Source organism: Sinohyriopsis cumingii, chromosome 12 (assembly GCF_028554795.1).
Source record: "Sinohyriopsis cumingii isolate HCF-2022 chromosome 12, ASM2855479v2, whole genome shotgun sequence".
In the NCBI taxonomy this organism is placed as follows: Eukaryota; Metazoa; Mollusca; class Bivalvia; order Unionida; family Unionidae; genus Sinohyriopsis; species Sinohyriopsis cumingii.
This window is the reverse complement of record NC_142972.1, coordinates 22,718,613-22,840,508: the sequence shown is the minus strand read 5'-3', so window position 1 is coordinate 22,840,508 and position 121,896 is coordinate 22,718,613. Positions and strand designations below refer to the sequence as shown.

The 121,896-nt window shown below is 36.2% G+C and overlaps 2 protein-coding genes across 5 annotated transcripts; one reads left to right on the top strand and one right to left on the bottom strand.

Annotated features, from left to right (window-relative positions):
* Positions 1-1,291: 1,291 nt before the first annotated feature.
* On the bottom strand, positions 1,292-43,421 carry LOC149786097 (importin subunit alpha-7-like). Of its 3 annotated transcripts, none has more exons than XM_089976405.1 (15): positions 43,322-43,421; positions 38,592-38,723; positions 37,042-37,146; positions 35,492-35,588; positions 33,392-33,483; positions 28,202-28,333; positions 27,259-27,347; positions 26,239-26,338; positions 24,792-24,955; positions 23,749-23,827; positions 19,903-20,028; positions 19,348-19,475; positions 14,053-14,228; positions 11,753-11,975; positions 1,292-6,932 (listed from the first exon to the last, which is right to left on the bottom strand). In XM_089976405.1, exons 1-14 carry the CDS (start codon positions 43,331-43,333, stop codon positions 11,785-11,787), a joined length of 1,623 nt encoding a protein of 540 aa, XP_089832531.1. In that variant the 5' UTR covers positions 43,334-43,421; the 3' UTR covers positions 1,292-6,932; positions 11,753-11,784. The 3 variants fall into 3 exon arrangements, with proteins under 3 accessions (XP_089832531.1, XP_089832532.1, XP_089832530.1); XM_089976406.1 differs by having other exon boundaries at positions 1,292-6,895; XM_089976404.1 differs by having other exon boundaries at positions 1,292-11,975.
* Positions 43,422-43,590: 169 nt separating this feature from the next.
* LOC149786096 (protein MIX23-like) lies at positions 43,591-75,950 on the top strand. Of its 2 annotated transcripts, none has more exons than XM_089976402.1 (5): positions 43,591-43,655; positions 50,499-50,624; positions 52,999-53,145; positions 61,259-61,318; positions 73,350-75,950. In XM_089976402.1, the coding sequence occupies exons 1-5, from the start codon at positions 43,596-43,598 to the stop codon at positions 73,404-73,406; spliced, it is 450 nt and encodes a 149-aa protein (XP_089832528.1). In that variant the 5' UTR covers positions 43,591-43,595; the 3' UTR covers positions 73,407-75,950. The 2 variants fall into 2 exon arrangements, with proteins under 2 accessions (XP_089832528.1, XP_089832529.1); XM_089976403.1 differs by lacking the exon at positions 43,591-43,655 and adding an exon at positions 43,909-43,973.
* Positions 75,951-121,896: the final 45,946 nt, after the last annotated feature.

Below are 121,896 nucleotides of genomic sequence, written 5' to 3'. Positions count from 1 at the left end.
TCACAGGAAGCTTTGAGGGACAGACCAGTTACAGTTTGGTCCCGTAGTCTCAGAGACGGAGGAAAGGAGAAGAATGGAGAGAAGTCAGGAGAAGTTGAAGTCTAGGAGGAAAAGGGGAGAGAAGGGAGGAAGAGGAAATTGGGAGCGAAATTGGAGGAGATAGTTGAGAGGGAAACGGAGTCGAAGGAGGTGTTGGAGGAACGGAAGGAAGGAAGGAATTAGCAGGAAAGAAAGAGATGAGTAGACGCAAGGACGGGGGAAAATCGAACTCACACTGTAAATCACGGGATGAATTAGGCTGTCACTTGGTCGAGGGAAAGACGGGTGATTGAGAGTTTATCGTTTTGAATTATCGAATTTATTAAATTGTTATTAATTGAATTTCATCTTCGTGTTCTCTATAATTTAACCGTCGGCATTGCGGACTGGGGGCTCAGAGCTGTAAAACCACCTCGTCACTAATTTAACTTTCTAACCCCACGAGCCCGGGTGGAACTTTCATTATAATTCAATTAATATACATTGGAAGAACCCCACCCCAATGCGTGCAACCGTCACACAAAGTATACATCAATAGAAATCTTTTGGTGATAACCCCGTGTTATAATGACCATCCATTCAGAGGAAGTAGTGACAAGGTTTTTAATAGCGTTGTCATGGCAGCCATACTGGTTGTCAGAATGGCACCATTTTCATTCATTACCAGCTAGGTATCATAAGAAGTCTGCTGGTCAAAATCCCATGTTAATATAGCTAGCCATTTAGAGAAAAATAGTTATAAAATTTTCAAGATGGCTGCTTTGATAACCATATTTGATGTCAGATTGGAAACATTTTCACTTAAGCCCAACTGGACATCATAAGTTGGTAGTGAAAACCCCATGCTGACATGACAATCCATTCAAAATAGCAATAAAGGGATTTTTTAGAGATGGCGACTATATCGGATGTCAGACTGGCACCAGTTACATCTAGGAAAAACTATACATCATAAGGAATCTTTCAGTAACATTACCTGATGTTGATAAGACCATCCATTCAGGAGGACTATCGATAACAAGATTTTCAAGATGGGGGATGCCTGAGCAGCACCATTATCATTTAAGACCAACTAGACAATGGGATGAATGTGTGTGAAAAGTTTCACAGCAATCCTCCGTGTAGTTTTGGAGTAGTGATAAATCTGTACTAATGGACTGACAACGTACAACAGACTATCCCATTAGCTCATCTTGTCTATGACCAGTAGAGTTAAATGTGAAACAACACTGACAAGGAAAACAAACAGAAATTGATTTATTTTCTTTTATTCACACAAGATAATGACAAATTGGCATGTATCTGTTGTGTGAGATTTTGTATAAAATGTTTAACTGTATCATAATTGCATGTTGGGTTGCACTCAATGCTTGTTTCATAGTATGTGTCCCTCCCTGAGGACCCCCCCAAGGACCCAGATACTAAAATTTATCCCTACCCACCCCCTTTATATTTGCCCACCCAACCAAACCCATACCCAATTTGTTAATCAAATGCAAATTCACTTAACAGTGAACAATTAGAAAATGTTCCTTCGTAGACCAAAGGTATTTGGTTCATAATTGAAAATAAAATAACTATACTTATAATTGTGATCATAATTATCATTTTATGTGCTTCAGCCAAGCTAACACAATTATCATATATCGCAGTACGTAACAACATCTAAAAGAAAGCAGTATTGAACACTCTGTGGTACTTTGATTCAATTAGGCTCCACTTAGTTACCAAGCAGAACCCTTAACAGAGACAAGTTGTCACACTTTTATAAAAATACATGTCTCAAACCTAGATCCTTAAAACTGGATAAGTATTATCTAAACTTACTTGTAAAGTACACATCTTGCAAAATTTAATTTGGCAATGAAAAATATTGACTGGTCACTGTTTATGGCATTACAATGAAAACTGTGGCTTAATTCAATGCAGCCATGCAAACTTGACAGGTTTTAAATTAAATTCAAAATTACATCTATTAATACATATTTTATTGATGTATAACTGCACCCAACTATAAACAGCTAAGATGCATACCAGCAGTTGCACCATATGCTGACTTGCATTGATCCTGATAATTTTGAACATCCCTGCTCTTTATTGTTGCAAACTAGAAATAGACTTTGGACAGTAATTGTGTCACAACTTCACAAACATCATGATGACTTGATGTGTCATCATGAACAACAATGTAAGCAACAGTTTGTTGCAACAGAAACCACAAGATTTCTTAAACTGTTTCCTAAAAAGTTGCACCAATAACATTAAAAATTAAATGTTGAGATTAAAACTGTGTTCTTTTTTAACATCTATGATTTATAGATCAATTCTTTGCTTATCAAGCATGTTCTTCATTCATCAAAACCTAAGCAATCTTGAATTGAATCACTGTGATTAATTCTGAGTCTCTTTCTACAGCTGAAGAGCCAAGGATGCTCTGAATGGACCCTGATGTGATAGCAAAGTGTGTGTCAGCAGCTCTTCATCTATACTGGTTTTAGCTGGGTACAACATAAATGGAAAAATACTGTAGTCATGATATGGCATGCTTTCTATTTATTAGAAAGCGTTTCTTTGAGCAAATAAACCAACAACAGCATAGAATATACCACCAAGACTGAGATTTATGGGGGCCATGTACCAATTGTGTTAGAAAACAAAATCATAAAGGGTCTTGCAATTTTTTCTTAATCTGTGATAAATTAACGTTTTCTCACAGAATGCTAGACACAAAAGTTTTAATGTACTCTGTAATAATGAATGCAGTATCCATCATCAGGAACACAGAGTTAATTGAACTCATCATAACAGCCTTTGTGTCCACAAGATTCAAATAACACACAGGTTCCTTAATATCAGTCTATGAATGCATTTCTTGGTATAACAGATCCTGCTATGCCCTGGAAACTGCATAACTGCACTGAAGTAATGCCGATATTCACAAAAAGATGAAAATCGTCAAATTGCATTTGGTATGTCAATTCATATGAGAGATCTGTCTCACGCCTACATTGCAATTTTAAAGAATGGAGTGATGGATATTAATGTCAATCAGGTATTAGACGCTGGCCTGCCTGAATTAACATCCTTTATAGTTAAAAATCATGACACAACATGGGAATAGTCATTAATAAATAGTTACACATTGGAAATGGGACGGATACCCTTTGGGAATGTGAAGTAATGATCGTGTAAATGTTTGTGTGTGTGATGTTAATGTTGAGAACTGTATGACTGTTTTGTCACCTGTATGTGTCCCCTTGTATGTGTTTGCATATAACTCTATTTACAAACTAACACATAAACTAACTTACATAGACATTAACCTACTAGCCTAACAGAAACAAAACTTTCAGATCAAAAAATCCTGGCTGAGATGAAAATTAAAAGCCATGCTTCAAGTTTCTCAGCAACATGACAATTATATACTGAAAAAACAAAGTTTGGTAAATCATAAAACAAAACCCTGCCACCACCATGAACTCTTTTAACAAAAATCATATTATTGGACTTGGTGTTCTGAAAGTTTGGTGATGTTAAGAACAAGGTCATTTTTGTGATGCCAATTTATCTCAATCATTCTTATGATGCCAATTTATCTAAATCATTTTAAATCTGCATTAAAAGCCCCATATCTAAATATTTAATAGAGCTCAAACAGTTAACTTTTTTAATCTCCTGGCATCGAAACAAATTACCTTCAGTTTTATATTTTTGAACGTCTTGCATACCACGGCTGATAACTGCCTGTATAAGTGGTAAAAAACCCAACCTGTCCACACTGTATGTTAAAGCTAAAGAATTTCTTTTCATGTTCATTTAAAGAAACTTGTAGCAAATTTGTTGGTATAGTTCAATCAAAACATAATGGAATTATGGGCAGACACCCTAGAATTTAGGTTGCCACCCAGATGCATGTTAGGATGGCACTGCTTTTCTCAGGTTTTATGTTATGTGGACAGGCTTTAACAAGATAACTGTATTGTGAAGACAAACAATTGCACACAATTAATATGGACAATTTACAGATGTGAGTTCTTATTTTCTTGGCTTCACTGAAAGTATTCACAAACTAGTCAACAAGAAACCTAATTAATCTAAACCTTTATTCATGAACTAGACAGTTATCTGTATGTTGAATTTTGATATTCTATGTCAAATGTATGCACCTGTGTATGTCCTGCCAAAACATCTACACTCTATATACAACATTTATTGGATATTATTTCTAAAGTGAATATTTGAGGCCAATATTAATCATCTGATGGCATATCCACTTGTTCCTTACTACAGTATAATTGACATGAGGCCAAGTCAAAAGCCCTATGGAACAATTTAGATGCACGTTACAATGAGGTTTTGACACAATTCTGGCTTGCCATAATCATGTGTAGAAATATTTTCAAAAACATTATATATAAATTTACCCTAACAAACATAAAGTATATGGATTCAAAACTTTCAAAATTTCATTCAACAGCTAGATACGTGTATATATCACATGATTGCCCCCACCAATATGTTGCAATTATAAGACAAAGTTTCAAGTAAACAAGGGATCATGCCTTAATGTTGTAAAATGTTTAAAATGAAACTTGACCTTATTCTTAAATATAAAGCCAAATGTTTATTTAAATCTGTTCAGTCCTTGGAACGTTACTATGGGACATTTAAAGAGCATGGTTCTAAGTCAAACAGGGACCACAACTGCATAAAAAGTAGCAGAAAAATGACTAAAATACACTTTTACATCTGGGTCTTCAAAGCCATCTTTCACATTTTTTCTTTCAATCCATTATGGACTTTGAAAGTTAACATGTGGCATTTGAAAGCAGATATAGGGGCCATAATGCTTGGCGAGAAAACAGAAAATCAAGTCTGACTTGGGGTCTTCTTGATATCAAGGCTCATACCAAACTTTGTTTCAATCCATAAAGTCCATCAGAAGTTATTTAGCAGAAACTGAAGGGCAAAGTTCCAAGGCAAATGGGTCATAAAAAAAATTTAATGTAAAACTTTGGATTAAATATGGTTTTAATTAATTAAGTCCATCAGAAGTTATTGTGCAGAAAGTAATCAGTCAAACTGGGGCCATAACTTCATTACAATCATGTTATTTAAAATGTTTACAGAGTGGAAACGAAATTCTTACACTGATGTCAAGAGATGATTAAGATGTGTTACCAAAATTAAAGTCTGAGGACAGCCAACAAGGGGAAGTTACTCAAGTAAATTTTGTTTTGGAATCCTAGAAATCAAACTAATTCATTGTGACATCGGTCTGAATCAACATGGCTAAACTGGAATCCAAATTAAGTAGGAAAAGCATGCCAAGGTGGGTGGTCACAAGTATTTGAAATAAGACCAAATCCATAAACTGAATAGGTTTACAAGACTGTTAGACAATTCACATCTCAAATCAAAATAGGTTGAATGGTTCTTGAACTATGGTGGGCACAAGCAACATCCCAATTAAAGATTTGAAGTTAACTGTAAAGGGCAATAACTCTACAAAATGAAGTTGTGATGACAAAACCATAACGGGCATATCTAGATCTTCTGACAATTTACACATCAAACTGCAACAGACATACTGAATATTTCCTGAACAATCCTGGTTTCAATTAGTTATGTTAGCAGATATTTAACACAAACATAAAAAGGGCAATAACTGTGTCATAATCTGATCTGAAAAATGAAACCTTCAAAAGCACATATGTAAAAAAACAACTCACATAAGCAATGTCATCCAATGATGTTTAAAGATTCTGAGCTATGCTGGTTACACCTAACATCCCATGTGCAGATATTAGGCTGATTGTCAAGGGCCATAAGAATTGAATATAGTATTCAGAATGGAGTTGCTGAAACAAATCCAATAAATAACACCTTCAAGTTTACAAGATAATCTACACACCAAAATGTATCAAACTGTTGAATGATTCCTGAATTATGCTGGTTACAAAAATCTTCTGTAGTGGAGACGCAATTCAGATGGAAGGGCAATAACTCCATCAAAATTAGTCCTGAAAAGACAAAACCTTCAAAAGGCACATCTACATGTAAGAGGCAATCTGTTTAAAAAAAGGCATCCAGTTATGTGTAATGGTTGCATAACTATGCTGGTTACAAGAGGTGTGAACCAATGGATATACAAACTGATGGACAGATGTGGCTCCATAATTAAATGAACCAAATAGTCACCGACATAAAAATTTTGGGAACACGTTTTCTAGATGAACCTTTTTCTTTGATTGCAATAACCAATAACCCAGTTTTATTTAACTCTGAGGCAGCAAATTAAAAAAGACTATTCAACACTTATGCCCTGACAATTATTTTGTTTTACAATTCATATAAGCATGAACATGAATGTACATCTGTTGCTATGAAACAGGAAGGATAATACTAACTCTGTGAATCCATTAACACACTGCAGACAGAAACAAAATAAATTTTTCACATCTCTTGAATAATCTAATTCCATATTTTGAAAGATAATATTTGACATGGTAATAACACAAGTTTCATATGACAGTACACTTTCAAGGTAAGTAAATGGACATCAAAATGTTTACACATGCCAATGCCATTTCTAGTTCTACCATTTGCTATAAGACATGAAAATAATCATAATAAGCCCAAGACAGTCTGACATCACTCAGCTGGCAAACATGTGCCCAAGAGTCAACTTCAAGAGCAGCTGGCCAAGAACTCTGGATCAGAAAGATGTTCTTGCAGAAATTTCTTCTAATACTGTTCACTGCAGATGTCATGAGAACAATTGCTTCAAGGTTGCTCCATATTTTAAAAAACTTTCATCCACATCTGAGGTCACATCAGCATAATTTGTTCAACACTGAAAGGGATTTATGTCTGAATGCTTTCCATCACAGCTGGTAAAAAAATTTATGTTTAGTAAATTATGTTTAGTAAAATTATCTTATATCAAATTGTTAAAGTGTCAATCTACATCTAGTAATGGTGGCTATACTGAATGGCGTATCAGCATCATTTGTATAAATCTGAAAGACCTTCAAGCTAGGATATTGAAAGACCTTCATAATAGGATACTGAAAGACCTTCAAGCTAGGATACTGAAAGACCTTCAAGCTAGGATACTGAAAGACCTTCAAGCTGGGATACTGAAAGACCTTCAAGCTAGGATACTGAAAGACCTTCAAGCTGGGATAATTTCTGTCAACTCTGGTTTAATTTCTGTTCCATGTTTTTCATAAGTTTTTAAAGATCATTAGATTTTTAGCAACCACAATCATATTTAATGCTAGATAGGACTTCTTTGTAAAAATGTAAATGACATTCATGCCAGGATGCCGACAAAACTGGGGAAATTCTTAATAGTTGTATTTCAGCAAAATAAAAAAAACTAAAAAAAAACTGAAGGCCTTTATTTCCTTACTGCTTTATGTCATTTTCTATTGAGAGATTTTTAGCAGTATTTTAAAGGATTGAAGGAATGAATTGTTTTGGAGCTGAAAATAGCAAATGTCCATGTATACATGGTAGATAATGTATGACAGATGTAGGGCCATACTAGAAGCCCACTTGGTCTTATAGCCAACTTAACTAAAATCTATTAATGTTTTAATAAATACTAATGGAAACGCATTTTTTAAGGTCATTTTCAACTCCAATTACAATAACCCATACATGCCAACCCTTGGAGAGCAAAAAGTGTAATCCAAGTGGACAAAAAGATAATCTGAGCAGAAAAAGAGTAATCCACATATAACATGATAAAAATTCAATGAGCATATGTACAAATAGATTTCTTTATCCCTCTAGACTTTTAACATCAATTACAGCTTCAAGTTTTTGTATATAACACTTTGAGCTTTAAAAAGTAGTAGACTCTTGTATTGCATTTCAAAACACTTTGTACCAGCTGAGACTATGATTGCTATGCACAGTAGTAAAGCACTAAGTGCTGGGTTACTGAGCCTGATCTGTATTCAGTTTTATTTTTGTTAACAATACTTAACAATCTCACACAGTTGTGTTTATTCAAAGCATTATCAAGCAAATAAAAAAACTGTTTTCTTCAGTGGAATCTACTGTTAATTCTGGTAATGAAAGAAGAGCACTCTAACTTTGTCCTTTTTGTTGTTAAAGTCTTAAAAAGAGTGTATGGCTTTTACACATGAAGCAAAGTTATCCAGTGCAGTGTGCTATAAATAGAAAACCTGTTACCTATTCGACTCCATACACATAGGCCTGCCTGTTAACTGTTGAGCAGTGAAGTGTATATTACGTTTAACAGCAATTTTAACCATGTTACATTTTTGATACACATTATGTATGGAAAATTTAAGAGTAAAGTTATAGCTGTGTATTTATTTCTCATGGAAGACTTTTTTTATCTGCTTTAAAATCTTGAGAGAATTTGTTCACCATCAAGTCAGTGAAGCCACGTGACTATCCGTAGCTGCCATTTCTCATACTCGAAATTTACAAGTTCTTTGTCTGTGTCTACATCACTAAGTCATCTGAATTTGATAATTTATAAAAACTAATTACTGCCTACATCAATATCAGAGCCTTTATCAAAGTTATTGAAGCTTTCACAGTTGTGATTCTAATCGTGAAAACTCGAGTAAGTACTGAATGAAATCCGCAACCGCCATTTTGGAGAATGGAGAATATGACGCAGTTACTTTAAATAGAAGAATTTGACCAGAGCATAAACAGCGACCACGTGATCTGACGTAATGGTCATTCACAGCAATGAATGTAGTATCTAATAGGGGTTTTTCCCTGAAGGTGGCGCTAAGAAAACTCTCTCAAAATGGCTGATGTTTACAACAGGCGTTGAAAGGTGCTTCCATGAGAATGGTGTAGAGGCATCAAAAAGCACTTGTATGCGAATGGAGTAGAGGCGTCCAAAGGCACTTACATGAAAAAACAAATTAATTTTTTGCATGGGGGATATACCGAAAACGCGTAATCCAAACACAGATACGCGTAAGGCGTAATTTAGTGTAAAAAAGCATAATGATTAAACCAAAAGCGTAATGGTTGGCATGTTTGATAACCTTCTCCCAAAGTCATATTTCTGAACAGAAGATACATTGAAAAGTGTTCTAAAAGCAACAATTAAACGTTTACACTTCACCCAAGAAAGAAACTACTATTTTACATATATGTTATAAAAATAACTTAATGGTAACATTTTTATTCTTTTCTTCTTTATGGTTGAATTGCCAAAGCTATATTTTCTTCAAAGGCATTAATAAAATTCTCTCCGACTGCCACAACATATTCATTCCTTAAGTGATAAAGAAGCTGTATCAAAGAGTCTGATGGAAACAAAAGATCATTAATTTATTCCTTACATATTTAAATTTGAACATGAATCATGCTGAAGCAGATGTTTCAGCCAAAATGACCACACACATTCTTCCATTGTTTTCAAAGGACCTTGAAATTAAATTTCAACTTTGAATCTGATGGATATATAATAGCCTACTTAACTTTATTTGACCTCTGTTTAAGCAAGTAACATGTTTAAATGACTAAATGTCATAAAATCATTCTCTCTGAACTTGAAATTAAACGATTACCTGATCATCTTGTGATCAAACACTGGTGTCATTATTTGGACGCAAAACACATAAAATACATCTTAAACATGACCAAATTGTTGTGCTGCTTTATCAGTTGATACATTATGCTTTGTGATGAGCAAAATATAATGCTGAATGCGTATGCCAGGCAATGGTTACTGCCTTTTCCATCTCTTGCTCCTAGATGGCGCATGCATTGAGTAAGTCATTTAGATGTTAAAATGCTTGGGAGAACTGCCATTTTGTACAGTATTAACAACTGATTTACAGCACCGATTAGATACATAAATCCAAGCCTGTGGCAAACACACCACTGCTCAGAGAAATTTGTTTTGTTTGATCAAATTCTAAATGAGAACAAGTATTTTTGCTGCAAACTTCACAGGGAATGTGAAATAACAGTTCCACTGATAACACTGATATTATGTAATGTCACTAGCATGGGTGTATATATTCAATGGATTGTGAACAAGTGTTATACTAATCATAGAACTACTTCCCTCACACAATTGATCCTTCCTTTCTCTTTCAAATACACTTTCAAAGGTTGTGACAACAATTTACGTTATGATCATGATAGATAAAATTCTTATTAAGCAGTCAAGTTAATCAAGTAATACATTTTACTGCAATGAATTTCACTGGATAAAGATGAGAAGACGGTATTAATGTCTATGTAAATAACATTCCCAAGAATTATAGGGGGATCATATTTACACGTGAACAAATTCATATAAAGGAAAAAGAGGAGGACAGCATAACACATGAAGTTAAACTTACTTGCAACAAAATCAAAGAGAATGCAAAAGTTCAAAACAGTTATGTATTGTTTCTGAAAGAAAAGGACCACCTGATTAAAATAGGCTCTTACGTATGAATTATGTCAGAATTAAAGATTTACATTTTCCTTCATTATTACTTGTATCACCACAGACCATCACAAAAAAGCCAAAAAGAACTTAAGAAAAGGAAAAAATATATGAAATTAGAATAAACAACCTTTCATTGTTATCAGAGATAACTTAGTGATGACTGCCAAAACAATGTGAGCTGCTTTTTCTATTGACAAACGATTTTTTGACCTTCTTTACAGATATGCTGTACAATTTCAACAAAAAGCCAGATTTTATGGACTGTAGCCATCTGTGCTGATTAAAACTGCCACAGATTTGACAGACTGTGGCTGTCTGTACTGACTAGTACTGAGGATAACTGTAAGAATCAAATTTATCCTAATTATCAACCAAGTTTCTGTAAGTTATCTTTATGACACAAATTACTTCCAATGATTGGCAAGGATTCTTTTAAAACCCTATTTATGGCCAGTTAATAAAATTTTTGTCTGATGAAGATTTAATTTCCAGTTCAACAGAGCAACCATGGCAGTTTAAAGCAAAAACAAAAAAGTTTGTTTCATGCTGAGGTGAGATCTATGTAGATATTACTGCAGTAATTAGCATGTAGTTGTCATACTTTGAAAGACTGAGAAAATAAAGGTGATGGGGAAAATCTTGTCAATATCTAGTGCCCTTTGCGGAAAAATATATTTTATCAATGGACTAACATGGTCTATGATTACAACATTGTCAAATTTTATACTGTTCATAGATGAATCACAACATCCATGAATTTCTCGAGCTGCATCAGATTCCTCATGTCTCCATTAGATTCAGGATTCAGGATAACTTTTCATCAGACCAAAGATCTTGATTGTTCCTAATTTTTCCACCATACTTTGAAAAGTGAGAATAGACTGCATAAATAATATAAATCAACAGTCAATAAAGTCTGCTTCTAGTTTTTAATGTTTTTTCTCTGGCAATGATGTCACATGGTTTATTTGTGATCTATCAGTCCCGTTTTTATAGCCTGAATAATAAATCAATAATTCCTGGTGAATGATTTGAGCGCATTTGGGCTTGTATGTGAAATCCATGTGCACATCATACATAGTTTATAAATGTGTTTATGTGATGATTTAGTTTGCCCACCATGCATGAGTAACATGCCAACTGATAAACAAAACAGGTATCTGCGCCTTGTAAATCAATCAGGAGGGTACAAAAAAGTACCTGAATGCACTAGGCATCCTACAAAAGGGCACTAGAGTAGAATTTCCTCTGTATTAATACCTTAAATCAAATTTGTCCACAAGTTATCACACTTAGAACTGGAAGCCGCCCATAGGTGCATTTTGCTGGGCATTAAACTGATACTGCTGTGAGTTTTGGTCAACTTCAGGTGCTACGGCTCTGTCCTCATCTTCTGTACCAAAGTAACGCTCAATCATATCAAATGCTTTCTGGTAGATCTCTCGGTTTTCATGGCTTTGTAGAAATTCAATTTTGTCCAGGCCTGGAAAGGAAATAAGATAAGCAGGTAATACTGTATGAAGCATAACAAGCTAAAACAACCCTAATCAAGTTGGAATTTAGACAACTCTGTTATGGACATCTGTTCATCAAAATGAACTGTGCTCATAACATTTACAGTCTCTATTGACAGACAAGTGCTACATGTAGAGAAACGCCTAATACTTTTCGTTTTCTTCATGGAATTCACTTTAATTCATATGATGTGTGGTTTGTATTTCTGCATGGCATTATGTTAATCTCAAGAAATAAAAGTTTCATCTCTACAATAGACTATACACACTTAGAAAGTGAGATGGGTAAGTACTTATCCATCGCTGCCAACCTTCCAGACTCGCAATTAGTGAAAATAGGGATAAAAAGTAGTGAATTTGGACATGAATTAGTGAAAAATACCATGACAATAACTCCACCCACTCTGACCGTGAATACTACACTATATCAAGATCACAATATAAAACTAAAACACTACATATATGCAGAAATATATCTGCATTTTTATTTATTATGGTATTCATAAACTTTACTTGTTCTTGTGGTTATTTATCAAGACATGATAATGTGGCAGACTTAAATGTACTCAACTGTTTGATCATAAAATTTTTTTATAAACAGTTCAGACTTCTTGCCTGCTGGTTGATTTGGTGACTAAAATTGCTGCCAAATTTTCTGCAGCTAAGGAGGCCCTAAAGTCTGTCTTATTTTTCCTCACTAGAGAAAAGACTTTTTCGCTGTCACTGTTGCTGTGAGGAATGCACAAGAGCTGCAGCACTTTTGGTTCTTCCACAGAAAAATTTTAGAGTCCGGGAACATTTGTAGGAACAAATGTTTAGCATGGTTTCTAGCTGATACAGGTATTGTGTTCAACAAGAAAACTCACAAATATTACTTCAGCACTGATAGCTTGCAGGTCTTCCGCCGAAGGCTTAAAATATTCCAGAACTGAAATCTGTGAATTCTTAATTTTCCCAACTGCTACATGTTTTTGCCACCGATGTGCTTCCTCATATAGTCTCTGCCACCATGCCCAATACTAAAATTTGTGGCACACTATGTGCAAAAGCATGATGTTTATCAATTTGTAATGGCAGAATGCACAGCCAATTTTTTATATATTCCAAATTAAACTTCACTTTTTGAGCAATATATTTCTTATTCCTTGGTGATGAAGACATTTTCAAGATTTTACATGCGATGCTGAATGGTAACTCAAATCAGTGTTGGTGATGCATGTGCAGAGCAAAATTCCGGTTAGGCCCCAGTTTTTCTCAAAAGCATTTGTAAAACTACTCTTATACATATAGATTAAAATAGGCTAAAATGCTTGCTACCGGGCCAACTGTAGTAATCGGCTGTAGTTCTACTAATATCACAACCAGGAGCACCGGACTGTTTCGGCAACTGCCAATATCACGACTAGTGCTTAACGGGAAATTGGTTATTTTATTTAAGTTTTAAAATAATTTTGAATTGGAGAATTCTTGAAATTTTGGCCTGTGACATGAATCACTGAAAAAGTCGTGAAATTCACAGCAAATTCGTGAGGGTTGGCAGCTATGCTTATCCAATGTGGTTTTAAGGAAATCTGTGCTAAGATAAACAACTCTTTTTAGCCATCAGTATTTATTTGCCAATATACAATTTTACATAAGGGGCCCCCGAGTAGCCAAGTGGTCTAAAGCATTCTCCGTTACAGATCACTGCCATCTCACCTCTGTCTGTATGAGTTCGAGTCTCGGATTAGGACAATGTGGGTATGTGAGAAAGCTTGCCAGTAGCTTCTCGAGGGTCGGTGGTTCTTTCCAGGGATTTCCCTGGTTCTTCCTCCACCACTAATACTGGCTGCCATGTATAACCTATCATGTGCTGAAAAATGGCGTTAAACCCTACAACAACAACAACAACAAAAACAATTTTACATACCAAAATTCAGCCTGGAAATTAATTCCAAGAGTATGCAAAAGAATTTAAATGGCCCCAAACATTGTTTACATGTAGCAGGTACACAACAAAGACCGTTATCTTATAATGGTATGATGGCATTACTAATTAACACTCACCGTAGCATTCTTCTATCATAACAGCATAAGGATTTACAGCACTATTTGTTTTGGCATCCTGTTCCCCTAGCCGGAGAATATTTTCCAAACCATTTAGGGCTACCTGAACAATTTTACTGTCCATAACTGTTAGCAAATCACACAAAGGTGGGATACATCCCTGGTCAACCAAAAACCTGTAAAAAAGCAGACATACAATATTAAGCAATGTCATGCCATAAAAGACACAGTTCTCAAGATAGTGTTCACAACACATGTACAAGACAAAGTTCTGAAGACACACAAAAAAAAGAGTTATTAAGATATGTAAAAGACATAATTCTCAAGACATGTACAAGCATTTTCAAGACACATACAAGAGTTTTTATGACATGTTTAAGAATTCTATAAAAAAAACATACAAGATGGTTCTCAGGACACATACAAGACAGTTCTGATGACAGTAATCAATACATGTATAAGTATTTCTGTAAACAATAATAAAACAGTTTTCAAGACATGTTCAAGATATAGTTCTGTAAACATATATAAGATAGTTCTCAAGACATGTACAAAACATTACTCTAGTCAGGTCTTTTCTATTTCTTTTTTCTGGATGAAACTGATTTTTTTTTCAAGGTTCACTTATGGCCTTAAATGAATAAAAATATTTTTAAAATAAAAATCTTCATCTATTAAGACTCTTCTAACATACCTATTCCAAAATAAACTGGACATCTAATCATTCCTGAGCACTAGCCCAATTCTTTTCATGAAACCCTCTCACCAAGATTTATTGGTACTGAATTTCCTTTTCAGAAATTCTTTAGAATAAGTTCCTTAGCAAATGTACAAATTTTCATCTTCACTGACTTGCGAATTTCCATCTTCACTGAATGGAATTTAAGTTTCCACCTTCACTGTCACAATGAGTGAGCACTCACTGAGTTCTCTTGTCATCAGTACTTCTAAATGTCCATTCAAGTTCAGATCTGCTGAGAAGTCAATTTTCATCTATGTATTCAGTATTGATTTAGGAATCTAAAAATTTTCAGATGTAGGTTCAATTCCTGGGAGTTCTGCATGGTTAACAATGTCCTGCTTTCACATTAACATGTAATGTTTAAAGTGACCATGCATGAACCATATGGATAATCAGACTCATCAATAGAATTTTTTGCAGGTTATTCTTTTTGTGCAGCATCCTTAGTCATTATTTTGATGTCGCATCTGCAGGCAGCCTAATGGCCTATTTGAAAATGATTTTAGCATGGAACAGTCCTTCCATGAACTAGGCAATACCTCCTTGGTTGTTGCACAATACCTGATAAACTTACCATCAAAATTATTACTAATATTATTAGGTTTCATGGTTATATATGGTTCCCACACTTTTCTAAATATAAATTTCCAGTCATTTCCAGGGTTTTTCCAGGATGAAATTAATTTTGTAAAGGTTTACATATGACCATTACTGAATGGAATTCAAAAACATTTTGGATTATAAACATGCATTTTTCAAATCTGAAGATGTTTCTCTTTCAAGACTCTCCAAAACATATGCCAGAAAAGATGATCATGTACAAAACCACAAAATGAGTCACACGAAACAAATCTGACTATATTCCTATAAATTGGCATTTAAAGCCATTTCAATGTACAGAATACAAATTCTAGCTTTACTTTGCTGACCTGCATTAAGTTGCTACGTGGAAACAACATAATGAGCTTAAATTATTTTGTTTCCTTTCAAATCTTTAATTCTAAAGAATTCTAGAGCAATATATGTGCATGTTATACAAAGTAAACATTTCCTATCATAGTATGAAAAAAAACCAATAAATGCAAAGTGTTAAAATCTTATCTTGTAATGAAAAAAGTTTAACCTTGAATTTATGTGACAATAACATTTCAAAGAAGATTTTTCAACCAACCTAAACTCTCTAAGATGATCTGGTTAAAAATTCCATCATTTATAGACATTTACAAAAGGGTTGATTTAAATTTTGACAAAAGACCTTCAAAATTGTATATTGCTGTATAAACAAGGACTAAATTTCTTGTAGTTCAATAAGCCAGTCCCCAAACCTGTATTGATATATGGGCTTGTATCGTTTCTTAATACATAACAAAAAGGATGACAATTTCCCATTTCTCCTGTGTTCTATTTAAGGTCTGAAACCAATGCTTCATGCTACACGTCACTGTGTAATAGTTTCGCACCAATGTTCAACTAAGAGATTCGACATTTTTCTAATCTGGGTTTTCTCTAAATATTCCAACCCCATTTTTCACATTTGGACATTTAGGATGGAGTGTGGGTTCAGAGCAATCACATATAAAAAATTTGGAATCTCCTGCCACTGTAAGATAGCTTACCAGTGGGCCTAGCAAATTTAAACTATGTTATATTGATAGGAGAAAAAACATTTCTTCTCAAAAACAGCAAGTATTATAATCACTATGTCTTTAATCTGCTGGCAGACAGGACGAAACTCAGCAAGATGAGACCTGATCCGGTACTCGCCATTTGTGTTAATAGTCACACGACTTAACAAATCTCAAACAACTACAACAAAGTCTAATAGTCATGTAATATGAACAATAAACTCCTTTTTAATGTTGTTGTACAAGATTTCAATTATATTAAATGAAAGTAAGATACTTTTTGTAAAAACCAGAAAGAATTCTCAACATATTTATTTTGAAAGCAACTACAAGAAACTTGGCCAGACTGATTCATCAAGCAGAATGGTCTGGTTCCCTGCTTTGTATGCTCCTTGCATGAGAGAGCACATGTCAATGTGGTAGTCATGTAATACAACATAACTCCGAAGTTGGTCTTGGAATAAATATAGAGAATTTTGTGTTCTTTTGTTTTTGTATTTTTATTACAACCAGTATACGAATTTCATTTCATTTTTTCCCTACAATATTTGAAAATGACAGTTGTGAAATTCTGTGTTCTCGTGCAACAAGCAGTCAAAATCATTAATACCAGCTTTGATTTCATCAACGCATTAGTTTTATCATCTTTCAGCAGATTAAAGTCATAATGATTTTAATACCAGATCTGCCAACCCTAAGGAATTAGTCTCAGTAAGGCAGTTGATTTTTTTCCATAACATTTACCAGTTTTTAGTAAGGTGTAACAAAATATCATAAACTGCTACTGTAAAGCTGGAAAACGTAATTAAAAGTTTGGTATTTGGAAGGTGGAGCAACGATAAACATTATGTTCAACTGAAAAGTTTGTAAAGTAGGCATACACTTTATTTACCGCTAGTACAGTTGCACAAATTTTAGTTCCAAACCCTATGCAGCTTAATAGCTTGTTGCAGTCTCTCAACTTGACGTAATTCTTGGAAATCTTTTTCCATTTCACATGACGATGGCAATCATATTTCCTGTCATGAGTTATACTTAAATTGGCATGTGATGTCCAATAAACATAATTCTGTCCCATCCAGCTTTTATTCACAAGAATCTGAATATTCCTTTTTATTTTTTCTGTGTTGATTATGAACACTTTTCAAGAGGCTTTTTTCTCTCTATTGTCTTAAATATGCATCGCTTTCTGGATGCCATTTTTAAAAACATTCTATGATCAACAGTTTGATCATGCAGATGCTTCGCATTAACAGAGAGGTACAGTTTAAAGATTCTGATGTGCTGCTGTAAAGTTAGTCTGGTTCCCTGACCAATTTCACTACTTCTAAGATGAATCCCGGATCCAAATAAAACACAGATGAACAAATTTTCCAGATTTTTTGGCAATGATCATTTTCCCTTATGACAAAATTGTAAGAGTTGGCATGTCTGTAATACTCGCAATTTCGGAGAAAATAAATAATTTTCGTATCGATTTCATGCAGGTATAACTCAGTTTAACAACATTAAAGTTGCTAGTGGATTTGCTAAGCGGCTATGCTTAAACGCCTACATGTTGGCCTCTTGTGATGCTAGACTGGTTTTCATACCTTCGCTAAAATTAAAAAAATATGGATATCGAGCTGTGAAACAAAAAGTCTACTAGATGAATTTAATATAATGAGCATTTGGATTGTCCCAACAAATATATTTATGGCAAGCACCCAAATGATCCATACTGCAATCTCCTAATGGTTAGAACTCGATAACTTTAACTCACAATCAGTTCAGTTACAACTCAATTACGGATTGTTTTGGGTGTTAAGTTGTGGATGAAAATTCCTGGGGGTTTCCCCGACTTTCGTCAATATTTGCAAAATTCAAGGACTTTTCACGGTTGGGAAAAAAAGTTATCATTTCTCCCGACCTTTTCACGATTTCCTGGTAGCATGAGAACCTTGGTTACAGTTATGAACTATATACACTTTTTACACAACTTTTGATAGTAGTTGGTTTCCTTTTTATACTTTAACTGGTAGTTACTCCACAGGTGATTATCAAAATGTATTCGATGATTATTTATCATCTGCTTATTTTTTAACTAGCTTTTATTCAGTTAACAAAAGTATGATTGGTTGTCAGTAAGACATCATTACACAAGAGTTCATCTCAGGCATTTGTGACAGTCATTGATTTGCATTAATGAAAACATTATTATCCTCTATCTCACTGAACAACACACCAAAGAGTTGGTCAAGATTAGTACACTGAAAGGAATCATGCTTCAAAAAGAAAACAATCTCTGTCTTTGTCTGCAACATCAACACGATTGTCAAGATGGCTCCTGTTGTGGCCATTTTGGACATAAGACTGACACCATTTTCCTTTAAAATCAACTAGTCATTGTAAAAGTGCTTGTAGTGAAACCCATGTTGATATGACCACTCATAGAGGTGGAGTAGCAATAAGATGGCTGCTGTGGTAGCCATATTGGATGTTCAAGCAGAACAATTTTTATTTAGGATCAACCAGATATCAGAAATAATCTGGTGATAATGCCATGTGGATACAACTTTCTATTCAGGAGTAGTGGTAAGACTTTCAAAATGGCTGTTGTGGTGGCAATACTGGATGAATGAGCAGCACCATTTTCATTTTCAACCAACTAGACCTTGGAATGAATGTGTGCATCAAGTTTCAAGGTAATCCTTTAAATGGTTGAGGAGTAGCAATGATAACAAACTTGTGCTAATGGACAATAGGCCATACCATAAGCTCTTCTGGTCTATGAGCAGGAGAGCTAAAGCTGCAATAAATCTATCAATGAGTAACCCATGTGTCTCACTGTAAAGAATGTTTGATGGAGATCTTTAGTTTCATCTACAAAAAAACACCACGATGCATATTACAACTGTGCAGGAGACAACAAGACATTACAATTCTCACCTAATTTGTTCAGCAGATCCTCCAGACGTAGCATTGGTAATTGCCCAGGCAGCCTCTTTCCTCGTTTTAAAGTCGGCTTTTCCAAGAATATCTATCAACACGGGGAAAATATTTGCATCTATCACGGACTGCAATAGCAAATAAATAGAACCTTGTACTAAAATATTACCAAAATTTCACAGGTATCTGCTGACAAGGAATTAAACTTGTAAAATATAATCAAATTATTGAGCATGAATAAAGACTCGGATCAGCTACAATTCATAACTAAAATTAGAAATTTTTGAAAGAAGCTGGATAAGAGATATTTCTGACACAAATAAAACACAGTAGACAGTAGTCATCATGTTTTATTTAATGTTTTTTCTCACCCTGATTTCAAGAACTATCCCACTATAAACTACCCAAAATTGCATCCCATGTATATAATTAATTTTATCTGAAATAATGTTCTGTTACACAACATTTTGCTTGAATCTTTTGGGCTTTTTAATTCATGTCTTTGAAAGACGTGGATTCAACAGGTGGATTCCAATAGCTATGCAGAATATGTACCTGGATTTGCATTCTGTTTCCTGCTGTTATATTGGATATTGTCCAACACGCTTCTTTCCTGATGGATTCTTTGGAGCTACTTAACAAGTGAAGAAGGCAGGGCAAAGCTGAACAGTTCAGTATTACCTACAAAGTGAAATAAACTGTGTCATATATTATCACTTTATATACTGGACTGTATCCATGGGTCTTAAATATTTACCTCCAGATTATTATTTGAACATAGCCTGTATTCATGAAGCAATATAATAGGACAAATAACTTTCAGCATAATATTGCAAATAAAGAAACTTTTATGGCTCTTATGTTTATATGGCTCTTTATAAATTCACCTTCATGTTTCAGTAAAAGACGTCTAAAATTCTAAGCCAGACAGTAATATCAATTCGAGTGTTACATGCCAACTCAAATCCCTTTGCAAACTTTTAGAGAAGCCAACAATATACAGATTGGTACAGAGGAAGCTGAAACTAACTGGAGGTAAGTACATTACCATGAGGTACATCATACTAACCCTGGCATGTCTAAGTTAACAGGAGTTAAGAACATTGGCATGATGGATATTATGCCATCTAACCTAGGTAGTCTAAGCTAATCGGATTTAAACACATTGCCAGAAGGTACATCACGACCCAGGCAGGTCTAAGCTAAGAGTTATACATCTTGCCAAGAGTTCACTATTCTATCTGACTGAAACAAATCTAAGCACCCTGCCATGAGGTACACCATGCTATCTGACAAAGGCAAGTCAAAGCTAAGTGGAGTAAGAACCTTGCCAAGATGTACACCATGCTATATGAACCAGTTAAGTCTAAGCTAACTGGAGTTAACGCACTTTGTCAAGAGGTACATTATGCTGTCAACCCAAGTAAGTCTACGTCACCATGAAAAAGTGAATATTATTGTAATAGTCTCCTCTTAATATGACTGAAACACTTCAGCAGAGCTTGTTGTTGTTGCTGTAGGGTTTAACGCCATTTTTTCAGCACATGATAGGCTATAAATGGCGGCCAGTATTAGTGGTGGAGGAAGAACCCCGGAAAGAACCAACGACCCACGAGAAGCTACTGGCAAGCTTTCTCACATACCCACATTAACCGAATCCGAGACTCGAACCCAGCAGACAGAGGTGAGATGGTAGTGATCCGTAATAGAAAGCGCTTTAGACCACTATGCCTTCTGCAGAGCTGCCAACCCTGATAAGGCCTTCTTCAGTAAGGCAGTCTATATTTTTCTGAAAGTCTGATCAATTTTCATTAATGTGTAATGAAACATCACATACTGCTCTTGTCAACTTGTGTGTGTGTGTGTGTGTGTTTTTAACATAGCTTTCAGTCACATTGCTACGATGTCTGCAGTGTGACAGTTTATAGTGATGTCTAGCACTGGGGCATCATGCCACAGACATGTAGCACGATGTCCCACCCACTCACATTATCCTGACATCAGGCAGACCAGTCCTAACACTAACCTCTTATTGTTGAGCGCCAAGTTAGACTAAGTACCATTTTTGTAAGTCTTTGGTATGACTCGACCAGGGATCAAACCCACAAACTCCCGCATCAGAATCGGACACTCTAACCACTAGGCCACCGGGGTGGTCCTTGTCAACTTGTAAAAGAGGCATTAAAAAAATTTCAGATGTAGTATCTGATGAAGTGACAGTAAACATTATGTACAACTATAAAGTTTGTAAAGTACACTTAGAGCTTAATTCCTTCCAGTACAGTTTAAAAAATTAATGGAACTTAAACACTTCTTGCTCTCAACTTATGTAATCTTATTTTTTTTTAAATTTTAAGAGTGATAGCAATCATATCTCCCACCATGCCTTTTCTTGGCAGGAATCTGAACATTTCACTTTAAACCTATGTGATGATTTTAAAACTTTTTAAGAGGTTTATTGTCCTTTATGTCTTCAATGTTTTTCATTTGTTTGATGGCATTTCTAGAAATGCTGTTGTTGTTGTTGTTGTTGTGGGGTTTAACGCCATTTTTCAGCACGATAGGCTATACATGGCGGCCAGTATTAATGGTGGAGGAAGAACCTGGAAAACCCCGGAAAGAACCACCGACCCACGAGAAGCTACTGGCAAGCTTTCTCACATGCCCACATTGGCTGAATCTTAGACTCGAACCTAGAAATGCTGTAAGCAAGTTTGATCATACAGGCATTTTGCAATGACAAACGGGCAGTTCCATGCAGTTCCAACTTCACTTAATCTAATATGAAACTGGATCAAACTAGTCAGTAGCTAGATTTGACCGCAACAATCATATTTCAATAAATCAGCCAAGTTCATATTTTAAAGGTCATTTCTGGAAAAGTTATAATCAAATCTTAAGAGTTGGCATGTCTTGTAGAACAGTTCTAGTTTCTAAAGATGTAAGAGATGGTTCAAAATACAAATGTCACTCAAGCAAGAAAATGAGGGCATTGTAGCCTGGTTTTAGTATGTCTATTCTGAAGGTGCATCAAACTACCATTTTTTATTGATAGGTTAAACAGAATCAAAGATATTCATGGTGTAATGTATAAATAGCTCTAAAACACAAGCTATCAAACATGCAATTTACAATCATTAAAAACTGCTCCTGGTGCAACTTATGATAATAATATATAACAAAATGTTCATTTTAAAAATAACAAACTTACCAAAAAATTTCAACTTGTATAATTTCACAATATTTATTGTCACATGATTTGTTCTCCAATACTATTGGTGCTTAAGTTATTTCATGTACATGTCAGTGTTCACATCGTAATTAAATCATTTTCTCAATTTTTGCAGCAAATTAAAACTGTACTGATGTCACTTTTTGCCAATTATGCCGAAACCGCATATAGCCTATTATTAAAATTGCCGATACCGATTATATCAAGAAACCGCCTGTTTTACAGTTAGTGAAAGCACTAGCATTTGATTGACAAGTAAACCATGCCCTATTTTTGTTATAACTAACAATGCCTAAAATGGGTGCAGATTTATGTTAACAGTTCAAATGTGGTCTCAAGCTACCATACTTGTGATAAATATTTCCCACAATTTATATCCCACCTTATTTCTTATTGTTATCTCGTATATGCAAATAAAACTCTTTACTAAATATTATAATTATTCCGAAATAGTTTTTTGAGGCACTTATGCTCTGTGATGTGTTTCTTCATTCCTTCTTTTAATTTAATGATGGTAATCAATGCTTATATATACAGTACAGTAATGCCAGGTCAAGTTGACTTGTGTAAGTTTTATTGGCAGGAATGGAGATCATAGTTTGCTTGTGGAGAAAAAATATACAGCATTCAGTGATCATTTCTGGATTCAAGAAGCAGTTCACTAACAAGCAAAGCATGTAAAGCACGGCAAAATAAATTTCTGAACTCCTAGCTGATGGAGGTGTACTTTGTGAAGCTAGCCATAAAAAAAAAGGGGGGGGGGGCGCATTTAATTCCTGAATAGGTGAAATCGATGGTCGCATTATACGTCCTTATCTTACATTGCAAATTATGATCATAGGGTTTTAGTATTAAAATGTCATTATCTAAATAAAGTTCCTTACAAAACTATTATTTGGAAAATAATATACATAATATAGATTTGCTTATTACCTGATGTTTCTATTAAAAAAAGAGAGACTGTAGAAAAGTAGATATTTTACATTTGAGAATGCATTTACTTCAGGTGACAACAGTTAGACTTATGCACTAAAGGTGATCCACAATGCAAAGACCATGGAAGTAGTGCAAAACAGTCACGTAATTTATTTTGTAATATTATGGCTGTAAAAATTTAAAAAATCTCTACCTGCAATACCTATATAAGCATTACTGGATCAAAAGTTTACCTGTGTTTGATAATCATCTCCTGTTACAATATTACCAACAACTCGTAATGCTGCTGAAACCACACTTTGATGGGTGTACCTGAAACAGGTGAACAAGATTAAAATTATAAAATATGGAAAAATTGGCAGCATAATCAAATGTTAAGGAAAGCCATGCACAATTTATAAAAAGCAACAGGAGTTATGAATGACAAAAGGGTCAAAAGACTTTGTAATTATGCTGAAGATAAACATTCATAGGTCTACACAAATCTGATGAAAAATGTAGGTTCAGTCAAAGCAAAAATAAACAACATATGTGTCAACTCCGAGAGATGTATAACCATAATTTTAGCTAATATAAATAACAAAAAGGCCTAATCAGAGCATAAAATGAGTAGCCTATCTACATATTATTACTAAAATCAGTAGCCTTACTTTGATGAGGCTATGGCACCATAGCTAATATATTACATGCCATAATTATAGTACAATGTATAAAAAATAAAATTTATTTTTACTAATAAACTGGATCTCAAGTCAAAATACTTTGCATAAATGGGCAATCTCCATGTGGAAATACAAACACAAAACATACTGAAAACTTATTTATATTCATCACTCACTTTAACTAGTCTACATGTCTATAACTTCTGACAAATAACTGAAGTCCACAGATTCTGTCCAAGTACTGTAATGCATTACTCTCATATTCTTCTTGACAAATTTCTAAAGTGTTGAACTGCCCTTTTCTGATGGGAGATGTTCTGAAGTTTAAAAGGACCCATCTGCTCTAAGAATTTTCTTTCACATGTCAACACATAAAAGGCCAATTTCACTTAATAACTGGTGCCATTTTCTTTAAGAACAGACTGTTCCGCTGCCTCAATTCATTATTAATAATACTGCATCTATGAGGCAAAGTTTCAAATGAAATAAATCTGTTTGTTTTCCCTGGAGGTTTACTCTATACATTTTTCATAGTCATTATTACCGGTCTGTTTAAGTTGACTCAATAATTGTTCTACAGTAATTTAATACTGTATAAAGAGAGCACCACTCACATGAGCAGTTCAACCAGTCTGCGACAAACCCCAGAATCTAACACTGCCTGGATCTTTTCATTGGGACCATCGGATAAATATGACAGGGCCCAGCATGCATCTGCTAAAACATCCTTGTCTGAGTGGAACAACAGTCTTGCTAATACGGGTAATGATGGTGATACCTGCAAATATGAAAACTTCAAATCTGTATAAATATAAAAAAGGTCTGCAAAGCAGTTCAAATCTGTATAAATATAAAAAAGGTCTGCAAAGCGGTCTTGTCCATAGTGAATCTTCTCCATGTAAGTTTGTGGATAGGTCAAAAACAGTTACAATTCAAAGAATATTAACTGCACTGGAGAGTGTGAAGGAAGGACCATGCGTTGTACATGCTGTACCTAACATCTGACATGTGGTGAAATAAACTGAACCCAACCTTATCTATGCAAGTGTGTTGTTGTTGTTGTAGGGTTTAATGCCATTTTTCAGCACACAATAGGCTATACATGGCAGCCAGTATAAATGGTGGAGGAAGAACCCAGGAAAACCCCCGGAAAGAACCCATGACCCAAGAGAAGCTACTGGCAAGCTTTCTCAAATGCCCACATTAGCCGAATCCGAGACTCAAACCCATGCAGACAGAGGTGAAATGGCAGTGATTCGTAACGGAGAGTGCTTTAGACCACTCAGCCACTCGGGGCCCCTATGCAAGTGTGATACAGTGATCCAACCCCAGGTACAATTCAAGACAGAATAGTCAGTGGGTGAAAAAAAAAAGCTAATCTGATGGTACAATCTCACATTCTCTATCACAAGAATGCAGTCTTTTTGACTGATTTTATGCATCATATAATAGCAATATAATAGCTGAAAACTTAAAAAACATATCTGATTTGAACTAAGTTTTTGCATCTAATTTTGCAAAATTTAGGGTAAATGAAGTAATGCACCAAATACATTTAAGAAACAGCTGTTTGTCTAAGCTGGTTTTCTTTTCTGACTCTGATGTTTTCAAATAACATGACAAATTGTTTCAGCCATCCAATATTTAACATTAATACAGAAAAACCTAACTGATTCAAAATACCAGTAATATACGATAGTATAATTCTAGTACTGAAGAAGATGCCAATGCTGACGTGTTAATCCCACATATGGCTTGTTTTGCAGGTAAGTTAAAGCTGACACACTGCAACCTGAATTTCTACCAGTTTTCTGTCTTTACCCCAGCCACCTCACCTATCCACACTTTCACTTATAGTTAAAGATCTAAAGTCTTGAAAAATCAATTTCTTTTATTTATGCAAAACCATGTCAGAAGAATAAACTTGGTCGTAGGATCAATAGATTTACTTCTCACAGACCTTCATCAAATATTATTTTACTTAGGTTGTTCAATTTATGAGAATATTCGGAATAAATGGCAATTAGATGATTAAAATTAGGCCTTATTTATGATTCTTACCTTAGCAAACTCGGGGGGTGGATTCTTTCCTCTACATAAATTAGATAGACACCACACTGCATTTCTTGTCATGGACAGGCTTGTATTTTTACTCAACAACCTGCAATGCCGAGGGTAATTTATTAGGTAACACCTTTATTTAACAAGGATGGTGGTTTAAATTATTGTTTTAATGTATGGATGTCATGTACTGCAATCAAGAGAAGGAGACAGACCTAGCTTTCATGTTGATATGAAAATAAAAATGTTTCACACGCCGTAGCATTTACAGCCTCAACAGATTAGTAATACTGTAAGTTGTCTCCCTTATGTGTTCTTTGAATATACATGACCGATCTAAATCTAACTTTCCTAAATGAACTCCCTCAAGGCAGACTGCATGAACTTAATCCAATTAAGAATCATACAACAAAAGACACTTTTGATATTTCAGAGTGCAGTGCAGATCAAAATCAAAAGGTCATGTCAATATGCATGCAAGTATTGCATTCTAGCATGTCATGTGTCAATGCAAACTCCAATTAAATTTCATGACAACTTTTTCATGAAAACAGGGAGATACAGCCAGATTACATCATTTTAACCACTGACACCCAAACAGTATTTACAGTATTTTCCATGGATATTCCTTGCCTCCTGGTTTACTCTGAAGATGATCCACTCATGCAAACTAGAATTACTGCCAGAATGTTTTTTGCTGGCCAGATGAGCTTTGGAACCATTACGTCTTGCCATTTTGCAGCATTTGCTGCGTATGTGACAAAAAGAACACAAGATATATAACACTGCTTAAGGTTTTGTCTAACCCTCTGCAATGTCCTCCATTGGCCATAATATGTCCTCTATCATTCATGCCATTACAGTACCAAAAACAAGTAATAAGCATGACCTACAAAGCTTAGTCCTTGCTTTCCCTTTTTTTACTGGATACAAATCAGTAAATTTATATTTTAAAATTAAATGTAAAATACCATTTCTTTTAGGATTAATTGGACTTCATTATGGAAGTATCCAACTTACTGTAACAATGGAACCAAAATTCCTTCATTTAGGACATAGTCTCTACATTCAGGGCTGTCTCCTGCAATGTTTCCAAGTGCCCAAACAGCCTAGAAAAGAGTGAACAAATTTCATGTTTAGATCATTAAGTTTAGGTGTTGCACACTGTCTTAGAAAACAGAATACTTTAATGTCTGAGATTACTGTGTCATCAGAAATTCAACAATTTCTCACCTTACTGCTAATATTTCTTGAGAAATCTTTTGACATGAGAAAGCATAAAATGGTGAACATCCAGAATATGGGTAGCCAGCCAGCAGACACAAGGGAGGCAATAGCAAAGGTATCTTGGTCTTCTCAAAGCTACTCTTATTAATGCTCTTATTAATGTCCCATAACATCAAGATGCTAATTATTTCATCTTTCTGTGGGAGGTAGCAAAAGTTAAATTCCTGTTATAAATGTAATGGGGTAATGCAATGGACTGAAAAACCTTGATACTCAACAAGGAAAGCTGATAACCCAATATCAGTGACTTGACATGTTTGACCCAACTTTACCCAGATATGGTCATACAGGACTCAACATTAATTTTTTTAATCATCTTCCCTGGTGTAAACATTTAACAAAGTCTACTTGTCCTCACCAATTACTCATTTATTTTGGGTTCAAATAGAAATACCACTGATATATTAAATTATTAAGTCACATTCATTTTAACATACAGCTAATAAAACTGGAATACAACAAGAACAAAGTTCTATCATTAAAGTTTTTTTCTCCTAAGGAACACAAACTTAAAAAACTGAAATAAAAATGATTAGTAATCATTGTAAAAATAACACAGACAAGTGTATTAAAAATAAACATAAAGATAATGTCACAAAATGTATGTTCAAAGGATTAAATAATAAAATAATTATTATCTTTCAGAATAAATACATGAACAATCATTCTATAATACCTGTTCCTGCACATCCTCAATATCCGAACTAAGGAGTCTTATGAAGATTGGCACAGCTCCAGCCTCTATCACCACCCTTGTTTGGGATGATGTCCCTGAAGCTATGTTTGTCAAAGCCCAGGCTGCTTCAAACTGCAAGAAATGACATGTGTTATTATGTTACATTTTATCTGCAAGTGTTTTAATAGCAGTATTTTCTATTCAGATTTATGGTAACTCTTATTAATCAGTGTTTTAAAGAGAAATTAAGAATGGCTTGGTTTGTTATTTTACATAAGAGTATTTTGAACCTGTATATTTTCTGACTGAGTCTGAGATGAAAGTACAGAGCCATGATGGCTTCTGTGTCTATTTGTTGCCACTTAAGACATGCAAGACGGAGTCAAAACTTGTGCTAAATAACATCAAGGTACATGTCCTTCTCCAAAGTTTAGACTCATAATTGGTGTAGATTGTATATGTCGGGATTGGCATTAATCAACTTGCCGCATACGAAATCATCCCATACAGTATCTCGTCAAAATGTGTGCCTTTACAGCAACCACTCTGGTTCATGAACAGATCTGGATATAAATCTACATAGTTTATTTTATAAATAAAACAGGGAAAACAATCCTCATCATGTAATGACTGCATTTTTGTATGTCATGTAATGTGAGAAACACTGTTCATCATATTTAATAAAAATGTCATCTTTGTTCATATTCAGTCAATCCTGTGAACTTAACATGAATATATAACTAAAAGATGTGGAACCAACAGTAACTGAATGTGTAGATATTTGTGTCTGTGTGAATGTGCTACTTTTATTTGTCACAATATGACAAAGTAATCATAAAATATGGATATTGGGTTGGAAGGTAAAAATTTAAAATTCAAGAAAATTTGTGATTTAATGGAATTTGAATAAAGGAAATAGTCATTCAGCTTGATGAAAATAATACATTTTTCTCAGTTTGAATTTTCAATGTTGTGTTGTACATGCCAACCTCAAAAATAAGCAGATGATCCTAATTGTCCAAGTCTTCTCTTCCAACTTGAATATGAAAAAAATATCTGACAAAAACTTATTTATCTTTATCAGTATTAATCCCATGGATATAAGACTATTTTTGTCTGGACTACAAAAGTATGGGATTTCACTGACTTATTGCATGGTCGAGTGTAAATGTTAGATGGGATTTCATTGACTTATTGCATGGTCGAGTGTAAATGTTAGATGGGATTTCATTGACTTATTGCATGTTCGAGTGTAAATGTTTGATGGGATTTCACTGACATGTTCGAGACTAAATGTTTGATGGGATTTCACTGACATGTTCCAGTGTAAATGTTTGATGGGAATTCACTGACATGTTCGAAGGTAAATGTTTGATGGGATTTCACTGACTTATTGCATGTTTGAGTGTAAATGTTTGATGGGATTCTTATAGATCAAGATATATATTGCATATATTACTTGAACTAAACTGGTTTGCCATCACAAATCTGCATGCATTTTTTGACATATTTCAACACCCATCAATATCTGACCTTTGCCTCACCCAGAAAGCCAAGCTTGCAGTGTGAAAGATGACCCCCCTCCCCCTCTCCAACAAGCAGGTTGTTACAAAAAACGTAACTGCACACTTCAATGAACTGTCATCCTGCAGTTTATGAGGAAAAAAACAGATGGAGAGATGTGGAGTATTACAATATTCCCTGAAAAATACAAAGATAACTAGTCATTAAAAAAGTCAACTGTAAAGCAAGGGACTATTGAAATCTGGCAAAGCATGGGACTATCAAGACCCTGTAAAGCATGGGATTATTGAGTGAAGCATGGGACTTATGAGACTGAGCAGATCCTGTGGGGCTGGGATGTAGAACAGGCCCATTGTAGCCTGCTGCATGTTTTTTTTTTTTTAGGCATTCAACTTTTGTTACTTCTTTGCCTTGGGATATATACCATGATGACGTTCCAAATGAGAAAGTCTCAAACTCTTTCAAAAAGTACAGTTTATGTAGCTTCATTGTATTGTAAGCAATGTTTCCTGTTTGATGCCTGTTTTGGCAACATTGTTGCCTTTAATATTTTGTCACAAGTCGTACATTTACATCGGTCTGGCAAGGTTTGTCTTCCTAGTGAATTTGTCTTGTACAATTTATGCTACCTAGCTTTTGCTTGGCACATTAAAGCCACAACTGTGCCGATATCACACACACACACAAACTCAAATGTTTTTGGTGGACATGACTGATAGATCACAAATTTTGACAGGCACATACTGTTAAGAGTTGGATACAGATAATCTTAAATGTCATTATATCATATTGTCTTTGACTTGTTTATCCATTAAAGGGTCAAAGAAACAGCAAAAGGAGGTAAGAATACCCCCAAATGTAACTGGGTTTAAACATTGTTTCCTGTCTGATAGATAACAGAGGTGTTGCTTACTAAGCCTGCTGGGGCCCCAATTCCCAGAGGGCTATAATAGTTGGTCACCTAATAAAAAGGGTTAAGAGAAGGGCAACTTGATTCTTAGCTGAACAAAGACTGGCATCTCAATAAAGATGTTTGTTTGCTACGCACCCTCAGCACCACAATGAAAACACGGAGTCCCTTGAATGGACTGATGCTTTACTGTCCAAAAGAACTTCTGGCATTTCATGATAAAACCCTTTCTTCTTTTTAACAAATGACCATCTCTGATATTTTTGAGTGACAAGATCTTCAAATTAGCCACCATGGCGACCATACTGGATATAATATAGCGCTATTTTCATTTAGAACAAAATGGACACCATTAGAAGGCTTTTGGTGAAATTCACATGTTGATGTGATCTTCAACTTCGGGGAAAATTTGAAACGACACTTTTCGCATGTTCATTGTGGCAGCCATATCTGATGTCAGATCAGCACCATTCTCCTTCAGGACTAACTAGATATAGTATTCTGGTGAAAATTCAATGTTGATATGATTTTTCATTCAGCAATAACAAGATTTTCAAATTGACTGCCATGGTAACGATACTGGCTGCCATATTGGTACCATACTGAGTGAAAACCCTATGTTGTTATGACTATCCTGTCCATACAGTAGTAACAAAATTATCAAGGTGGACACTTATGCCATGCTCTATGCCTTGCAGCACCAATTTTGTTTAGGACCTACTAGACAGACATCACAAGACATATAAAAGACCATCCCATAAGCTCCTAGGCACCATCACCAGTAGACCTAAAACAGGCATGTCAGTAAGACTACCCATCTGTGAATTTCTGACTCAAGAACACTGAAAAAGATCTCTTTTTTTTGTTGTGCAAATACTTAATGATGCAGTTTATAGTTTTTTGCAAATAGTTCACTGCTCACCCTTAATATTGCTGAAGAAAGATCAAGAGAGAGAATGATGTAAATGAAGTTCCTGTGCAAAGTAATCAAAACTTCAATTTTTTAAAATTATAGCTACACAAAACTCACATGCTGTTCTTTAAAACTCCCCATTAAGTGTATATTTTTTTATACTGACAGCTTCAGATTTGTTTCTCTGATAAAGTGTGTCACGTTTGCCTGCCCGTGATTACGTAAGTCAGGAACAAAGGAATGGGTTAGCAGCCATGTGTATATGTTGACCCTGCGGCTATCATAGTGATTCATGTTTGTACAAGAGCCCCACTTCGTTGGGTGTCAAAACTTCACATGTGGACATTGGAAGCTTTGTTCTAGAACAAAGGACTCTTGTTGCTGTTGTAAATCTCCCCGCGTTGACAGATGGCCTGAGGCTCATCTGTTAAGCTGGACCGACTAGGGTAGAATTTATATCCAACTGCAACTGAGGAAGGGTGGGGCCATAAATTCGAACCAGAATTTAACAGTCATTTGGGCTGGGAACGAATTAGTGATTGTAAGCCATCGTACTGGTCAAGCAGCAATATACTCCGAGGAAGCCACTCGTGACCTGGCGGGAAAACACTTAGTACATTCTACGGACAGAAAGCTTCGTAAAGGTCAGTGGGTTATTTGCTCGATTGTAGCAGAATGTTATGGCATTGTAACTGTAATTATGTGCAGTACATATATTTACTTACTAGAATCATTAGTATGTAGAATTACCTTTGTATTGTTTAATTTACATGCGTACTTGAGAAATGAGCTATGATTATGTAGATTGCTAGCTCATAGTCAGAATTAATATTGTAATTCACTATTTGGTTACTTTATAGTAAACTAGTGTATTTATTCATGTGATTTTGCAACTGTTGAATTGAATTGTAACTTTGGAAATGGTTGCAGTGTGTAAAATTGAATAATACGGATATTTGAATATTTGTGTACACTTGTGGGAGTGTAATGTACAGAAATGCGTCTGATTGTTGTGATATTGTTGAGAATAATGAGATTATGAATATATATATATATATTAATGTGATGCAATTTAGTGATGTCTGTATGATAAGTAGGATACCGCTCTTTATTGCAACGTTGTTTTCTATAAGAATGTGTGGGGTTTTTGATGTGCATGAATGCGTAACCAAAGATGTAGATAGCCTTTATCTGATGAATGATTGTCGATTTAGTGTGAGGCAAGATGGCTAATGAAACACGCTAACGTCCTTGTGTTTTTGCAGGAAGCTTTTGGGGACAGAACTACCGGGTAGTTAAGTCCCGAGTCTCAGAGAGGGGAGATAGGATAGAACAAGGCAGTAGACAGAGAACAAGCCTAGTCGCTAGAGAGAGAGAGAGAGGAGGAGGAGAAAAGGAGACAAGAAGGGGAAGAGTATAGGAAGAATCGTAGCACGGAGAATGCCAGGAGGAGGAAAGGAATTGGCAGAGTAGAACACAGATGAGTAGAAACCAAGTACAGGGGAAAACCATCTTACACTATAATCACGTGATGAAATAGGTTATTACATGGTCGAGAGGAAGAAGATTGATTGAGAAATTAATATCATTTAAATTGTATTAAATTGTTATTCTTTTGAATTTCACCTTTGTGTTCTCAATAATTTAATTGTCGGCATTGCTGACTGGGGGCTCGGAGCTTTACCTCTATCACTAATTTCACTTTCTAAAAAACGAGCCAGGGTGGGAGTTCCATAGTAATTTAAATAAAATATTGGGAGCACTCCACCCCAACTCATAGCAGAACATCATAGAACACCACAATGTGATGCAAAATTTTAAAGAGTCTGTTTACAAGTAATACCTGAAGTGTGCAAGTTCCATCTCGCTGTAAAAACTCCACAAACCGAGGGACTATTCCTGTCTGTATTACTTCATCTATGGGTGGGTTTGGTTCTGAAATTAAAAAAAGGGGCCCATGTGGGCCTGAAATCATTTGCGTGGCTGACATCTGCATAATAGTAAAATACACGAGCAGATGGCTTAGAAATCTGTGTTAATATAAAAGATACACAATTTCTTTCCTCTCATGGCCTCTCAATACCAGCTTTTTAGCAGATGGCCATCTCCGACCAGAATCATATCCTATTTTTAAGTTTATCTGAGTTTACATAATCATAGGTCATGTTATCATTAATGTAATACTTCCAATCCAGAGTCTACATTGTACGTTTCCACATGAAAATTTTGTTTAGCCATTATACCACAAGCCAATATCATATGTAACAACAAAACAATTGTCACTGGTTTAATTATTAAATCTTTCCCTCATTCCTTTAGCTATATTTAGCCAACAGAAGTAACTGTCACGTTATTGACAGACCAATCAGAAAGCGCAATACCAGATCACATGTGTTCAGTTATTCATTTGAGCATGCTTTCAATAAAATTGGGTAAAATTCTGTTAAAACGTTTTTGCGATTTTGTTAAAAGGATGTGCTATTTATATTAATGGTGGCCAACCAACATAACATTGTTCCGTTTGAAAGTCCCATCAAATCTGATCAAATTCTGCTTTACAGTTTTTCAGAAGTTGTCTAAGTTTTAAATTTTAGTAATGGTAGCTATATTTGATGCTGGATCAGTATCAATTGTATTAAACTGCCAGTTTGGCTAAATTCTATTAGTGGTTTGGAAAGTTGTTTAAAATGTTTTGTTGTTGTGATAGCATCCATATTTGATAGCTGATGGGCAACACTTGTATAAAATTTGGTGCAGTGATTTTTCAAAAGTTTAAGAAAGCAATTGTTTATAAAATCATGGTGCATGACAAACAATGGATACAGAACTAAATGAATGTTTATGTTGTGGGTGTTACAACTGGGGTGTCATTAGAAGCCATAAGTTATGGATATTCCCTGCTAGTTTGCTTCTAAAACATGCCAACTTCAGAGCTAGTGTTTCTGATAAAATTCTGATCCCCTAATCCCTAATCAACTTTCAAGTGCCTGCTGCTTCATCAGCCCCTCCCTCACCTACTTTAATTTCAAACACAAAAGAAATAAAGGCTAAATGCAAACAAATTTGACTTTTCCACTTATAAAAAAACAAGAGGCCCAAGTGAATCAGGTCCTCAGCTGGTAAATCACATGTTTGATTGTCAAAGCAATTCCACACACATACTGAGAATATAGTGGGGGGGGGGGGGAGCTTGGAGCACACAGTTGCGGCATTGTCTTGTTGCTGTGGCTTATCTTCTTTGGTAGACCACTTTCACAAAATAAATGAACAGGTCAATGATACAACCAGCACTGAACCCTGGATCTATTCCAGTGTTTGAGTTGCTTTGCATCATTTGAACAAATCCGAAAGCCCGTCACGCCAGAAGACTTCTGATCAAACTTTGTAAAAATATGATTAAGCATGTTTGGAAAATAAGTAATTTAAAGGTTTTTCTTTTTTAATAACAGCTGCTATATTTAATGACAGCAGGGCATCATCTGAATAAATCTGAAAACGCTTTGCAGCTGGTTGCTTTCTTTCTAATTTGTCCAATCATTTCAATCAGGCTTTGAGAACATGTCACTTAAAAGTTTTTAAAAAGCCTTAAAACCAGGTAAGCTAAATAAAACAAGATAGGACAAGTACATAATATTTGCTACTGACCAGGCATCACATAAGATTTTACAAAATAAAACCAAATTTCTAATTTGTCATGAACCATATTTCATTTTCTTTTGCAAACTGACAGTACTTAAATGATACACTGGAGAAATCTTATATGTATGCAATCTGAAATACATATAACATGTGATTACAGAAGAAATACAACCAAAAATACCATTGCGTTTGATATTAGCTGATAAACTCCTGTATAAACATTGTGGGAAATGATGTATGGGAAAGAATATGTATATATGGGCATATCTGTCTGAGCCCATGTTCTACAGTCAAGAATACAAACCTCTAGATAAAAGCTTTCTAAATTTTTGTGTAGCCAATTCTTGTTCCTCAATGATGTCACTGTACAAGGCTTGTACCATCTCTGGACTGATTCCTCCCTGGGACAGAAATACAAATTTGTTTGCAGAGATAATATTTTTATAAATGGTAATCTACAAAACACCAAATGTCCAGTTTCAGAAGAATATGATTTAGGTAAAAGAAATTGATAATAAAACTCATTTTAAAAAATAAAACTCGTTATTAATAAGTATACATTAATACTGTTATAAACAATGTCCAAATCATTATATATACTGTATAATAAATCGGTGTGAAATACAAGCCAAGGGGATTATATTTAGTTTCCACTACTTAATTAGTTAATACATACTTAGAGTACAGGACCAAGTTGTGACTCTTTTTTAACTGTCTAGACAAGACTATGAACCTTTTTCATGTCCAATATAGGAAACATTTTTTTCAGAAAGCAAAAGACAGAAGATCCGAATCCACTTTTAACCAAAAAGTGAAAATAAGAAATCAAAACAAAAAATAAAGTACACAAAATTAATATCTCAGTAATGAAGCAAATATCCCAAATTCTGCCATAACAACAGCAATTACATCACTTGTCAATTAGCGTTAATAGATAATTATTAGTGGTGAAATTGGCTACACCATATCATGTGTAAAACAAGTTTGAACAAGATTGTGCACTAAAATAAACTCATTTACCATGGGATTTATTAATTTTAGAGAATTTACTTCAATGATCTGAACTCCAGATTTTTCATTTGTAGATGTACTGATCAACATAAAGCATCTGAAGGACTAACTAAATGTACTGCTGGTCTAAATGCAAAGGCATGCAATGGATCATTATATGTCACAAAAGAAGCTGCCTTGCTATTTCTTTTCCTGGTACTAGCTGCCAATATTATGGCGACTTACTAACTGGAGGTCTACAATGAAAAACAATATGATCCAAATTTGGTAACTTGGACCAATAAGGAATGGACATCTGAGCAGGATTAGAGAAGGGAAATAGGCAATAATAGAAATATTAGGGAACTAAAACTAGTTCATCCCCAACCTCCATTACATTTTAATTGCAGTAATACATTATCAATTATTGTATTGCTGAATTGATCACACACACACACAGAGTACTGAAACCTATCTGGTCATAAGCTAAATGCACAACTTCTAAGTTAGTAAAATGTTACACGTAGGCTGTGGTGACCCTTTGTGACAAGGGTATGGTACTAACAGAGATGCTTTCAACCATCCAATCTGAACACAGTGGCTAATATTTGTGATAAGGGTATATTACTCATGAAGATGCATCTGCTCCACAATGTAAACCTATCAAGGTATTCCTTGGCTGCCAACACTCTTCAGCTGACTAAAATGGTACACTATAGCCTTACAAAGATGCAATAATCTCAATGTACCTGAATGCTACTATGCATAGGAAAAGGCAGTACATTAAGTATTCATTAAAGAAAGTAATCAGACTTTAATTGGCACAGCGTTAAAATGGGCTGCAAACTTAATTTAACTGCTTACCGCACACGTGGCATTAGATGAAGATACGTAAGCATCCTGAATGTCTGTATCGGCAATATCTGAAAATCCATCGGGTGGAAGGCTAACATTCCGTCTCTTGAAAAGCTTGAAATAAAAATGACATTGAGAAAATTAACGGTATCACATAAAATTTTCTTCTCCCAATCTTCCTTATTATTGTTCTTGCAAAAATAATTTAGGAAACTCATTGTATCCAAAAGAGTAAATATCAGCTTGCTTGACAATTGTAAAGTAATGATAACATTCATTTGTCTTTAAATACTAAGACAGCTCACTAATTAGCTTCCTTTTGCTTCAAATTTAATATTGTACATGGAAGTCAATCCTCTCAATGATAAATTAAAATTAAAGAATCATTACTGTAATTGAATCGGTTCAAAAAGGAATCCAACAATAATGTCAGTAAAGTTCCTTTCTTTACTTTAATTACACTGACTTACTGGATTATAATCAGTGCGAGACATTCAAGAGAATCAGGTTTGAGTAAACACAATAAAACAAAGCTGCTTAAAACACTGCTAATTGAACATGCTGCCTTTGTTTCATTTTGCATGTTGTGATTTGTCGATAATTGATTGCTTAGCCCAAAATGCAGTAATGTGGTAACAGAAAGTGCACACATGGAACAGTTATCAATGACCACCTGTAGGTGTGATACAGGATGCAAATATATACATCAAAGAGGGCAGAATCAAGTGTCTGGCATGTCCTAAGGGTATGACTAATTAGATAAAGGTAGATAAACAGATTCAAGCACAAAAATGTGGACTTGCCCAACTTGTTTATATAGGAAAATCTTATTTGTGCAGACCAGTGACCTGAAAAATTTTACTTGCCCAACTTGAAAATTAACAATTCTGATCAATGGACTCTGGGATTTGCTAAGCCCTGACAATAAATATGTTCTTATACATCAAAATCATTATTAGAAAAGAGAGTTACTTAGAACAAATATCTATAACTCTATGGAGGAAGTGTGATCATTAATTACAACACTGCACATAATTTATGCTAGGGTGCAATGTTAAATCTCTCACATTATTTCTCTTCAATATTGTTAGTTCACTTCATATATTACAAATTATTCATCTGAATCCCTAATGTATATTACACTGCAAAGCTTTATAAATGGTTCCATTTGAAATGCATGCATCTTGTATTCCAAAATCTAATTGTTATGTCTGGTTTTCATAATTTATTTAGCAGGAAAAACTCTGAATCCCCAAGCCTATGATTCTCAGTAATGTATACTGTGAAAAGATGCACGCAGAAATCAAGATTTGGGGGACGCTGGACAAAAAAATTGCAGGATGATCCTGCACTCTAAGTGCAATACTGAAAAATGAAAAGCACAGATAGAAACTAACTACACGTCTGTATCATAATATGCCTCCAGATGTTGAGAATGTCTTAAAATGGAAAAATGCCGTTGCATGTTTAAATAGGGTGATTGGTGGTTTCTTTCCTGCAAAGTGTGAAAACAATCTTGCAAACAGAATGGCATCAATTACCTTCTGTATTTTTCATACCTGTTCATCTCTCTTTTGTTTTCTAAGCTGAATTCCCTCTTCTTCACGCCTGCGCCTAAGTTCTTCAGAGTCCAAGGCCTTGTTCTTGTATGCTCGGAGTCGATGGTTTGCAGGACTTGCATCGGCAGACATCTGACCATCAAAGAAGATAACATGTAAGATCAGTCAAAATAATTTTGTTGCTAAAGTGAAAAGAATTAGCTGAATATGTGGTATAATTTTATGACACAAAATGTCAAATATTTTACAGCTTAGATATCACAGTACCTAGTTTATAAACAGTAACGATATCATTCAGTCAGCTGTCGCAAAGACTATTACCTGCATGGCAGGGTTTTGTGGATGAGTAGGAATGGTGTAAGCCTGGCCTTTAACAACCATGTCTCGATGGCAGAAGGATGGTTGGGGTAAATGGAATGAAAGGGCCTGTTTCTAGTCTATAATACAGGATTAAGGTTAGTTTTTTCTCTCTAAAGATTCATGCAAAGAATTAAGATGAATGTGTGAAAATCACATATCTGCAAACCCAATATTTTCTTACTTTGATAAATTCTCCCATACTGAGAAATTCCCTCACCTTTTTACAACCACTCCCTGGAGTGACCTGTTGCAGCATTTGATACCTGACCAGTCCAGTACGTCTTTTGGAAAGGCACTTAGTTCACATGTTCTCTGCATTACATAGCCAACAACATGGAAAAAGTGCTGCTAAAACCAACAAAACAAAACCAGTCCCCTAGATCTCTTCATATCCTGAGGACTACGTCCTTTTCTTACTATCATTACTACTACAGTGTATTAATTAGTATTATAATTTGTATCAGAGATCTCGATAGGATTTTAAAACTAGGAGTCCAGGACTCCCATTTTGGTAAAAACAGAAGTACCACCATCAAAAGTTGCAGTCCCTTCTTTCCTACAGAATCAACACAGACCTGAGTGCATCAAATTTTAGATGGAGAGGTTTTCATAATGTAATCACTCACTATAATATAGCTTCATTACAACAGTCCATTGACAAGATCGCAAACTTGTGGTTTATTTATTTGTATATGTACTTGTAGTAATTTTAGGCAAATAAATAGTATCTGAATTGTGGTCTTTTCCCGTATTTTCTCAAATACATGTAAAGTCACAAAAAAGCTTAGACTTTAAAACGCATCTCGCGAATTCCACAACATAGCATTGTCCCATACATTTCTGACCTACATAATTTGCATCTGAAAGTCAAATCTTTAATAAAATAATACCTAGGCTTTGGTTTCAATGATTTGTATTTTTTTTCTGAATATATTTGCCCCATGATTTAAGAAAACAGATGATCTAATAAACTGGTACATCCCAGACTTAGTGAAGTCCGCCATTATTCCCCGCTAGGCCTATTGGTTCACTTACAGTTTCTAACTAATTTGATGAAATAGTGTATAAGAGGCAGTTAATATATATCCAGATCACATATACTGATCTTAAAACACAAGTCCGTACGTCTTATCATCAAAGGATAGCATGCAGGAAATTGATAGTTGCTACCTTACTCGGAAAAGGGTTAATGGTCAATCAGCTATCAAAACATCATGCTTGTGAACGGGCAAGAGTTTGTTTGTCAGCATAATTGATATAAAAACTAGGCCTAGCTACTGATGCCTTGATGAATACATTTCGCTACAACACTAGAACTAACCCGGCTAAGGCGAGAAGCATTTAAAAAAAAATGGTTTGGTCAATCAATGTACCGCTTAAATAATCACAGGGCAAAGTCTTTTTTGCTTTCCTAACAGAAGAAGGCGAAGTTTACGTTTTCTGGCGACTTGTCTCCCACTTACGAATAGCATTTTGTCTAAGTCTCAACATGTCTTTATTCTGCTTATTCTGCTACATTCAGAAATGAACACAATAACAAAAGCTAATGTTGTTTACTTGATGTACTTTTATAAATGACCACACGTACATCCCTGGGTCTTTCTGCCTCTGAATTCGATCACTGTAAATATCAGTGCATTTTCCCACCTGGCCGCCAGTCAAAGACTTTGAACTTACCGCCCAGCTATTGCATCATGTTCTTTTTTATGTACTCTTATAAAATGGCAACATAGTATGTATCAAGCATCTTTCAGTCACTGAATTCTGTCATTGTAAATATCAGCACAGCTAACTGATTAACATTTTCCCCACAAAGCAGGTGGCTGAAGCAGGACTGGCAAGTCTTTGAATTTTGCCGCACACCTATTACATGTGTAAGGAGGACTCCCGCCTCAGTGATTTTCTGCACCACAGATCAAAACTTGGCATCCAAATACGTGTAATTAAGCGTTTCCGAGATCTCTGTAGATGTCAATAGTGATCCTAAACCTTGCAATGGAGCAAATAAAACTATTGTCAAACACAAAAAGTTGACTTGAGTAAAAATATATTATGTAAGTACAGTTATATTTTTTCAAAAAGTTTGGCTAATGATTAAGTTATTAGGCCTATATAAGGTACAATATATTGGTATGTTTACACTGACTGTACTTTGACAACCATGACAGAGAACATGATATACTCATGGTAATTTGCTTTCCAAATAGAGCTTGTTGTATATTTCATTATTCTACAACATTTTATTCAATGTACACCACATTTAATACAATCTTTACTTCCAAAGAAGGATGCAATGTCCTAATATGAAACACCTAAAAACTTTGCTGAAAATGTATATAATTAAATGAAATAATCATTGCCATCCAACAGAAAAATATTTATGAAGAATATAAACCCCATTTTAAAATAGATTTCTACAGTGAAATTTGGTCATACTAGTACAGATAAAAAGACCATTTGATTTGTATAAAGATATGTATGCAAGATCTTCAAACACTGACAATATGTTGAAAAAGCGCCAGGTCTGAATCACACCTGGCTGCCCCATTGATACATATATAGTATTCTAACACTTTCCCCATTTGTTTGTATCCACTACAGATTTTAAAAACACAGCATCAAGCATGTAAAAATATACACAAAACTCATTTTATTCATCAATTTATAATTTCTAACTTGACTGCTGCCATGAAATCCCAAACACTGCCAACTTACTGGCGCTTTGAATTAAGTTGGAGTTTCTTTAGTAATATGGTCACCCTATCTGTATGGGCAGGTCTATTTTTCAAGCAACAGATGTGATGAAGTTCACCTCTTGTTAATATCCAAAATTCCATAAATGTTGGAGTTACTTCTCTTCAAAATTTACTCCTTTTTTATTTGTTCAATTTGTTTAATAAATATTACAACTAGACCATGCAATATTGGTTGCAAACAGATTTCACTGAAAATTGGCTGTTCTATATACCAGAAAAGGACAGTGAGCAGTGAGACCTTCCTATTAGTTTGAAATGCCAATGAGATGATGGTGATAAGGGGCCCCCTGGCAATACTCAGGTTAGAAATTATAAATTGAAGAATGAAATGACTCAGTTTTCTGCATGTTTTATCCCCTTGCTGCTTTTATGCTTTAAAATGAGAAGGGGGTACAAAAAAAGGAGAGTGTGAATACTGTATAGGACTGTTTTAATACCTTGTCCACTAAGTAGGGCTATTTCCACTGTCCTATGTAATGACTGACAGTGACCACATAAAGGCCATGTTCAGGTGACTCATGTTATTACCATGATTGCTAACTGAATCAGCCAATCTGATAACGTCTTATATTTTAAAGTTTGGGATACCTGGCAGTATGACTGAAGAGCAACAATGTGTTCCAAATGATTTGATTCACTTTAAGATTTGTAAAGCTGCACAGATGTGATTTTGGTGTTCCACATAAAAAGCTGAAATTTGAAAGGGGGGTTTGGGGGGTCCCCGATCTGGGGGTCAAAAAATGCATTTTACAATCATAAAAAAACTGATCCTAGTGCAACTTATTATCATAATATATGACAAAATATTAATTTTAAAAACTAACAAACTTACCAACAAATTTCAACTTGAATAATTTCACAATATTTATCGTCACATGAATTTGTTCTCAATACTATTGGTGCTTAAGTTATTTCATTTGCATGTCAGTGTTCACACCATAATTAAGTCACAATAATTTCTCAATTTTTGCTGCAACCATATTATACTTCTCTCTTTTCATAACAAATTTAATCTATAAAAATAAACACCCAAGTACTATGAAGTTTGAAAGAAAAGTGTCAACTATAACAATAACTTTCAGTTTTGATGTATACTTCATACACATGTTGAAAATAGTTCAAATGTTAACCGGCCAAATAGAAACAAATCTTCAGAATACCTTCTTTGGAACCCAATTATAGATTATGACAAGGGTGAAAAATACTAATGCAATAAAATATAACCCACGATTAGAAATCCTTGTAGTGATTAGTTATAAATGCGACGCAAAGTGCAAGGCGGCCATGATCAGCTGATTCGAAGTTACTGTTTGTATTTATAATGATACTGATATTCTAAACAAAGAAAATCATTACATATGATACTCATATGATCTACCTTCTTCTCTGGTATTAGTGAAGGGCTGTCTTTGTGCTAACTTTTGAGTGATATGGCAGTTTCTTGATTTCTCGTAATCACGATACAAAACAGCACACCAGAATTGGGTCGATCGCCTGAAACCTATTACTGAACCTGAAAACCACCTGCCACTGTAATTAAATCGCCTATATTATGACCGTGTCATTTGTAAAAGATAGATGTTGTATAAAATATAAATATGTTATGAAGCTTACATCTACAGGCATTAGGCAAGACAATTATCTTTAAATGTTCCTTTCTTTTCAGCGTGGTTTCTATTTCTTTTCTTCTCAATTTCCGTCGTGACCTTGGGCATGCGTGATGGTCATTGATTTTATGAATTAAAACTTGAAATGAAGAATTTATATAACAGATGTAGCTAGTTTTCTTAAGTAAATGCTGGAAAGATTTTAATTGTTTTGTTCTCATATTTTGCATAAAAAGCAACTTTATCCAACATCTCTTGCAAACGAGAATTGGTATTTAGTAATGGCGGCCTCCACGAACAGCGAGATTAACCTCACGTGCGAAGATTTTCTTGAATTTCAGGTATATAAATGTCACAAAATATAAAACGACACGCTGTAACTTTTGTTTGAATGTTTTGCTGTTGCATGTAATGATAATTTGGAAAATACTACAAAGGAGAGGCCTACAGTATAACTGAGAATAAAATGTCCTTGACATGCTTGACGTTTCCGATGCCGGTATAGGACATGACGGTAAATGTTATGTGTTTACGATGTGAAGTTATATATGAAGAAATAATATAATGGGTTTGGTGCATACACACACTGTGATATGTTGTGTTATCAGCAGATCAAAACTTGAATCTCAGAAGAGGACGAATTACAAATTCTCTAACCGGTATGATGATCATTTCGACATAAAGTTAAATGTTACGCTCTACAAGTTTGACGCCCGGTTCCGGTTGGGGAAAACGTGGTTTATAATAATAAACATGTGACGGGGCGCTCACCAGTTATTATGTACTTTTGAAAGGGTGACGTATGTAAGGTGAAGTTGCTTGCATTTAAAACATGCACAGTGGTGAGAATGTTGGCATACCTCTATGCTACATTAATCAAATGTGGATGATATTTCTTTGGATATTGTACTTTTGGAAATTGTACATGATCTAAACACATTGCTAACTAAACTGACTGCTCCCTTGTGCTAACAGAAATCAGCCTGAATTAGTCTAAAGTACACTATCCGTAGCAGCTATTAAAAAAGGGAAAATGAATTTTGCCAGACTAGACAATACCTAGCTACGATGTCGTAGCCTCAACTTGATTTTGTTGTGGTTGAGGCTACGAACTGATTCCATATCATGTAATGGAGCAAAAAATATCATCGCTAAAGTCAGAAAAACAAACAGTGTAGAAATCAACTACATAAGTATAATCATGTTGTGAAAGAAGTTTGGCTTATTTTGAATTTGTTAAGCCCTTATACGATAAAATAAATTGGCATGGTTACTCTAACCTTGTACTGTCCGCCATGACAGATAACGCGAGACTCTCGCCGTGACCCCTTTTCTACGTAAGGCTTGCCAGACCATATTTTGGATATTCTACGCTATATTAGTATCAATCAAGTGCGAATAATCGCTTCTTGGTGAATTTCAAAGTTGCCGATAAACCGTATTTACTTTTAATGCGCAGAATTTCTGACCCAAACGGTGCCAAATTTTTACTACGATTTGTTTACATTTCCAAATAAGGCGTCAGTGTCCTTATATGGCACACAAACAAACTAGGCTGAGAACGAAGTAATCATTATTTGAAATAATATGGCGGATGATCTAAACGAAAATATCGGCTAAAAAAGGTAAACGAGATTTTTCAACTATTTCTACAATGATTTTCGATATTTCCGGTATTAAATAAGAGGACTATTCAATTTATTGGATTATATGCAAGGAATGTGTTTAAAGTGTTATTATTAGGCTAAGAGAGCGCCGGGTGTGATTCACACCCGGCTTGCTCCATTAACACGTATATGCTCATGTTAGTACCCTGTCCACGAGGTACGAGTAAGGGTACTAATATTAGTACTAGACAATACCAGCTTCAGAAAGTGCAATTAATGAATTACCAAATATATAAAATGTAAAAAAAATTAACTGCTCTTTTTAATTACAATTTACCTCTGAAGTGAAAATGACCAAGTGAAGCTAGCACTTTTTTGAAAGGTGCACATCTGGAGTAAGACCAAGCTGTTTACTCTATAACCCATATTACACCCATCAGTCATATACCAAAATAAAGGGAATTAAAGGTTGTTTGAACTGTATCTAAGATATACAAGGTCTATTTTAAATAGCCAGTATAACCAGTGAGGAAGCCGGGGAAATGCTTTTTCTTTAAAATTCTTGCCCTATGCAAAATACGAAACTGTAGAGCGCCACCTTAAGTCTGATCCTTGATCTTGCCTTATAAGTGTCAAATTTCATCATCATTAAATTTCTCAAAATGAATCTTGGAAAATATTTGGAATACATTTCAACATGTTATTGGTTATAAATATTTAGTTTTAACACAAATATAGCAGGCTATAAGGATTTTCTTCACTCTCAGAGACAGAGGTCTAAAAGGATAAAGATGGAATCGATCACCTGTGCAAATGAGTCAGATAGTGATGTTTGATTGGTTGAATGCCAGGGATGATGTCATGACAAAATTATCAATTCTTCGTATATCATTCCACCCCATTTTGACACACCCTACTTTGATGGGGTGTAATAATCTCAGTTTTTGAGAGAAGGCGAATCAGAAATTGATGTCATGATAACATTTGTTTTTCTCTGAACAACACATGGGTTAATTATAAAGAAAATTAGGAGTACCCATCAATGGATGTAGAGCTGTCGGGTCCAACCTGTAACAATATAACTAGCAATAACCAGTAGGGGAGACTACTCATACTAGCAAATATATCCTGGTGTCATTTTTGGGGGTATAATTTATGCTGAAACACTTTGCACTGACATAGGCAGTTGATTGGCCATAATGATGGAGTCTGCTGGTAGTGTGCTTTGTGTGTATATATATATATATATATATATATATATATATATATATATATATATATATATATATATAAAGTTACATATTCTGAGTTAACATATTAACTCCTGTAGGTTTTTGTCATTTTCGCCTGAAATTCAAGTAGGGAACACATTTTGAAAGCTATTTCTGAATACATCCTAACACATTAACTTCCAGGTGATTTTCAAATAAACTAATGCGTAGTTGTGTTAGAAACATCGTTTTTCATTGGCTATTTGGCTCGCACATGAGCAGAAGGGTAAAAGTTGGAGTTATGTTGTTTTTTTAATGGACCCAATATTTTCATATTGAGACCACTCTTTATTCCAAATGCCCATCTTTTCCTACTTTTTGCAAAGGTTCATCTGTCTGTTTGCAGTTCATACCAGTCTGCCTTAGATCTGAGACCAAAAAGTCTAAAATCCAGATACGACCATGGGCCAGTTTTGGGTGGAAAAAAATCGGGTCCAAAAAATGAGGTTTTTCTCACTGTATTTTGCAGTACAACTAGAACTTCTAGATTATTTGGTATCATTGTAAAGCTACATCTGTCAACCTTTCAATAATACCACCCACTTTAGTGTATCGTAAATGACCTTGACGCTGTAGAGCTTGGCAGTAGGCTACTACTTCCTGCCATGTAAACTCATCGGCAGGGATTAATGTGTTAAGCAGATTCTTACAAAAATGGGCCATGTCACCTTCAGAAGTATTTAAAATTACTAGCGCCCAGAGACCTCCATGTTGGTCAGACTACAGAGATCAAAGATTTGTGTCACCATTGATGACTTTGATTCATTTTGCATGTTTAAGGAATTAAGATGTGAAGGATGGATTTCAGCACTGAATGGAAAACTTTATAACTTTTGTTGGAATGTGCTGGATCATGTGGTAAGTTATCTATGGAATTAATGTGTCCATATTTCAGGAAAGTAAATACCTTTTTAATTTTTTTTTTAATCAACGTTTTCTCATAGAAAGCTTATGTAGCCTGGTAGTTCAGTAACTTGAAAGACAAGATGAGTCTATATGACAGTACAGGCATATGTAGCCTGGTAGTTCAGTAACTTGAAAGACAAGATGAGTCTCTATGACAGTACAGGCTTATGTAGCCTGGTAGTTCAGTAACTTGAAAGACAAGATGAGTTTATATGACAGTACAGGTCTGAAGGATCAGTTGTTTACAGATTATGAATTTGTGGCTTTGAATTGAACCAAAGTCTGTGGCAATGAAGGTAAATATTTAATGATGAATATAAGTCAGATATATATTCTGATAGTAAAACCAGGTATTTGTTACCATGCTACTTGATTTTTTAAATTTAAAACTCCGCAGATGGTAGTGTTGTGTAGATCATTAAGGGCGTAACTACAGACATATTGTTTAAAAAAATTCCCACTCTGTGACAAGGAAATGAAAAGTTGTTATGGTGTATTCCTCTCTGTGACACCCGATGAATGTCATATCAGTAGATTTACAAAGCTGGAAATTTAATTTTTATTTTGCATATTTGTGCGGTATATGAGTTATATAAAGTTAATGAGATGCCTATTGGGCTCGTAAAAAAATAATCTAATTTGCTTGAGAAAACTTCATTTGTGCTGATGAAATGTGGAAATTTATTTTCAAGATGTTGTCACATCTGCCATAACACAATGTATCATGCTGAAACAGGTTTTTTTAATTCCTAAATTCCCTGACTTGGTTGTGTTTTGAAAAACACAATTTTCAGTAATCTTTGAAAATAGAAAGAAAAACAATACACCACTTCAGCATATGCCTGTTACATGTAGTATGTATAAAATTGGTAAACAGTCATGGTAACAGTATCCTTTGGGTACTTTAATTAGTGGCAATTAAAAAGCAGAGGTCAGGTATAAACCACCATTTCACATATTACTTAATTGAAAGAATGAAAAATAGCTAGTGAGATGTATTTGAAGACTGTGGTGGGTGAGCCCATTGTATTAATTTGCATAGGTAAAGATCATGAAGTGGAACAACCCATTGTAGGTATAACAAAGAGATACATTTAGCAAAACAAAAGTTATTACATATCATAACCTTGAAAGAGAATATTTAAGCCATCTGTATTAAAAATTATTGACAAGATTGTTAACAGCAGCATTTTGTCTTTGAAGTCGGATTTAGGAAGCAGTTAGCTGCTGTATTACCAAATCAAGCAAAGTCCAGCAAAATAAATTGCATAATTCCTCAGAGGTCTTGGAATCGCTTAATCACATGTATTTGGATGCAGATTTTTTATCAGGGATGCAGAAAATCACTTAGCAGGCATCCTCCATATGCATGCAATAGCTTGGTGGCAAATTCAGTGGCTTGCCAATCCTGCTTCAACCACCTGCTGAGTGAGAAAATGTGTTGATCAATTATCATTTTAGCTTTGCTGATATTTACAAGACAGAATTCATTGTCTGAAAAGCCCCCAGATGGCCTTCATAAGAGTACATCAAAAGAACATTTCCCACAAGTTCAAAGACTGTGACTAGCTTCTGAGTGATGGGAAAATGTCCTGATATTTACAGTGACTGAATTCAGAGGCAAAAAGACCCAGTGATGTACATGTGGTCATTATAAGAGTACAAGAAATGAACAACTTGAACTTTCATTATCTTGTTCATTTTCTAATGTAGCTGAATAAGTAGTGCATATGACCTCAAAATCAAGATATGTGAAGACTTAGACAAAATGCTGTTTGCATATTTGGATAAGTATTTTGGGGTTAAAAGGCAAATTGACTAAGAATATAACGAGATTCAGAAGAGTGCTAAAGTTGCTAGAACTAATAGTTCGGATTGAACAGTAGCCAAGTGTTAAGACTGTATGTGATGTCTGGCTTACTGTTTGGAATGAGGCCTTTCCTTGAATAGACAAAATTCAGTCTCACTTTAATTAATGGACAGACAAGAGGTATATGTCGGTGGTGTAAAGAATTTGGAAAATTAAACTCAGTGACAGCCACTGGTTCATCTCATCTGGATATTTAGCCACTTCAGGTATACCCAATATGTTTATGAGAGAGTACTGCAATTTTGCTGGTGGGACTCTGATTTGTACCAAAATCGGAGTCCTGGACTCTAGTTGAAAAATCCTAGCAAGACCTCTGAATTCTTGTTGACAAAGTTTTACTTTGTGAAGCATGCCAGTAGAAAAAAGAGGGGGATGGGGATTTAGTCTTGCATATATTGCAAACAACATATCGACATACTTCATTCCTGTGTGTATGGTGTCTGTCGAAATAGTAGCACCACTTGCATGTAACATCTACGACATGCTGAACTGAACATTCAGATTAGTTCTCTTTATTACTATATGGTATCTTAATCTTGTCAGAATAACTAACCATTGATTGACCTCTTTTTTCAGGATGATTTTAACCATGAAATAGATTGAATGAAAGATAATAATAAGCACATGCTCCTTTTGTACAGTTGATTTGTGTTGATAAAATGGTACCACCCATACTGGACAGATGCATTTATTACTGCTGTATTACCTGTAAAGCCCACATTCAACTCAAAAATAATATCCCCCATTCTACCAATGAAATGATCAGTTCCAAATGTGATGTATATTCATTTATTTGTAGGGGGCCCCGAGTGGCCGAGTGGTCTAAAGCGCTGTCCATTACGGATCACTGCCATCTCACTTCTGTCTGCGTGGGTGAGAGTCTAGGATTTGGCTAATGTGGGTATGTGAGAAAGCTTGCCAGTAGCTTCTCGTGGGTCGGTGGTTCTTTCCGGGGTTTTCCCGGGTTCTTCCTCCACCATTATTACTGGCTGCCATGCACAGCCTATCATGTGCTGAGAAATGGCATTAAACCCCACAACAACAACAACATTTATTTGTAAAGACAAGCATATCTCATGATCCAACTTCATCAGATAGTTTTGAGAATGCTAATGTTATTGTTGTCCAGAACGACTTGGTTCTGACCAGGATTAGCTCAGAGAATTCAGAAGAGAAGTTTGAACACCACTACCATCCAGTCTCTAGTGAGTATAGTGATGAACACTAATGACACTTGCATTACTTTCAACCCCATTGAACCCTAATGAATTTATATTTGTAGTGTAGCAATTGCAATATTGCATGGCAAATGATATTAAAAATGGGGAATATTTGGACAGATAGAAATTGTAGAGGCATGTGGAATTTGAGTTAGGGCTTATGATTTTTTCTTTAAATCGTCAGCTCTGGGCCTGTTTGTAAAAAAAATTCTTTGAACACTGAACACTTGTCTTTTGTAGCAAGCTTTAAGGAAGATGCAGACCCTTGATATCATCGTCTGTGCTTTAAACATTGCTGTGTATTTTTCAGGAAGCTTTAAAGAAGATGCGGACCCTAGATGACAGCATTGTCTGTGCTTTAAACACTACTATACCTACAAATTCTTTTGCATCCAAAGTTGATGTAAAAGAGCAGTGCAAACACCTGTATGAAAAAGTATGTAGATTTTGATTTATTAGCACACCTTGATTACATTTATATTTCCTCCTAAAATAAACTGTGATAATGGCCATGTGCTGTCTTGTTTCTAATCATCATTCATGATAATCTTGGCTGCTAAATCTACAGAGTCTGGTATAATCACATTTTTGTTGAGATGATCTTAGTGGGAGCTCATAATAGTAATTATTTTGGCAAATGATTACATCTGTATCCACATGTCCATCTGTTTCAACATGTCCATCTATATCCACATCTCCATCTGTATCCACATGTCCATATATATCCACATCTCCATACGTATCCACATGCCCATCTGTCTGCAAACACCTTAGATTAACCTCAGTGTGAAATATTTTGTATTTTTTATTTAAATTTAGTTTTATCAACCCCAAAATATGCTGTTGGATGTGATCACATCTTGGTGAAATTCCTAGTGGGCATCAATATAGAATATTTTATTGTGAGGGAAGGATTGTTTTCTGACATCCATTGCATAGGTTTGCCACATGCTAAGTGAATCTGCTTTGTTTATTTAGCTCAGGTAGCAAGCACTTGCTACCATCAAGGAAAAAGTTAATTTCAAACTCGAGAAATCTGCTAAAAATAAGTTACCAATTAAATAAGTAGTAAAGATGTTTTTTGGTCAGCTGCAGTTTCTGATTTTCTTTTAAGGCAAGGAAGAAAGGGATTTACAGTATGGAGACCATATTAAATATAACATTATATATAATCACAGATATTTCATGGATTAATCACTTTTCCAAAGTTATAAATTGACACGTTAAAAACTGTACTAAAATATTTAGCTCAGCTGGCCATAAGAGCAAATAAGCTTATGCTATGCACTGCATTTGTCCTACATCATGAATAAATGCCCCTTTTTACTTCTCAAAATCACTGCAGTGGTTTCTTTAAATGATGGCAATCCACTATCAAATATGGCTGCTATTGCTAAAACCTAGGAAAATAATTAAATACCTTTTAAGAAACCACACAGTAGAATGAGACCAGATATGACAGTGATAACATCTTCACATGAAGATCTTTCAGATTTTATGACTGCTCAAGTGACCTAGTGGTTAGAGCATCTGCCTCGGATGCAGGAGGTCGTGGGTTCGATCCCCAACCGAGTCATACCAAAGACTTAGAAAAATGGTAATAACATCTACCTCACTTGGTGCTCAGCATTAAGAGGTTAGTGTTAGGACTGGTCGACCTGGTGTCAGGATAATACGACTGGGTGGGACATCATGCTACATGTCTGTGAGATGATGCCCCAGTGCTAGGCATCACTATAAACTGCCACACTGCAGACATCGTAGCGATATGACTGAAAAATTGTTAAAGCAATGTTAAAAATCGAAATCACACACACACACTTTCAGATTTTATAAATGATACTGAGCCAAAACCTATTAAAAGTAGAAAACCCTGTATGTCATCCATCAACAATTGCTTTTTTCAGTTTCTTATAAAACACCAGATAAATTGCAGTCAAACATGTCACAGATTCTGCTATATATACCTGTATTTAACTAGCAGTGCATCATCAAAGGCAACATGTGGGGTGGAAAGCTTATTATTCATGCTGTACATGTGAGTGCTAATTATAGGTAACCAAGGAAATGCAGAGAACAGAAATAATAGTTCCACTTTCATAGTTCATATGCTTCATACACAATGTTTATAGCTTTTGATACAATTAGGCAATGATTTTAGTAATATAGAGGGATTTGCAGATGGGGCCCAGCAGGGAGCTGAGTTTTAATAATTTACAAGTGTCTTTCAAAAATTAAAAAACTAATAAAATGCAGTATTTTGCTTGCAGTCTTGCAGTTTCTTTCATGAAATTAGATAACACTTTTTGGTGGGACATGGATGGGCAATTTACTTGTAGTACAAGAGGGTTGTGATCTAGAGGGACCCAGAGAGTTGGTCTATAGGGATTTCTTTTAGCTCTGTGGAAAGAAACCACTGAATAATATTTCGCAAAACTTGAGAAACTGTGAAACTTTTGTTTTCATATGATTTGAAATCAGAAGCATTAGAAAAATGGAAAGCATCCTTCTGATCCAGATTTATTGGCCATCTGCTCTTGCACTTGGCTGTTAGGCATATTTCACCAGGTAGTTGGTTTTTGTCCCACTTGGATCTCATATTCACCATCTTTGGCAGCACTGTTTAGGGCATTTTCCATTGAGCTCAACATCAGACAAAGTTATTTCCACATGTTTTTGATAGAAATAGTCACCTGCATAGATACATTTTTTTCATGGATGTAAATTGGCATAGGTGCTGATGGCAGAAATTACATATTTTTTGGTTCAGATGATGACATTTTAACTTGAAAATTTGTTTTCTTTTATAGATGATGAATGCTTTCCAACATCGGGAGTCAGAAGTAAAAAGATGTGTAGCTGTAGTGTCGGATAATGTGGCTAGATTAAAGGAAGAGCGATCTAAAGATATTGATGATATAGAAGTATTAAAAAAGCTTAGAAAGGAACAGACTAAGGTTTGTTGCTGTCCTGTGTATTGTATTGGTTAACGTTTAAACTTGGGAACAGACTAAGGTTTGTTGCTGTCTTGTATATTGTATTGGATAACCTTTAAACATAGGAACAGACTATGGTTTGTTGCTGTCTTGTGTATTGTATTGGATAACCTTCAAACTTAGGAACAAACTATGGTTTGTTGCTGTCTTGTGTATTGTATTGGATAACCTTCAAACATAGGAACAGACTGGTTTGTTGCTGTCTTATGTATTGTATTGGTTAATGTTTAAACTTAGGAACAGACTATGGCTTGTTGCTGTCTTGTGTATTGTATTGGATGACCTTTAAACTTAGGAACAGACTATGGTTTGTTGCTGTCTTGTGTATTGTATTGGATAACCTTTAAACTTAGGAACAAACTATGGTTTGTTGCTGTCTTTTTTATTGTATTGGATGACCTTTAAACTTAGGAACAGACTATGGTTTGTTGTTGTCTTGTATATTGTATTGTAATACCTTTAAACATAGGAACAAACTATGGTTTGTTGTTGTCTTGTGTATTGTATTGGATGACCTTTAAACTTAGGAACAGACTATGGTTTGTTGTTGTCTTGTGTATTGTATTGGATGACCTTTAAACTTAGGAACAAACTATGGTTTGTTGTTGTCTTGTGTATTGTATTGGATAACACTTCAGCTTTATATAGTAGTGTTTAAACATTGACCACATCAGGGACTATTACTACAGGAGACTTACTACAGGAGACTATAGTACCTTTTTACTAATTGGGATCATCTATACTTTGTACTTTCCACTGTTGACACAATAACTTTTGACATGGTTATCATCAATGCATGAAGAACCATGCTTGTAAACAAAGGGCTCAAGAGTATGTACACATTTCATTATCAAAGGTGTCTGAAAACCCCTGAAAAAAGATGTTATGTTCATTAAAAGTCTACTGGCTGTAGGATCATCCATTCATCTTGCCTTCCAGCTTGTACACAGTCTTTTAAGCATATCCAGTCATACATTTTTTCAGTAGACAGCCACTTGGTAAATACTATGATCACACGCTGAAGATATACAGGTTGGAAAATCACTTTGCTCATGAAGTTTTTATGAGAGTTATTGCTTTTTTTATTATTTACATTTAAATGTTGTGTATTACACAGTCTTATTTAGGAAACTAGTTTGGCACTTTTAAATGGACAGTCATAAAAAAATTGGTAAATGTTATGGTCACCATTTTGCTCCATCTATTTTTATTATTCTGTGTGGGTGCTTACAGCTTTGGTAAGGATGAATCTTTTGATTTTGGAGTCAAAATGTCGTTAAGGTCATGGTGACTGAAAGAAGACATGTTTTCTGTACTAAACGTTATTCCTACATCACATACTAGGTCCAAACTTTGTGGATTACTTGCACATGGGACACATGTTGATTTTTGGATCAAATGGTCAGAGGTCTAGGTCACTGATTGAAATAAAGACAGTGATTTTTATGTAATATCTTTAATATTTTGACCAAAGATTGTGAATGTACTCAAAGCATGGAAAAGGTCTATTGATGGTGGGTCAAGAGGTCAAATGTTAAGGTCATAGTGGTTCAGAGAAGATTGGGTTTTGCAGAATAGCTTCTGTTTAAGAGTAGGTTAGTTGACCAAACTTGTGGATGACTTGTACTTCTGGGATTTGTAGATCAGAATATATCAGGGATTGAAAATAAGTGTGGTCCAAGGTTCAGGACTTTTTCACAGTCAGACCCAAGAGATAAACTTGTCAGAAGCCATACAGACCTTGTCAGAAGCCATTCAGACCTCCCACGTTTCCCAAAAATGGAAAATGGAAATTAAAAGTACTCCTTTAAAAAATTACGTACAAGCAATGTTACTCCAAGCCTACTAACAGTATTGATGTGTACATGATAGTCACACTATTGAAACGTAAGGCTGTATTATTTTACAACTGGATTTGAATACCCTTCCACATAAGTATCAAAGTCACAAGACCTACAGTCTAATGTCATTCAAAGGTTCTTCACCTAATTACTAGCAAGGAAAAATGTCTAAAGTCATCCAGTTGAAGTCTTGTTCAATGAGGCTTGAGATGTTCTATGTAATGGTTGGATAAACATTGTGTTCATGCATATTGTATGACTGGTCCTAAACAGTGAGGTTGAATTAGCCACTGAGTACAACACTAAGATGATAACTGAAATGTGGCTCCACTCCAATGAGCATAACAGAAGATCCCTATTAGTCATGAGTTTATTTAAGTTTGGTTTTGCATCCATTGGCAAATCTGAAATGCTTCAGGATCCCCAAAAATGAAGAAACTGACCTGCATCAAAAAGAATTAGCCAAAAAAAAGATGCAAACATTTAAAGAACACTTGGGGGCCCCAAGTGGCTGAGTGGTCTAAAGCGCTCTCCGTTACGATCACTGCCATCTCACCTCTGTCTGCGCCGGTTCGAGTCTCGGATTCAGCCAATGTGGGTATGTGAGAAAGCTTGCCAGTAGCTTCTCATGGGTTGGAGTTTTTTCCTGGGGTTTTCTCGGGTTCTTCCTCCACCATTAATACTGGCCGCCATGTATAGCTTATCATGTGCTGAAAAATGGCGTTAAACCCAACAACAACAGCAACAATAACAACAAAGAATACTTGAAAACAAATTGGCATTGAGTGGAATGTGATTGGATACAGGAAACTGTTGTGTTCAACCTGTTTAAAGTCCCCATATTTAGCTGATAAGGCCTTCTACCTAGTACAGTGAACTTAAAGATCAACCCATTTCAGGTGCACACAAACAAAAAGCAAATAAAATTGAGCATGTGCAAGACAGCAACTGGCAAAATCTAGTGATGAAGATCATAATTTTGCTGCAGCAGATGGGCCAAAATTTTTTTAAAGCCATGACTAAACTGAATAAAGAGCAGAGAGATTGTATGTCATATCTATTCAGTACTGCCTATTGTTTTGCAAAAGTAGCAAAACCATTTTCTGATTGGTAGAATCTGGAAAGTGATTCTAAATGGCCAGACTTTGAGATTACATCACACAGTGTGTAATATTTTTATCATGTTAAACATTTTTATTTGGCTTTTTGGTTTGATTTATCTAGTCTTGTGACAGTGACAACAATGTTGATTTAAGAAAGGAAACTGCATTGTTTAAAAACAATTACTTTATTCATTTATTTAAAGCTCAGACATGTTTTTGTATTTAATTTGATGTTCCTCACAACAGCCCAAGCAACTCAGTCCTGTTTCTATGCATGTCAGACCTGGCTCCCACAGAGGGTGACAGAACCTGAACACTATTTTCTATCCTTGATATATGGTCAGAAGATAATAGTTTCTTCACATTAAGTTCAAGGCCACATACCTTGTGCAAAGTTTGAGGTCACTGAGACCTGTTGGTCAGTACACTGTCACAAATTGACCATACTGTACTATTATTTAGATAGAGGCCTGTTAAATAACAAGCATGCATATAAAGTGCCATTCTCTATTATATGATGCTGTTCATGGTATTCCCTATTTATTAGATTAGATATTTGTAAGAATTTATCAAATCAAAATCATAAGATAACAAAAATAAATAACACATATTCTCTATTTCTGCTCATTCTCTTGATATTTATTGTCACTAAACTCTTTCATTTAAAACTAATTATGGACAGTATGCATGTAATAGTATTACAGCACTTTAGCTCAAAGGTGGCCGTGTAGTATCAAAAGGCAAAAGGAGTAAATGGCAGAGAATAGATAAATGAAAAGACAGATGGCTGGAAAAGTCATTATTCATGGGTGATATTATGGTATTCAATGTTTCCCATGGAAGGAAGAGTCAATGGCAAGGGCATAATAGTGGCCACCAAATACATTCTCACATTTACAAGATTTTTATAAAAATATGATATATTCTGCAGATTAGACCTATCAGAACCTAAAAATATGATATATTCTGGCAGATGAAACCGATCTGAACCTAAAAATGGGATATATTCTGGCAGATTAGACCAATCTGAACCTAAAATGTGATATTCTGGCAGATTAGACCTATCTCAACCTAAAAATGGGATATATTCTGGCAGATTAGACCAATCTGGACCTAAAAATGTGATATATTCTGGCAGATTAGACCATTCTGAACCAAAAAGTATCATATATTCTGGCAGATTAGACCAATCTGAACCTAAATTTCCTTGTTGTTAGCCACCTTTTGTAATAATTATTTCCTGGATGCTTCCCACCATTGATTGGCATGATAGCATATTTATGTTGTTCTTTTAAATTATTAGTGTTATGTACAGTGGGAAATAATTGACAGATAGCACGAGATATTTTATATATACAAACAATGTTGGATCTTCATTGTGAGAAAATTGTTTTGCACTGTAAGAAAATCATTGACAAACAGCTATAATTATTACTGGAAAGCTGCTTGGATTAAGTTGAATTATTTACTCTGTCATGGTCAGCATGGAAGTGGGCACAAGTTTTGAAATTAATCCCCCAAAAAGGATATCTTTGTGAAACTAGTAAATTCATTGGCATGGACATTCAGTAACAGTTTTAAAACAAAATCATCAATATTTATTGTGCAGATTACAAGTCTAAAGATTAATCATTATAGATGTACCTTTTGACTGTATCTTTATATGAATAAAACAGAGAAATCAATCACATGTTTTTAGTGGCTTTTACTTTTGTCATTGTTTTTTTATTAAAATTGTTACTGGTGTATTGGTGTTTTTTTATTAAAATTGTTACTGGTGTGTTGGTATAGTTATTGTGCAGTCATCTTTGCTGGCCAAGGTTCTGATATGTTAACCCTATAATCTACATCTTGGTGGATTGAGCAGATATTTTAGTGCTTTGACCATGCGACATCAATTGGATCTTTTGAGCTGCCTCCCTTAGTATGTAATGCCAACTAATTAATTGCATGTGACAGCGGTGCATTGTATATTGGCCGAAAAGGGTAGAGGCAATTGACTTCAAAAGGTTACTTGTAAGTTTAAAATCGAAAGCGTGACTACAGACCAGAGAGAAGCAGTTACAGGTGTATTTGAGTGAAAGGTATTTGTACAAACACAGACCAGCAGTGGAATATGCTTATTTATGAGTCTATTCAAGTTGTTTCTCCCCTTGTCTTGATCATGTAGGTAGTGTTCAAATTTGAACAACTTAATTTGATTGGATGCAGTGGCTTGCCACCACATCCAATGAAATTCAAAGACCCGAAGCACAGAAATATCTGCTCAATCCATCAAGGTGTATATAAGGTTAACTTATCAGAACCTTGGCTAGATGTTGTGCAGTATAATTGACCAGTTTGTGGATGTAGTGTGTGACAAAATCTTGAGAATGTAACTAGTATAAATTTTCAATATATTACCATGAATCTTTGTACATGTTATGGCCATGATCTAAAGATGAACATACGGACAAAATAATGCACTGTCACAATTTCTTTTAAGAATTTTGCCCTTTTTGTTCTGCAGAATTAGACTGAATCTTGTGAGTGCAATTTATTTTGCAATATTTTTGCGGTTGCATGGCATATATTTTGGCCATCATCTAAAGATACACATATTGGCAAATCTTTGTGATTCATGATTTTTGTTAGAGTTGTTGCCCTTTTTTTATTGCAGCAGAATGAAATATATGAAATACTTTTTTGAATGCAGCTACTCTTGCAGTTTTCAATGGATTGCTGTTGATCTTTCGACATATTATGGACAACTTGAGACATATGTGCTTTGTACTTGCCCCTTTTTTCAGTGGATTCATCTCTTCATGATATTGGGGTGGAATATTGGAGAAGATGGGATATATTTACTACCACCATTCCAACAAAATTACAAATATTTTGTGGTCCTCTAGTTTTTGATTCAGAAAACATTTTTGAGTTAAAGTATTGAAAGTTTTAGGAATCCTTAAAATATATTGTTTTCCGTTTGTGTATACTTGAAAAATTAATTAATGAGAATATTTGAAGAATTACAGCAATATGACCATGCAGTTACACTTATATGACCAAATAATATATTATCACATAAAGATTCTTTTTAGCTCAACTGGAGATCTTTTGGAATGGTCTGTTTTACATCAATCTCTTAGCACAAATATGTTATTGTAACTCATACTAAAGTACTACGAGAATTGTTATGAAGCATTATTTCAATGGTTTAGATGGATTTAATTGGAAATTATGACATGATGTACTTGGTTCTAATTGAAAATGGTACCACATGGGCATTCAGTATGACTATACCAGTGGCCATCTTGAAAACCTAATTATCTCTGCTCCTCCTTAATGAATGGTCATATCAACATGGAGTTTTCATAAAGAGTTCTTATAATGTCTAGTTATTCCTAGACAAAAATGGTGTCAATTTGATGCCCATTATGACCACCGTATCAGTCATCTTGATAACCTTGTAGTAACTACTTCTCCTGAATTGAAAGTCATATTATATTGACTTGGGGGTTACAAGAAATACTTTGTTGTGTACATTTAGTTTTTATTGTGTACCTAACATTTGTCATGATTGTAATTGAAAGTTGTGAATGGAGGTTTGCCTGCCTGACTTTTGTCATGCTTTTAAGTAGTAAACAAAATATTTACTGGAATTTAAGGCTTAACATTGCTGAGGAGTTGGTGGAACTTTCCTTTAGTTTTCAAGAGAGACTTTGTAAACAAGTATTCATTCTTTTCTGTGGAATCATTTCTTGTTGTGTTCAGATGTAATTTAAGAAGAGTTATTCATTCAAACTATTCATTATACTTACTGTGCCCATTAACTGGATGATCCACATTATTTTGGGATTTTTTTAATTCATTCAAAGATGTTTTGGATTGCATTATTGGTATGTTAGGATATTCAAGACTATTGGTAAATCATGGCATTCAAAAACTGTTGGTACATCAGGACATTGAAGACAGTTAGAAAGACATTCAAGACTTGGAATTCATTCAGAACATTCTCTATCTAATATCTTGTGATAGATATTTAGGATTATTTGGAATTTAGTTCACAATACTGTAAATGTCTTTTGAATTTTCACTCTGTATTCTCAGGAAATAAACTTCAGTGAAATCCATGTTCACATGGACCTAAATGAAAATGATGCCAAACTGTCATCCATTATGTCCATCACAGCCTCACCTTTAAAAATGTTATCATTCAAGAACATTGGAGATGGTTTCAGCATTCAGCAGTTAAAAAGAAGAAATTTTCTTATCTTGAATCCTGGAAATTCTTTTCTGCCAGTTGAGTGTCATCCCTTTGAGGGACTCTTTACTTGTAATGCAAGTTTAAACTGACAGGCTCATGTTCTGACTTGGATTTCTTCATGCTATCTTGTAGAGTATGGATATAATGGAGGCATATAGATTTCTGTGCATACATTAGAGCATGCATAGTAACAAGCTCCTAAATGCATTCAGCAAATTTCTGGGTGCAAGAATACTTCACATCCATTCATTATTCTGAGGCAGTTATTCTGTGCCTTCATGTCTAAATGATGTTTTGAAGAGTGAGTTATTTTGTTGCTTGAAGTATGACTTGTACTTGATGCATTGAGTTGTTTTGTTGCTTGTAGTATGACTTGTACGCAATGCTGAGTGAGTTTTGTTTGTTGCTTGAAGTAGGACTTGTACTTGATGCACAGTAAGTTTTGTTGCTTGCAGTAGGACTTGTATTCAGTGCAGTCAGTTGTTTTGTTCTGTGTAATAGGATGATGCAATTGTTGATAAGTTGTGTGATAATTATACACTTATCTTAGATTCTGGTTCAAATCTGTGTAATGCTTTGACACAGCCATACATTTATCTACATTGTAACCAAAATGTCATGAGATCAACCCAGGTTGGCCACAATGGTATGTCCTTGGGGAAAGGCACTTTATTATAATTGTCTTGGTACTAAATAATCTAATTGTGTTGCTCTGCCATAACCATGACTTGGTGTGTAAAACAAAGATTTGAAGCATGATTGAAAGAGAATATGAAAATTTTAGCAAAGCAGGATGCCTAAGTTTTAAGAATAGTTTAAAATATACCTAGCTGCTATCAGTCATAAGACATTCTTATATCAGACTTGGTATGTTGTATTTTCAGTTACGACTAATGCAGAATGAATTAGGAGTTGAAGAGGTTGTACGAGATAGAACGCAAAAGGTAACGATCCAAAGTTTTACAGAAAGTACAAATTTTAGAACTTTATTGTGCATTGTGCAGTGAATTTTTATACAGAATTACAGTATACTGTGATCAACATAAGTGTACCAGTTTCAGACTGTGAAGTTTGGATGTGTCAGTTATAGTATACTGTGATCAACATAAGTGTAATAGTTTCAGACTGAAGTTTGGATGTGTCAGTTATAGTATACTGTGATCAACATAAGTGTAATAGTTTCAGACTGTGAAATTTGGATGTGTCAATTACAGTATACTGTGATCAACATAAGTGTACCAGTTTCAGACTGTGATGTTTGGATGTGTCAATTACAGTATACTGTGATCAACATAAGTGTACCAGTTTCAATTGTGAAGTTTGGATGTGTCAATTACAGTATACTGTGATCAACATAAGTGTACCAGTTTCAGACTGTGATGTTTGGATGTGTCAATTACAGTATACTGTGATCAACATAAGTGTAATAGTTTCAGACTGTGATGTTTGGATGTGTCAATTACAGTATACTGTGATCAACATAAGTGTAATAGTTTCAGACTGAAGTTTGGATGTGTCAATTACAGTATATTGTGATCAACATAAGTGTAATAGTTTCAGACTGTGAAGTTTGGATGTGTCAATTACAGTATACTGTGATCAACATAAGTGTACCAGTTTCAATTGTGAAGTTTGGATGTGTCAGTTACAGGATACTGTGATCAACATAAGTGTACCAGTTTCAACTGTGATGTTTGGATGTGTCAATTACAGTATACTGTGATCAACGTAAGTGTACCAATTTCAGACTGTGATGTTTGGATGTGTCAATTACAATATACTGTGATCAACATAAGCGTACCAGTTTCAGACTGTGATGTTTGGATGTGTCAGTTACAGTATTTAACGTCATTAAACTTTTAATTGCATCATATTAATGAGATAAAATTTTCAGAAAATACTCCTGGGCAAAACAATTTTTTGGGTGATAAATCTACTCTTCCTAATTGAAAGTAATGTGTTTGCATGATGCACTATGTAAACACATTGTCATTGAAGTTTAGTTGTTTTATTATCCCATTGCCAATAAAGTTGGAAGGGAATATAGTATTTTTCCCATTGATCATATGTTTATACATTTTTGTGTCCTCGGGTAGATCACTTCAGCCAGACCTAAACTAGATCACTGAGACCTATTTTATTGACCACTGAATGCACTTGTATTGGTAGCGGTTCATCTATCAGATCTTCATCATACTGGACCTTATTTCATTTGCTGTCATGAACATTGGTATGTGGATATATCTCTGGAGAGTAACTCAGCAGTGCCAAAATTTGGTCATTGTGGGCCAGTTGAGTGACTTTTGTTTCTTCTTTGAATACATTACCCAATCATAATACCTTATAAGTATTACTACTACCTCACAAATCCAGCCCTCCCAGATACTACTTTTAGCTAAAGGGAGCTAAAAGTCTGCAGACCCATATGGTGGTCTGGCAGAATGATCTCCCCTTACATATAAGACTAGGCCGAAATGAGTGAGAGTATACCAGTTGTTACTTCCGCTTGTGCGACACAGCATGCTCTTTTCAACGAGAGACTTTGCCATCCATTTTCAGGTTGGAAGCATACCTACAGTTGAAGGAAAGTATAATCCATCTCTATATTTACAGTGCGACCCCGCTATATCGCGCCTTGTGATATTGTGAATTCGGATATAACACGGTTGTAGCATAGCTGCCAACCTTCACGATTTTGGCTTGAATGTCATGACTTTCTGCAGGATTCACAGATTCACGCTGCATGCCAAAATATCAAGAATTCCCCAATTCTCAGTTATTTTAAATTTTCCTGTTAAGTGCTAGTCATGATGTTGGCCGTTGACGAAACAGTTCGGCACTGCTAGTTGTGATATTAGTAGAACTATAGCCAGTTGGTACTGTTGGCGTGGTAGCAAGCATTTTAGTGTATTTTAATCTATATGTATAAGAGTAGTTTTACAAATGCTTTTGAAAGAAACAGGGGGCCTAACCGGAAGTTTTCTCTGCACATGTGCTGCAAACACTGATTTGAATTACCATATCTTTAAAATGTTTTCACCACCAAGGAAAAAGGAATGTATTGCACCAAAAGTGACATTTACTTTGGAATATACATTTTAAAAAAATTGCTGTGCATTCAGCCATCAAATACTAATATACATCATGCTTTTTGCACACAGTGTGCCACAAATTTTAGCATTTGGCATGATGGTAGAGATGATGTGAGGAAGCACATTGGTAGCTAAAAGCACATAAAGCTTGGGAAACTACATGAAGACAGCTTTTTCGAGTGTTGGAAGGTTTTAGATTGAAAGATTAGCATATATCGTAATTTGCTTGAGTTCACAGTTTTCTGCGCATGTGCCAGCACCACTAATCGTTCACCATTCGACGTTTCATCTTTTGGATTAATACCATTTAGTAATTAAACTACACTGCAGTTAAAATGTTTTCACCTCCAATGAAAAAGATTTGTATTCCACAAAAAGTGAAGTTTAGATTGGAGTACACCAAAATTTGGTCTAGCCTTCAGCCATCAAACATCGATGTGCATTATAAGTACATGTATGAAAGATAAATTGTAAGCAACAAAACGAGTCATTGGAGGTATGTGGCAGAATGATGTGAAACAGCACACTGCTATAGCACCCCTAGCAGATTTCAGTTTTGGGGTACTTTAAGCCACCTACTCAAGTCCTGCATGCTACCAGTGCTGAAACATTGTGAGCTTTCTTGTTGAACATAACCTGTCTTTCTCAGTTGGAGCTTAGCAAAAGTGAAAGATTATTTCCTATTGTGAGGAAAAATAAGACAAACTTTAAGTGCCTCCTTAGGTGCTGAAAATTTGCAGCAATTTTAGTCACCTAGATTAACTAGCAGGCAAGGACCTAAACTGTTTTGAAACAAATTTACCATGGCCTGATTGAGGACGTTCAAGACTGCCACACCATCATATCATGACAAATAGCAGGAAGTTTGTGTATATCAGTAAATTTGGCTGAAAATAAATTTGTACATGTAACCCTTGTAAATAATGTTTTATTTTGGGATTTTCATATAATGCAATACTGACCATTGAAGTGGATGGAGTTATCCTACTTTTCACTAATTGCGAGTCTGGAGGGTTGGCAGCTCTGTTGCGGCATGGCTTCCAAAATTTCATATATTCATTCGCACATGAAAAAATATTTTTTTTAATTCAAAGTGCGTGAAATAGTGTATAAAAAAGTAATATCCATTTTGGGGAAGAGATCATGTACGAATTCGAATATAATGCAATCGTGACGTGGTTCCTGAGATTTTAAATACATGTACGTGTATTTTTCTCTTACCTGGAATTTTTTTTATGTTAAAGTATGTGAAATAGTGTATAAAACAGTTTATCATCATTTTGGGGAGAGATCGTGTATGAATTTGAATATTTGATAATGGCATGGTTCCAGAAATTTTAAATACATGTATGTGTATTTTTCTTGTACCCGGAATTTTTATATATTTTAAGTACAAGAAATATTGTGTAAAATGTTTCTTGTCATTCAGGGGAAAAGTTCACATATGAATAGAAATATAATATGATCATGGTGTGGCTTCTGAAATTTAACAATTTCACCAGGTTCTTGAAGTGTTGTGCCAAAATAAACAATATTGGAAATGTTACTTATTACTGATCCATGAGTAAAGCCAGAAAGTCGTCTTTGTGATTGTCTTTAATTAATTCTGTATGCAATCGTTGCTCAAACAATAGCTGACATGTGTTTCTTCTTTAACTGCATACACAACCAAGCAGCAGACAATGTGGTGGTTGATAAAAGATTCTCAACAATTTAATAAACATCAAAAAACGAAAGCCACCAAGATGTTTGCTTTGCTTGGCGGTATTATTAGATGCAATCAGTTGACCAGTAAATAATGTCCACTTTATTAACTGGAAATTGGTAGGGAATGAAATTTTACATGCATTCAGCTTAAAAATCGTTATAAAAGCATTTTTCACATGTTTCTTTCAAGATTCACAAAATCAGAAGTAAAAGTTAAATGCATGCTGAAAGCATGTGTTGTTTGCTAATTATTTTTGCCGTAGTGATTCAGATGAATAGGCATACAAGTGTTAATTATTGGGAATTTACAATGGATAGAAGTACATGGAAACGCATATGATAAAATTGTAACATTATGAAAGTTGTACAGACACCGTTCATAGACCCTGGAACATAATGAACCGTACATGTGCTTCGTCTTTCTTAACCTAATTTTGCTGTTAATTTTCCCATTGAATTCAGACACATAATGATCTGTGACAAAATTACTAAATAGTTAAAAAATGTACGGTATGCAGTTTTTGCAACGGAATTGCATGGATTAACTGCATGCCAGGACGATACGATATTTTGACAGTAAGCAAACGGTGTTAATACTCTGTTCATGCTATATATTAGACGTTTAATTCAGACACAATGATCTGTGACAAAATTATTGAATATTTTAAATCTGTATGCAGTATTTCAGTGGAATTACATGCATTATGGATGAATTGCATGCCATGATGGCACGATAGTAAATTGGTGTTGATACCCTATTCATGATATACATTAGACATGAATAAATGTATATGTGCCAATGCGATGTTCTCTGAAAAAAGTAAAATACTGTAAAACAATTTTTTGTACCCCAGTTATCGTGTTATAACGGGTTCCACTGTATGTATGTGTGTGTATATATATATATATATATATACATATATATATATATATATATATATATATATATATATATATATATATATATATATATACACACACACACACACACACACACACACACACACACACACACCTTATTTTTAGAGCTCTTTGTTACTTGAATGGCAGCCATTATATCCCCACAGGATAGGTCTGGGCTGTATTTGTATGTGTGCAAGTCTCTTATACTTTCAGAACCTGCATTTATTCTTTTTCTGTATTAATCCTTCTTTCTGGTACATACAGACGGGCATTCTTTGCATGGCATTTATAGTGCATTGGTGCCATGCTTCCATGAGCTTGTTGTTTATACTTGTATATTGCACTTGTATAGGCTTCCATGAGATCGTTGTTTATACTTGTATATTGCACTTGTATAGGCTTCCATGAGATCATTGTTTATACTTGTATATTGCACTTGTATAGGCTTCCATGAGATTGTTGTTTATACTTGTATATTGCACTTGTATAGGCCATCTCTGAGCCTTCCTACAGGTAGCATTATCTAAATATATCATAATTAGTTTTGCCCACCTTCCCCTACACCAACATCAAACTGGACAAAAGTCCCAGCTTCAGTTGATCCTATGACAAAAAAGGAGGAGCCTTCCTTCAAGCTACTACCGCAATCAGGGAGAGTTAATAGACATTTTAAACTGTTTTCTCCACCAATCGCAGGATCCCAGCATTAACAGACTTTTCTTTACACAAAGACGCCTTCTATCTCACTTCCATCAGCGTTTCTACTCGTGTCACATGCCAGCCTTTCACTTGGGAATCCCAGCAATAGATAGGGATATCGCCATTTTGGGGATATCCAAACCGCACTCAATACGTATAGACCAAGTGATCTTTGATGATACTCAACAGTTAATGTGCAACATTGTTGCCATGAGCTCTCTGCTGGACTTTGTTTCCATGGCAATTTTCCAATAAGCGGAATGTAGCCTCTCTCCTCTCTCTTTGACTTCTACAGGCCATGCATGGAAGTCATTATCATGCATGGCCTGTGTTTTAAATAGGGCGGCTCAACACACCTTGGCCAATGCCGTCACCATTGCTACCAATCTACAGTTGGGTGAATGTGGCCCTGTACTCACAAACACCTTCCTAAAGGACCACCATAAAGCCAGACTGCACACACAACCTTTATTGTCCAATCTTTTGTTTAACAGCCAGATTGAAGAGGTTCAAAAACAGGCCACTAACAAAACAAATTTCCTTACTCCACCACCATAGTGCCATTACAGGGATAATTTAGGAAATCAGGAAAGGGATCCAAGAGACAACCATAGGATACAAACCTCAGGAAAACAGTCCTGCCAGAGATCCACTCAATGTAAGAATATACAAAACTTGTAATAACTGACATAGCGTTTGTCATACGACAAACTACGGAATCAATTCAGTAGTTGGCAGATCACAAGATACAATGACGCAGAAGGAAAGTAGATCGAAAAACTTGCAAGCAACCATTTACAGCTTGGATCAATGAAAAATAACAAATTCATGACTAAAAGTATGAATGTAGCACTTGCAAGCAGTTATTTACAATAATGCAATAGGAAAGTAGCACTTGCAAACTGCCACATCCAATTTGCATCAAGGAAAATACAATATACATTGATAGAATTATGAAAGTATTACTTGCAAGCAGTAATTTACAATAATGTATCAAGGAAGATTAGGAAATACGCGCATATGATTGTGGCGGTAATCCTCCTCCATAGTCAAAGGCTTTTGTCGGGTCAATGAATGTCATGTACAAGTTGAAGTTCTGTTGCCTGGTATTTCTTCTGGAGTTGACAAGCTACAAACACCATGCCTTTGGTTCCTCCTTTCCTGCAACAGTCAGGAGATGCCTCTCTGCAAGTAGTCAATCGATGCATCCTTGTACTTCTGGGGTATTTATTCACTGTGTTCACATTGACTGAAACAGTTCAGTCAGTTGTTGTGTTTTGTGTGAGCTAAAGACTTTGTAGACTACTGCTGGTGGAACATCTGTTTTTGGTATTTTGACAGCAGGTGGATTGCTTTCAGTTTCATTCAGCTCAGGAGGATCTGCAAGTGATAGGTTTATTTCCAGTTGGGGCAGTCGATCAATAGCCTCCTCGCTTATAAATGGTTGCTGATTCAGTATTTTGTTGAAGTGTTCTGCCCATCTTTGAAGTATCTTTCCTTTGTCAAATAAGAATTGTGGCAATGTTAGCGTTCGCAATTGGTTATATTCCTGATGATGGTAGATTGTCTTTAAAGCATCAGTTTCTCGTTTCATTCCTGTTTGTGTTTTATTGCACAGGTCATGAGTTTTTGCAGCTCTTTAAGTTTTCATCCTAGTGATATTATTGAAGGCTGCCTTCTTTAAAGATGAAGTGTTCTCTTCTAGACAGGCCCTCTGTAGCTGATGTTTCTCAGTTGTTGTTGTTGTGGGGTTTAACGCCATTTTTCAGCACACGATAGGCTATGCATGGCGGCCATTATTAATAGTGGAGGAAAACCCTGGGAAGAACCACCGACCCACGAGAAGCTACTGGCAAGCTTTCTCACATACCCACATTGGTCGAATCCTAGACTCGAACCCATGCAGACAGAGGTGAGATGGCAGTGATCCATAACGGAGAGTGCTTTAGACCACTCGGCCACTCAGGGCCCCCCAACGTTTCTCAGTCAGAAGTCTCTGTATGGCTGCATTGTTATCATCAAACCAGATTTGATGTTTATGTGTGCTGGGACCAAAGGTTATGGATGCAGTTGAATACAAAGATTCTGGATGCCCAGTTTTCCTTCACATTCTTGCAGTTTGTATTGATTGTATCCAGTGGCTGCGCAGTTCTTGAACAAAAATTTTTTGTTTCAATTCTCTGAATTTAGCCACATTAAGCTTTTGGTGCATCTTTTTTAGCTTGTGGTTGTTTGCAGGCTGAATTTGGATATTGAGCTTGGAGATCATGTGCCTGTGGTCAGTCCAGCATTTTGCACTTCTCATGGCCATTGTCACTCAGACATTCTGCCTGTCTCTTCTCCTGACAATGATGACATCCAAGACATCTTGTAGTGGTTTGGCACGCAAAATATTGTATTAGTGGCTAGGAGGTTAAGTTCTGCACATTTTCTCAGTAGCAGGAGTCCACATTGCTGTTGCATTTGCCAAGTCAATTTTTGCTTACGACACCTGGCAATGTCTAGTCATCTGTGCCAACTCTAGCATTTAGGTCACTCTGATTATAATGGGGTCTTATTTAGCGTTATTAACACATTAACATGTTAATTTGTTTTTTTAATGTTTTATTCTTTCAGAAATATCTTCTAAATGCAGTAAATGCAAGTAATTCAAAGCAATGGGAAGGCATGCCTGACATCTACCCGGCATGTACCATATGTACCTCTTTTTCTTGCAGTGTGTGTGGTTTGTGGTCTGAGGATACCTGGTCTGCAGTCAGCAAAATGCGAAGAGAAGAGGGGAAAATGATGCGAGAAGAGCCTATGATATCAGCACTACCAGTCCCACTTCCCAAAAAATCAGATGGATGACATTTTCCACAACTGTGATATCAGCAGATTTGGGTGAGATGAATGAAGATATGTTGCATTTACAACATAAAATGCCAGCCTTTCAGCAAGATATGTGTTGACAGGTGGAGGAGAAAGTGATGCGATTCCTGAGTTAAGGCCAGCTTTTACATCTTTTTCCATCTTCCAAGGATAATTTTGATTTCATGGCGATTATTCCCTATTTTTAGTCAGCCCATTGAGGAAACATCCCTTCTGAGCTTGGCCTTCAGGTCTGTAAGATCAGGTGCATGATGTCTTCAGTGGATCCAGCATGCAGTACCTGCCATCCAGCCTGCCCAGCTGTCCCAATCCAGACTTGATTACAGGAATTATAGTGATAGATTCAACAGATTAGCCAGACATTGTGTATGTATAATTGTAATGAAGGATCTGTCCATATAGCCAAGCTGATGGTTACTATAGAGATTGGGATGGAAAATCCATCAGTCCAGTCATGCTTCTGTCACAACCGGTACTGAGGCTGACCAGATGAGCTTACACACTGCCGATAACCAGGTAAACCATTCTCCTAGCCTACCAGCCATCTGCTGGGTACAAAAAAATTGCCCAGCAGAGCTGGCTTCCTTCTACTTCCCCAGTCAGCAAATCTCAAGAAGATCAGTGATCTGCTATCTGAATGTATCTGTAACTGGGAAATGTTCGCCACACCTTAGATGATAGATCTGTCCCCATTGAGGATTTTCTACCATTTAGGAGCCCATCATCACTGCCACAATGGAGGGACAATAGATGAGCCATGAGAAAAGGATCTTTACTCCCCAAGGACAAACAGATCTCAACCTTCTTTCAGCAGACAACAGCCAAACCAGTCTTGGATGCAGTCTTACAGGGGATGTAAAACAAAAAAAAAAAGAAGTTTCTCCTCCCTGAAGCCTCCTGCTTTGCCATGCTGACTTAACACCCCAGCTGGCCATAGACAGCCTCCAAGTGGGTGCCCAGCTACTGCAATTCTGGTTATGTTGGATCAACCCACTTCCACAAAATGGATGGGTGACCCAAGCCATTTCAGAGGTTATTAGTAATTCATTCATCCAACCCACACCTATTTCTTCCTCTCTATTTCTAATGGATGTGAAATCAGATTGGGAGAGGGACATATTCTTCAGCAGGAGATATAGTTGTTCATCAACAAATGAGAAGTAGATATTGTATGAAAATAACAATCTCCAGGGTACCTTTTCTTTCTGCCAGGGTTCAAGATAAGGGTGAGGTATATCTGACTACATTCAAAGGGACGAGTATGAAATCAGTCTTGATCTCACAGATGCTTATTTTCATGTCTCTATTCACCCAGCTTTCGAACAATTCTTCTGTTCGCTTACCGTTACAAAATTTACCAGTTTCAGGTCCTTCCCTTCAGTTTGTATATCAGCCCCTGGGTCTTCAACAAAATTATGGACTGCATCGTCACCCTGTTCTGGTTGACATCATGTATAGCAATGGCAACATGGGTGATATAAAAAAACACGATAAGTGCAGTTCTTCTCAAGGTCAGAAGCCATCTTCTATTGTCTCAGATTTGTGAACTCTGAAAAATCAGATTGTCACTCATCCTAGTGTTTTTTCCACCTTGGTATGGAGTTTATAACCAATATCAGCGTGTATGTATTCTTCATGCCTGCATCATCAAACTTTTTGTCTGTTTCCAACAAGATGTGAATTCCAGCAAGAGAGTTCTTGCAACTCATTTATGAAATGCAGCCCATTACAAATAACTTTGCTGACTCAGTGGCACCACTTTTCCAGTCCACTTGACCAGAAGGTTAATATCATGAACAAGGTACAACCATTCCATTGTCAGTGGTGCAACAACAATTGGCTCATGACAGGAATTCCTCTGGAGAAAAACCCCCAACGAGAGTTGACAGTATACACAGATGCCAGTACATACAGCTCACATTCTGCCGGGCTTCAGTATGTCAGCAACAAATTGGGACCTACTTCCTAGAAATTCTCCTTCGTGCTTCACTCTTGTCAGGACATCCTTGCAAGAGAAAGACCTCAGACCTTTGATTGTGGACAGATGTTATTGTTTTGGGTTTAATCCATTTTTCAGTATATGATAGGCTATACTAGTTTATACACAGGATCCAATATATATATATATATATATATATATATATATATATATATATATATATATATATATATATATCATTCTGGGGTGGAGAAAGAACCTGGAAAACCCCAGTATGAACCACTAACCCAAATGAAGGTACTGGCAAACTTTCTCACATAACCACATTGGCTAAGCCTGAGACTTGTACCCACATGGACAGAGGTAAGATGGCAGTAATCAGTAAAGGCAAGCACTTTCTACCACTCGGCCATCTGTGGCCCCAATTGTGGAGATGGTCTAGAGAGCAGCAAGCCCCATCATTGCGAAGACATATGAGAGATGCAGCATGCCTCAAGAAAATCGGGCATAATTTTGCTAGGCAATGTTTAGTAGGCTTGGAAGACGTGTATGAGTAGTATACAATATTTGGGCAGCTTGGATGGCATGAATGGATTTGATTTTTTTAAAAACATAGCTTTAACAGTTTTTCAGTCATATCGCTACTATGTCTGCAGTGTGGCAGTTTATAGTGATGTTTAGCAATGGGGCATCATGCCGCAGACATGTAGCATGCTGTCCCACCCAGCCACATTATCCTGACACCAGGCCGACCAGTCCTAACACTAACCTCTTAATGCTGAATGCCAAGCGAGGCAGCTGTTAGTACCATTTTTGTAAGTCTTTGGCATGCCTTGACCCAGGATTGAACCCACGACCTCCTGCATCTGAGGCAGACGCTGTAACCACCAGGGGACGGCCTGAATGAGTGGCATAAAATGTTTGGGCAGCTTGGAGGGTCGGTATGAGTGGTATACAATGTTTAGGCAGCTTGGAAGGTCGGTATGAGTGGTATACAATGTTTAGGCAGCTTGGAAGGTCGGTATGAGTGGTATACAATGTTTAGGCAGCTGGGAAGTTCGGTATGAGTGGTATACAATGTTCAGGCAGCTGGGAAGGCCTTCATGATTGGTATACAATGTTTAGGCGTCTGGGAAGGCCTGTATGAGTGGTATACAATGTTTAGGCAGCTGGGAAGGCCTGTATGAGTGGTATACAATGTTCAGGCAGCTGGGAAGGCCTGCATGATTGGTATACAATGTTTAGGCATCTGGGAAGGCCCGTATGAGTGGTATACAATGTTTAGGCAGCTGGGAAGGCCTGAATGAGTGGTATACAATGTTTAGACAACTGGGAAGGCCCATATGAGTGGTATCTTTGCCAAGACTTTTGTACATCATGAAGTTATCTGAACACTTTACTTGACACTATTGACTTGATTGACATCTTGAAAATTGATTTAACCAATAGTGAAACTAATAGGCGAATGCAGTTCTTCATATCATTCATTCATTCTGGACCCCTCAAGTTTTCCAGGTATTATACAGACTTGCACACTGGAATAAATGTTACCATTCCTTTTTGCAACAAGAGTCAATGGCAATAGAAATGAGAATTGCCTGTATTTGGAGTCAGAATGTATTGTACAAAGTCTGTAGTTAAAGTAAAGTAAAAAGCACCAAATCTTTTTTATATATAGTTTTTGATATGAATATTCTAGTGCACAATCTTTTTGGATCTGATTATATTTCTCCCCAGAAGTATCAAATCTTTTCTTTTTTATAGGTGTTTTATGAGAGATGCAGAACAGCGTACAAACCACCCAATCGACCAATTGTATGACAGTCATGAGATTATAATACAGACATTTAAGAAATTTATACAAATAAACTTTTAAAAAGGTATGGAAATGATTCATCATTGTGACTCTTTGAACTGGTGGACTTAATCAGAAAATGTTTGATTGTATAATGGATCACATGTGCATGAAGAATGATTTTCTTCCATCATTGTTTCAAGCATTGATTCATCTTAATGGGGAGACATTTAGAATGCAAGGCCAAGAAAGCATCTGACCTGGATTGATGAGGAGACATTTGGAATGCAAGGCCAAGAAATCATCTGACCTGGATTGATGAGGAGACATTTAGAATGCAAGGCCAAGAAAGCATCTGACCTGGATTGATGAGGAGACATTTAGAATGCAAGGCCAAGAAATCATCTAACCTGGATTGATGAGGAGACATTTGGAATGCAAGGCCAAGAAATCGTCTGACCTGGATTGATGAGGAGACATTTAGAATGCAAGGCCAAGAAAGCACCTGACCTGGATTGATGAGGAGACATTTAGAATGCAAGACCAAGAAAGCATCTGACCTGGATACACTTTATCCTCTGTACTTGAAACAATTGGTGTGTTGTGCATATTTGTGCATAAGTGTTTTTAAAGAGGGTATGCCTTATCTGCCAGCAATTCAAGTTTAAGTTGTAATAGTTGCAAGGAAGTGTTCTTGGTTATGATGGTATATGATTTTGCATGCATTGAAATATGTCCTTCAATTTCACTATTTACATACTTTGATGTTACAGAATTGACATAAAAAGTAATTGATTCCAAATAATGATTAATTGCCTGGAAGCATACAGTAAACATTTACTATTAAAATAGCAAAATTATTGTCCATCATATATACATGATCCCCAATTACACACAACTCCAGTACTGAAATGTGTTGTAATTACATACCTGCCATATTCCCAGACAGTGTTGGTTGTTTCACACACTCCAAAATGTGTGTTTTGAGGTCTCAGTGGGGGTTGGTGCACATGACCTAAACAAAAGCATCATTGTCCAATTGAGAACAAATTATCTCTTCTAGTAAGCCTTTATAAATTTACTGGAAATTTCAGATTTGATAAAAAACGAAATTAACATTTCTTGCAAGCATTGAATACACTTACAAGCCAAAAATAGCTGCTACACTTAGCATTGTCCAGTAGTAAAAGACACGTGTCCATTTTGACATAAATACATCCCCATAGGCATTGAATAAATACCATGCTTATGTCATTAAAACCCATTGGACAGTGCAATATTTTCTTAATTTGATGCAGTTTTGCACTGTCATTAGTTCAGCTTAGGGGTGCAGTAGTACTAATGTCATTTGAGTTCATCTTGTTATTCCATTGAGACTGGATGTTACTGTTGTTCAAACTTCATCAATAAGTTTGTTGTATATTTTTGTTGCTAAGTCGATGGACATCATACACTCCAGGATGACCAGTGTTGATATGGTACTTGCAGTTTGTGCAAAATATTAAAATGCATCCCTTTGCTGCTGCTCTACATGAAGTCCAACTCTGTCAAGATGATAGTGTTAGTGACTTACTGGTGAAAATCTGGTTAGAAATTATAAATTGATGAATAAAGTAGCTAATTTTTGTTTGTTTTTATATTCTTGATATTGTTTTATTAAAATTGTTGGGGATATAAACAAACAGGAGGACAAGTGAATACAGTAGTTAGCTGGACTAAATCTCAGCTGCATTTTGACATTTTACCTTAAAAATGAACCACATTTGTACACGATTCCAACTACCGAAATAAACAGTTTTTAGTGTTTTACATGGAGAATAATCCTACCTTGACGAAACATTTCTGCTGATCACAAAGTTGCTAGTAATCTTTAATAATGATCACTTAAACAATCTCGTTCAAGACAGTGATTTGACTGAACATAGTTTGGATGAATTGGATTGTGATATGGACTCTCCCACATTAGTTTTCAGATGATTTGACTCATCATCATAATAGCCGTTTTCAGTCATATAATTAATCTGTAAAATAGTGGTTGCTTATCTCTGAACACCTTACCTTTTAATTGACTCCATGATAATCAGCTGGTTAAACTGCCTTTTAATTGACTACATGATAATCAGCTGGTTAAACTGCCTTTTAATTGACTCCATGATAATCAACTGGTTAAACTGCCTTTTAATTGACTCCTTGATAATCAATCAGCTGGTTAAACTGCCTTTTATTTGACTACATGATAGTTGGTTAAACTGTCCAGAGGATAATTTTACATAGTCTCTAACAGGACTATTTACTGTTTCTACAGGCTATATACCTTGGACATGTATAATAATGGTCAAAAAATGTCTCCTTGTTTCTCATTTTCCCCGTAAGATTATTGAAATTTCGTTTTTCAAAATGTGTTATAGTAGGTATGTAATCAGTCATTTTAAACCGAAGCATGGGGTAACCTTCTGTTTTCAGGTTTCTGATTTTCATGCATGTTATTGACGGAAATTCTTAGTGTTTTCAAGAAATTTTGAATATCTTTCATTTGACAGCAATTATTTTTAATAAAGAAATTGTGATAATGACTTTCTTAATTATTGTAGTTAATTAAGATTTCAGGGCCTCGGATGGTTGAGTGGTCTAAGACACATGCTTTACAGATCACAGACATCTCACCTCTGCATGGGTTTGAGTATCAGGCATGTCCAGCTTGGGTAGGTGAGAATGTTTTCCAGTAGTTTTTTGCGGATTGGTGGTGTTTCCTGCGATTTTTCTGGGTTCTTCCTCCACCAGATATTATGGCCACCATCTATAGCCTATCATGTGCTGAAAAATAGGCATTAAACCCAAAACAAGTACAACCATTAAGATTTCATTTTGAAATTTTCATAATTGTGAGTTTTCTGGTCAAGAATCGTGTAAGGGCTGTTCCAGTAGAATATATACTCCCGGGGGGGAAGGCACTTTCAAATTCAACCAACCCACAACAGAAGCAATTAAAAAAAATTATGATCCACCATCAGATATGTTTTATTTGAAAAACACTGCCCCCTACAGAAGCATATTTTTTAAACATAATTTTTGGCTATGGGTTAGTGGGCAGTAAAAGCGATTTTAATATTGGGTTGGGGACAAGCGATTTAAATGACAGCTGGCTGGAGTTAATCTACTGAATTCTTATAGATCATATAATCTACTGCATATTTTTATTTGTATTCATTCATTATTATCAATCTTTTGTCCTTTTGTTTGTCTGTCAGCCAAGTATGTCTCTGGTACTCTGAAATCACAAATTTTCATGGTGGTTTATTATTTGTAGATGTCACTGATCAGTCCCTTAATGCCTAATAATTTAACGTCCATGAATTTTAAAAGAGGGATTTATATTCTAATACACACATCATGAATTTGTATCCTTACTAAACTGTGTGTTTACTGAAGTGATCACTTATGTTTTGCTATTTTTCTTTGTTCTCAGGCATGCTGCTTTTGATTACAATAGTTAAAATCTTGTATTGCTTTAAATGTGTGGTCAGATGCTATGATTCTGTGTTATTATTTTTTTTCAATAAATGTTTTGGTAAACTTATAATACATGATTTGTCAGAAAAAAAACACCATTAATGCCTGTGGAAGTGATGTTGCATTATTTCTGCCTACTTTTACACGATATCATTTCTTGTAAGAACATATATTTCAGTTACCGATGTCTTATTTTTTATGCTTGTTTCAAGACTATTATAAAAGTTTTTAAAAAAACAAAAGAAAAAAAGCAAGTCAAACATTTTTATATCATTAATTAGATTTTAAAAAATGGATGAAAGTCAAGGAATCATTTTTCCCAGAGTACTCGTAAAATCAAAGTCATTGCAGTTAACTATTGTCAATAGCATCATCATCATCAATGATGGCCTTGCATTAACATTCTGCACTTTCAATCCAGTTGTCACAGGTTCTATCTCCCACTTCTAGCCTTTCATATGAGACTTATACCTATGGCCTGAGGGCCTTTCATGGCAGAGTGGTACAAGATGCTTGTCACATATTTACTTGTCTCCAGTGTGTAAATGAGAATGTTGTCAGTTACTTGTGGAAGGTCAGTGGTTCTACATAAGTGGTGTTTGGTGTCTCAAAAATACTTGGATTTTCTTCAGCAGTAAAACTGGCTGCCATATATAGATTCTCTCCATCTGAAAATGGTGTAAAGGCCATAATGATCTACCGAAACCCAAGATCTCATGTCTAAATGACTTCGGATGTTGGAGATAAACATCAAATCAACAGAGGCTCCATCTGCCCAAGTGTACTAAGGTGCTTGCTTTTACATCACTTGCACATCTCACAGACTTTTTGTCACAAATCAACCAATTTTGGGTTGGTGGTCTTTTGGGGTTATTCCTCCACCTAATACATTGTCCCCCCACCAAAAAAACCCCCAAGACCAAACTAAATCAACCAACTAATCCACTATGGCAACAGCAGCATAGATACTAGTCCATCATTTTTGCCACAGCTGTACGAGTTTATAAATCTTGACTAGTAATTTATAGACCTTGGAATATCATCAATTATGCTTTTCTGACAGTTGCCAAAAAGTCATCATCAGTTGGTACAAATGGATTTTTCATGGTGAGCATATGAGATGGAGAAGTCTTAAGCAATCCTGCATCACACACTGCTGAAAAGTTTACATTTTAGCTCACTTAAAGTATCTCTATCAATGTCCTTTGTTCCAGCTAGAACTGTTATAACTTATTCAAGCTATATTTGCCAGTGTCTGGAGATATGCATCTGTAATAAATATTTGTAACAAAGTATGAGAATGCTTCAATGTTTTTCAATGATGCATTTGAATTGAGGAACAACCAGAATCAACAAACCAAGAAATAAAATTATTCACATCTCTCAGGTAGAAGTACATTGTATACCAGTAATCATAATCTGCCAAATTTGCCATTTTCCCCAACCATATTGATTCAGTGGACATAATCACCAGAATGGACAGAAACAGACCAGAACAGATATAACCAGAAGGTTAAAATCGATTTGATACATCTTTTAAGTAGCTAAATTCACACTGGTTTAGTTAACTATACCCCTTTATTGTCTTCCCTTTGACGTAATTTCTTACTGAAGCTGAGAAAATAATGTTGCACACATAAAAAAGAGGCACTCTTCTACTCATTATTGTTTTTATTATACTTCTCCATTCCAGCCTGTTCTTATGATCTTGTCCCCCACTTACTGTTTGTCTTATTTATGATATGTATCTAAATTTGTCACTTAATACTAATTCTCTGTGAATATGCATGTCAATTTGAATTGCAACAGGGATACTAAATCCAAGATTGAAAACCTCTACATTTCGGGATGTATTCTGCTTGGATTCCACGTTTCTGCACAAAACTCCAGAATTCAGGACTCGCTGTACTAATTCAGTTTCCACTCTAAACCCGTGCAAACACCATGATATTAAAATTCAGTTACTTAAAATTTTGAGTGCTCATGATAAAATTTGTATCAGTATTGACACATCTATGACAACAGCTTTTGTGAAAAGAAAACCAGAAAAGCTGCACCATTTTCTGGACCTTCACAAACTTGAAATGTGTGCTTTCAATACTGCACCAAAGAGTCAGTTACTGAATTTAGTAAAGACTCTCCCAAACTCTGGTCTGTAAAGGGACGGAAATTATGTTAATAAAACAATGTCCCTCACTTTTTTTCAGTTACAAGTAGAACAAGCTTTCATAACATTTTTTTATGTGAAAATCTTACTTTCATTATCAACCAATTGGGGACAGTCAGACCCATATATACTCTATTTTATCTTCACTGATTTATAGTATGGTTCTTGTTCTTTCATATCTGTAGCGAGTCCTTCAACAACTCTCACTGTTTGGCAAGCCTTTTTCGACCATGCTGACTGGACACACTAAGACAATGTTCACGTAACAGAAATACCATGGGATAACCACAGACCAATAAAATCAAAAAAATAGTAAAGTTATCTCCCCTGCACAGATGTGGCCGGGATTTCAGGAAGTTTTGTGTGTGTGTGTGTGTGTGTGTGATCTGCAATGAGGGAGTGGTGACAGGAGGAATAGCCATTGTTAAATATCTCCCCAACACTTAAATATCTGTAACTCTTTCTTTCTGTTCAACTCTGTTAAGGCTCTACTAAAATCAAAGGGTTCTTCCTCCACCAATTATACTGGCCGCCATGTATGGCCTATCTTGTGCTGAAAAATGGCGTTAAACCCTACAACAACAACTAAAATCAAAATACAAAGAGATGTCATCCCTAGTTGTATAGTGATTATTACTGTGATGTCATTGGGCATGGTCACGTGGTTGTGGTGGGGTCTTGGTTGGGATGGCAGAAAGACCATAGGCTTATTCCATATTTGACAGCTAATTACGATGTTTTCAAAAGAATTAAAAAATTTCTAACAATTCAGTTGGACTTGGATTATATACTTGACTCATAGTCAATGAACAGGTTCTAAAATTGATGTGTTATTTTGGAGCCATGTTCCTCCATTAGTTCAAGATTTGAATATACCAAAGGTGAAATTAGTACAGTTGCATCATAAATTATTATCATGGCTACTTCAAATGTTATTTAATGTGAGACTTTAGGTGGCACTCACCAGATATGTACTTTTGAGAGAGTGACGTATGTAAGGTGAAGTAGTTTGCATTTAAAACATGCACAGTGGAGAGAATGTTGGCATACCTCTATGCTACATTAATGTAATGTGGATGATATTTCTTCTGGATATTGTACTTGTGGAAATTTTACATGATTTAAGCACACTGCTAACTAAAATGACTGCTCCCTTGTGTTAAAAAATCAGTCTGAATTAGTCTAAAGTACACTATACATAGCAGCTATTAAAATAGGGAAAATGAATTTTGCCAGACTAGACAATACCAGCTTCTGAAAGTGCAATGAATGAATTACCAAATATATAAAATGTAAAAAAAAGTTATTGGCTCTTTTTTATATAATTTGCCTCTGAAGTTCAGGAAGTGAAAATGACCAAATAGAGCTAGCACTTTTTTGAAAGGTGCACATTTGAAGTAAGGCCAAGCTGTATACTCTATAACCCATAGTACACCCATCAATCATACACCAAAATAAAGGGAATTAAAGGTTCTTTGCATTATACCTAAGATATACAAGGTCTTTTTTAAATAGCCAGTATAACCAGTGAGGAAAGCCGGGGAAATTCTTTTCCTTTAAAATCCTAACCCTATGCAAAATACGAAACTGTAGAGCGCCACCTTAATGCCAGAATTCACAGCTTCTGTGATTTTGGGGTTAAAAAAATGAATTTCTTCTCAAGCAACTCAATTTGGTGCAGATTGCAGGTTTTTTTAACGATACTGTGAGAATTCTTGATGTGTAAAAATTGCCCAAGAAACGAACAACATCAGATAAAAAAATTAATATCACTGGGAAAATACTGATAGGAATATGCAGAAATAATGACATTATTATTATTTAAATGGAATATGTGTTGACAATACAAGTGCTGATTCTACAACTTTGCAGAATACATCTTGTACAAATATTCTGTTGTTTCTAACAACACTGTAATATGGCAATAATTTCTGCACACATGAAGTTGACGCACTTTTTACTTTAGCCCCTTGCTAATAGTTTTAGATTTTACAACAAAACGAAGTACATTTTACCTTTTGACAATAAACATGATTACAAATATTAAGATTGCAAGAAAATAGAAGTTACAATTTTATTAAAAGTACTGGTACCAAGTAAAACTAAAGGAGTCAGGATGGACAGATTAGTAGTGTAGTAAAGAATCCATATATCAGAATGACATAAGTATTTTGTCATCAATTTCATCATTAGTTAATGACACTGCTTCAGAATGTTGTGTACTAGATAATAGTAATCCAATTTGTAATACAAATACCAAATGATGGTTTGGAACTAAGTGCCAAAACGTCTTCAGAAAATATCACCATGAGCAAAATATAAATAGGAAGAACGGAACACAGACAGGACAGATTTTATCAATGTTGCTTTGAGTTTACACAGATCAGTCAGTCTCTTACGTTTAGTGTCATTTAATTTTTGCACATAGAGAGCATGTACTTCATTTGGTAATACATCTGCATAATATGAAAGTTTGTCTCGTTATTCTTTTGTCGACATGATGGTTCTGCCAACTAGAGATCTACACACACGTAATTGTATTGTATGGGGATTCTCTGATGTTCCCTATGAGCATTAATCTGTTAATTGTTTCTGAATTTAATATGATCCTCCTCCTGTGCATGAATATTATTCTGTGCTGAGAATACCTTTAATCGCATGCTGTCTGAAACGCATATGCATAACTAGCTTGAACAAAGTTACTGTTCTTTATGGTTGTGCAGTTTTCAACATCTCACAGGTATGGCTCCATGGGTATTCTCTCTTGGATATCTCTGTTCCAAAAAGAAAAGTTTTCCAGAGGTCTCGCTAGCATTTTAAAACTAGGAGTCCAGGACTCCCATTTTGGTAAAAATAGGAGTCCCACCAGCAAAAGTTACAGTCCCCTCTCAGAAAACTATGCAAACTATAAGAACTATTGGTTGCCATTGAGTTTAATTTCTACATTCTTTATAACACTGACATAGCTCTTGATTGTCCCTCAGAGTGAGTCTGGCTTTTTTCAATCCAAGGAAGGTCTTATTCAAAGCACTTTGAATAGCGGAGAACTCGCCCCATGGAGAACTCGCCCTGGGAGAACTCATCCTAGGTGTCAGGAGAAGTCGTCCCAAGGATCATATATAGTAATTTTGAGATGTCGCCACATGGTTGTTAAGGCTTTATTTATTGTTGTTTTTCTTCAACTTAATAACTTATTAAATTTATAAAATTTGCAATTTTTCAACTTTTCCATTTGATCAACTCCGCTTCTGTACTTAACGAAAAATAAGTGTTATCTGTCCCTTTTGCTCTGTTCTTCAAATCATTAGATGCATTTAAATAATATTTGTAGAGATAGTGTTATCAATATTTTTTATTACATTTACATCTAAAAAATGAAACATGCGTACTAGATGCAGCATAAGTAAATCGTCGGGTGAAAATGATATAGGCGACCAATAATTTTGTTTCAGTTCTTCATTTGAATGCTTCCAGATCATCAATATGGCATCTAAAAATCTGAACCAAAGAGATGGATAAAATCCTTTTCTAATTCACCATGAAAAGGAAGAGTATATAGGAGCCATATTAATACCCATTATCGGTAATTCGTATTATTAAATTGAGAATAATTATTTTCCAAGTTTTTATTATTTTTCAAATATCTCCGCTAGATAGTGTGCTATTATTAGGATTATTATCACGAAAATATTTGCACGCTTCAGTACCATCTGCATGCGGAGTGTTGGTATATAGTGATGTTACATCTAATGATACCAGGATTGAAATTATCAGATAGATGTGGAATAGACTTCAACTTTTTAATGAAAGTAGTTGTATCTTTAATGTATGAAGGAAGTGATTTCATTAAAGGTTGTAAAACACTATCAATAAGTTTGGATTGGTTTTCAGTATATGAATTACAACCTAATATAATGGGTCCTCCTGGAAAATTTAAAGGTAAATTATGGTCAGGATTTGTATGAGTTTTGGGTAATATGTAGAATTGAGGTGTACGTATGTTAAGAGGGAAAGTATCAAATTCCTCACATACGGAATTATTATTTTTAGCGATCTCGTTAATGCATGTTGAATTTTTTAAATTACTTTCTAATTGACGTTCAACTTCTTTAACATAATCATCTTGAGTCATAATAATAATAAGTGTCTGACTTATCCTTTTTAATCACTATACTGTCGTCATTCATTAGATTATATACAGACTTAATTTCGTCCTTAGAAATATTACTATGATATTGCTTTTTATGATTACCAGTTATCATCTCTTTTGTGATCGCGTATATATATAAATATAAATATGAATCACGTAAAAGATGACTTAATTCTGTTATAAAAAGGTTATTTAGGTGACAGGTTTTGGGATGACTTCTCCAACCAATTGGGGCGACTTCTCCAGATACGTGGGGGCGAGTTCTCCGCATACCGCACACTTTCTTACACTTGGCTACTGTCCCATCCAAACTATTAGTTCTAGCAACTTTAGCACTCTCCTGAATCTCGTTACAATCTTCATCAGTTTGACGTTGAACCCCAAAATACTCATTCTAATCTAAGTCTCAACATGTCATGATTCCGAGGTTATGTGCACTGCTTATTCGGCTACACTTGGAAATGAGCACAATAATGAAAGCTCAAGTTGTTTATATGACGTACTGTTATAAAAGACCACATGTACATCTCTGGGTCTTTCTGCCTCTGAATTCAAGCACTGTAAATATCAGTAGAATTTCACACCCAGCTGCCTGTCAAAGCCTTTGATCTTGTCACTCAGTTATTGCAGCATGTTCTTTTGATGTACTCTTATAATGGTGACATGTGGGGGGGGGGGGGCTTACAGCCACTAAATTATGCCATTGTAAATATCAGCATAGCTAAGTGATCAACACATTTCACAGTTTCCCACTAAGCAGGTGGCTGAAGCCGGACTGGGAAGTCTTTGAATTTTGCTGCCCATCTATTACATGCGTACGGAGGACTCTCGCCTAAGTGATTTTCTGCATTCCCAATAAATAAAAACAAAATGACATCCAAATACGCGTGATTAAGCATTTCCGAGACCTCTGAGTTTTCACTAACATGAACTCTGCCAAAGATTCACTTCCTTGAATCAGTGCTTTGCTGTCTCTAATGCCAGATTTTTTTCTCTTCCATAATGCTGTATTAGGGTTTTAAGTCCAACATTCCCATAGTCTGCTTATTCAGACATGGGTATCTTGAATAAATATAGCCGGCATATTGTCCATCCAACACGTACATCGGACTCGCACTCAACATCAATTTTGGGCTCAAAATCACACACTGGTATTTCCAGTGACATTTTCCCAGTGTCCAACAGACCGATATACATGAAATTCATTGTCATCATAGCCATCACCAGCCAGTATTTGCCGAATAAAAACGTCGTCAGAAGACAAACCCTGTTGTGATTCAGCCACTTTCGTTTACTGTGTGGCCCTTATTTGAAACACGCATTTGTTAAACTTCCATGATGAAAATAAGTTTAAAACCACCATACAATGCGAGTTCCAGGGCCAATGAACCGAAGTATCCAGCTATCCGGATGTCACATCAAGCGCTGCGAGACCGCTACTGGCAGTGCGAATTATGTTGCGAAATGCACTAAACTGCATACTGCACAAAGCACACGTTTTATATCCGCAACGTTGACGTAATTTGCGGAACGCGTATCACTGCTTTAAAATTACGCGAGTTCGTACAAATTTACGTGCACTCACGTGTACTGGCATCATTTTCTGACCCAATGTTTATTCACGTTAGACCACTAGCAGGGGTTAGAATGCGATTTTAATTTTATATTTTTTTCCCTGACAACCCCGCCAGCGATTTCTCATTTTGTTAACACAATCCACAACAGAAGTGATTTTCCTAACCAACCTTCCACTTTCAGAATCAAAATAGTTTGAAACACAGCCTCCTACAGAAGTTTTTTTTTAAGTGCCGTCCCCATGAGGGATATATGTTGTACTGGAACAGCCCTAACCGTGATTGAATTTATTTCAAAGGAAATCTATTATGTTAAGTGAATGAAGACTTTTGGATAAAAAAAAGTTGCAGAAATACATTTCAGCTCAAACTTGACTCAAAACTTTAATTATGTATAAGTTTATTACCTCCACTGCAAAGCAGCACGAAATTCCCTTTAAACATGATGAATTTAATTATGTATAAAACCTAAAAATAAAATAAAAATCATATAAACAATGCATCATCAATTAACATATCACACTTATCTGAATGGAGTTGAGGTGCATGTTGGATAAGTTGCTCGCTTTAGCACTTGGAGTGTAGTGTATGTGGCGGTTGGGGACAAGTGACAGTTAACATTAGCCTGTAGGTTTATATGCAGGGGACATGGATAATCTTGTTAAATTTGTTCATAGGTTTAACATGGGAATGAGTTTCTAAGGACAAAAAGTGTTTATAGGGAAAAAAGTGTTTATTAGGACAAAAATGTTTATGAGGTCAAAGTGTTTATAGGGATAAGGGGAAAATGTAATGGTAACTTTGTAACTGCTATAGGCCGCTTCCATGTTAAAAGATTTATGAGGACATATGGAAAATGCAATGTTCACATTTTTTAGACACTATCCAACACACTCTTTGATTACTTTTTATCGCCTGCTTTTTTTACTATAATCCAAGACCCACTATTTGATTACTATCCAAATTTCATAAGGGTCTGTGAGAGGTTAGCATGCAAAGAGCTATCTACCATGCAGCACCCCATATGCACTATCCAAAACATATTGTGTAGTGTCTAAATTACCCACACTAACTATCAGACAAAAAGGACTGTGATGTAAAGGAAGGAGATGAATTCGCACAACTTACTATCCATACACACTATCCAAATGCATTGTATCTAAAGTCCTCACAACAATTCTCAGAAGAAAAGAAGAGTGATGAATAAGAAGGGGTTAAATTACACATATTATCCACAACACTGCCTATACCATCAAACACTCTATACACACTATCCAAAAGTCTTGTATAGTGTGCAAAATCCACCCGACTCCATTCACCATCCAAAACATCTTGTGTAGTGCTTGAAATCCCCATGCATTCTATCAGACAAAAAGGAGTTTAGAATAAGAATGAATGAAAGCACACAAACGTATTATCTACCACACCACTTGTTCTATCCAATACCCCATACACACTATCCAAAGCGTCTATGTAGTATCAGTAATAACCACACACCTACAGTCAAGTGAGGGTCCCCAAGTGGCCGAGTGGTTTGAAGCGCTAACCATTACGGATCACTGCCATCTCACCTCTGTCTTCGTGGGTTTGAGTCTCTGTCTAGCCAATGTGGGTACATGAGAAAGCTTGCCGGTAACTTCTCATGGGTAGGTTGTGCTTTCTGGGGTTTTCCCGGGTTCTCCCTCCACCATTTATACTGGCCGCCATGTATAGCCTACCTTGTGCTGATAAATTGCATTAAACCCTACAACAATAACAACAACAGTCAGGTTAAAAGGACGGGTTTAAATCAAAGAGATGAAATCACACAAAAAATAATATCCAACACACCAAGTACACTATACAACACCCCACATACGTTTTCCAAAGTCCTTTTCACAATGACTGAATGGTGTGAGTGTTAAGTCACATATCCAAAGAATAAAAGGACGGAGCAACACTGGGTACCCAGATTGGCAAACGCACTACCTTATATTTCTAAAGCACAGATTTGACATTAAACATCCGTGCGATTTGGCAACTGGAACGTGAAGGAAGATGATCAAGTTCGATAGAGCGAAAGGTGAAAGAGCATACGTTTCATATAGTTTCAATAAAACACGACAATACCGTTTCAAACGTTAACATGTTTAATAACAAGAAGAAACTTCTCAAACATAAATACAGCTCAACTATTCTAGACATTCACATAGAGGAACTTGCCAGTAACCCTTAGTCAGATCTATCTGATTCGGGTAACTTCCATAACCAATCTTCTTAAATAGATCATCCATTCGTGGGACTGGTTACGCGTTGAGTAAGGTCATATTGTTAAGTTTGCGGCAGTCTATACAAAGCCGAAGAGTTCCATCTTTCTTGTCAACTAATACACAAAGCGAACTCCATGGACTGATTGAGGATCGAATGAGGCCTTGCTCCAGCATTGCATCCAATGTTTATGTCACCTCTTTGCGTTGCGCAAAAGGTATTCTATATGGCCGTTGTTTAATTCGTGTATCTGAAGTTGCCTTGATATTGTAAGTTAAGATGTTTGTTCGATTAGGCCTTGTTGTTAGAACATCGTAAAATTCGTTGCAAGGATTTCTAATATCCTCTCGTTGATCCTTCGTCAAGTTGACCCCAGGTTAGCGCCAGAGCCATCTTCACGCCATCATTCTCCACGGTTAACTTCTTCCTGATATCCTTTTCTCCTGTAAACAAGCCTCGTAAAATCGGAATTGACTCTGTACTCAGCCAGCAATGCAACACCATGAGGCTTTCTCGCCTGCAGATCGTTTTGCTGTCATCTGACGCTTATGACACGTTGTACAATATCTTTTTAGATCTGCAAGGTGTCGATCGTGTGTCAGTTCCATTACCATTTTTCATACTCATATTTGAACAATTTGCTCACTTTCACGTGTACCATCAAAAGATTGCATTTTCGCAAAATATCATTCTCCCAGAAGAATGTTGTTGGCTCCTCCTCAGCCTTCTCACGAGTAGCAAAGGACTTTTCTAATATTTTGCCATGAAATAGCCGCAGTATGTAGTCTCGATAACGTTTCCGCCGTCATTGCCGAAAGTGTGTCAACTTCAGTGTCATCACGCTGTTCAGTATCTGCAGTCTCGATGCTGTTGTTGACAACTTCATTCGTATCCTCATTCTCATATCGACCAGTATTCTCCACAGTCCTCTTATCGTCGAGTCATTTTACAATCGACCTCGTAACAAAAGGTGCCCCCTCTTGCTAAGGATATTCATCCCCAAAAGAGCTTCTGCGGCTAAAGTTGAGACAAGACCCACTTGTGCTGGTCCCTTATAATGCAGAATGTTGATATTTACCAAAGTCAACTGTGTGGTAAATGGCTGACCCATCGTTGTGTATAATTTAACCCTGTGCCCCTCCAACTTGCAACTGTCGTCAAAGAGATATCCTATTATCAAGGTCATATCCAAGCCAGTTTCCTACACAAACATGATTTGGCGCCCGTTTACACTTCCTGTTACTGAAATAAGCCTTTTACCAATTGTCGGCTTAAATAAATTAGTTCCTGGATTGCCACGATGTTTCACATCATCTGATGGACAATCCCTTGCAATATGCCCACAATGCTTGCATCGATAACACTGCCAATTCTTATGTTTGGACTTGTCTTTCTTTGATGTTAGTTTTGCTCTCTGTTGTAAATTCTGAATATCCGTCTTGTGAGTATTCATATTTATATTTCGACGAAACTTGTTCTTCGGCCCTTGTTGATGTACATTAGTGAGATCATAATCTTCTGCAGTCTCTACAACTGGACTAGAGCCCCTGTTCTTCCTAGTCCACTGTGTCTGATCTTGTGGCAAGACTTTCAGGACAACTTCCTCACGGGGTCATGATCATCCAAGAAACGCTTCATGTGTTGAACAATCTGGACCAACAGACCGCGATACTTTCCTTCTTCATGCTTACCAAAGTTGCAAAATGTTCTAGGTAATTGCAACAAGTAGAGTTGCAACATATCTATCCCCACCTGTCAAACGAGTTCTTAGCTTCAATATTTTCCAACTCGCCAGACATCTTAGCTTGTTTTGCAATTGATTTCAAACTCCACTACGAAGGTCACGATATTTTCACATATCTGAATCTTTACCTTAAATGGCATTGAATATGTTTTTTCCATCGCGTTTTCTTGACATTTTACACTAACTCAACTTCCAAACGCTTCTTTTCTAATCCATGTTCCATTCTTAATTGTTTTGTTTCTAATTCCAGTTTTTAACGTTCCATTTCCAGTTCAAACTCATTGTCTCTTTCATTCTTCTTTGAGCTAGGTTTTTGCTTTGTTTCCTTGAGTGACGGCTTGTGCTTAAGGTTAAGTTCCTCTTCATGCTCCGGAGTCTCAGTACTCATAAACTACATTAAATTCCTCACTGCCGCTTTTCTACCAGGTCGTCCTAAAGTATACGTTGCTCCTTAAACACCGACGTCACCAGTAACCGAAATACTCACAAACTATATGCAAGTACTGTAAGTTCTATTACTCTGTCTACAGCCACTGAACTAGTTTTTTCTTCCATGAATTTCTGGGCTTTACGTGTGCGCTCATTACAGTGATACACACTTTGCAATTTGTAGTCAACGACTGTACGTTATAAACACAGCACAACCATTCATCAGACACAGGTTCGCTGAATCCACAGCTTCCAAAAGTTTTCAAATACGATTCCAACGTATTGAACAATTCCAAAAACTCACAAAGAATTACTGAAGTCCCTACCGCTGCCACCAAAATGTTACATTCGGGTTCAAAGGACACAAAAACTCCAAGTAAGGGTTCCACAACATATGTAAAATAAATCTAAAATCTAAACAAAAACAAAAACCAGTGTTACTTACAATACCAAGCACAGCTATATCACTGCCTGCTTTCCCACTCTGCTCTAGTTTTATTAAGGATTGGAGATAATGGATTTTAATTAATTTATCATTTGTGTCTTATCCAAGGATATGAACTGATCCAGGCTCAGTCAGCCATGGGAAGATAAACAAGATTTACGATTATATGGTCTTAATCTAAGTGACAGACAAGAGCGAAAACCAACAAGTTTTGTGAAAGTCAACAAAAGATTTTTCTCCCTAAAATATCAAGTGAAAATTGAAAAAGAGTCAATATAATTCTATCACAAGTCTAGATGTATAAAGTACCAACTGAATTGCAGTAGTATTCCAAATAAATTCCAATATTGAATGTGTTGATATGCCTGCAGTTTCGAACGTGGCAATTTGCCAGTCTCCTGAATTGTGATGATGCGCTAAAAGCTTTTTGATTGTCACAATATAATCAAAAAGCGTTGATGTCTGCATTCACTATAATTCCAAATTAGTATTCCAGTCCTATAATATGATTGAATAATATTTAGAATAAATAAATCCGTACGAATGAAAATCTGATTGCAACAATAAGGCTGATTCTCCTTGAAGATGTTATGGCAAGAATTCGTTATTGTTGTTCAGCACAAGATAGGTTATACACGGCGGCCATTATTAATGGTGGAGGAGGAACTCGGTAAAACCCCGGAAAGAACCACCTTCCCACGAGAAGCTACTGGCAAGCTTTCTCACATACCCCTATAGGCCGAACCCGAGACTCGAACCCACGCAGACAGGGGTGAGATAGCAGTGATCCGTAACGGTGAGCGCTTTACACCACTAGGCCACTCGGGGCCCCCGCAAGAATGAGTAATGTTTAGATAAATAACATTATAAACACATCATTTAATGGAAACTTCCTTACTGGAAGTTACTAGGGTCAGAATGAAGACTATGCACATGTTCACATTAAATATGATCTGAATTATTAGTCCACACTTACAGACATTTTTTAGCTATTTTATTTTCTGTTGATTACAAAATATATATCAGGTACACAGTAGACTTGATTTTGGACAAAATCAAGTACAAAATACAAATGTATATCACATATAATCTTTAAGTAAAAGCCAATAAATAATACAACATTAAATTTAAGAGAACGTTTGTATTATGAACCGCTACGAGTAAGGAGTAAGAAGATTCTAGCCCAAGCAACTGGAGAGGCCCAAAATTACTCCAATTTGAGGACGATGAGGATAGCATGGATAGCTATTTCCACAGGTTTGAAAGATATGCCACTGTCCAGAGCTGGACAAAGGATGATTGGTAACTCCATCTTAAAGCGTTACTAAATAGTAAAGGTCAAGATGGGTATTCGCGTCTACCCGAGAACGATGCGCAAAATTACAAGAAGCTAGGAGATGCGAGTTGACCGAACAAGTACTCCGCAAGAAGGTTAAGTATATTAGATCCGCGAGAGGCGATACGTTCACCATGTTCGTCAGTACGATGTGAAATTATTTACATTGGTGGATTGATTGCATTAAGATAGAAAAAAATGTTCCTGGGCCTTACCAACTTTTTCATTGGGACCAGCTGTTTGATACTTGTTCAAAAGAGATGTTTATTTCTGAGGGAAGGAATCTTCCAGGAATATACTTAGTTTAAGACCATAGAGTCGTAGCAGAAATTATGGGCTCTTCCGGGATCTGAATTCTTTAAAACATTTCAGAGGTGTTAAAAACTCTTTTTAAAATTTAAATTGACTTCATTTCGGAAGAGTCATTGTGCCAGGTAAAGATTTTAATTTTTACATATTTGAGAAATCTTTGGTGAAACAATGTCATATAAAGTGGAGAGATTTGTTTTAATTTCTGCACAGGAAGGGTTAGAGTCTTTGAAAACGACGACTTTTTTGATAGGTGGTGCTCAACCATGAAGGTTGATAAAGATTACAATGACCTCAGATAGCTCATGTTAGTTGAAGACTTCAAGAATTGCGTTCACATATGTCAAGATCTATCTTGATGAGTAAAAGGAAGAAACTTTGGAAAATGCTGCTCGAATATCTGATTCTTCCATTTGCCAATAAATCTTTATCTCATCTTTTTTTTTTTTTAGTCAAGAAAAATTATCTCAGTCTCATATGGGTACTCACAAATTACAATGTGTCACTACTTTTAGAAATCAAAGTTCTGATATGTCTGATCAGAAGACCATAACTCTTGCTTCGTGCACTTGTTTTAAGAAGAAAGGGTAGGTTAATTCTGATTTCTATAGATTGAAAAGTAAGCAACATAATCAAAACAGAGCTGTTGAAAATGCTCTAATTTTAAAGATGTATATGTCAAGATTTGGTTTTGAAAGTACTACATTAGTTGCGTCCTACAAGCCCCAATCTGGCTTTATTAAGGAAAATTTATGAACCTTTCGTTTCAAAAGTTTCCATATCAATTATTGGTGATTCTGCAAAGCCTATCTCTATTAAAATTTTGTGGAACGCTGGAGCCTCTCAGAATCCTTTGGTATCAGGTGCTTTGCATATGTCTGAGAAGTCGCTTTGCTGATGTTCCTCTCCACTAGACTTAGTCTTACGAGTTTGATGAAACCACGTTTGTTCCTTGTATTGATCAATCAGTATATACTGATCACAGTGAGCCTCTTTGTATTAACCATTCTGCATGCTATAATCAGCGTGACAAAAGAAAATCACTTATTGTCGAACAGGAACAAGATTCTGCGATTTTCTATTTTTTCAGTGGCTATTAGCAAAATTGAAGCCATACAAGAAGTTATTTTTCTTTTTTTTACAAATGTAATCATTCTAGAAACACGGAGACCACCTGAGGTACCCGCTAGTAACGAGTTTTCAGTGAGCTATCATACTGTTGTTCCTAAGTCATGTCGACATGAAAATCTTAGTCTAGCAAAAGATAGACTTTATGAACATAAAGTGGTACCGTTTGATATGAAAAATTATCCGTCAACATTCCAGCGTTTAATGAACGTGATAACATCTGATTGATAATTGTGACGCATACGTCGATGATGTCATCATCTACAAACTTAAGATACCTAGATAGATAATTTGGAAACTATTCAGAAATTACTTGATCAACCCAGTGATGCAAAATTCGACAATTAATTTAGGTAAAAGTGAGTTTTGCCGTGTTTGTGTTTACATTTTATGGCATATTGTGGGGCACGGTCAAGTCAAACCTGTTGAAGTTTTGTCATGGTATCTCTGAATTCCCAGTGCCTGTTAGTAAAAGGCAACAGATGCAACTTTTGGATATTACTGGATAATATAGTAAATGTTGCTCAATTTTATTCAATTATTGTTAAAACTCTGACCAACCTATTGGGTAAGAAATGCAATATCGGGAGGAAGTTGATAAATTTAAGGCCCTTCTGAGTGCACTAGTTCTTTAGCTCCAAATGTCAGTCAATTACTTAAATGTCCGTTGATGCATGTGATGTAGGGCTTGATTGAGTATTGAATCATTGTGCTATTGCTCTAACAAACTAAAGAAACACCAGAGGAATTATGCCACAATCAAGAAGGATTATTTGGCTTTAGTATTGGCCTTGTAAAACTTTGAAGCGTATATCAGTTCAGCTCTAATTATTGCATTCAGTGATCCCCCTTCCTTTCATTAACAAATTGGAAAACAAAAATTGGAGATGTGTTGCTAAAACTTTCAGAGAGAGAGAGAGAGAGAGAGAGAGAGAGTGATGTGATGTGATTTTGATTTTTAACGTAGCTTTAACAATTTTTCAGTCATATCGCTACGATGTCTGCAATGTGGCAGTTTATAGTGATGTCTAGCACTGGGGTATCATGCCGCAGACATGTAGCATGATGTCCCACCCAGTCACATTATCCTGACACCAGGCCGACCAGTCCTAACACTAACCTCTTAATGCTGAACGCCAAGCGAGGCAGCTGTTAGTACCATTTTTTAAGTCTCTGGTATGACTCGGCCGGGCATCGAACCCACGACCTCCCGCATCCGAGGCGGACGCTCTAACCACTAGGCCACCGGAGCGGTCGAGAGAGAGAGAGAGAGAGAGAGAGATGAATTACTGAACTTGATATTCCAATCACAAATCTGAATTTTGGTTTGCAAATTCCCTTCTAGTTTTACGTGCAATTTTTATTCCTAAGTTTTATGCATCTCTATCAAATGTTACCTCATAGTAATCGGTCTTTAATACTCATAGAGTTTCACTTGAACCATAGAGCTGACTACTGAGATCTCTGACATTATCTGTCTTGGGGTGCAATATTAATTTACTCCAGTGGGTTAAAACAACAGGGAACTTGACAGTTACAATTTCCTTGGACAGATCATTTGAGAGAGATTATGGCTTGCAAATTACTACAAAATTTATCTCTCAATGGGTAACATCGCCGTTGTATTATAGAAAAGGCTTACATACTAATTAGAGAAAATGAAAAGTTTTCCTTTATACTTGCACACACACACACACATACATACATGTATTTATAGGCAGAAAGATGGAAATATTCAAAAGTTTGACAGATGCGTGAATAGAATATATACATGTATATATAAAAGACGAACTATTTTCATAATGAATGAACTACTTTATTGCAGGTTAGTATGTTTATGAAAATTATAATAGTCTATCTCCAGCAATATGTCAATAAATCTCGTCTAATATAAGGGTTATAAAAATAAGAAGAATTCGTTGCAAAGTACCGACGGTTGCCTTTCGAATTCGATGCAAAGTACCGACGGTTGCCTTTCGATCTAAGGTTTTAAATGTAACACTTTGCTTATGACTACTTCTTTAGTGTGTCGTTAGACAAGTGATTGAGGTGCATATCTGAGAGATTATATATATCACGAATACAACATTCTAATTTTGCATATAAAGATTTGCTGATCTGTGAATATATGTTTGTATGTTACTATTATTTGCCGACGATGTTTATATATATATATATATATATATATATATATATATATATATATATATATATATATATATATATATATATATATATATATATATATATATAATTGCGTTGCTTTCTTTCATGCATACAATTTCGTTTATGGTATCTAGAAGAAGACTAACCAATTCCAAATAAATAAATAATGAAAACACATTAGGAATTTACATCCGATTTCATAATATTGGCCAAAATGTCACGAGTCATAAAGCAAGGCAACAAGCAAGGAAATAAATAAATGAATACATATGTAAATATAAATCAGTAATTAAACACATTAGGAGTCTCAGGAATCTACATCGGATCTAATATATATATATATATATATATATATATATATATATATATATATATATATATATATATATATATATATATATATATATATATATATATATATATATAATGAAACACATTAACAATCCAGATCAGATTCTGTAATGTTAACCAACGCTTCACGCAAAAATTAACTTTATCAGTTGTGAAAAGTCAATTTGCGTTAGCAGTTAACCAAAAGTGAGCAATTGTGCTGGTTTGTGGTGGCTGTGCAACAGTCTGCTACAACATTTTTCGGGCAACAGCCATCTCCAACGAAATTTTCCTGTTCTTTTGAACAGTAGACGGTTCTAGTTCATATAGTTGTTGTTGCTTCAGTGGTTATTATAGTTGTTACTGGTGTCAGAGTGGTTGTAGTAGGTGCTGCTGTACTTGTGGCAGAAGGCAGATTGGTTGTTGTAGGAGCCGCAGTGGTTGTTGCAGAAGCCAAGGTTGTTGTTGCTGGAGGTGCAATAGTTGTTTCTGGAGCCGCAGTGATTGTTGCTGAAGCCAAAGTGGTTGTTGCTGGAGCCAAAGTGGTTGTTTCAGCAGCCAAAGTGGTTGTTTCAGGAGCCAGAGTGGTTGTTGCAGGAGCTAAAGTGGTTGTTAATGGAGCCGCAGTGATTGTTGAAGGAGCCGCAGTGGTTGTTGCTGGAACCGCAGTGGTTGATGCAGGAGTGAAAGTGGTTGTTGTAAGGTCTTCAACGGTTGTTGCAGGAGCTGCAGTGTCTGTTGCTGGAGCCAAACTGGTCGTTGCAGGAGCCAAGGTGGTTGTTGCAGGGGCCAAAGTGGTTGTATCAGAAGCCAAGGTGGTTGTTGAAGGAGCAGCAGTGATTGTTGCATGAGCCAAAGTGGTTGTTGCTGGAGCCAAGCTTGTGGTTGCAGGAGTCACAGTGGTTGTTGTAGGAACGATGGTGGTTGTTGCAGCAGCCAACGTGGTTGTTGCAGGAGCCGAGAAAGTTGTTTCAGAAGCCAAAGTGGTTGTTGCTGTAGCCGCAGTATTTGTTGCAGGAACCGCAGTGGTTGATGCAGGAGCGAAAGTGGTTGTTGTAACATCCTCAATGGTTGTTGCAGGAGCAGCAGTGGCTGTTGCTGGAGCCAAACTGGTTGTTGCCGGAGCCAAGGTGGTTGTTTCTGAAGCCAAGGTGGTTGTTGAAGGAGCAGCAGTGATTGTTGCAGGAGCCAAAGTGGTTGTTGCTGGAGCCAAGCTTGTGGTTGCAGGAGTCACAGTGGTTGTTGTAGGAACGATGGTGGTTGTTGCAGCAGCCAACGTGGTTGTTGCAGGAGCCGAGAAAGTTGTTTCTGAAGCCAAAGTGGTTGTTGCTATAGCCATAGTGGTTGTTGCAGGAGCCAAAGTGGCTGTTGCTGTAGCCGCAGTTGTTGTTTCAGGAACCGCAGTGGTTGTTGCAGGAGCCAAGGTGGTTGTTGCAGCAGCCAAAGTGGTTGATGCAGGATCCAAAGTGGTTGTTGAAGGACCTAAAGTGGTTGTTACTGGAGCCAAGGTAGTTGTTGAAGGAGCCTCAGTGCTTGTTGCTAGAACCAGAGTGGTTGTTGCAGGAGCCAAAGTGGTTGTTGTAGGAGCCTCAAAGGTTGTTGCAGGTGTCGCAGTGACTGTTGCTGGAGCCAAAGTGGTTGTTGCTGGAGGCAAGGTTGTGGTTATTGCAGAGGACAAAGTGGTTGTTTCAGGAGCCAAAGAGATTGTTGCAGGAGCCATAGTGGTTGTTGCTGGAGGCAAGATTGTGGTTGCAGGTATCACTGTGCTTGTTGCAGGAGCGATGTTGGTTGTTGCAGCAGCCAAAGTGGTTGTTGCAGTAACCGAGAAAGTTGTTTCAGAAGCCAAAGTGGTTGTTGCTGTAACCGCAGTATTTGTTGCAGGAACCGCAGTGGTTGATGCAGGAGCGAAAGTGGTTGTTGTAACATCCTCAATGGTTGTTGCAGGAGCAGCAGTGGCTGTTGCTGGAGCCAAACTGGTTGTTGCCGGAGCCAAGGTGGATGTTTCTGAAGCCAAGGTGGTTGTTGAAGGAGCAGCAGTGGTTGTTGCAGCAGCCAAAGTGATTGTTGCAGGATTCGAGAAAGTTGTTTCAGAAGCCAAAGTGGTTGTTGCAGGAGCCAAAGTGGCTGTTGAGGTAGCCGCAGTTGTTGCAGGAACCGCAGTTGTTGTTGCAGGAGCCAAGGTGCTTGTTGCAGCAGCCAAAGTGGTTGATGCTGGAGCCAAAATGGTTGTTGCAGGAGCTAAAGTGGTTGTTACTGGAACCAAGGTAGTTGTTGAAGGAGCCGCAGTGCTTGTTGCTAGAACCAGAGTGGTTGTTGCAGGAGCCAAAGTGGTTGTTGTAGGAGCCTCAATGGTTGTTGCAGGAGCCGCAGTGACTGTTGCTGGAGTCAAACTGGTTGTTACAGGAGCGAAAGTGGTTGTTGCAGGGGACAAAGTGGATGCTTCAGAAGTCAAGGTGGTTGTTGCAGGAGCCAAAGTGGTTGTTGCAGGAGCAGCAGTGATTGTTGTTGGAGCCAAAGTAGTTGTTGCTGGAGGCAAGGTTGTGGTTGCAGGAATCACTGTGCTTGTTGCAGGAGCGATGGTGGTTGTTGCAGCAGCCAAAGTGGTTGTTGCAGTAACCGAGAAAGTTGTGTCAGAAGCCAAAGTGGTTGTTGCTGTAGCCGCAGTATTTGTTGCAGGAACCACAGTGGTTGATGCAGGAGCCATGGTGGTTGTTGTAGGAGCCTCAATGGTTGTTGCAGGAGCCGAAGTGACTGTTGCTGGAGCCAAACTGGTTGTTGCAGGAGCTAAAGTGGTTGTTGCAGGGGACAAAGTAGTTGTTTCAGAAGCGAAGGTGGTTGTTGCAGGAGCCAAAGTGGTTGTTGCAGGAACCATGGTGGTTGTAGCTGGAGCCAAAGTGATTGTTGCTGGAGACAAGGTGCTTGTTGAAGGAGCTAAGGTGGTTGCTGCTGCAGCCAGACTGGTTGTTGCTTGAGCCACAGTGGTTGATGCTCGAGCCCCAGTGGTTGTTGCAGGTGCCAAAGTGGTTGTTGCTGCAGCTAAAGTGGTTGTTGCCGGAGCCAAGGTGGTTGTTGCAGGAGCTGAGATGGTTGTTGCTGCATGCAGACTGGTTGTTGCTTGAACCGCTGTAGTTGTTGCTCCAGCCGCAGTGGTTGTTGCAGGAGCCAAGGTGGTTGTAGCTGGAGCCAAAGTGGTTGTTGAAGGAGCCATGGTGGTTGTTGCAGGAGCCAAAGTGGTTGTTGCAGGAACCTTGGTGGTTGTAGCTGGAGCCAAAGTGATTGTTGCTGGAGACAAGGTGCTTGTTGAAGGAGCTAAGGTGGTTGCTGCTGCAGCCAGACTGGTTGTTGCTTGAGCCACAGTGGTTGATGCTCGAGCCCCAGTGGTTGTTGCAAGTGCCAAAGTGGTTGTTGCAGGAGCCATGGTGGTTGTAGCTGGAGCCAAAGTGGTTGTTGCTGGAGACAAGGTGCTTGTTGAAGGAGCTAAGGTGGTTGTTGCTGCAGCCAGACTGGTTGTTGCTTGAGCCACAGTGGTTGATGCTCGAGCCCCAGTGGTTGTTGCAGGTGCCAAAGTGGTTGTTGCTGCAGCTAAAGTGGTTGTTGCCGGAGCCAAGGTGGTTGTTGCAGGAGCTGAGATGGTTGTTGCTGCATGCAGACTGGTTGTTGCTTGAACCGCTGTAGTTGTTGCTCCAGCCGCAGTGGTTGTTGCAGGAGCCAAGGTGGTTGTAGCTGGAGCCAAAGTGGTTGTTGAAGGAGCCATGGTGGTTGTTGCAGGAGCTAAGGTGGTTGTTGCTGCAGCCAGACTGGTTGTTGCTTGAGCCGCAGTGGTTGTAGCAGGCGCCAAAGTGGTTGTTGCTGGAGCTAAAGTGGTTGTTGCTGGAGCCAAGGTGGTTGTTGCTCGAGCCGCAGAGGTTGTTGCAGGAGCCAAGGTGGTTGTTGCAGGAGCCATTGTGCTTGTTGCTGGCGCCGAAGCGGTGGTTGATCGAGCTTTTGTTGTTGTGGATGCCTGTGTAGTTGATGGTTGTGTCGGACTTTGTACACATAAACCTCGGAAACACCACTGTTAAGGTATCAACATATAAAATATAATCTGTCTCTCTTTATTATGTGTTCTAAGTTCAGTTAACAATGGAATGAATATCTATATTTTTGTGACTTGCTTTGTAAATAGATCAACGTGCTTTCTACTTATTATCTGGTAAAGCATATTCTCATTTTATTGGTGTCAGCGTGTGTCTATTATTGGCTTCATTTTAAAAATTACCAGACTACGTATGAGTGAATGAGTCATTTTAAACGACTTGCTATCAACTGTGGGTAAATAAAGCGTGAACATTCTGTTTAGTCCTGACGCAATATGGCATAATCATGCACATTCAGACGTGTACAAGAATATCGTTGGTACGCTATGCTCTTTTCCAAAGTAAACGAAGCCTAATTATGGGAGAACACTATTTAAGTCACAGATATAAACGAGGTCACTGAATGGATACTTTACAAGAGAACATTCGTGGTTTTCCTGTGGAGTTGAGTGAACGCATTTACCGAAAGCTGGTCAAAATACAAGTGAAATGCAAAGAACAATTGCATCCGTTACGTCACCGATGTTTAAACCACTGGTACCTGAATGCTGCAAGAGGACTGATTCCGATGAAAGTATTTCAGTGGTCAGACACTGCAAAACTGGTGGGCGAGAAGGATTGCTTTGTTTTGACTGATTCTTTTTACTACAAGGTAGGCATACTGCAACGAGTTTCAGAAGAAGAGTTAGAGAATTACCAATATCTTTTACACAATGTAAACATTGTTCAAGAGGAGTCTTTTGAACGGAGTGTGATGTGCAAGTTAGTGACCAAACCGTTTAGATTCGCCACTGGAGTACGATCATCTCTGTACAGAAAGTACACTTATTGCCTCCGAGAAAAAGAAAAAGAGGTATAAAAACGGGCTACTATGTCACGATCTTTATCAGTGGTGATAAAACAAATTTCGTGGAAGGAAATCAATGAGAGTATTCAGACGATGGAAGATTACCAACACTTATTACAAGAACTGTGTCTCATGAATTAGGGTCATCGTGTGGTGTGTCTCTTAGTGACTTGCTTTCTGGGATTTCGTTTACCAGCCGATTCCTTGTGGGCTTTTTACGAATAGTTCTTACCACCAAATAAAACATGAAAGTGGCCCCTTTAAATGTCCACGAGAAACTCATTATGTTAAAAACCTTGCGCTTTCATCTGGATACTTCTCGACATTTACGAGGAAAAAAGATTCGTCAACGTTTAGATACTGAAGATGTGTACGACGATGCGTGTGTAGCTTGTGATTTACACCCTCAATGGACAGATGTACGTGACTGGAAAAGTTGGGGTTTCGAGGCTTGGACCAAATAAGTGGCCAATTATGCCCAAGAGTTGTGATCCTAAATTCAAACTTCCAGTGTAAAACGTAACCTTTAAACCTGTGTTAGTGACAGTGCCAGAAGGAGAACCCGACACCGAGGACAGGAATGTCATAGACATTCCCAAAAGACCATTCCTGGAGGACACCTGTGTGACTGTACCCAATACAGAGACTGTAAGAACATTATACACTGTCCCTAGGACACATTTGTTACCAAAAATATGTTGTACAGTGACTTGTTTATATTCCATTTTGATCGTTGTGTTGTGTATATTATCGCTGTACTTAACCCTTTGGCTTTAATGTATTTTTGTCTTTCGTGTTTTTTCATTTAAAAATGTCAACCAAATCGTCCTGAAAAAAGTATAAAAACTTTTGTCTTGTATGTCTTCGTGTCAAAGTGACATTCCGTGCACTATAGCTACCTCTTCCTCCACTTTCAAAGTCATCGACGAACACTAATATCGTGCCTTGTATCTTCGCCATCCCTTTAACATGTTAATTCCCGGACCTAGCGGTTCAGGCAAAACCGAATTTGTCAAACGTTTGATCGAACATAAACATCATTTGATAGATCTTCCACCTCAACGGACTGTGTGGTGTTACAAAGAGTGGCAATCGGCGTACAGTCTCTTGCAAGAAAGTCAAGGCGATTCCATCGTGCTTGTGGAAGGCATTCCTGGCGAAGACGACGGGATCGTGTCTGACCCCAGCCAAACCTATCTGGTCATCTTCTACGACATGTTGGGAGAAGACGAAGAAGAAATTAAACTGTGGTTTACTCGCAAAGGGCATCATCGTAATGCCGGTGTAATTTACATCACTCAAAATTTGTTTCAACAAAGTAAAGCCCATCGCACCATCATTCTCAATGCTCATTACGTGGTCTTGTTTAAAAGCCCTAGAGATAAACCGCAAGTGCAAGTCTTAGCCAAACAGTTAGGAAGACCTTGGCTGACTCATGCGTACGACGATGCCACTCAAACTCCACACACCTATTTACTCGTGGATTTAAAACCCACCACCCCTGATTATTTACGATTTCGTACCCATCTGTTTCACCACTGGTGCCAAGACGGAGGGCCTGTCGTGTACACGTCCCCGTCGTCGACTTAACAACAACAACAACGAATTCTATAAAAACCTCGGTCACTTTGGGTCTGTCTCATACAGCGTCAACATAACGTCCCTTCAGTCTCATCTTCTCATCAAATTGATTCGTACCTTGTACGGTATCAGTCGCAAAAAAATCCACAAATACGTGCTCGTGTCTTAAAAGCCAGTTTCAAGGACGTCTTACGATGGTTTACGGTGACAGTACGTAACTTACTTCAAGGCATCATTCACATTCCACATCAAACCAAACGCTTTTTTTGACAGAAACAAAGTAGCCTTGACGCAACTGAGCGATCCCCACATCGACACTCAAACCAAAAAACAAATCATTTTGAAACCTAGAGGTAGGGGTTCTCTTGGAGGTGTCATTATTCGCCCCCTCTTAAAATGGGATCCTAATGCCCCCAATGTCCTCCCCAAGAAAAAAGCCAAACGGACACAAAAGAAAAAGAGCAGTGGTGTCGAGATCCTGCAGCGACGGTGACCGCCTCTCCAGTAGCCTCAGGTTCTTCCACTTCTCCATTCATGATGATGCCTGCCAAACCTAGTTTCACACCCGTTCTTCCTCATTTGATGAAACAATGGAAACCAGCGTCTCCAAAAACTTCTCCTCTAGCAGTGACACCCTCCTTCTCTTTAGCTGCTGTAGCGACTGATCACAAAGTGCCTGCCCCAAAAATCAAAGTCCAAGAGAGATCGGGCATGTTACAGACTTTGCTGGATTTGTCCAAATAAGAACTGTCCCGATTTAGTCCTTTGAGAACCCCTCTACGACGTGTGAAGCCTGTCATCAAGTTGATACGACGTAAAAACAATCAGTGGCGACGCATTCTAGTATAAAAAAGACCCGAGGGAAAGGATGGGGACCAGTGTTTTTGTGCTCCTGAACACCTGATCATGTCCCCTCAAAGAAGTGCACACCGTTACCACCATCGTCATTCTCCTGTCCAAAAAGGAAAAGGAAAAAGACAAGGACAATCTCATCATCCGAGAAAACGCTTAGCCAAGCATCGACATCACCCCAAGAATAGACCCTATCGTCCAAAGAAAAGGATAAACCAGCAAAGAGGAGTATTTTTGGCATAGAACATATGGATAGCACTGGTCAACAGTGAAATCATTACTGACTTGAAAAGGCCCTAATCTGTAGTATTTTGGTGTGCCGAACACGAATATAACCGTGAAAAATTTGTATTGGCTCTCGTTTTGAAGATATTCATATACCTCATTTTCTATGTTTCACTGTGTAAATTTCTCCAGTAGGACTGCAGCAACATCCGGAATAATGATGTAACATTGCATAATACCATCATGCTCACATCATCCACAGTTGATTGCATCATTTTCTGATGCAATGCAATACTAATGCCATGCGGCTGCTGAAGTAAGTTGACGTCAGCAGTGTACTATACATGTGTAGGCCTATTATACTAATGCCAGGCGGCTGCTGAAGCTGACGTAAGCAGTGTACTATATAAAGCCCAATCAGATAGGTTCAGCATTTAAAATATTTTAGACGTTGTGCGAGACAGTTCAAGCTACTGTTACATAAAACTTATTATTTTATCCATTTACGTACAATAAAGAACAGTAATGCCTCGAAAGTGTGTTAATACCGCGGACAATTTTTGCTATATTTGTGGGGAAGTGACATTTGCCAACCAGAAGAAAAGTATCAATTCTCAAGTGAAGAAGGCATATCATCTTTACTTCGGATGCAAGGTTGGTGACCAAGACAAGCCTTGGGCTCCGCATATATGCTGTGCTACATGTACAACACAGCTTTCACAGTGGTTGAATTGCAAAAGGTCATCAATGCCGTTTGCAGTCCCAATGGTGTGGAGAGAGCCAAGCAACCACCTAAATGACTGTTACTTCTGCTTGGTTCCTCCTCTTTCCGGCGGAATAACGAAGCGAAAGAAGTCGAGAATAGTCTACCCAAACATTCCGTCTGCATTGAGACCAGTTCCACATGGTGAGGGACTTCCTATTCCAGAACCTCCAGCAGAATATTCTCTTGATTCATCTGACGAAGACAAAGGTGAGTCGACCTGTTCTTCTCCTGGTCCATCAGCATGCAGTGATCCAGATTTTCACTGTGGTGCATCATCAACCCCACACAGAATAACACAGGAAGAACTAAATGACCTGATTCGTGATTTGGACTTATCAAAGAACAAGGCAGAATTGCTAGGATCAAGACTCCAACAATGGAATCTTCTAGAAGAAGATGTCACAATTACTGCATATCGAAAGCGCCACCAGCAATTGGAGCCTTTCTTCAGAAAGGAAAGTAATCTGATATTCTGTTCCGATATTGAGGGCCTCATGAATGCTTTAAAAATCACTCATGACCCACAAGAATGGAGACTATTTGTGGACTCTTCGAAACTGAGTCTCAAGGCTGTGCTTTTGCACAATGGAAACATTCTTCCATCTATTCCAGTAGCGTATGCTGTCCACATGAAAGAGACATACGATAACTTAAGGCAGCTACTGAATTCCATTGAGTATAACAAGTACAGCTGGCACCTCTGTGGTGATTTGAAGGTAGTTGCCCTTTTAATGGGACTGCAGCAAGGATATACAAAATACATGTGTTTCTTATGCGAGTGGGATAGCCGAGCAAGGGAAATGCACTACATGAGGAAGGAATGGACTCACAGGCAGAATGTAGCCATTGGAGAGAAGAATATCCAACACCCAGCTCTGGTTGAGGCTCAGAAAATCTTGCTACCACCCCTTCACATCAAACTAGGTTTGATGAAGAACTTCGTGAAAGCCATTGACCGGACTTTGCCAGCATTCCGATACCTGCATGAAAAATTCCCTCGACTCAGCGAAGCAAAGATTAAAGAGGGAGTTTTTGTGGGTCCTCAGATTCCAGAGCTTTTCAAAGATGACCGGTTCAACAACTTGCTGGAAGGTGACGCGAAACAAGCATGGAATGCTTTTCGCCTAGTTTCTACAAACTTCCTCGGAAATGTTAGGGCAGAAAACTATAAGGAACTAGTAGAAGACATGTTGATGAAGTATAAGAAACTTGGCTGCAATATGTCTCTAAAGATTCACTTCCTTCATTCCCATTTGGATTTCTTTCCTAGCAACTGTGGTATTGTTAGTGATGAACACGGCGAACGTTTTCATCAAGATATCGCAACAATGGAACAAAGATACCAGGGAAAATGGTCCACTACAATGCTGGCTGACTACTGCTGGACACTCCTCAGAGATGCTCCCGAACAGCTGTACAAGAGACAGGCGAAGAAATCTAAGATGTAGTCAATGACTTGATTTTTTATAGGTAGGCTATTACAGTTGACCTTTTACTATTGGAATGCATTTCGTTATGTAAACATTAATTTCTTGCAGATTACAAAAAAACTAGAGCCAATTTTGCAATTTGACTGTCATATTCGTGTTCAGCACATAAAAATTGATAAGAATTGACTAATTTTATTTCAGTAACATGACTTTTGTAAAAATTTGTTGTCCAGTGTAGTCAATCAGTTTAAACAACACCTTGAACAAAACCTTTTATCAAACAAAATGATAAAAGGACGCGTGTCAAGCCATGGACTTCGGAGCATTTTTGTGTGTGCTCCTGAATGCCCAAAGATGTCCCCTCAAAGAGGTGCACACCGTCACCATTGTCGTTCTTCTGTTTAAAATGGAAAAGGAAAAAGACAAGGACAGTCTCGTCCTCCGATAAAACGCTTAGCCTAGCATCGACGTCATCCTCAGAAAAGACACAATCGTCAATAGAAAAGGAGGAGCCACAAATTTAGAACTGATGGGTCGTTTGCACTTAGACGTGTGGTTGCAAGAGAAGTATTTGCTGAATGGAGTGGATGTCCGCCTGAGACTGAATCGTATCAGTACCGCTTTCCATTTGAAATCTGAGTCTGCCTATTACAAAACAGTCATTCAAGAAGCCAGACTCTATGTACGACGTGTGGAAATGTTACCTAAAGTGGAAGTGAAAACTTTTACCATTCCGGGTGGACATCAATCGATGGTCGCAGATCATCTGTTCCAAGGACAGTTACCCAAACGTTTGATCATTGGTATCGTCAAAAATACAGCCTTCAATGGAGCTTTCGAGGAACATCGTTTTGAGTTCAGCACTACAACGCGTCCAATCCATGATCGAAGTCAGTCGAGATGGCAAAACCTTGTGTACCAGACCTTTCGAACTTGACTTTAGTGACGAGAAGAAGAATTACTTGAGATCGTACTTGTCCCTGTACAAAGTCACGGGACCGTTAGGAACCAACACCAGTCACGGCATTACGTACGAGGATTATGCAGAAAGTTACACTTTGTGGGCCTTTGATTTCACTCCAGACCATAGCAGCGACGAAGGACATTTCCACCCTATAAAATCCGGCCGAATTCATGTGAAACTTTAAGTTTGCAAAGCCAATACCCGTAAACAACACGGTGAACGTCATCTTGTATGCCTAATTCGACAATACCATAGAAATCAACAGTTTGGGGTAAGTCATTCGAGAATATTAGAAAATATGGAAGCCTGGTGTCTTTCTTTGAATAGTGGGGAATGCTGAAGTGTATGGAGACCATTAGTTCACGGAGACATTTTTTTTTAACCATTTGAGGCAATTATATTGGCCTCCACATTGAATAATCCCTTTTGAAAATATACCTCAGATAAACATAATTATATTGAAGTTAATCGGTTATTACAGCAGTGGACAGTTACTATAAACGAAAACTAATAAGTTGAAAAAATTCAAAAAGGTATTATATTTGCCTCCAAGAGTGATTCAGATGGATAGAGAAAGAGAGGACCAAAATTTTCCAAAATTAATTGCTAGCAAATCATGTGACTGATACATATGGATTCTATTGCAATTAGTTCCGTGCTAATGATGCTTTTTATTTCTCTTTTTTTTCTGTATTGGAGTGGGTTAGGTTTGGATGCACATATTCGCTAACGAAGGAAAACTCTCATTAAAGTTTACCCGGAAAGATGTAGCAATCAGCAAAGAGTTTCAGAAGCGAGCTATTTGTCTCTATTAATAAAACATTATACTGCTCCTCAGACTCAATTTTAATATAAGAGTTTACTATTCTAATTTATAGATCTACAGAGGCAATGTTCTGAATGAAAAATATCACATAATGTAATTAAATAGACAAAATAATTGATGGTTTCTGTATTTGTTGAAATAAACTTGCCTTATATAATTATTCTGCTGACATATATACACATAGGGATAGTCCTAACAAGACTACATGTCCAATTATTGATATTTTGTCTAATTTATTTCTTGACGTATATCTCTTATTAAAAACTATGCCATGTGCCACTAATATATACATTTGCATATGGAAATCGATTTTAATATCTATAAATAAAAATACAACATTAACGCTTACCCCGTTTGGCTTCCCTGGGCATGGGGAATGATTCAACACTTGGCAAAGGGTCCCACTGCATCCAGTTGACGTCTGGCATAGAATTCCTGTGTAACACATATCAGCTCCCTGGGGATTGAAATATTATAAATGCATTCGAAGGACAACTACATATGTTTTTACATTCCAATATCGAAGCTGTACTTCGCTTTCTATTTGTTTGCATTATAAGATCTCGAAATTTTATCGCATGCAAGAATACTGGATTAAGATGGTTCTTTTCGAACAATTTGAAATAGTTTCTCACTTTCATAAACAGCAAGTGCTCAAGTGTTACAAAGGATCTGCGGATTAAATATTATTCCATAAAAACAGATTAAACAAATATCAGCATCATGTAGTAACGGAATTTGAATGTTTACGTGAAACAATAAAATGGATGTGACTCGATCTTGTCAAGATAGTTCATTCATTTAAAGTTACACGTATTCAATTTTTTCATTTGTATGCACACCATGGACTTTGTGATTCCTCACCATTGATATAATTTCTTGTTTAACTCAATGAGAATACGAGGAATTGGAGCCTGATATGTAAAATACATATTACAATGTACCACTCAAATACTGTGATAATATATAGTACTTTGACAAGAAATAAAGCCATACTGGACTTATGTTAGAAGTAAACAATACAAATCGACATGTTGTCCACTCCTGTACCTACTGATTTGAATCTTGGCAGCACAATGTACAAGCTGTCTATTGAGATTGTTTAATGTAGTTGGCCATTTATTGACTGTCTTTTATTACATTAGGTTAACGTAGGTTAAGCCTATGTCTGTGCTGGGTATTGACCTATAAGAATCTAACGGTTTCCTAGATGCAGTTGTAAACAACATTACCCCTTGTGAAAACTGTTATGAGCTAAGCTTTAATGCGATCAGTAGAGCTTTTTGTGTTGCGAATATACATTATTCTACAGGAAGCACCCAATCATATCTCCAGACTCTTTTAACAACAAGCATTGACTCCACTGATAAATTATTTCCACCATTTCTTTTACCATACTCTTAGAAAATCATCTCAAAATCCCACCCCTGATTTTTAACACAAATGTTTCTCAAAATAGCGACTGAACTTAGAAACTAAAGATTAGATATTTAGCCGGTATTCGTGACATTTTCATGCATTTGTTTCATCTCCAGTCATCTTAATCCTATATCGTTCATTTTATCGTTAGGTTTGCATCATCACATTAACGCAATCAAGATGAACATAAATAAAAAGGTGCAAGAATCATTCAAGAAGGAAGCAAACAATGAAAAACAAATTAAAAAAAGGAGCAGAGAACTCAAAAGCATACCGAGAAAAAGAAGAGGGAAGAAAACAGTAAATGCCAGTCAAGTGATAACAAGATCAGCGCAAACGAAATCACCGCATACGACGGAGGAGTATTAGAAATTGCTGAAATATAAATATGCATACCGTGTAACATGCATATGACGCAGATCCATAGTATATTTGACATTGCTGATTCAAACTGAGTACTTCCCCACCAATAGGTTGTGATATGAAGGATGTATACTCCGCATCGGTGAAATGATGTTGTCTTGTGCACCTAGAAGACCTACAAAACACCCCCATTATATATAGATTAGACTTTACATATAGTATTTGCCGTTTAATATTTTATATACGATATGGCAAAATTTAACTTTATGTAACTGTGATTTGTCCAAGGAAGCACATCAAAATTCTTGCGAATTCTCTTACTGATTGGCTGCGGCGGAGAGAGATTTCCTAACTCCGCCTTCTGGAATATTTTAATGTACATATAAAGATTTATACATGACGTAGTACAATGTCGTAATTAACAATATAAGGTCATCAGAGTAGGTTCATGTTGTAGAAGAAATGACTAGTCATAAAACTGTTGCATTATGCATTCGAAATACTGGACCTCTTTTGTACTTAAAATGTTTGCGTTTGATAACAAAGCCGCTACGTATTAGTATTTCACCCAAAGGTGAACATGTCAGTTACCTATCCTAAACATATGATCCAGATTAACGTTAGCGTTAGCAGTTAATTTTTAACAATAATCAATAATTAGCCGCCTGTTCTTTCCATTATTATTATTATTATTATTATTATTATTTAGCACAACTCAGGCAGACGAGAAATTACGGTCTATATGTGTCTTAAACGTATCTCATGTCAAAAAGCTCCATCGCCTTCAATGCCCTGTCTGTTCACAGATGATGCAAGTATCTTTTACACAGACCTACTGTCGCTTGATACACCGACAGACTTGTCCCCACCCCGTGCATTGGAAGTCTTACGTACTTGCGTTCTGCATGTACAACTACAGGACGTGCAGTTTGGTTAGCAGAATTTTCAGGAACACCACAAACTGAATTAAGTGGTTGGTGTTGACCATTAAGGCATGAGCAGTTCTATACCATTTCGAAATGATGCATTACCCGAGATTATACAGGAAGTTGGTCATGGAACCTATGCTGCAAGAGGAAAATGTGTGTTGGATCGTTGCCGTAGTTGTATAACCTGTATAGAAGGATGCGACCATGATGTATCCATATGAACAGGAACCAGTTTTGGGATCATGATTTGCTGCAAGGCTGAAATATGTTTGTAAAAAGATAAATAACCAAATAAAGACATTAATATTTCCCCTGCAACCTCGAATTTTGGAACAAATGAAAGCTGCGGCGGGCAACATACAGCCCTACGTTCATAGCCTTTACAATTTTAGAAATTCTACTTAGAATGAGTTAAATCAATTCTCTTTAGAGACAAAATACAATCGAAACAGCCTATCGTACTTTTATCACCTTCGTTTGGTAGATAAGAAGGCATTCTACAGCAGTCTAACCACCCAATGTCCATTATGGAAACATTGTGCTGTTTAAATAAAATGATAATTATGGAAGAATAAGCTGCTTATGGCAACACAATGCTTCATGTCATATATGAAGCTTATCAAGTGCAAATAGTCAATGACTCACAAGATTTCTGTACTCGGGTGTTATATCACACGTTATTATTGCATATCAACATGTATAAGTTAAAGACTAAAAACAGCAAGCTGATGGATTGGAAATGTGAAATGTGAAACCCATCTTCTAAATGATTTGGAAACAGAACTATTTCAGGCTACTTTAATGCCACATTCCCTGGCAATATAAATTAAAAAATTCTACTCTCCATATTGCTGTCGCCAGCGTTCAACCGGTGGAAGTAAATCGTTTCTGATTTTGTAGAAACATTGCCAAATCATAATTGGAGTGCTCACCATGTCTAGAATAGATGCAGATGGCTTTACTTACTGTTAGTTAATAAGGAATTTTATATTACCGAACTGGTAAAAAATTCAAATTATCAGATGGATATTCACTATGGCCCCATCCCCAAAAAACTATTTTTAATAAATATAAATACTTTTGAAAGAACGTATTTTTATTCTAAAAATATCATGTATTGGAGGCGTCATTATCTCAATTCCATTTGGGTTTTGTTTTTGTCAGTTTAAGTTACATTGACAATCTGTTAACTACAAGTTAGTTTTAAAGCTAACCCCGAATTTTTATATTGGTTCCTTATATCTTCCCTGATAAATGCTTGATTTCAAGTTCTAAGTGAATTTTTTTACATTGCTTTAAATGATTCAAGAATAAAGTTCGAACTAGCATGATGTTTTTTTTAAATAATATTTTTTTACAAGGTAGTGATATATATATATATATATATATATATATATATATATATATATATATATATATATATATATATATATATATATATATATATATATATATAGTGCTCTGTAGATATACTATCGGATTCCGAAATCTCCATTTTAGCACGAGACCTCAATGTTGGGCTCCCATATCCAAGCATTCCTATTCTATACCCTATCTCATATATTACAGGTGTTTTGTTATATTATGATAAGATCAGTACCTAGTATTGTGGATGTATGTGCTGCTTGAGTACAAGTTCATTCATGGCTAAAGAGACCGCTCCGGTGGCCTAGTGGTTAGAGCGTCCGCCTCGGAAGCGAAAGGTCGTGGGTTCGAACCCCGGCCGAGTCATACCAAAGACTTAAAATGGTACTAAGAGCTGCCTCGCTAGGCGCTCAGCATTATGAGGTTAGTGTTAGGATTGGTCGGCCTGGTGTCAGGATAATGTGACTGGGTGGGACATCATGCTACATGTCTGCGACATGATGCCCCAGTGCTAGACATCACTTTAAACTGCCACACTGCAGACATCGTAGCGATATGACTGAAAAATTGTTAAAACTACGTTAAAAATCCTAATCACACACACACACACACATGGCTAAAGACTCTTTGTTGCATGTATTTAGTAAATAGGCTATAGCATGGTGATCTATAAAAAAGCACCACTTTTAAAACCCTAACTTTAAATTAATACTTCATTCTTTCAATAAAGTTAATAGCACAGGAAAAATTGTCATTCGATAGAAAGAATACAATAGTTGCACCCTTTAAGGTAAGCGAATAATGTCCTGACATTTTATTTTAGTACAAGAAATACATTTTCCGCATATGCATGTGTGTGTGTACGTGTTTTTGTGTGTACATGCCTGGGAGTGGTTTGTTCGATCAGGCATCTTGCATTTCTATTGACTCTTGCTAAAATTAAATAGGTAATTCGTACTGAGCATTGGAGTTGCACATCTATTTGAGTAAAGGTAGGTGCTGAAGAAGAAAATACCTTTTTTGAAGGTTAAATAATGCACTTACAAATAACCCTGGCAAATAGTGGAACCAAAAGTGGTATTTCAGAACGTTCCGCGATACGTATCACGCTGTACCGCAATCATATTAAGAAAGAACAATTTACTGTTCTGGGGCAGGGGCCTAACACATTTTTTGTTTAATTTCCGTTTGTCAATAGCTTAAAAACGCTTCTGATTGGTAGCCAAAATAGAACCATGTTCTATCCATGATATTATTTAGAAAAATATGAATTAACTTGAGATAAAAGAAGGAAACATGTTTCAGCTCGAAAAGAAAATTTCATAGCCCCGCCCACCCACTCCCACCCCAATTAAATGGCCAGTACCTTGAATTTACGATGTGCATGTTAATTATGAGTAAGCCTTCATTATAGGTGATACTGTGAAAGACATCGCGCTGACATCAGAGAACCGATTGAAACAAGATGGATGTGTTGATACTGAAGCCTACAATATTCCAGCAACAAAAAATTGAGAAATGTATATGATATCTTGAAAAACCAGTATGGTATAGAGCCTGTTATAAATTGGAGAGACTCAAATTTGGAATTCTGAAGTGACCTAACTAATTATATCATAATTTAAACACTAACAAAGCAGTATGTGCATTTCCCAAGTTGTTTGATAAGACCAATATATGATGTTTAATCGCTGCAAAATTTGATTGTTTAATTCTTACTCAGCTATATTATTTTATATTTTATGCAAAGTTGGTGATAGGGTTCTGATTGCTATTGCTGTCAGTGTAATAATCCTATCCTTTTTCAGGATATATATATATATATATATATATATATATATATATATATATATATATATATATATATATATATATATATATATATATATATATTCATATCTTAGACCCCCAATACTGAAAGAAATGCCTATTTCCAAAAATCAGCCATATCTACCAACATTTCACCTGCGGTCATCCTCAGAGATCATCCTTGTTTTTCCATGCTCCATTGTAATGGCCTAGATATTCTCGAGGTTTTATTTCTTGTCTGATTTATTTTCAAACTTGAATGTGAGTTTCGACAAAACGGGGATAGTTGTGAGGTTTAATGGGTTTAATAGTAAAGACACTTGCTTCAGTATTCGCCTGACAGAAGCAAACCAGTATGTAATACAGATTAGTACTTGGTTGCCTCTATATGATGAAGAAAACAAGCAAAAAGGCAATAACAGCACCAATACCAAACTCATTATTAATCGAAAGACACTATTACTTTGGAGTCCATGCAGCATTATTGTACAAAATACTTACAAATGCCCCATCTCATGAACAGCAGCCAGTGCGAGACGGCAACCATTGTCTAGGATAATGGAAGCATGATAATAGGAATCCGAGAAGCACACAGCCGAAAACCATGTTCGCCCTGCAAAACAAGAGTTCTCACTTAAATATAGCATGTTTAAGCTTACATTGTTATATATTTCCCATTATCACAAGAATGATATCAGACGAAGACAGAAGAAAGAGATAACAAATTCACAGATGTCATCAGAAAGATTACTCATAGCTTTGCTTTTTTGTTCATTCAACTACAAACGGTAGAACCTACCAATCATCTTCAATCCAACCCCTGAGGCAAGTACAGAGGAGGAGGAAAAGGCTTTACCATTGACAATTCGTTTTCTGTGCTCCAAACCAGCATGCACTAATTTACATAAAAAACAACCTTTCTTTAAAATAATTTAAGTTAATGTCAGTGTTTATTTTTCATCAAATTGATTATGTCATGTATTAATCTGATCAACGCTATTTCACATGGTCTCATTCTTGAACGTTTTACAGAGTATGTATGCCTCTTGGATCCATAAGTTAAATGTAGCTGCATCAACCATTATTATGAAATCATTAACGCCTCACAGAAACTGGCAGTCCTGCTATTGGTCAAAACTAGCTGGGTAAGGTAACTGATTGGTCACTTAACTGGTGTATGAATGGTTATATCGTGCTGAGAGGGTGGGCGTTGTAGAAAATGATGGCCATGACTCGCCTTGCTTACACCAGGGTCTTGCCTGTCAATATCATAGGGCAGCAGAGTATGCCCGATCTAGAAAGGATTCTAACCAACACCATGTTGGTCGCGTGTTTGGTACGCTAAGGATTAGCCACCGTGGTTGTATATAATTAGGTACGTATTATTTCCTTTTAACATGGTCGAAATATAATGCTTATATACCGAGTTGCAAGGTTGTATAGAAAAACAATGTTGAGCGTTCTAAAACAATTGATGTTTTTTCCAATGTATTTAACAAATGAAATATTTCTGACATCACACCAACTACATACTGAGGTGTATTACTCGTCGTACTGTTTAAAAATGCATTATAGCGGATGCTTTTAAATACAAATAGTTAACGACATAAACGTATATATATATATATATATATATATATATATATATATATATATATATATATATATATATATATATATATATATAACAATTCTGATACCGACCTAATTCAGTTCCTTGAAACTCTTCCTGCAAGGTAAAGAGGAAACAATAGCACATGACAAAATTTATTTTCCAACATTTTGTTTTTCATGCATGTTTTACCTCTCTTTCTGTCTTTTTTAAAATATAAATAAAGAACAAATTCAGTTTATTTTTAGTACCAGACTAGAAGGCTAATTTTTCCATCTGTCACAATACGAGAAACGGTTCTCCAGAACACTATACAAATATATGTCTACCTACACTTTCACCTCCTCTAAATTACTACTGTTGTTGTTTACTCATTATTTGCCAATAACCGCCTTTGAACTATAAATATACAATTCAGGATGCAGGTGTCAAAATAATTTCAAAAGGCTAACAACAACATCATCATATATTTATATTACTACTTCCTCATCAAGATATTCGGATACAGCCATATAAAGGATATAAACATTTACCCTGTCTTAAACGGGTATTACAGGAAACGCTTCACTCTAATAGATACTTATCTTAACGTAGACAGTGGCAGTTAATAAAGGAAGATTCATTAAGTACATAAAAGGGACTCTCCAGTGGCACTGATTTAATCTCACTCACGACAAGAAACGAGCAATTGTCTTAATGTTTTGCAGGAAAAGTTAAAGTTTCTTCTCAGAACATATCAAATGTGCACACAACCCTCTATACTTAAAGCATGTGGAAGTACTATAACTGAAAACAGGAAACACAACTGGAGTTTCAAACGAGAGAATAGAAGAGAAAAAAAAAACCAACAATAAAATGAATAAAATGATCATCGGCATGGACGTCAAGACCAAAGGATGCGACTTACATAACGAGTACTGAGACTACAGTGAAGACGATGAGCAGAGACACCTGGTCATTAAAGAGATGCATTCGATCTTAGCAAGAGAAGACGAAATTCGTTCGGTTAAGATATGGACATGGAATGTAGAGGGGCTTATGGATCAGAATGAAGAAACAAATTAGTTTTATGAATTCTTTCGAAAATCGACTTAATATGCATGTTAGAGACATTTACAAAGCAACATACTCAACAGATTTATATTGTCTAATATTGTCCTAATATTGTCTAATATTATCATTTCCCCAGAATAACCTTTAACATATTAAATGAAAAACATGGTAGATAAGGTATTGTATTATATGCAAAGCACAGTATGGTGATATATATATACATGTATGTATGTATATATATATATATATATATATATATATATATATATATATATATATATATATATATATATATATATATATATATATAGTACAAAGACATTTTGATTGCATTGATTAGCTAAGGCTACAGAAAAGGTTATTGAGTTTTGATGATGGAGTTTATAATTGCTTTGCTTATACTCTACGTGGTCCATCACTAATATAAATCATTCTTCATTTCGATTTATTTGCTAAGCTACAGATGGAAGCTAATCACTACACGCATAAGGGAAGCGATCGCATTAATATGGCCGGTTTAAAGGCGGGATACATTGAAAATTGCACTATCTGCATAACGCAAACCAGTGTAAATACTATTGACTTTCCAAGTACACGGGCTAATTGTATGCAAAACCATAACGGTTTAGGAAAAAGAAATCAATCTTTTATGCCCATATTAATTTAAAGAATCCATTTAATTATTTAGAAGGTGAGAGGGCAAGTCCATGGTAAAGGTAGAAACGTGATCTGACTGGGAAAATGGTAACGATAAGATCTATTTACAACTCACGTGCCAAACACTCACATTCAAAATATATCGATTGTTCACGCGTGCTTCTTTAAGGTGAACTATTCTCTCATTTTTATTTTCTGTTCAAATTAATTACCTGGAACGTATGTTATAATTAAAAATAGAGGCGGGCATTATTTAAGAATAATAATAACTATATGTCTTTTATTGTTTGCTGATGAAGCAGTATTATTATCAGAAAGCAGACTGTCTACAAACATCCCCAGATAAGGTAAATGCTTAATGTACAAGCTAGCGTCAATATTTGTAAATACTGATACGACAAAGTTTATACTATTTAACAAAAGAGCTAGAAAAGTACGCTTATTTAAGTGAGTTGACATGTTTGAATATGGTAAAAAAAGTTTAATTATTTTAAAGGCTCGTTTCGCTTTGTTTCATATGGCATTGCTAAGGTGTCGAAGTAACCAAGTCAATTTGGAATAGAAGAAATGCTCTAAAATGACCATTGAATAGAATGTGTAATATTGTTGATTAGCATCTCTAATTTTGAATCGTTGCTGTGAAATTTGGAGATTGTTTAAGCTGAAAATATAGGTCGGATACATTTTAAATGTTTACTAAATCTTAACCTAACTTCCAACAATATGTGTGTATACACAGAAGTGGGACGACATCCACTTTATGTAAACAGATATGTGCGCAGTATCAAGTACTAGTTTAAACTGCTAACCACAGAAAATTGTATTCTCAGAGAAAACTACCAATAAGTGCATAGTGATTGCAAATGAAAGACTTAGGAAAACTGGATTTCTCATATGAGGCATATGTTACTGGTACTATGCAGAAGTATGATATTACACTGATTCAGTCAAGATATCTTTTTAAGCAAAGACTTAAAAAACATATTTCACTTTGACTGGAGTGATACATAGGTAGATGGTGGGGGGGGGGAGGAAGGAAGGGAGAAAGTTATTTCAAAGGTTTTAGATAAATATCAGTATTTATTCCTTCATGCGCTTTGATATCATCATGGATGTACTTCAAGTATATACATTATACCTCAAAAGTATGTTCTATTAAAATAAACAATTTGACGTCATTGTTATGTCAGTCACATTATTGTCTATAGGGCGTGATATGTATAACTCCTTTTCATTTGTATGCAGTAGTTGTAAACAACATTTGTAAGACAGCCTTTGCAGTCCTCGGAGAAGTCAAGCAATCATATATATATATATATATATATATATATATATATATATATATATATATATATATATATATATATATATATCGCATTTCTCTCCGATTTATTTTATTATATTTTGTCTGACTTAGCCAGATTTTATGGATTGTTTCTACAATGATTATGAATCAAAGGATCAAAAAGAATTTTCAATCAGCAGTAAATGAAATTCAAAATATTTTGTAAATATGAATTAAGTAACCTTCTATCAGTGATAAGTGATTGGCTCTTGTTTTACAATGATCACATTGATCGATATGATTATTTATTACTGGGTGTGTGCAAAGCAACATAAAGGCGTTGAAATACTCACTTAGTCATTGCCATTGCATGATCATATTGGAGGTTGTTAGCAATTGCATAGTTCTTCTGCCAAGTCGAAAAATCGTTTAAGGCTTTAGATGAATTGAGTTTTCCGCTGAAATCTGCTGCTTGATATGACCATGGTGCACCAGAGGCATCCTGAGAAATAGAAGCACATTAATTGTATTGTCCTCCTCGTGACTTTAAAATGCTTGACAATTCCGTAAAATAAGACTGTAAAAATTGTAATGGACAATTATGAAACCAACGTAATGACTGTACCAACAGTGCATGAAAACAAATGCACCGTTATGATCAAATTATTAAAGTAACCAAATTTTGCCATCTAAATGTGTAAATAATGTAACCAAATCACGCTTTCTTGCACAAGATGTTGAAAGGTGTATATTTACATGGAAGATAGATGTGTGTGGGGAGTGGGGGGTGTGTGGGTGTCGTCTGTGTCTGTGAAATCAGAAATATTAATCTTAATACTATTTCTTGGTTTAAAAGGAAATGAAGGATTTTGTGGGGTTATAATAATTGTATTGCTGACTTATTTCGTGGGTATTATTGTTACGTGTTTAGGCTCTTATAAAACGTAGGAAGAAAAAAGTGAAGACAACAAGCTTTGTAAAATTTAACAAACAATTTTTCCCCTAGAAAAAAATGAGAAAAAGAACTTACGGTTTTACGAATCAAATCAAAAAATAATCCAAGAATTGAAAAATAGAAGTGCTAGTAATAAAAAGTCTTAATGAAACTGAGTTCGAATCCCGATGAATCCCGATGAAATGCAAATTGGACTGTGATGACGTATGAGCGTCGTACTGATGTGTCAACAGCTCTTTACTGAATACCAGAAAATTATTTTCCAGTTTGAATTCTGTATAAATTTCGACAATTGTCTTTGTCCAAGAATTAATTTTGAGCACAAGTATTTCCAGGGGAAAATAATCTCTTGGAACCAAAATATTTTGAAGAAAAATAAAATAATTAGCCCCAAAACTGGTCATAACGCAAAACACTTGGACATCTCAAGTGTTATAGCAAAAATGACTATTATTTATCAAAACATCAATAATAAATCTAGCTACAACGCAAAACAGATGCCCGGATGCGGGTCAATTATCTGGAAAAACCAGAGTTTGTAACAATTGATACATGTTATTTGACACGTCCACTTTATGAATCTTACTCTGAGAAAGAATTTTAAAAAATTTAAAAAGTTGTTTACTATAAACCATCACTGGTTCTGAATAAAGGTCAGCATTAGATACAAAGTTTCTATTATTAGTTGTTTGCTTTAAAAATAAAAATAAAAATCAATCAGAACTGAACTCTATTCCAGTAAATAAAGTTAAATTACAGAAGCATGTAATAGAATTTAAAAAAAAATAAAACTAAAAAACAAAGAATTAAATTAAATCAAATATAAATTAAATCAAATATACATAGCAATTATTCATGCACGGAAATCCGTCACGTATATTTTAAAATTTGCAGTGAAAAGATGCGCACAAATGTTTATTGAACGAGAAAAGACGTATAAACAAATGAATTGAAGCAATATTTACACAAATGAGAAGTGCACCGAAGAACGGTCCAAGATCACAAAGAAAAGTACAGGCTTACACAGGAATTTATAAAAGGAAATGAGCAGAAAAATCTTACCAAAGCGACGTGAACTCCTGTCAAGTATATTCGAATATCGATTCCTCTGGAATTAGCATTTTTCACTTGTTGATATTCAAGATCCATCTTGTAATGTCAGCACATCAAAGATAAAAATTAAAACGTAATATGAGTTATATTTCCAAACATTTATAATAATGAAAATATCACTGATAAACCTGCTAAATGGATTTGCATTTCACAAGAAAAGGAATATGGGAGAAGTCAAAATACGAGACAATAAAAGCGTAGAACACTGGCAGACAAGAAATGAGGCAAACGTGAATAAGATAGTATGTTCAATCAGTTACGAGATAGAAATGGATATACAGATAACTGACTCAAAAATGTACTCTTATTTCAAAGTCACAAATTTCAAACCAACGTTTCTGTTTGTAAGCGTGGGCACTGCTGTAAAGTCTTGGAAAATATCGCTCATGGTAACGTAACAATCAAACAAGATCTTCATGAAACAGAAGTTGAAATGTTTTTCTGGAGTGAAATAATCGCCAACTTGAGTCTCTGGCTCTATGGGTCAGCCGACTCAATTATCTCCAATCGGAAGAATGTTATTCATTTCATCTTAATCATAAAAAAATGGACAAATGTACCTTTAGCTAAAACAACTAATTGGGTAGTTTATTTATGAGAGTGATTCGAATCATCATCTAAAAGTCCTTCAGTCGGACTTTCAATAAAACAACGATTATATTTCGTCTAACAACACTGACGATGAAGGCAAGTGAAATCGAAGGAACCGTATATAGCAGTCTGTAACAAACATGTTCTCAAAGCGAGTTCAAGGGCTGGGCATGCGCAATGTCACTTCTGTCACGTGCACCAATTGCTTATTAAAATGTTGAGGTGGACAGACTATGCCACTTGAAAATAGTGCTGATATGAAGAGCCTATCGAATCGGCACATCAACTCTGTTCAAATACTTTTCACATGTATCTCGGCAATAACGCGTCCGTTGCAATCTAATAGAAAAGTGCAAGTTTAATACGTTATTCAAAAAACAATTACTCACCTCTCATAATGGTCCCATCTTAAAAATTAAGTACGTAAAGTTACACAGACAAGAAGGTAACGATTTTGCCAATTTTGAATTTTTCACGGATACACATATTAGTGAAGCACACACATGATCGCCATGGTCATTTTTGTTTTTCAATTCATTATTTCGAACATTAAGAATTTATAGCGTTATTCACGCAACTACTAGTACAACATACCTCATTACCGATTATTGCGTAGTACTGTCGGATCATCGACAAAGCTGTGGCCATGTTGCCATGCAAAGCTAGAAAACTAGAAATTATGATGAGATTAGATGTATATTAAGGATCCCTAAAGATGGCAATGGGCAGAATGTAATCTAAACTATCATCCTAGTCAATCAATCACTGAAAAACTAACATGTACCAAAATAAACATGAATTTTCTAGTGTAAACCTAGACAAGGCTTGATTTTTTGGATAATATTAGATATCTTATTTTCTAGCTATTCCTAATAATACTAATACTAATAATAAAAATAATAATAATAATAATAATAATAATAATAATAATAATAATAATAATAATATTAGTTGTTTTAATAGTGCTAGTAGTAGTAATAATAATAGTAGTATTCGTTGTCGTAGTATTAGTAATGGAACCTAGACGTGTCGTTTTTAAAATTCTTTCTATTTTCCCTGAATATAAATTAATTGACTCACTTAACCCTCGCAGTTTTAAAATGTTTTTATATTGGAGACTTTATGCTTAGTAATACCTTTGGTAGACTGATTCATCTGTATATATGAACAGTTCAATGATGTCCACACCTGCTGGTATCGTTCGTTTCACTCTACCAGGACTTCCATCATTACTGGAGTTTTTATTCTGGTTTCTAGATGTTCCAAGCTCTTAATAATAATAATAATAATAATAATAATAATAATAATAATAATAATAAATCGGTACTATTATTACTTCTAATAAAGTAATCTCCTTGAAGTTCCCAGAGATCAACACAATGATATATGGGAACTCTTCTTGAGACACATTGCTGTACAACTCTAGAACCTTCTGACTGAAAACTTGATAACTATCAATACATCTCCAAATTTCTTCTTAAGACTTGCACACACACACACAAACACACACACACACACACACACACACACACACACACACTTTTATGTGTATTTTATTTTATTATATCTGATTTAATTGTTTGTAAGTGTAAAAAAAATTAATTTCATTATATGTGAAAATAATGTAGTTCTGTTTGTGAGGAACTTAATATTTTTTTAGAAAATAGTTTGACCTTGACTCTTCGTTTTAGTAAACACCAGGTGTTGACCTATATCCTGACCTTGATTCAAAATTAGTAGCAACCACGAAATTAAGTTCTATTTTTATTTTAAAATGATTGGTTGTTGCTGAGGTCATGAGGAGACTACCTGGTGTAAGATGTAAACAATTTTTTATTTTATTTCTTCGAATAAAATGAATAGTTTTCGTCAGAATCATGTTAAGCGTACGTGATATAAACATGATCACGTTACACCCCCTTTTCGATTTCGCAACTTGGGTATTTTAGAAACTGCGTTTTAGAATACGATATAACTTTTGTTTTGGAGAAATAAGCTCAGCTGAGCTTTTCCTTTACACTGGAAAGTGTTGTGTCGTTTGGAGTTATTTAAAATTACTTGGATTCAAAAGGATTATTTCTTTTTTTTCCTGGAAAATACATGTGCTCATATGAAATTCTTGAACAAAGAAAGCTTTTATAAAATTTTATTCAAATTTCCAAAACCGGAGTGATATTTCTTGTTTCTACAAGGAACTGTAGCATACGTCATCGTCTTCCATCTTGGATTCTTCGTCGGGACTAGAACTTGAAATCATTAGAAC

Excerpts from the sequence above, each read along its gene's own strand:
- LOC149786097 (XM_089976404.1), bottom strand. Across the intron at positions 19,476-19,902 it reads GAAACAGAATGCAAATCCAG|TCCGTGATAGATGCAAATAT; the intron begins GTACATATTCTG and ends TTGCTATTGCAG. Across the intron at positions 14,229-19,347 it reads GGATCTGCTGAACAAATTAG|GTTTTTGGTTGACCAGGGAT; the intron begins GTGAGAATTGTA and ends GCTTTTTTACAG.
- LOC149786096 (XM_089976402.1), top strand. The coding sequence starts at position 43,596 with ATGGCGGCCTCCACGAACAGCGAGATTAACCTCACGTGCGAAGATTTT. Across the intron at positions 50,625-52,998 it reads GCAAACACCTGTATGAAAAA|ATGATGAATGCTTTCCAACA; the intron begins GTATGTAGATTT and ends TTTCTTTTATAG. Across the intron at positions 61,319-73,349 it reads TACGAGATAGAACGCAAAAG|GTGTTTTATGAGAGATGCAG; the intron begins GTAACGATCCAA and ends TCTTTTTTATAG.